Raw genomic sequence first — 138,560 nt, 5'->3', positions numbered from 1 at the left:
TCACACATGGAGTTCCCTAAATACACATTAAGTGGATTGTCCGCATTACGTTGCCTAGCAACGCCCCATTGGCCGGTATTCATGCGGCACGCGTCACGTGCATCCCTGAGGGTGGAGCTTCGGGATGAGTGCTCACGCACACCCAGAAGCATAGCCGTTGCTACAGGCGCGGTTGATATGCCGCACCCCCTCTCTGCTGATCAGCAGATTCCTTAACACATAGGAAACGGGGCGGAGCTGGGCTCACACCTAATGCGCACACCCGGAAGTATACACGGCGGAAACGCCGAGGACACCATGCACCTGGGTGAGTCACTCTTAATTATTGTTATGGCTATATATTGACATACATTGCAAGTATTGTGTGTTGTCCTGTCATTTTTTGTCTGACCCTGAGGAAAGTCCCGAGCGGGGACTGAAACGTTGGTCACAGATTTTAAACATGATTGAATAAAACATTTGGATTTTAACAAGACCGGTGAGCAGCTATTATTTGGCATTCTATGTATCTTTGGAGTCCAGGCTTTGGCACCCGGCATATGAGGAACAATAAAGCGTGAGTGCTTGGGATTTTTTTCTATTTTTTCTATTTTTCTATTTTTGTACCTATATATATATATATATATATATATATATATATATATATATATATATTTGCAGTTATTTGTATTTTATATATAGATAGATATATATATATAGAATGTCATTCTAAGTTTATTTGTTACCAATATATATATATTAATAACAAAATACAGTTAGAATGAAATTACATATGTATATATAATTTTTTTTTATATATATTTTATTTATTATTTATTTATTATTGTAATTATACATATTTATATATATATATAAACATTACATTTATTTTAAACATGTTTAATATTTTTTTTTTACACTACCCACCAGCAGGGGGACTGTCTGACAGCCCAGGCAGTCCCCCCTGCTGGGAAAGCCACAACCAGCTATAGGGGGTCATGTGATCGTGGGAGGGTTGCCTGGGCTGTCAGGCAGTCCTCCTGAAGAGGTTAAGTTAAGTCCACCGGACCTCCAGGGATAGAAAGCCGTCACAGCGTTCTATGCCGCCGCAAAGGCTTTAAAGACCATTTAAAGGAACACAATAGTCACTTAAATTACTTTAGCTAAATAAAGCAGTTTTAGTGTATAGATCATTCCCCTGCAGTCTCATTGCTCAATTCACTATCATTTAGGAGTTAAATCACGTTGTTTCTGTTTATGCATCCCTAGCCACACCTCCCCTGGCTATGATTGACAGAGCCTGCATGAAAAAAAATAACTGGTTTCCCTTTCAAACAGATGTAATTTACCTTAAATAATTGTATCTCAATCTCTAAATTGAACTTTAATCACATACAGGAGGCTCTTGCAGGGTCTAGCAAGCTATTAACATAGCAGGGTATGAGAAAATATTAATTAAATAGAACTTGCAATAAAGAAAGCCTAAATAGGGCTCTCTTTACAGGAAGTGTTTATGGAAGGCTGTGCAAGTCACATGCGGGCAGGTGTGACTAGGGTTCATAAACAAAGGGATTTAACTCCTAAATGGCAGAGGATTGAGCAGTGAGGCTGCAGGGGCATGTTCTATACACCAAAACTGCTTCATTAAGCTAAAGTTGTTCAGGTGACTATAGTGTCCCTTTAATGTGGGACAGCAAAGAACACCGTAACAGTGTTAAAGGGTTAAATAGATATAAATAGATTGCTAGTTCAATCGTAAAAAAATGGTACTTCCCCTTTAAGAAGCCGGAGACAAGTAAGACGCACACCCCCTAGCTTGTAATAGCATGCATGCGTACTTGTGTACATGCGCGCGATGTTGGCCAGACGTCTGCACACCGCAGCAGTGGAGGGACAGGACAGACAGCATGCCTGGAGCTGCACAGGCCGAGTGGAGGTATGAGAGAATGCAATGTAATTACTTGTCAATAGCATCAAGTAGTAGCAGAAATGAGTCAGAGATAAGTGAGCATAGAAAAACTGGCAAGTGTTAGTTAACTAATTTGCTTCTAGCACTGAGGATAATAGATTTTATATCATTTTCAGAATTTAGTCCATTAAGCCTTTTCTATCTTCATTTATACTCCAGGAACGATTACCTGCATGTGGAGAAACACATTTTTCTGTCAGTCTAGAAGCCACTAGTCACAATATCTGCTGATTCCCTCCTTCTAAAGAGTAAAGGGATTTTCCATGAGTACTAGCAATCCAACCCCTTCCCACCAAATAACAATGATGTTTTAATGAGTGCTAACATTCCTACAGTTAGGAAAGGGGGAAAGTGAGTACAATTTTACTTTTAGCATTCCAGATAGTGATGAAGATAACAATTTTAATTACTTGTATTTTGTATGATTCAACCCTATTTGCTATATGTGGATATTATATTCAAATGCAGATATTTTTTTTGCCATTTTCAGCAAGGTAAGCTGCACAGCTAGTAATGCCTTCGGGGTCCTTACAAATGGCTAATGTAATTGTAGTGTACTTAATCATTTTTTTAAAAATCTAATTATTTTTTGTCCCAGCAAATGCATGTGAGAAGAATTGTATTTCTGCTTTAATACTGCCTAACCTTTCAGACCATTAAATATTGCAAAATAAATCTTTTAATACCCCAAACATGTCTGTAAATGCCGAACAAACATATACAAAGATACAAGTTGTGTAAATTTACATAATTACATTTTTTTTTATCTGTACAGATATTTGCTGTTTTCTTATATGTTTATGTGGTAGCTGTGCTTCATATTAATACATTGCTATTATTTTTCTCAAACAAAACGTGCTTGGTAGTGAAAGGGTTAACATACAATCCAATTGTCTACTATGGTACTTTGAACCAAGTAGATTTGAAGAGACTTGCTGCAGAGATGGTTTGGGAATTGGGGCTAAGGAGTAGAAGTAGAGATAAACAGTTACCGGTATTTACAAGGAATTATATCTAGTTATCTATTCCAGAACCTTACCTGTGCATAATAAAACACCCCTGGCATTGTATGATATATTTTGTAAGACGTTCCAAAATCACCTTAGCTTCTAAAACAAACACTAATATTGAAGAACTATGTAACTGTGATTTATGTATTTTTGTTACATTGTTCAATTCAAAAGTGAATGTATAGCACTTATATGTGTGCAAAATTAGTACAAAGACCTGATAAAACACCCACTATGGCTTTTAATATACCATAAACATTTAATACAGTGAGTGTATTGAATGTTTATAGTGTATTTAAAGACATAGCACACCTTCATTTTACATGTATGTATTGATGTAACCCATTGGCAGTCACAGAGGAGGAAGTGAAGGAGCAGAGATGGTTGGTTAGCTTTATATCGATTGCACAAACCTTAACAATCATTACTTGCAATATGTGCAGCTATGGGGAATGTCTCTAAATATGCAAGTTTACACTTACTCTACACGTGAGCCATTAGTATGACACATATCTCATTGCTTCCATCAGATCTCTCCAAATAGAAAGATGCATAAAATATGGTTTCTTTCTTGAATTACGATTTATTAGTTGTTATTTTTCATGTTATTTAAATAAATGAAAATAAAATTAAAAATTAAATTCCTAAAGAATATAAAAATTGCCTGTAAGGCATATTATCTATTATATAATGGTATTTTATTACTGGTGAATTAAATTGTTGTTATATTACATCCTGATGCAGTATGGCAGATAAGTGAAAGTTTCTCCACATAATGTGAAATAATTCTTTTTCAAGAAGGTAAATATAAGGTTATTCACTAAAGCGGGAATTCAGAGTGCATTTCAAATTTAAGGTCAAAATAGCTGAACTAGAAAAATGATCTCAGTTGGCTATGCTTTTTAGTTCAGCAATCCTGGCATTAAGTTTGAAATTCATTTGACATTCTGTTTGAATTCTCATTTTAGTTAAATAACAGTGAGTGTGCAGATCCCGAAAAACACTTTTTCCGTCAACAATATACCATGAACTGGAAGACAGAAGAGGAAAACCACAATGAAGGCGCATTAGGAATGTGGGGTTATATTTGCTTCACTTGGTGTTAAGCATGTGAATGCTGTTTACACAGTAGTAAAGGCTAAACAAAATGTAAAAAAAAAAAATTGTGAAATTACATTTTTTTTTATATATATATTTCTTCTTTTTATTTTTTAATAACAATTACAGAAGCCATTGCCGGCAATTAGCATATGATGCATTGAATAAGAAAAATAATAATATGTAGTAATACGTACTTGTACAACATGTACAGATGCATCATCCCAGAATTTTTATTTATTTCAGGCAATTAAATAAAAATTATACGGATATAAATAAACATAATATAAAATATAAATAGGACTGCAGTGTCCCAATAGTAGACGTGTGGTCATAAATCTCCAAAGTTTATTGTTCATTTTTTTTCTTTTCTTTCCCCTTATTCTCCTTTTCCCTAACTTTTTTCTCTCCTTTTATACCACTTCTATATTCCATTTCCTTACTTGTCCCCTGTCTTCTAATTTCTTATATCTAAGATACATTTCCCTTATTCCTATTTCGGAGCCAAGGTTTCCATAAATCTCGGTATGAGGTATATTTTCCCGATATTGCTATAAAGTTGCTCTCCGTTGAATATTGGTAATCTCGTTGGTTTATTAGATCTTGCTATATAGGAGGTTGGCTAGATTTCCATTTACGGGCTATGGTTATCTTAAATACAAAGAGAATATGGGTGATTAGGTATTTATAGTTATTCTCCATTAGGGGAAAATCTCAATTAAATAGAAAAAGTGAAGGTGTAAGAACTATAGCAGGCATAGGCAACCTTCGGCACTGCAGATGTTTTGGACTACACCTCCCATGATGTCTTGCCAGCATTATGTGTGTAAGAGCATTATGGGGGATGTAGTCTAAAACATCTGGGCTCCCAAAGGTTGCCTAACCCTGAACTATCGTGTCAGGATCCTATTCTGACAACCAATATATTGTTTTGTTTTATTTATTTCAATACCTGTTTTTCACCACTAGTGGCCTCCCTAACCACTAGTCAATCCTCTTTCTCTCTCTCACCTGCCTCATATGATCTTCCAGGTCTGCTATAAAAGGCTACACCCAACTCATTGCATGGCCTTTACCTTGAGAGATGTTGTGTTCTTCACCTGGCTCTTGCTGATACTTGTTTATGATCTGATACAGACAAGAAATCTGTTCCTGACTCAAACAGATTCCTGATAACCTGCTCAACTCTGATTTCCTTTGATCTATCTTGATTCATCCAAACATCCTGCTTTAACTCAAACAGGACTTTGTTTTCTATTATTCCTTATTTGCTTTGGCTCTAACCTGCCTGGACTTTACTAACCATACTATTAATTACAACTCTGCTGGAAAACCCCGATCCACATATCTGGTAACGTCTGTACAAATCCTCCAAACTAAAGAGACTGTTTACCTTAACTTAGAACCAACCTGAATTCCATTATTCCTTCATTATGCTGTTTATTATTGTCTGCTATTATATTTACTTGGTACCTTTTATTTCACTGATAGGTTTTCCTGTTTCCTGGAAACCTGCTTTGGGGCATATTACCTAAACTTCTATTTCTACTACTACTACTCCTTCATACTTACCTATAATTCTGTTTCTAGGTTCTGCTTTCTTCCTTTATCTTTATTATCATTTTCTCTTTTTATCCTCTTATTCTTTTTGTTACCTTTTGTCTAAACCATGTCTACTAACTCCAATAAACTACCTGAAGTCAACCCCGGCATAAGTCTCCTATCTGACCTGCTCAGAAACATGACATATAATGTCCGGAATTAAATCAGAAATCAAAGTGGATATACAAACTATAATATCCTTTAGAATATCACAAATATACCAAATATGAAGTATAGGAACTATCTCTTTTTTACATCTCCAACATAAAGGTGAATATGCTTCATACATTTTATGAACCTTAACGGAACCAAGTACCACCGAATATATAATCCATGGCAAAACTCCCATGGAAAATTACATAGTTGATGCAGAGTATGTTTTTAATCCATAAAGGGCATAAATCACCTAACATTCCGAAATTGTTTGGAATAACGTGCTTTAAAACATCAGGTATGATGTTGTATCGATCAGGTAGTGTAAGGGTTACGCCCGCTTCACAGTGACAGACCAAACTCCCCGTTTAACGCACCGCAAACAACCGCAAACAGTCCATTTGCACAACCGCAAACTCCCCATTTGCACAAGGTTGGATACCAAGCTAGCCATGTCCCGTTCCTCGTCCTCACTGATGTCATTGAAGGTCTCTTCCTCCACCAAGCTACGTACAACACCAAGGGTCCCCGAAAGGTGACAACAAGCCCCTTGGGACGCCTGCTGTGTTTGGTCTTCCACCTCCTCAAAGCCACCTTCCTCCTCTGACTCCTCTCTCTGTGTTGCCTCTCTCTGCGTTATTATAAGGTGTGTTAAGTAGTACTATTCCTATCAGTTGGTCCTCCTACTTCAAATTTGGGGCACTGCGCGTGTAATCTAATTTGCCACCAGATAGGAGTGGTGGGTTAAGTAGTCCCCCTCATCAGGCCTTTTTTAGTCGAATGTATTGCCCACTGTCGGTCCCTTCGGGATCCATCCCTCATTCATCTTAATAAAGGTGAGGTGATCTAGACTTTTTTGACCTAGGCGACTTCTCTTCTCAGTGACAATACCTCCTGCTGCACTGAAGGTCCTTTCTGACAGGACACTTGAAGCGGGGCAGGCCAGAAGTTCTATAGCAAATTGAGATAGCTCAGGCCATAGGTCAAGCCTGCACACCCACTAGTCAAGGGGTTGATCGCTCCTCAGAGTGTCGATATCTGCAGTTAAGGCGAGGTAGTCTGCTACCTGTCGGTCGAGTTGTTCTCTGAGGGTGGACCCCGATGAGCTGTGGCGATGCGTAGGACTTAAAAAGCTCCGCATGTCCTCCATCAACAACACGTCTGTAAAGCGTCCTGTCCTTGCCGGCGTGGTCGTGGGAGGAGGAGGATTACTTTCACCTCTTCCCCTGTTAGATTCCCGTTGTGCTGTGACATCACCCGTATACGCTGTGTAAAGCATACTTTTTAATTTATTTTGGAACTGCTGCATCCTTTCCGACTTGCAGTAATTTGGTAACATTTCAGGCACTTTCTGCTTATACCAGGGGTCTAGTAGCGTGGACACCCAGTACAGGTCGTTCTCCTTCAGCCTTTTTATATGAGGGTCCCTCAACAGGCACGACAGCATGAAAGACCCCATTTGCACAAGGTTGGATGCCGAGCTACTCATTTCCTGTTCCTCCTCCTCAGTGATCTCAATGAAGTTATGTTCTTCCCCCCAGCCATGTACAACACCACAGGTACCAGATAGGTGACAACGAGCACCCTGGGATGCCTGTTGTGGTTGGTCTTCCTCCTCCTCCTCAAAGCCACATTCCTCCTCTGACTCCTCTTCCTCACAATCCTCTTCCAGCGTTGCCGCAGGTCCAGCTTTCGATGCTGATAAGGCTGTTTCTGGTGGTGATGGTGACCACAACTCTTCCTCTTCCTCTTCACGCTCATCTACGGCTTGATCCAGCACTTTTCGCAGGGCACGCTCCAGGAAGAAAACAAATGGTATGATGTCGCTGATGGTGCCTTCGGTGCGACTGACTAGGTTTGTCACCTCCTCAAAAGCACGCATGAGCCTACAGGCAATGCGCATGAGCGTCCAGTAACGTGGCAAAAAAATTCCCAGCTTCCCAGAGGCTGTCCTAGCACCCCGGTCATACAAATATTCATTAACGGCTTTTTCTTGTTGGAGCAGGCGGTCGAACATTAGGAGTGTTGAATTCCAACGTGTCGGGCTGTTGCAAATCAAGCGCCTCACTGGCATGTTGTTTTGCCGATGGATATCTGCAAAGTGCGCCATGGCCGTGTAGGAAAGCCTGAAATGGCCACACACCTTCCTGGTCTGCTTCAGGACATCCTGTAAGCCTGTGTACTTATGCACAAAGCGTTGTACGATCAGATTACACACATGTGCCATGCACGGCACATGTGTCTACTTGCCCAACTTCAATGCAGCCAACAACTTTGTTCCATTTTCACAAACCACTTTGCCGATCTCCAGTTGCTGTGGAGTCAGCCACTTTTCCACCTGTGCATTCAGGGTGGAAAGGAGTGCTTGTCCGGTATGACTTTCAAGCAAGTCAAACCCAAGACGGTGTGACACTGCCGTATCTGGGATGTGGAATAGTACCTGGGGAGCTGGGGGGGTGCCGTTAATGTGGAGCAAGACGCAGCAGCAGAAGAGGACTCAGCCGAGGAGGTTATGGAAGAGCATGGAGTAGGAGGAGTAGAGGAGGTGGCAGCAGGCCTGCCTGCAAGTCATGGCGGTGTCACCAACTCCTCTGCAGAGCCACGCATTCCATGCTTGGCAGCCGTCAGCAGGTTTACCCAATGCGCAGTGATATACCTGCCCTGACCATGCTTTGCAGACCAGGTATCCGTGGTCAGATGGACCCTTGCCCCAACACTGTGTGCCAGACATGCCATTACTTCCATTTGCACAATTGAGTACAGGTTGGGGATTGCCTTTTGTGAAAAGAAATTTTGTCCGGGTACCTTCCACTGCGGTGTCCCAACAGCTAAAATTTTTTGGAACGCCTCAGACTCCATCAGCTTGTATGGTAAAAGCTGGTGGGCTAATAGTTCAGACAAGCCAGCTGTCAGACGCCAGGCAAGGGGGTGACTTTCTGACATTGGCGTCTTACGCTCAGACATGTCCTTGACAGACACCTGACTGTGGGCAGATGAGCAGGAACTGCTCAAGGCGAGAGACAGAGTGGCGGATGGTTGACAGGGGGCAAGGAGGACAGCAGTGGTTAATGTGGCTGAATATGCTGGACCAGGAGGAGGGTGGAGGCTTTGAGTTTGTGTGCTGCTTGTACTCATGTGTTGATCCCATAGGCGTTTGTGATGTGCGATCATGTGCCTACGCAAAGCAGTTGTACCTAGGTGGGTGTTGGACTTCCCACGACTCAGTTTCTTTTGGCACAGGTTGCAAATGGCATCGCTGTTGTCAGAGGCAGACACACAAAAAAAATCCACACTGCTGAGCTCTGCAATGATGGCATTCTGGTGGTGGACACAGCATGTGTTGATTGGCGTGCTGTCTGGCTGACCCCGGGTGCCGATGCATGCTGTCGGACTGTGCCACTAACTCCTTACGACGACCTCGCCCTGCTTCCAACACGTCTCCTCCTCCTCTCTGTCTCCTCATCTGAACTTTCGCCCTGTTCTTCTTCTTGCCGAGCGGGCACCCACGTGACATCCATGGACGCATCGTCATCATCAACCGCTTCACTTGTATCTGATAACTCAGCAAAGGAAGCAGCAGTGGGTACAACATCATCATCATCACACCGTACGTCCATGTGTGTAATGCTGCCTGACTGAGACATATCCCTGTTATCTACATCCTCTGGCAATAATGGTTGCGCATCACTCATTTCTTCAAACGGATGTGTAAATAACTCCTCTGACAGATAAAGTGAAGCAACTGTGGTGCTAGTGTTGGTGGTGGCTGCAGGCGGATGAGTGGTATCTTGAGAGGTGCCCGAAGCTAAGCTGTAGGAGGATATTGCGTCAAGGTTCCGAGTGGAAGCTGTAGAAGATTGGGTGTCCTGTGTTAGCATGTCAACTATGTCCTCAGATCTTTTCAAGTTCAGGGTACGTGGCCTCTGAAAACTGGGCATTATTCTAGGGTAAAAGGGAATCACAGCACCACGACCACGATGGCCCCTGCGGGGTGGCCTGCCTCTGCCTGTCATTTTTTTTTTAGTGGTACTATGCGTGCAAGCTACTGTGAGACCAGATATGAGTGGCACTGTGCAGTGGCAGAGGTTGGCAGAGTACACGCTGTAGGCCTGACACACCCGCTTGAAGACAAGTAACTGCTATTCAATCTATAACAGTGAAAAAAATGTTTTTGTTTTTAAATGCATGCTATTGTGACACCAGATATGAGTGGCAATGTGCACTGGCAGAGGTTGGCAGAGTACAAGCTGTAGGCCTGACACACCCGCTTGAAGACCTAACTGCTATTCAATCTATAACAGTGAAAACAGTTTTTTTGTTTTTAAATGCACGCTTTTGTGACACCAGATATGAGTGGCACTGTGCAGTGGCAGAGGTTGTCAGAGTACACGCTGTAGGCCTGACATGCCCATTTGAAGACAACTAACTGCTATTCAATCTATAACAGTGAAAAAAGTTTTTGGGTTTTTAAATGCACGCTATTGTGACACCTGATATGAGTGGCACTGTGCACTGGCAGAGGTTGGCAGAGTACACACTGTAGGCCTGACACCCGCTTGCAGACAACTAACTGCTATTCAATCTATAACAGTGAAAAAAGTTTTTGGGTTTTTAAATGCAATCTATTGCGACACCAGATAAGAGTGGCACTGTGCACTGGCAGAGGTTGGCAGAGTACACGCTGTAGGCCTGACACACACTTATGAAGGACACTGACTGCTATTATATTACAGTCAAAAACTTTTTTTGTTTTTAAATGCAAGCTATTGTGACACCAGATATGAGTGGCACTGTGCACTGGCAGAGGTTGGCAGAGTACACGCTGTAGGCCTGACACCTGCTTGCAGACAACTAACTGCTATTCAATCTATAACAGTGAAAAAAGTTTTTGGGTTTTTAAATGCAATCTATTGCAACACCAGATAAGAGTGGCACTGTGCACTGGCAGAGGTTGGCAGAGTACACGCTGTAGGCCTGACACCCGCTTGAAGGACACTGACTGCTATTGGATTACAGTCAAAAACTTTTTTGTTTTTAAATGCAAGCTATTGTGACACCAGATATGAGTGGCACTGTGCACTGGCATAGGTTGGCAGAGTACACGCTGTAGGCCTGACACCCACTTGAAGGACACTGACTGCTATTAGATTACAGTCAAAAACGTTTTTTTGTTTTTAAATGCACGCTGTTGTGACACCAGATATGAGTGGCACTGTGCACTGGCAGAGGTTGGCAGAGTACACGCTGTTGGCCTGACACACAGACGCTTGCAGACAACTAACTGCTATTCAATCTATTACAGTGAAAACATTTTTTTTGTTTTTAAATGCACGATATTGTGACACCAGATATGAGTGTCACTGTGCACTGGCAGAGGTTGGCAGAGTAGACGCTGTAGGCCTGACACACACGCTTGAAGACAACTAACTGCTATTCAATCTATAACAGTGAAAAAAAATGTTTTTTGTTTTTAAATGTACGCTATTGTGACACCAGATATGAGTGGCACTGTGCACTGGCAGAGGTTGGCAGATTACACGCTGTAGGCCTGACACACAAGCTATTGTGATACCAGATATGAGTGGTGGCACTGGGTAAGTGGGCACAGTATCCACTGTGAGACTGACACAGAAGCTGGCAGGCAGGCAACTGCAATTAGATTACACAGGAAAAAAAAGCAGACTGATGTTCTAGCCCTAAAAAAGGCTTTTTGGGGTGCTGTCCTTACAGCAGAGATCAGATGAGTCCTTCAGGACTGTAGTGGACACTGAATACACTAGCCTAGCTATCCATTTCCCTATCAAATGAGCAGCAGCTACACTGTCCCTCCTCTATATAAGAATGCAGCTTCAGAATGAATCTAAAAATGGATGCTGTACAGTAGGTGGGAGGGTCTGGAAGGGAGAGTCTACTGCTGATTGGCTGGAATGTGTCTGCTGACTGTGAGGCACAGGGTCAAAGTTTACTCAATGATGACGAATAGGGGGCGGATCGAACCGCGCATATGTTCGCCCGCCGTCGCGAACGCGAACACGCTATGTTCGCCAGGAACTATTCGCCAGCGAACCGTTCGGTACATCACTAGTAACAACTACAGAGGCTAGATCAATGTTGTAAAATACCACAAGAATGACGTGGAAATACACCCTTGAAAGGGAAAACAAATCAGATGAAAATCATGGGTACATGGACTAAGTAGTAAATTACACAAATATAATGACCTGCAAAATGTGCTAAAAAGAGAGACAGGGCAACTAAATAACCATATAACTCAAAAAGCAATATAAAAATAGTTGTAAATAAAATGGTATAAAAGAGTTTATCCATGGGGGGCCCCTTCCACAAATATAGATGCTGTAGAATATGAGGTTAACGGTGAAGCTGTATAGTGCCGCGAGCTCAACCCCCCGATTACCTGAGTCAGACAGCACAGTTGTCAGGCAATGTTCCAAGGACTAGATGAGTAGAAGCACCTTCCAATGTTAGCCGTAAAGGGGGAGCACACCGGAAACTGGTCTGATAACACATCGTGTGCCGCGGCCGGTATCTTCAAAATAGGCATCGGCAATGCAAGTGGAGCAGCATGCAGATAATAGTGACAATGATGATCACGTGGAAAAGGAACGTCTACGCGTTTTGTCTCTTAACTGAGACTTTATCAAGACTCCAGATCCTCTCCACTAGTAAGGTTTAAGTACCTAAATGAGAGGCATAACTGCCTAAATGGGAGGCACTAAATTAACCCATGCAGGGTTTATTCCTGTTGAACATATTTTATAATATGCAATATATATGAAATTCAGCAATAAAAACACATAATAATATAGATCAAAATATAATAGATAAAAATTAATCAGTAACCCTGATTTTGTATATGTTAGAAAAGTATAACATATGTTATAATTATATACATGATAAAAAAGCACAACATATGTATATATATAAATAAGAAACAAATGATTAATCTAAAATTTGTATCAATTAGAGAAATAGATAAAATAAAGGTAAATATAGGTAAATATAATAATTAAAATTAAGAGAGTAATGGTTATATAGTGAAACATAAGTCTGTATAGACCGGAGACAGCATAGGGTAATTATATTAAATTATTATTATTATTATTATTATTATTATTATTATTATTAAAGACATAGTTGGTCAAGTTCCTCATTAAGGCCATGTAGGGTAAGAGTATTTTATTTGTATATCCATTTGGATTCAGCATCTTTGAGAGCTCTTCTATGTTTAGCAGTATCCCCAATTTTAGGTATAGTTTCAATGCCCATAACAGAGACATCCAAGGGATAACTGTTGTGCACAGATACAAAATGACATGCGACTGAGGACTTTCTATCTTTATGTAAAACTGCATATCTATGCTCCCTAAATCTAACTTTCAATGGCCTAGTGGTTTGTCCCACGTACTGCAGGCCACATTTTCACGTTAGGAGATAAACCACAAACGTAGAATTACAAGTGATCTTGTCATTAATCGGGTACGTTATCTCTCTCCTAAAGGGTCCAAACTGTGTGTATTTCTGACACATAAAACTACATGTGAGACATCTCAGGCTCCCACAACGAAATTTCCCAGAGGCTCCTAGGTTGTTAGGACGGGTATTATTTCCAGTGTTGAATTTGCAGGGGCCAGAATATTCTTCAGATTCTTACTTTTTCTGAAGGTAATCTTAGGTTTGTCCGGGATGCTAAATTTAAGTAAGGGATCTTGCTTTAAAATGGGCCAATGTTTATGTAGGATATCTATAACATCATCAAATTCACAATTGAATACAGTAGAGAAGAAGGGCCCCTTGTTTTGAGATATATCCCTCGTACTAATAGAGTGTTTGTGATGAGTAATCTTTGTGTGGGGATGAACTTTTTCCAATAACTGCAGTATCATTAGGTGTTTGTTTGACTCTTCTATATGGACTAGAACTGAGTGAGAACCTTTCATGGGGTTTATAGGGGAAGAATGTATTAGTTGAGCTCTATCTGTACTTCTTACTTTCTTACTGGCTGATAGAATAGATTTGGAGGGATATCCTTTATCCAGGAAACGGACACTCAGCGTAAGTGCTTCTGCTTCAAAATCATCATTCGAAGAACAGTTCCTACGTAATATTACGTATCCTAATAGGATGGAGACCACTAGTGGTATGTAACAATCCATTTACATCCACTTTTTTATGAAAGGTTTTTGTGTAAATATGTTTTTTTATATTTGACTCTTTGGATTCTAGTCGCTCGTAGGTTGTGTGCAGCTGCCCATATATATACCGTATATACTCGAGTATAAGCCGAGTTTTTCAGCCCATTTTTTGGGCTGAAAAAACCCAACTCGGCTTATACTCGAGTCAAGGTCTGTATTATGGCAATTTGCATTGCCATAATACAGACTGGGGGAGAGGGGGGCTGGCAGAGCTGTAACTCACCTTTCCTGCAGCTCCTGTCAGCTCTCTCCTCCTCTGCGCCGTCCGGTCAGCACCTCGGTCAGCTCCCAGTGTAAATCTCGCGAGAGCCGCGGCTCTCGCGAGACTTACAGTGTAAGCTGACAGAAGAGCAGAACGGACGGCGCAGAGGAGGAGAGAGCTGACAGGAGCTGCAGGAAAGGTAAGTTACAGCTCTGCCAGCCCCCCTCTCCCCCCACTGAACTGCCACTGGACCACCAGGGAAGGAGAGCCCCCCTCCCTGCCATATATCAAGCAGGGAGGGGGGACGAAAAAAAAATATATATAAATAAAATAAGAAATAATAATAAAAAAATAATAATAATAAAAAAAATTAATAATAACAAAAAAAAGGGGTATAAGGACCACTATGGGAGGGGGGGGGTATAAGGACCACTATGGGAGGGATGGGGTGGGTTAAGGACCACTATGGGAGGGAGGGGGGTATAAGGACCACTATGGGAGGGAGGGGGGGGATAAGGACCACTATTGTAGGGAGGGGGGTATAAGGACCACTATGGGAGGGAGGGGGGATAAGGACCACTATGGGAGGGAGGGGGGGGATAAGGACCACTATTGGAGGGAGGGGGGTATAAGGACCACTATGGGAGGGAGGGGGGTATAAGGACCACTATGGGAGGGGGTGGGATAAGGACCACTATGGGAGGAAGGGGGGGGTATAAGGACCACTATGGGAGGGAGGGGGGGTATATGGACCACTATGGGAGGGATGGGGGGGGATAAGGAACACTATGGGAGGGAGAAGGGGGATAAGGACCACTATGAGAGGGAGGGGGTGGGATAAGGACCACTATGGGAGGGGAGGGGGAAGTAAGGACCACTAGGGGAGGGAAGGGTAAGGACCACTAGGGGAGGGGTGAGTCAGGACCACTGGGGGGGGTGAAGGAACACGGGGGTGGGGAGGTAAGGACCACTGAGGGAGGAGGAGGGGAAGTCAGGACATATGGGGGGGGAGGGGGCGGCAAAAATTTTTTGGCCTACGGCGGCAAATATCCTTGCACCGGCCCTGCACACACTGCATTCACACACTGCATTCATACACACACACTGCATTCATGCACACACACACTGCATTCATGCACACACACACTGCACTCATGCACACACACATACGCACACACTGCATTCATTATACACACACTGTAAATAAATATTCAATTAATATATTTTTTTTAGGATCTAATTTTATTTAGAAATTTACCAGTAGCTGCTGCATTTCCCACCCTAGTCTTATACTCGAGTCAATAAGTTTTCCCAGTTTTTTGGGATAAAATTAGGGGCCTCGGCTTATATTCGGGTCGGCTTATACTCGAGTATATACTGTAATTATTTTCAGTATTATTTTTTAATATTCTTTGTTGTTGACCTATACATTTTGTTTATGGTTAAATGCTGAGTTTGAAATTAATTTATATATTTAAACATTTTTTTGTCTTCTTTTTCTCCCCAAATTTGTTTTGGCTTGTTCTTGTTTTTCCGCCTATTATTTCCTGTTACTTGCATTTTTAATATCTACCTTTTGATCTCTTTAGGATATTTATCTAATTCTCTCTTTCTAATAAATCCTCATTTTAGATCTCTTTTAGTATATTTTTATATATCCTATGCATATTTTTTATGTGTTTATTTTGTGTATATTTACTTGAATGTCTCTGCTTATATTTGTTTTCTAGTCCTTTTTAGTTGAACTGATTTGATAATGTGGAAATTAAATTCTGAGAATTTCAATATGATGAAAGAACATTTTAAAGTAATAATTATGTATTATTTTTATCTAAATGGACATATGTTTAATTATGCCCTTAATGGAAGAAGAAACAACATTAGGTTTGTGGGCATGTTCGATTGCCAACCCATGTGATTTTCATCGCATGACGCCAGGGCACAAGGATGTTAGTACACAAATAGCCTCCTCATGCGATGTCAGCAATGACCGAAGCGGAAGAACAACAGACCCTGGAAATCAGGTCGCAAGAATGTAGATACGTGAAAGCGAAAGTTGATGAGACCGTGATTGGCAAGGCAAAGCGTGGCAAATTTGGATATACAAGCAGATTTGGATGTCCAGAATGGAAAAGACACTTTTGAAAAAGGGAGCAACCAAAACACTTCAAGTGTTAAGTGTTAGGTAGACTTTATTGTTTCTTTGTATGAGATTTGGTTTATACTTTGTGCATTATTTTATTTGTCAAATAAATGTATATTTCCTGTATCCTGCATCCTGAAATCTATGATGGGAATATGACTACAAGAAAGTTGAAATAGCCAATCTCAAGAATACCCATCACACCTTTCCATTCAAGGCTTTGAGTCTGAGCCATTTTTTTTAAAAATATCTCATCAGCATGTGAGTGAGACTAATTATTAATTTTGTTGCACTTGTTCAAACTAGATTACCCTATGATTGTTTTGTTCCATTTTTTGTTACATGTTTACATATTGTGCTAAAGCTGTGGTAATATTTCATATTTGTATTGTGTGCTCTCACCAATCTATATTTGCATTTGTGTTGCATTTTATATGTGTTGTAGAGTGACCCACATAGGTGATAGTAACACTATTTTTTATTTCTCACCAATTTCTTTTATGTATTGCTAATTTTAAGGAACCAGTGCCCGTTGAGTAATAGCACGGATATATTGTAATAGAGGTTGTGAAAGTTTAATTGTGAACTCCCTTTGTTTAAGAAAACAAACACAGTCTACAAAGACAAGCAATGAAGGCATGTAAGTTATTCTGTTTTCAATATTTAATATCTACTATTGAGTCTGGTCTGAATCCAAAATACAAATATAACCAGGCAGCAATTCAAGTATAATCAAAGCTTACTTATAGGCTAAGCATAATGCTAAATCCATAGAAAATATTAGGAGCTTGTTCACTAAATGCAACCAAACCCAAACTTCATCCAAATTCCCTTTGGCATTGGTGCCCCCAATATGAATAGCCAAACAATTTTCTAATTGCTTCAATTCTTACCTGGGGTCCATTGGAAGCTCTCTGCATGAGCTAAGCTTGGCATTACAGAGATTAGCTTATTGACCTAGAGTGATCAACTAATGGTCTCAGCATGCACTGCAGGACTTACCTCAGGAGAGCTTACAGAAATGGAGGTAGAACATTTGAAGAATTGTAAAAAAAAATAGAAAATGCTCAGAGACACTTATTTAATATTTTTTTTCTTTCTTAACTGATTAAAAATCAATTGACCCATGTAGTTGTTTTTATAATAAATAACTGAAAAAGTGGGCTCTTTCATTTTAGGGTGTTCAGATCTGGGGTGCGTAGTTGTAGGCCAGGCTTCCCCAAACTCCGGCCCTCCAGATGTTGCTGAACTACAGCTCCCATGATTCTCAGCCTATCTATGTCATTCATAGAATCATGGGAGTTGTAGTTCAGCAACATCTGGAGGGCCAGAGTTTGGGGAAGCCTGTTGAAGACTATTTAGTGGAGCGTACTTAAGCCTAGATGTAATAGGAATCAGCATCAGTTGATATTGCATGAACTGTGATAGGCAGCATTAGTGTCTTCGCTTTAGAACACTGTATAAGAATTGTGAGAGCTATAGATATATAACAAACTCAGGAGCAGCACAAATTCTAAAAGGCTGATTCATACATCCACACAAATACAGATGTACAAATTTACAAAAAATGCATCCAGTGATAGGCAAGCAGCTTCTGCTATGACATTGCATTGATGTCCTGATTCCTACTTGAAAAAGCAATGGAATGTCCTTTCCCCCTGTATGTGTGGAGGGCTTGACAAGTGGTGGCCCTGGCATTTTCTTAACAATATGGTTGCAGGCATTTGGGACAGAGAGGTGATGACCCCTCATTTAGCCCCTGCTTCCAGGTAGACATAATTCCCCTGGCCTCTCTAGGGGATCATTTGCCCCTGTACTGCCTCTTTGGATACAAGACTGGTCTCAACTTGTGGAGCTTGGGTCATTTGAACTGGACTTGCTGTATGTAGTAGGATATGTTCTAAAACACTAAATCAGCTGTGGGTGTAGCATAATAAACTTGCTCTTTTAATGATATTTAATCCTAGTCCATAAAATATATGTGTGTAATTCACAGTGTCCCTGTTCACAATGCTGCCATTGAGTGCACTGTGAATATTATTGCTATATTTAATGCATATCTCTGCAATATTGTTTATAAAGTTTCATTCACTTCCTATGAGTCAGTGTTATTGTACTGGCATTTTTCGTTTCTGACTGTTATTTTAACTCTATTTTGTTCATACAGAAGATTTCACTGTATTTTTGCTTACAATATGACAAGCTTAGCAGATGTATTTCGATGTAATTCCAAACTTTGGATACTGGTTAAACAAAAAAGCAAACCATATAATGAATTCTTTGCATTTCAGGTGTGACTGGAAGAAGATGTAAGACTTCAGAAAGGCTGACATACTCAGACACACTCAATATTATGAGCTTCAACAAGACGTTCCTCTTAATTATTCTGCAAGGTACAAGAATACGCTAAATACTTGTTTTGCTGCCTCTCCAGATATCAAATAACAAAATTTAGAAAATAGGTGAAGTTAGCAAAGCAAATCACAATAAAAAAGTGAAGCATTAAAGGATTACTCCAAGCACCATAACCACTGCAGCACACTCTACTACAGTTACGAGAGCTGGAAGCTTCCTTTAACTCTCCAAAGAAAAGCACTGCCAAGCGTAGTTCAGACAAAGAGCTTCTGGCTAGCCTGTAGCTGTAGTGTAAGCAGGTCAGGTAAGGAGTCAAATGATTATAAAACAGCTTGACAGGTTATAATGGCTATCCTGGCACTATAATCTCTGCAGCGCACTGCCGTTGTTATGGTACTTGGAGGGTTCCTTCAACTTCGGAAACTTAAGCTCCATGGCTCAGGTATATTAAATAAAGCAGGTAAACAATACATATAATAGATTTGTAAAGTTTCAATAAAATGTATTCTTTTTCTTTTCCTTAAGATGTTGAAATAAATTATCAGAGAATTTACCCTATGCACTATCTTGAGATAGTTAACACCAGATGGTATGAGCATTTATGTAAATGTTAAAAGAAACATGTCAAACACTTTCAATGATTTATTTTTATCCTTTGAAAATATAATGAAATGCCTATGAAAATGAAATAAAGTGATATTTCTTTCCTTAATTTTATGAGAGTACAAACAGACTTCTGGGAAACTACAACCTAACACCCTTTATATATTGTTTTGATCGTTAAAACAAATGCTAATTATTTTCCCGATTACTTAAACTAAAAATCCCCAGTTGGTCAGATATTGACATATGCATAGTCACCTTCTTGGCCAACCCTCCCCCTACCCTCCCACCCCCCAAGGATACAAAGGCACCTTATTTTTTGGAAAATTATCACAGCTTTAATAATGTAAAATAAACACATACAAATTTAAGATCATTGTCAACATACTTGAAAAATTTAAGGTCATTGTTATCAACATATCAGCCCCAACTCCTTTAACAATTCTACCCCAGACAATGACCCACATCAACAATAATTAATACCACATTATAACATGTAAATAACATCTAAAACTACAGAGGGCATGATTTTTTAGGTTTCACGATGTAGGGGTATGCCGAGATACACCCTACACACACCAGGTTCGGAACTACTAACGAGCTCGAACATACCAATACCCTTCCAAACCTAACTGTTCTTAGCGAACTAAAACTATCTTACATCTTGACAAATGACCTACACCCCAATTTGTCTATCCATTCCCAACTGCCATGACCAAACGGGAGCTATAAACGAAGGGAGGGAGGGTGGGACAAAAACATGTAAGTGAGGATTCAATTAAAATGGCCCCTATATATACTTCCATAGCCAAAACCCAACCCCAATTTTCTCTGGCCATTCCCCCACACTACACACCTTCTATGCCTGTCTCCTAGCAATGTCAAGGCCCATTCCTCTTAGCTGCACTGCTCCATGGGCTACAATATTGTGCTTTAGTAACCACTATTAAAATCACTGCTTAAAGTGAACTGGTGGCTTTATACACTAGCTATGCCTTAAGTTCAGCTACTTTGCCCTCAAAGGGACTTCTCATGCCCCTGTCTGCTTCATCTTGCAATGTAAAACATTGGTATTTTGCAGGAATGGCAATGTTTACATTGTAGGGTTTAAATGCTTAAATGTCACTCTGACAGCCACTGGAGGTTCTTCCTCTGAAATAGCCAAATAAAACTCAACTATTTTAGTTGCATTATATTTCCATGCATGCGCAATAGTCTGCCAATGCCTTCCTAGGGAAAGAATTGGACTGAATCGCTGAACACAAATATGATAGTTTGAGTGCAGTAAAATGAATAATGATGATATCATTAGTGAATGTGCTGTTTTTGTGTGAAATATGCAAAAAAGAAAAATGAGCACTAACTTTAAACTCAGTTTGTGTCTAATTGGCTACTAAAAAGACTGGACATGCCCCATTTTTAATACCCTTGATTTTATATTTTTGCAAATGGTATGCGATGAGAGTAAATGTAATTCCCATGCTGTCATACACTCTCAAAAGCAACATAGACCCAACGCACCAATCTAGGAAATTTCAATGTGTAAAAACTGAATTGGGCAAGCTTTTTATTTGACCCGGTAACTTCCAAACACAATGAAACCTGAACACAGGGGCATTGTTTTACTTGTGGGATACAAATATGTGTATTGTTTGTAGTAAAAGCTAACAGTATTATGACATTCACAGATGAAATGCCATGCAAAACTTCTTAATTTCTCTTAATTTCTTATTTTCTTCATTTTTTTTTTCATATCAAATGATGTTTCATGTATACATATTTGATTTAACATTATAACCCTATTTCTCCTAAACAAAAAGGATATATAATAGGTGAGTGTTCACTAAATATGGAATAATCACGTTATGGCTTAATAGATATATAGCTCAAATGTTAGGTTTAGTGTTGGTTTAGAACTTGGACAATTAGCTCCTTCCTTAAGGGATTAAATTGTCTTTTGAAATGCTAGCAGACCATCAAATGATAAAAGTGATATTTAAAAAAGAAAAGAAAATCAAGAAAATACCTGAAAACCTATTAATAGGCTCAATCTGTTCACCTGAAGGGAACATTTAAAATCGTATTAATTTCACAAATGATCAATTTTTTCATCTTGAAAGTAAGTGACAAGTAAAGAAAAGATGACGACCATTAGTTCTGTTGGAAATCTGTAAAAAAAATTGTCTTTTTGAGGCCATTAGTACCTTACTGCACTCATGCACACGTATTCCCTATTTAATCATGAAAAAGGACATTTCAGTCATGAAGATATTTGGATGGACAAGATAAGATTTTTTTTTTCCACTTTAAAAATTGATAACGATTGTTTTGGGTGCCAGGTTCCCTTAAAGGTCACGGCAAAGTATATATTTATGAATTTAATATATGGAATAATGAAAGTATGTTTTTTTTTCCTTTAAAAGGTTTGCATTCTATTACCGTCAGCCAGACTTGGACTTTCCCAAAACAAATAGAGGCTTTAATTGGTTCCTGCGTGGTGATTCCCTGCTCATTCACACGTGCTAGGAGCTCTACGTCAGATGACGTTGTCTGGTATCTCTATCGCAAAACATCTTATCCAGAGGTTTTTAACAGCAGAGGGAATTCCGAAACTTTAAGTGCATACAGAGGACGCACATCGCTAGTGAGCACAGAAACAATGAGCTGCTCTCTGAGGATAAATTATGTGAGATCGGAAGATGAAGCTTATTATTATCCAGGAATAGATAAAAAATCAAATGCTTATCGTGAACATAGAAACACTGTCAGACTTTTATTAAGAGGTAAGAATCTCATCACATTTGATTTGTTTCCAGGTTGGCTATATTGGTCTAATTACAGAAATTCACTTTCAGTTAATTTGCATTTCTCACAATTTGCACCTCAGTGAATAACCTTAGTCTGTCTCTGTAATAAACTTGTTCTTTTTACTAACACAAACATGCTCTTATTTCCATTTGCTTTGCAAAACTAAATTTAGTCCATAAAGTCTTGCTCACCTACATTTATATTCTAGGAATAATTAATTGATTGTACATGAACAAATTTACCTTCCAGGAACCAATTCTATCTATGTAATAAATGAAAATGTCCAGAAAATGACAGCCCCCTCGATTCCTTCCAAACAGTAATGGAAACGTTACAGGTCATACAATTCCTACAGTCATACAGTCAGGGAGGGATGAGGAGTGACTCCTATCTGCCGTATGCCTTGTATGTCTTTTAGCATTAGATTGGCAATATCGAGATTGCTATAACACTTGTTAAATAACATTATTTTAGATATAAAAAAAGAGTTCTAGAAGGGTCAGTGCTAATAATACTAGAAAAATAGGCAGCAGCGCAATAAGGGGTAATCCTCCTAACCCTCTTAGTAAAAGCAAAAATCAATAGGTAGACAAAAAAGTATATATTATAAAAAAAGACAAAATGGAAAAACTTTACAAATATTATAAATAAGTCCAATTGGTCAAATCTCACTCAAATCAAAGGAATGTATTTTAAGTGCTTCGCAAAGATTTGGTGTCCTCAATGACTTTGTCCAAGTGTTCCAAATATATGAAAGACAAAAAATGTGGACAACCAATAGTGTAATATGTATGGACTGATAATAATAAAAAATATGTATAATAAACTCACATTTGACAGAGCTATGCCCAGCTCAGGTGTGGAGAGCGTACAGTGGTATAATTCCTGCTTAAAGGATATGTGGTTGGTGATCTCCAGACGAAATGATGTACTCTGAGGAGAAGGATAGATAAAAACAACTAATAGTGCTCACAATATGATATAAAAATAACCAATACAATAGATAAAAATATACTCACAAGTGTAGAGCAAACAGACTGCTCTATGATAAAATTATTGGTGGAATAATCCCCACCTCGGATACACTTGGAATTACATTTGATAAAAAGCCAGGTGAAGTAAAAATAAAATATACGTGTTTTTAAAAAGATAGTTGGCACAAGTAAGTGACAGACAGTCTTGATCTTGCCTTCACCAACCTCTGTACTGCCTCTAATCTCTCCAATATTCCTTTTCCTCTATCTGACCACCATCTGCAGACTTTTGACATTGCATACCTAAGACCCAATTGACACCACCGTCTGAACATTACTCTCAGAGAAACCTCCAATGTCTTGACCTAGAGCATTTCTCCACTAATCTCCAAACTCTCCTTTTACCTATCTCAAACCTCACCTGTCCTAGTTCTGCAACCTCCTTCTACAATTCCACCCTCTCCTCTCAACTAGACATCATGGCACCTTGTACATTTAAACGCCGCAGGCCCCCCCAACAACAACCCTGGCACACCAAGCTCACTCGATACCTCCAAAAATGCTCCAGAACTGCTGAACGCTGTTGGAGAAAGTCTCACTGTGCATCTGACTTTCTCCACTATAAATTTATGCTGAGCTCATACAGCTTGGCTCCTTCCTCTGCAAAAGTTAATTACTTCAATACCCTCATAACCATACTCTCCCGCGAACCCAAATGACTATTTAACTCTCTTCTTCGCCCTGCTGTTCCTCCTCCACCTACTAACTTGACCGCCTCAGACTTTGCAACTCACTTCACTGACAAGATCTCTACAATCAGAGAAGAGATCTCTCATCTTTCTTCTTCCCCTTACAATACTTCCCCTAACTTCACTCCCTCTGCTGTTCTATGTTCATTCGCACCCGCTACAATGGAAGAGGTTTCTGCTCTGATCCAGTCCTCCCGCCCCACCACCTGCTCCCTAGATCCAATTCCCTCACATCTCATCCGTACTCTGTCTTCTTCTCTTTCTCCACCACTCACTAAAATTCTCAATCTCTCTCTCTCCTCTGGTATATTTCCATCGCCCTTCAAACATGCAATTGTAACCCCAATTCTAAAGAAGCCTAATCTTGACCCTAACTCCCCATCCAACTATCATCCTATCTTGCTACTGCCTTTTGCATCCAAGATCCTTGAAAGAATTGTGTCTGCGAGATTGACAGACTTCCTCGAGTCCAACTCTCTGCTAGACCCGCTTCAGTCTGGTTTCCGCGCTAAGCACTCTGTGGAAACGGCACTGACCAAAGTATCCAATGATCTACTCACTGCAAAATCTCGTGGTCACTACTCTATCCTAATTCTCCTTGACCTGTCTGCGACTTTTGACACTGTTGATCATCAACAGCTTCTTCTCATCCTCCGCAATATCGGTCTACAAGATATTGCTCTCTCCTGGTGCTCCTCCTACCTCTCCCAGCGCTCTTTCAGTGTTTCTTTCTCTGGCTCTGCTTCTTCTCCCCAACTCCTCTCTGTTGGTGTCCCCCAAGGTTCAGTCCTTGGTCCCCTACTGTTCTCCATCTATACTGCCTCCCTTGGTAAACTCATTAGCTCCTTTGGCTTCCAATATCATTTCTATGAAGATGACACGCAAATCTACCTATCCTCTCCTGATCTCTCCCCGTCCCTCTTGACTAGTGTCTCTGACTGCCTCTCTGCTGTTTCTAACTGGATGGCTGCCCACTTCCTTAAACTCAACTTGACCAAAATTCTGGTCTTTCCTCCCTCAAGTGTTGTTACTCCTGTGTCTGTCTCCCTCCAAGTCAATGGTGCTACCATCAGCTCCACCACGCAGGCTCGCTGCCTAGGTGTTCTCTTTGACTCCGACCTCTCCTTCAAGCCTCATGTTCAATCTATCGCCAAATCCTGTCATTTCCATCTCAAAAACATTGCGCGCATCCGCCCCTACTTAACACCAGATGCGACTAAGGTGTTGGTCCATTCCACTGCCCTTTCTCGCCTTGACTACTGTAATCCGCTTCTCAGTGGTCTTACGTGCTCCCAACTTGCGCCGTTACAGTCCATAATGTATGCGGCAGCGAGACTCATCTTCCTGTCTGCCCGCACCTCCCATGCCTCACCCTTCTGTCAGTCCCTACATTGGCTTCCTATAAAATCTATAGCTCAATTTAAAATTCGGATTCTTGCTTTCAAATCTCTACATAATGCTGCGCCCACCTATCTATCCTCCCTTTTACACAAGTATGTCCCATCCAGGCCCTTACGATCTGCTGAAGACTTACGTCTATCTTCTGTCCGTACTCCCACCTCTGATGCTCGCCTTCAAGATTTCTCGAGGACTGCACCGTTCCTGTGGAACTCGCTTCCCTCCTCCGTTAGATGCTCACCCAGTCTCCACTCCTTCAAAAAATCGTTAAAAACCCACTTCTTCATAAAAGCGTATCAATTAAACTGTTAATAGCTCCCAACTGATTCCTCTTCTGCAACTGTCACTAGTCTAATACTATCCTTACCTTTTCGTGTCATTTTACCCCACTCCCTCTAGCATGTAAGCTCATTGAGCAGGGCCCTCAACCCCTCTGTTCCTGTGTGTCCAACTTGTCTGGTTACAACTACATGTCTGTTCGTCCACCCATTGTAAAGCGCTGCGGAATTTGACGGCACTCTATAAATATCATAATAATAATAATTATAATAATAATAATAATATAATGAAGACAAATATTTTTTTTCCCATTTGATAAAGTCTGTATAGACGAAATGCGTTAAGGATGTTGTTACTGTTTATTCGTATTCATAAAAGGTTTTATGGTCACTTACTTGTGCCAACTATCTTTGTACATTTTGCATCTGTGTCTGTGTATCTATCTGTGTCTGTCTGTGCATCTTTGCATAGGTCTTTCTTTTTGTGTGTCTGTATGTGTGTCAATGTGTGTCCCTGTGTATCTGTGTGTCCCTGTGTATCTGTATATGTCAGTGTTTGCATCTGTATATGTGTCATTGCATGTGTCTGTGTATCTGCATGTGTCTGTGTGTGTATTTGTGTGTCTCTGTTTGGATGTGTGTCAATGTGTGTCTGTGTGTGTGTATCAGTGAATGTGCGTGGCAGTGTATATGTATATGTGCACAAATCCCATCATTCAAGCTCATTACACTACACACAAATACACCCCTGTATTCACACATCAACACTACATACAGACACACACTTACATTCGAAAGCAAACACTACCCACAAGTAAACCACATCTTTCAAATGGCAACAGTATATGAAAAAGCCCATAACTCTACACACAAACACACACCTGCATTCACACACACATACTAAAAACATGCTTACATTCAAGCATGCAAATACTGCACAGTGCTAAATACAACCCTGCAAGGAAAGGCAAATTGTAGACCCGCAGCTGGCAAATCAGTGTTGGGGTTGTACGACAGATAGGGATCTATCTTTTTTTTTCCATCCTTGCGAGAGGGGGGTCCAAATAAAATTCTTGAACAATGGCCCTCTCTACTTTACAATAAAAGTGGTGTGTGTTAAAACCAGCATTTGTAAAACAATTTGAAATCTGTATAATCAAACTGTAATTATAAAGCTGCTACTACAAGGTATGTGTAATTCTCCAAAAACACACAAACACGTGAAATGACAATAGAAAACATTGAAGCGCTCCACTGTTTTCTGTTGTCCTCTCTACTTTAGTTCACTGTATATGAAGGTCCCAAGCCAAACTCACCTGGCTGTGACTCACACAGGCTTTATGTAAAAAACGGTTTAATTTTCAACAAAGGCTGCGCTGAATTTCTAATTCTGATTACGCACTCACTTTCAGTAATCAAAACAAACATTTTTAAACTTATTTTCAGAAAAACCTCATGATCCAGTTATTCAGTGGAGTGGAGACATGATTGAAGGACAACCAATCACCATTACCTGTAAAGTTGAACATACCTGTCAGTCCAACGCTCCTACTATCGGGTGGAACAAGGGTGGTCAGCATGGCAACACAAATAAAAGTAACTTCACCGGTGGAGGATGGACATCTGTATCAGAGCTAATCTATACTCCTTCATCGAATGATCACAATACTCAGATAGTGTGCTCAGCTGTTCATCACAATGGAATAATAAGTCAGAGTTCTACCAGGCTAGACATCAAGTGTAAGTATCACACCTTAACAAGAAGTTAAACTAAAGTGAATTTTAAACTCTATAACAAGAGAGCATTAATCACTAGAACAAGTAAATTTCTATATATTTAAGCGTGTTGTTAGTTAACAAAAAGGCCAAGAGCTTCAAACCAAGAGTACATTTTATGTCCCACATACATATATTTAAGTTCATAACACTATGAACTTAAATATATTAATAATGTTAAATCTTTGCTACCTGATACAATGTTGCTGGAAAAGTAGTCGATCTAACCAATAGTTGGATCGGATGTTTATCAGGGAGATGTGGTAGAGATGTAACTGAAGGTAATGGTATCCTATGCATACAGTTACAGATTATCACCCTGATGTAGGGGTATCTAAGTTATAGGAGTTACACAAAAGTGTCCGATGTATATATAAATCGCTTAGAGTAAGGAGATGGGTGTTGAGAGAAAAGTGGAAGTAAAGGGATACATGGGGAGAACCAAAATAGCAAGCCCCAGATATCAAGCACTTGTTATCGGGAAGCTAATAGTGGTAAGGAAGATGTATGAAATAAATCCCCTATTACTGTATCCTTTGAAAATTAATGCTGCTAGGAGTTGTTGTGAGTCAACTATAGAATGTTAGTGCTTGGTATTTTAATTCCCGTGCCTTAATTGATTGCTCTGGTCTACAGTTGCAAACAAAGTAAATTTTGCTCAGTGGTGTGCAACTAACACAGGAGGCAATCTTGTGAATATTGGGGACCCGCTCAATATCATGCGGATGAGCGCGTATTCATTCATATATACAGCATATAGATCCAGGTGTCTCAATTCCAGTGTCTTAATTGATTGCTCTGGTCTACAGTTGCAAATGAAATGAGTTTTGCTCAGTGGCATGCAACTAAGACAGCTGATACAGGAGGCGATCTTGTGAAACAAATATACATATATATACCAATAATGCACACTTTATACATAGCAAAACTGCTACTGGCCCAATATTTAGTTTTGCTATCTACAATTACTCCCAAATATGATTTGTCAAATTATTTACTTATTTGTATGTGCATGTATGTATCAGTGACTAAAGTTGTATCAGTGGGTGTGTACATGAAAGTGTGTATATGTGTGCGTGTATCAGATTGTGCATGTATATATATATATATATATATATATATATTAAAAAAAAATATTTTCTCACCCCTCCTTGGTGGTATGTTTATTCCTCATTCTCGGGTCCTCTATCAGAGGCCTGGGAGTTTGGGGGGTCTGCGCAGTATCTTAGCTGTTCCTAGAACTCTTCTGGACAGTGATCTCAGATGTCTCACATGGAATCTGTTGAAACCACTCACCCAACTTCGGAGTCTTCCTATCACAACTAGGACTACTACTACCTTCACTCTCCATATCCTTTCTAGTTCTTCTTTCAGTCCTTGGTATTTCTCCATCTTCTCATGTTCCATCTTCCTGATGTTATAGTCTGGGTATTGCCACATCCACCACGACTGCAGTCTTTCGTTCCTTGTCTACCACCACGATGTTGGGTTGGTTGGCCAGCACTTGCTTATCTGTTTGGATCTTGAAGTCCCACGGGATCCTAACTCTGTCATTCTCAACTACCCTTTGTTGTATCTCCCATCTGGACTTAGGCAGGTCCAATCCATATTCTGTAAAGACGTTTCAGTACAAAATCCCAGCAACTTGGTTGTGTCTCTCCGTGTATCCTGTTCCTGCTAACATCTTGCATCCGGCTACTAGGTGCTGGATTGTCTCAGAGACCTCTTTGCACTGTCTTGCTTGGTAAGGTAGACTCCAGCTTCTATTGATCTGGTGCTGATTGCCTGTTCCTGTGCTGCTAGCGTTAGTGCCTCAGTGCTGTCTTTCAGTCCTGCCTTTTCCAGCCACTAGTAGGATTTTTTCATGTAAGCCACATCTACTATCTGTGTCAATGTACCCCATTTTTGGCAGGTCCTATTCTAGCAGCCTAATGCTTGCTATTATGAGATTAATCCACTTACTTAGGAAATACTTTCTTACTAAGACTCTCTGCAAGTCAAGGCTAAATAGGACCCTGGAATTAGGCACCTGTGACAGAGAGGGGTGCAAAACCAAGGAGTTGGCCTGAACTCCCAAATATATAAATGAAACCAAGAGAGCTGCACTCACCTGAACATGCAAATTTACAGAAGACACAGACTCAAAGGAATCCATGTTTTAAATGGAATGAGCAGAAAATGTGATTCTTTGTTAAACTAATTTGCATATGCCCACCCAGAATCCTTTGCGGTAGTAACATCACTGCAGATTTGTGATTTCTGTGGGAAAAGCAAGTCTTATGGCTTGACTGGTGTGCAGATTTTTATTTTACATTGTATTAACAATCCACAGACTTCAGGTGGAAGTGGTTCTCAATCACAATTATTCTCCACCATAACCTATTTGGATTTTGTTTATATATATATATATATGATATAATATGTAAATGAGTTTGAAATGTTTTTCTGTCCAAACAAAATGTTAGTTTTGGTTTCCATTAAATAATGTGCTACGCGAGCATACTGCAAAAAATCCATTTAAACATTACTTTTCAGGACCCCCAAATCCTCCGATTCTGAAGGTGTTAATTTTTTTTTTTGCAAACCGCTCGGTAGTGGAGGGCTTAACTTATAGCTAGTCGTAACATTTTTTTTCATGTTAGCCTTAAGAAATCAAGGTCATGGTGTTTTTAGAAGGTGAAACCATCTGAACATCCATACAATGTGCACAGTACACATCACAGTCAAGGTTAGTTATTATTTGTGACCTTTATTGTTTAGTTTGGTATTTTCAGAATATTTTAAAATTGATGTCTGTTGGTTATTGTATGTTTTATTTGTAATTACTTACATTTGCTATTTGTTGGGTTTGGGGAAAAACATTGACTTGGGTTATAAATTGATACAATAGATTGTGCAAAAGGAGTCAGAATCAACAGTCCAACATACAACTTTATTGAAGGTGACACAATGGAACGTGGACATGATTTCTGGATAAGTAATCCAGAGCTGAAACGCTATATCTGGTATTGGAATGGCTTCACGTTATTTCATGAGAATAAACAAAATATTCTTCTGCATACCATCACATCTGCATTATCTGGATATTACCTCTATGATATTCATAATGAAGTTGGGAATTCAGTCTCTAAACCCGTCACTATTATTATTACTGAAAATAAAAACAGATAGGGGGCGCTCCAAATTGTGGGTGAGAACAAGAAAATAACAAAGTAAATACTTATTCACACTGTTTCTTCAACTTATATGTACTCCACCTAGATATAAAAAAAACAACAATACATAGCATAATACTGTATGGTGGGTACATTAATAACGATTTGAAGATTTTACATTATTATTACTGAAACTGATTTATATAAGTAAATATGAAGTAGTTATATAGTTAATAGGAAGCTTATGATTCTGGAATACATTCTGATAAAACATTAATCAACTATATTTTTTTGAATTTAATGTACATGTGAATAAGGCATCACATTTCAGATAAAGGCGTTTCCTCAATTTTTTATGTATTTTATATTAGGTTTACCTATATGATGAAGCAACAATATAGTACCAGAGAGAAGGGACATGTCTTTTATAAAGGAGTCACAAGACCACTTATTTTGGTATTGACCTAGTGTGATATATATGTGATCATGATAAAGCGTAAGAACAAAGGTCAAGTGGTTTATCAACATCTGCAAAACACTAAGATTGCACTTGGAGCCAAATATCAACATTAACAGATGACAGTAAAACTAGACAATATTTGTTATTTCTGAATGACAGTAAAATTAAATAATATTTGTTATTTGCGGATGACCGTAAAATTAGATATTTGTTTTTTGGGATAAAATAAGTGACTATACAGTAATATTGCAGCTGAGAAACTAGCGGCACTAGCTCAGGTCCGCCTTCGCAACAATGCCCACTCTCGGATTAGGATTTCCCCATAGTAAAGCATTATACAATGCTTTCCTGTGGGGTTTTTGGTGATGTGCACATCCACATGCATAGCGTGAGGATGTCAAGCATCAGTTAGGCGACAAAAAATTGCCTAATGGCCCGGAAGTCCCTCTATTGGATGTGTGGTAGACAGCCACTAGAGATGGAGTTAACCCTCTAAGCTAATTATTGCAGTTTCCTAAAACTGCAATAACTAGCTTTGCAAGTTAGAGGACCTGAGACAGTGCACCCAGACCACTTCAATGAGCTAAAGTGGTCTCGGTGCCTATAGTGTCCCTTTAAAACGTCAACATCATACCTTATTTTTTTACTTTGATAGGTAAATAATTTGACAAATCAGATTCGGGAGTAATTGTAGATAGCAGAACTGGATATTGGGCCAATTTACTCAGTAAGAAAATAAAAAGTGAATGGCACTTGCACAGTAAAGTAGTAGCACAGTTCTGGAGTGAAAGAGGTGTTCCCCAACACCATAAAGTCAAATAATAAGAAAGGTATTAAAAGCAACAAGTGCCAAATACACACAACACTCCCTGTGTATCAAAATAAAAAATAATACTTATACATGTACAGGTATGTATAGGAGATGTTCCATGTAGTCAATTCCTACAATAATAAAAAAAGTACATAGTATAGACTGTACATACAGAAAAAGGAAATATGGAGGTGATTGAATACACTCACGGATTGCAGAGCCGTACCAGGCTCTGTATATAGTGCCCAAGGGTGCCTCAAAAAGGCTCTGTTGGAGAATCCTGGATGATATCCCCCAGAAGTAGGAAAACAGCAGCAGAATGATGATAAAAATAGTAGATTTATTATAAATGAAAATTAAAATAATAACTGTGCAGGTCCCATATGGTGACACACAGAATCACAGTCATGCAGACGCGTTTCAACTCAGTCCGAGTTTTCATCAGTGCATAAAACATCCAGCTGCTGTTCCGTTTTAAATTCGCCGCTTTTCTGATTGCCGGTCACGTGGGCGGAAGTTCGGGTGGCCGGCGTCTGACATCACTTCCGGTATTTCGGCGCTCATTTTCCAGCTTAATTGTGTTCAGTGCATTTGCCCATTTTAGGCTAGTGATGTAAGACGCCGGACACCCGAACTTCCGCCCACGTGACCGGCAATCAGAAAAGCGGAGAATTTAAAACGGAACAGCAGCTGGATGTTTTATGCACTGATGAAAACTCGGACTGAGTTGAAACGCGTCTGCATGACTGTGATTCTGTGTGTCACCATATGGGACCTGCACAGTTACTATTTTAATTTTCATTTATAATAAATCTACTATTTTTATCATCATTCTGCTGCTGTTTTCCTACTTCTGGGGAATATCACCCAGGATTCTCCAACAGAGCCTTTTTGAGGCACCCTTGGGCACTATATACAGAGCCTGGTACGGCTCTGCAATCCGTGAGTGTATTCAATCACCTCCATATTTCCTTTTTCTGAATGTACAGTCTATACTATGTACTTTTTTTTATTATTGTAGCAATTGACTACATGGGACATCTCCTATATATACCTGTACATGTATAAGTATTATTTTTTATTTTGATACACAGGGAGTGTTGTGTGTATTTGGCACTTGTTGCTTGTAATACCTTTCTTATTATTTCAATTTACTCAGTAGCTAGAAGGATCATCACTGTTTTGCAATGAATAAAGCGTGCATTATTGGCCTGCCAGCCAGAAGCCAACATTAGTGTTGTACTCATTAGTGTTGCAAATGCATGAGAGTTCAACACGATTGTCTATGGTGGATCCTGCAAGACAACAAGAGGCTCTATAAACAATGCCTTTTTCCTCATAGCGTTCACTAGTGATTGCTGGAGGAATTGAAAATATGTAAACATCTTTTTACCACTTCCTCCCACTTCATTAATCCTTCCTCCCAACTCCATATCCTCTAAAACATTAGCCAAACTGTTTATTAAAGGTTTAACCTCTCGGTTGGTGCTCTGGCATCTGGTACCTTGCCACCAGGCTTCCTTTCTCTCCGCAGTGCATTAGCCAAGCAGCTGGTAATAGCAGCTGGTAATAGCAGCTGGTAATAGCAGCTTCAGCTGAATCTCTCAGCATATCAATTGACACCAATTGAGATAAATAGCATGTGTTACGTAAGTATCGCTTCCTTATATTGCCGTGCAGAGAGGAAGGAAGCCAGGAGGCAGAGTTGCTGGGTGCTGTAGCCCCAACTTTAGAGACACTTTTTTGCAAAGCAGCTTAAGGTAAGAAACCACCTGTGCATGCCCACCCCATAACAACTTAAATTAGCTTAAATGACAATACAACTTTCATGCATTCAATAGATTTTGTCCTCATTTACTCATTTATATGCTGTATTTTTTGCATGCTCAAATCTTTCTAGCTTTTGCAATAAAATAATTCACTGACAGACACACACTCACTCAGTGTCAGACACACACACTCACTGACAGACACACACTGACAAAAACACATACACACTCAGTGACAGACACACACTCTCAGTGACAGACATGCATACACACACTGACATACACACATATTCTCACTAACAGACACACACACTCTTACTAGCAGACATACTAACACTCACCAACAGACTCACACATACTGATACACACACTCTAACTGACACACACACTCTCTCACTAACAGGCACACACACTCTCACTAACAGACACACACACACTCTCACTATCAGACACACACACTCTCACTATCAGACACACACACTCTCACTAACAGACACACACACACTCTCACTTTCAGACACACACACTCTCACTATCAGACACACACACTCTCACTAACAGACACACACACTCTCACTATCAGACACACACACTCACTAACAGAAACACACACACACTCTCCTAACAGACACACACACTCTCACTATCAGACACACACACACACACACACTCTCACAATCAGACACACTAACAAACACACACACTAACACACTCACAATTTTATTTTCCTGCTCGGCTCCCTCGCGCGCCTCTTAGTGATGCCGGAGCCGGAGCCGGAGTGACGTCATATTTCAGATCTGGCATCACTGCGGTGCGCGTGAGGGAGCTGAGCTGGAAAGAGTTCAGGGGAAAGTGCTCCCTTTGCCGCCCGTCTCCCACATCAGCCCATGCCAGCCTCGGGGAGGCTGTCAACACATTTGACAGGGCGTTTTGAGGGCGGGATTTTTTGCTGCCCCCCTGAAAGTGCCGTCCAAGGCAAATGCCTTGTCAGCCTCGAGGTAAATACATCGCTGGGTGGGAGTGTTCATTTAAGTCCTTTTCTTTCATTGTGAAACATTTAGAATGGTTCAAAACATCTCTTGTAAAAAATCATGAGAAAAATATAATGGAGAATGTCTGCTACAAATTCATTGAGAGAGCCACTATAGATTCAAAATGTAACCCTCAGTTGCTGCTCATGTAGAAAGTGTAATAGTTTTGAACATTTTTATAATTTTATGTATGTGTCATTATCTCCTACAGCTGTTGAAATCTACTCAAACACCCTGATCTTTGTTGTGACTGGAATAATCGTTCTTATTCTGTTTGCACTGGTTGGATGCATTTACTGGAGGTAACGTGTCTCGTCTCTTTTTGAATTGACTAACTCTGATCAAACCCTTCCTTTTTAGAATATTCACAAAGTGTTAAAACGTCCTTGATATAGGTCTTGATGAAAAGTTAATTCCATGATTTTCAGCTTGGCAGACTACATGACATTTTCCGCAAGACTTTCAAATTCTACAACTTGTTGAGCAGAGTGTGTTTATTCCAGTTTGAACTTCTAAATATTAAAAGAAACATAACATTGAAGCTCAGAAAAGCACAAATGATGATCTTCAATAGTCTTTGGGAGATTCTCTAATAGCTGATTCATTAGTTCATTATGCCACAAAACACTTCAAGCGCCATAACAACCTCATCTTGTTGTTGTGGTTATGTTGACACGAGTGCCTCCCAATGTAAGTAGTCAAACCGTTTAAGAATGTTTATGAACAGTTTGGTTTCTTACCCAGAGGTCCACCAGGTGCCAAATTTAGCTTAAATGGAGAGCACGAACCGGCTAGGAGTTTTTATTTGAATTTACTCGCCTGTGCTAAACCCCACCATGCAGGGCCAGCACATTGGCTGAGAGCAGAAGAATAGCTCAGTGAACAGAGCTTCCAGCTACAGAACGTGCTAAGACTGAGGATTCAAATTGTTCTTTATTAGGTGTGGGGAGGAGGGGGCGCAGAAGGGTGCCACGGAACATCCTAAACTATAACCATTACAGTGTGTTCCTTTAAGAGAGAGTATGTCTGATTTTGATGTGTAAGTGATGTTGAAATATAAATAATTTAAATTGGGAAATGTCATACATACGTGTTTTTTGCTATTCAATGTTTTTTAAAAAAAATTAAAAATAAATAAACATCTATTTTTATTGCTTGCCTGTGCTAGGTGTGGAAAGTGTCAAGAATTTTTAGGCTGTATGAGAAATTGCACAAAGGTAAGATTTATGACCCTTATCCAAGACACATTAAACTCACATTATCCTCAGATTTGCTCTGTCTCTGCAATATTTATTATGTTGCACTGTCTCTTGTGTCTGGAGCTCTATGTATATCCCACAATACCCCAAAAATACATGACCTGCGTTTTGTAGAATATTTAGGAAATGATTTGCTAACAGTCATGTACATTTTGGAACACAAAGAGTCCAAGGCATGCAAAACATTCAGCAAAATCACTGCTTTCCAAACATCTTTGTTCTTTTTCAAATATTCAATGATGTTTAACTTTGACTTCATTGAGGATTTAGGATAGAACTGTTGTTCTATTTAATAGAATTGTTTCTGGAGCTCTCATTGTCCTATTATTGTCTACATTAGTACAAAGTTATAAGAGTTCCCTAATTGGTTCAGTTTGTCAGGGAAAGATATACAAAATATAATCTCAATTTCTATTTCTAGACTAGTCACCCGCCTGATGCTCTGTATGCCGATCTTCAAAAGGAGAATATTTCTCCCGAGTATGACAGATTGAAGGTGACATGTCGCTATTCTTTTTTTTATTACTTTATTTATAAAAAAAAAACATTTAATGAGGACTTTATAGCGCATATATAAAATTTGAATAGGGGGCTGTCAATATCGATTTACAGAATTTGCTGGGCTTGAATGTACAGCAGAGGGAGGTATAAAACACACTTAACACCACTGCACTTCTTGACAATTTACAGCACCATCTTTTTAAGATTTTCTGGAGTCATTTATCTGCTGGCACCATATACCAATTTCCTGTTCAGTAACCATGGGGCCTTAGTAATTTACAGAGTATGCACAAATCAATATAAAATTAATATTTTTATTATAAATGAATAAAAACACAAGGTATAGACATGGCAGGGCTGGCAGAGTGGTAGGGGGAATATTACCCCCTAGACCACTAACAAGGAAGGGTTGGAAAATGGGTCTTGGGATGCACCCTCAATCAATTCTTCTAAAAATTAAAATATCAGGAGGTATGTTAAGATGTATGTCTGCACAGTTCTGCGGGAGTAAGGCAGCAGGTAGAAATTGTGTAGGACCTTTGCAAGTCCTGCACTGTGTGGATTTGTGCATGGGGTGATGGACTGCTTACTCTAAGCTCTCCATGCCTGGACTGGCCTTGGCCATGATATCCAAAGCACACTTCAGTTGTCACTGATCAGTGGAGTCTGTGAGTCTGTCTCCTAAGCATGGACAGATCTCTGTGGATGTTCCATTACAGATCATACTAATGGAGGTAGCAATGAAGAGTATATGCACAACTTGAAATTTCAGCAGTCTTTATCTCTCAAATCTAGATGTATTGCATACCATATATGAAATCTGAGGGTTTTGTTCACAAAAAGAAGTCCATTCATTTGTTTTTGGCCCCAATGCCAAACCCCCACTCACCCCCCCCCCCCCCCCCCCCGCTTATAGACAACTGTTGTTTGATTGTTAGAACAAGGTTTTCTATCTAAACTAACAGTTGATTTATAACTGTAAATTATTCTAATATATTAGATAATCTAAGTGTTAAAGGAACACTATAGTCACCTAAATTACTTCAGCTAAATAAAGCAGTTTTAGTGTATAGACCATTCCCCTGCAATTTCACTGCTCAATTCACTGTCATTTAGGAGTTAAATCACTTTGTTTCTGTTTATGCAGCCCTAGCCACACCTCCCCTGGCTATGATTGACAGAGCCTGCATGAAAAAAAAACTGGTTTCACTTTCAAACAGATGTAATTTACCTTAAATAAATGTATCTCAATCTCTAAATTGAACTTTAATCGCGTACAAGAGGCTCTTGCAGAGGCTAGAAAGCTATTAACATAGCAGGGGATAAGAAAATCTTAATTAAACAGAACTTGCAATAAAGAAAGCCTAAATAGGGCACTCTTTACAGGAAGTGTTTATGGAAGGCTGTGCAAGTCACATGCAGGGAGGTGTGACTAGGGTTAATAAACAAAGGGATTTAACTCCTAAATGGCAGAGGATTGAGCAGTGAGGCTGCAGGGGCATGTTCTATACACCAACACTGCTTCATTAAGCTAAACTTGTTCAGGTGACTATAGTGTCCCTTTAAGTCACTCTCTTCAACTAAATATTATATTTGATTAAATGAACTTGGTTTGAGTGTAAGTTATAAACGTCAACAGACTATAATATGTTTCGTTTTGTTGTTGCAGCCCAAAGTTCAAGACTACCTTCAAGTCAAAGAGACAAAGATTGATGAGTTACCAAAATATGAAAATGTTTAGATATAGATTTAAAACGTCATAGATGATTAAAGCATAGTTTGTCTTATTATGTACAAGGCATATGTTCTAAATGTCTAAATGAAATAAAGTACTAAACTTATAGGTGAGATGTGTATTTAATCACAGAAATAGACCAATCTTATTTTTACTGAAGGTAGGGTTTAACAAATACTTGTCGTATTAAGGAATTTGATCATGTTGGGGAAACAGATATCTGATGTATAGAGGTAACTTCTGGAGACGAGATTATGGGAGCATTCTATTATGGAGCTCGTCAATTTATTATTATTATTATTATTGCCATTTATATAGCGCCAACAGATTCCGTAGCGCTTTACCATATTATCATTCATATCCAACTGCAATACTAGTCTGATCATTATTGAGTACCCCAATAATATAACAGGGAAGAATAAAATGTGATACTATGTGAACAAGTGCACACTCCTTCAATGAGCAGCTGTCTTATACAGCCCAGTGTCCCTACTCATTCTGTGGGAGTATGCCCATTATTAGTGCATGCTACGAGGTATGAAGTCTGATTGCTTGTCAACAGCATCAAACAGTAGCAGAAATTAGAAGAATTTAACAAAAGATTATTGTGCATAGAAAGACTTAAAAATATTAGTTTAACCCTTTTACTTCTAGAATTGAAGAATAAGAGTTTCATTTTATTCTATTTTTTATTTTATTTTATATTCAGAATGAAATTTAGTCCATAAAACCTCATCTAACTAATTTATACTGCAGTAATGATTACAACATACATAGGATCAAATTTTTCTGCCATTTCAGTAGCCACTAGCCACTCGTTTAATACTTTAACATGTGCTGAAAATGTATGCTCACCTCTCCTTTTAAAGAGCAAAGGAATTTTAAATAGGTACCATTCCTACCTCACTCTACCAAAGTGCAAAATAAGTTTCAATGAGTACTACCATTCCTGCCCCATCCTGCCAAATAGTAAAGGAAATCTCATTGAGTACTGCCATTCCTACTTCCCACTACTAAATAGTACAGGAAGTCTCAAATGAGTACTACAATTCAATTAGATAGGGGATGAGTGAATCTGTTCTACAGTTTTACTGTTAGTACTCCAAATAGTGATAAATATAACAATTTATATTTATATAACTCATCTGTTTTTACTGTGCAAAATAAATTACACTATATACTGTCTAAAAGCTTTTAATTCTTCTATAAAGGATGAATAAATAAAAGATACAGACGGTGTACATATGAATAATTTTATTTTTTTAGTGCTGATAAAAAGCACTCTGTACAGAAATAGTATGTTTTATTAAATGTTTATATAGTAGCTGTGCATCTTTTGATTCAAATTAAGTTATGCAATTTTTTTTCCCCAAGCAAAAAAGTAGAATGGATATCCAGTAAAATGCAATGATGTTACCTATACATTTTTACATACTTGAAATTACCAATGATGACCACTTCATGGTGCTTTAACATTAAAATACACATTGTTTGGATACGCTTTGCAAATTAAATTAATATTTTTGTATCCCCTTTTACAATATTTATTTGAGAATATAACATTTTTAATAAATATGCCAGACATAGATAGATGTATATGTGAAATAATGTCTAGATAGATTTATTAATATTTCTCCAAAATTTGAAATCTTGTAATTTGTTGCATTTTTGCTTGCTGTACCTATTAAAATCTACACTTTATAAGATACTGTGAGTGCCTGTAGCTTTTCTCTAACTACTTAACAAATTCAGCTCCTATAAGTAGTTGAACAGTCGTTTAAAATAGTTTTCTAACAATTAACTAATAGCTCAATATATTTAAAAAAAAAAAACTTTATTCATTAGCAAAATGAACACCTGAAATGCCTTCCCTGACTTGATGACGTACACAAGCAATAACAAATTATTCTATAATAATCAATAATTCCAATTAAAGGAATAATTAGCACTGTATACGCAATATAACAGAGCCAAATTGATAGCATAACACATACATAAGTGCACAACACAATGGGTTAATTATATACCTGTCACCTGTTGGCAACATAAATGCACTTGGCTCTTCTTAAGTCTCAAATACACCTCTTTGTGTCAATCACTATTAACCCCTTCATATTACAGATTTGCAGGACATCAAGAGAAACATGTTGTGTAAATGTGCTTCTAATGCAATATTTTAAGCTTACGGACAAGACTTTTTTTTTTTTCTTGTATTGTGTTAAACCTTGTAAAATATTCAATATCCTTACCTGTGCATAGTAAAATGCCCCTGCCATTATATGAGTGATGGGAAATTAAATGTTTTACCTATGCAATGCTTAGTGACTATTTCCCTAGACACACACAGCTATAAATATATGCATTAACCTATAGATGTATTGCATACTGAGACGTGGATGTAATAACATATATTATCCTGTATCTACAAATACCTGGACAGGTCTTCCTCGATGATTTGTGGTGGGAGTGGGGCAAAGGGAATAGAGGTGAAACGCTAATTAAAGGCCCACAGTTGTAATTAGTACATCTGGAGATACCTTGCCTAACTCTCACCTGCAGCACCAGAGAAAAGCGGACTTGTCATAGATACAGGTAAATAAAGGGTTAAACATACCATATTTTTCTGTTGAGAGCCTGACACTAGGTACCACTATCATGTATAAACATCCTGCCTTTGGAAAACATAACATTCTCTCTAAGCACCTGAATATTTTAATTGGGTTCCTAAATCAAAGACTTTCATGTACATCAGCTATTGCCTTAGTCTTTCCACGTCTACAGGGGTTAAAAGCAAGAATCTTCTCTCTTGACTGCATTCGGTTCTCCTTTTTTTTCTCAGAGCAAGCTGACACAGAGAAGATGACCTTCAAATAGCCTAGAGAAGACGTGCTAGACATACGCAGTCTAGTACGTAATGTTATATGAGAAATTATACTTTTTGCACTGAACGTCTATGATTAGTTGATTTTTTCTTCTGTTGCATACACCCCTATGAAAAAAAACTGTGTTGAATATAACACAATGGACATGCATTAAAAAGACACGTCTTTCTTACACTTCATCATGACTGGTCTGCATTAATTCTACACAAAGATTAAGGAAAGCAGGATGAGGATAAGTCCATGGCAGCTTAAGGGTTACAGACCCTGTAAAATTTTGCAGCTTAACAATTAGATATTTTGTAAGATGTTCCAAAGTCCCCTTTGCTTTTAAAATAAACACTGATTATTTAATAAATATGTATTTGTGATATTATGATATGTATTTATGTTACCCATTGTGCAGTCACAGAGGAGGAAGTGAAGGAGCAGAGATGGTTGGTTAACTCTATATAAATTGAACAAACATTTAAGGAACACTATAGGATAAGGAACACAAACAAGTATTCCTGACCCTATAGTGTTAAAACCACCATCTAGCCCCCCTGGTGCCCCTTGCCTCCCTAAATATAGTAAAATCTTACTTGTATTCAAATCTGTAGCTGCTGGCTCTGAACCTGATCAGCCTGCTTGGCTAACATCATCAGAGGTGGTGGTCTGAGCCAATCACAATGCTTCCCCATAGGATTGGCTGAGACTGTCAAGGAGCTAGAGCAGGGACAGTGCCAGCACAAGTCAGACACAGCCTAATCTGCATCTCCTCATAGAGACGCATTGAATCAATGAATCTCTATGAGGAAAGTTCATGCAGAGGGTGGAGACACTGAATGGCAGTCACACTGTGCAGCACTGACCCAGGAATCACCTCTAGCAGGAGTGTCCAGTTGAGCTATCCCTATGCTGTAATGTAAACACTGCATTTTTTATGAAAATACAGTGTTTACTGCAAAAAAGCTTGAAGAGAATGCTTATACTCACCAGAACAAATACAATAAGCTGTAGTTATTGTGGTGCAAATTGCTACTAAATCATATTAATATAACAGTATTTAATCACTGGTGAATTAAATTGCAGTTATATTGCTTGCTCCCCGACGCAGTATGGCAGATAGAATTTTACATATTATCCTTATAAACATACAAGGTCATTCACTAAAGTGAGAATTCCGAGTGAATTAAAAGTGAATTGAATTTCAAATTTAAGGTCAAAATAACTGAACTGGAAAAAAATATCTAAGTCAGTTGTGCTTTATAGTTAATCTATTATGGTCTTAAATTTGAAATTCACTTTTAATTCAGTTTGAATTCTCACTTTATTGAATAACACCGAGTATTGTGTTGTGCTCGTGAATAGTGATGTCCCGAACGGTTCGCTGGCGAATAGTTCCTGGCGAACATAGCGTGTTCGCGTTCGCCACAGACGGCGAACATATGTGATGTTCAGTCCGCCCCCTATTTTTTTTGTGGTCTTTCAGTCAAATTTACTCACAATACCGCAAGTAGGGGCATGTCTATTAAACAGTGAGCAGCCGGTGGCTGCTCACTGTTAAAAAAAAAAAAAAAAAGGGTCCCCCCCCCCTGAGCGGTGGGTGGGGGCCCTAAATACCAATAGGGGGGGACCTATTGTCCTCCCCCCGGCCCCCACCCCTGAGCGGCGGGTGGGGGCCCGAAATACCAATAGGGGGGCCTATTGTCCTCCCCCCAGCCCCCACCCCTGAGCGGCGGGTGGGGGCCCTAAATACCAATAGGGGGGACCTATTGTCCTCCCCCCGGCCCCCACCCCTGAGCGGCGGGTGGGGGCCCTAAATACCAATAGGGGGGGACCTATTGTCCTCCCCCCGGACTCCACCCCTGAGCGGCGGGTGGGGGCCCTAAAAAAAACAATAAGGGGGGGACCTACTGTCCCCCTCCGGCCCCCACCCCTGAGCGGTGGGTGGGGGCCCTAAAAATGACAATAAGGGGGGGGACCTACTGTCCCCCCCGGCCCCCACTCCCTAAGCGGTGGGTGGGGGCCCTAAAAATAACAATAAGGGGGGGACCTACTGTCCTCTCCCGGCCCCCACCCCTGAGCGGTGGGTGGGGGCCCTAAAAATAACAATAGGGGGGGACCTATTGTCCCTGGTTTAAGCCAATGAGAGTGCTCTTTGTCATTTTACACAGCGTGGGAAAATTCCAAAGAACTTTCCCACGCTGTGTAAAATGACACAGAGCACTGTTACTGGATGGCTTGAAATAGTGGCCGATTATGGGGCACATCTAAATAAGAATGATATAACAAATGATACGTAAAGAATTAAGTAATGGCATAGGACATCTAACATTTAGACATCTAGATAAAGTATTTCAAGAATTTGAAAAACTGTAAGTGGTGATTTTAAGTGAACATTTTACCCATAAGCAACTGGAATATATTGGGAAGTATGGAGGGCCCTCTCAGGTTTCTTCTCTAGTGGGGGAAAGTGAGGTATCCTTTTTTTCAGGGTCTTCAGCCATCGTGTCCTTTGAGAGAGAGAGAGAGAGAGAGAGAGAGAGAGAGAGAGAGAGAGAGACTGTAGAGGAGAGTGAATAGAGGCTGGTCCAGTCCTGAACATCTTGAGCTGGAAGCTCCAAAAGCCAGTATTATGTGGCAAAGAGGCTGATTAGGATTTGGGGTTTACAATGATGGGATACCTTTAGAGCCAGGAGAACTCTTAATGGTAACAAATTCTTTATTCTAATAAGGCATCGGTCACTAGCTTAAGTACTTGTTGTTCTTGGAGAGTAGAAGGTGATAAGTCCCGTATGATCAGTATAAGTTGCCCTTTGAATAACATTGAGTCAGCAGAAGTTGCTTTTCACAATATGTCCTCCTTGAGGGAGAAGTGGTGGAGCCAACAAAGTATATCATTGGGGAGTCCATTGGGATCCCCTTTGGACAAAAACTTTCTGCGCATCAAGGGGGGAGTGCTGCAAGCGAGTGTGACACTATAGGGTACTATAGTGCTAGGAATACAATTCCTAGCCCATAACTTCCCTTTAATAGAAACAAAAATGTTGGTTAAACAGAAAAAAAAATAAAAAATGGTTTACCAAATAATTAAGTTCTTGACAAGGAAAAAGTGCATGATGAGTAATATCACCAATATATTGTATATGTTTTAGATCTCATTAAATGTGCTTGGGTTTAATTAGGAAGTACACTTGTGGCATATAATTTTTTTTTTACATTTTGTGGTTGTGAAATTTTATTGTGAACTTCCTTAGTTTAAGAAAACAAATACAGTCTACAAAGACAAGCAACGAAGGCACGTAAGTAATTCCGTTCTCTACATTTTATATCTGCTATTCAGTCTGGTCTGAATCGGGTGCAAATGTAACCTGGCAGCACTTTTTTTTTACTTATAGGCTAAGCATAATGCTAAATCCATAGTAAATATTAGGAGTCTGTTCACTGAATGCCAAAAAGCAGTTGAATTCTCAATAGTCACAATAAAAGACATGTCTAGTTAAATCAGCCAAATGTGCTCTTCTCTTCTCCGCTTAAGTTCTCTCTTGAAATCATCTGAATTTACAAATAACTTGACTGATGTGGCTATTCCCAAATAGCCAAATGCAACCAAATTCAAAACTTCATCCAACTCTACTTTGGTTTTGGTGCCTGGCATTACAGAGATTAGTTTGTTGACCGAGAGTGATCAGCTGATGATCACAGCATACACTGCAGGACTAACCTCAGGAGAGCTTAGAGAAGCTATCAGCAGAAGCGTCCAGCTCTCAGACCAGAATGTAGGTTGAGGGAGTGTTGCCCAGCAGAACCCAGGTAAGAAATCAAACTGTTACAAAGCATGCAGTAGTAGTTATGGTGCTTAAAGCGTTCCCTTAAATATATATTTTGTCTCCATGTTTACTGCTTTTTATTTGGCACTTTGCAAAGAATAGCACCAATTTTGGTCTATCTACTATTCTTTGGGTGCATGATTGCTAGGGGTACACATTATGTTTATTTGCCACTTGGAAACATTAGAAAATAAAGTAGAAATGCTTAGAGACATTTATTAGTCAATTTTTATCCTTATATTATTAAGAATCAATTGGCCCATCTAGTTGTTTTTATAATAAATTACTGAAAATGTAGGCTTTTTCATAGTAGGTTGTTTAGGGCTATTTAGTGGAGCGTACTTTAGCCTAGATGTAATAGGAATTCGCATTAGTCAATATTGCATGAGCTGTGATAGGCAGCATTAGTGTCTTTGTTTTAGGGTCACTGTATAAGAATTGTGAGAGCTGCGTTGAACAGATATTCTTTTTACCAATTAGCCCAAACAGGTGGGGTCTCAGCCAGGGAGTGGATCTAGATAACAAACTCGGGGGCGGCACCTCTTGGTTGTGTGACAAATTCTAAAAGGCTGATTCATACATCCACACAAACACAGATGTACAAATATACAAAAAATGCATCCTTTAGGCATACAGCTTCTGCTATGACACTGCATTGATGCCCTGATTCTTAAAAATAAATTAAATGCCCGTATGTGTAGCAGGCTTAACAAGTGGTCGCCCTGTCATTTTTTTTTGTGACCCAGCTTCCAGGTAGGCTTTAGTACCCAGGCCTCTCTGGGGGAGCATTTGCCCATGGACTTCATCCCTGGATGAAGGTTTCAACTTAGGAGCTTGGGTCATTTGAACTAGGCTTGTGGTGTGTAGTAGGTTTCAATATTTGGGGTTCTGAGACCACCTGACTCAATAGGCTGGATTCGAATAGATCTAGCAAGTCTCTGAGGCTTTTTTCCCCATATGTGAGTGTTGAATAAACATTGGAAGTGTTGGTGACAAATGATTAGCAAGTAAACTGGATATGTTCTAAAATACTACATCAGTTGTGGTAGGAGTATGACAAACTTGTTCTTTTAATGACATTTCAATATTCATCCTTGTCCATAAATTATATGTGTGGAATTCATAGTGTCCCTGTTCACAATGCTGTCATTGAATGCACTATGAATATTATTGCTATTAAATATTAATATATTAATACTATCTTTACAATAGTAACTGTTTCCTATGTTTCATTCACTTCCTTCAACCAGTGTTACTGTACTGGTGGTCTTAGTCACTGACTGTATTTTTTTTAAGTCTATTTTGTTCATACACACAATTTCATTATATTAATGCTCACTATATGACAAGCTTAGCAGATGTATTTGGATGTAATTCCAAGCGCTGGGTGTTGGTAAAGCCTAAAAGCAAAACATAAAATGAATTATTTGTATTTTAGGTGTGACTGGAGGAATGTGTAAGACTTCAGAAAGGCTGACTTACTCAGACACATTCAATATCATGAGCTTCAACAAGACATTCCTCTTAATTATTCTGCAAGGTACAAGAATATGCTAAATACTTGAACAGACATCAAATAAAAGAAATATAGAACATAGATTGATTGTAATACAACTACAAAAGTGAAAACGTGATAAAATGCAATCGTTATTAAAAGTGCTACCAAAAGACACAAAATGCCGTCTCACAATTCTAAATGCCAAATATGTAAGAAAAAGAAAATATCTTTTGCACAAAATAATATGTGTGCAAAATTAAGCACAAATGTGTTTACCTTCAAATACCACAATTGGGGGAATAAAACATTCTCAGATGATGTATACAGGACAATTGAGAGAAAAAACAAATTGAAAAGCACTTATAGTGTAGTATTTAATACAATGTAATATTTAAAATAATTAAGACATGCACTCACAAGTGAATTGCACAAAATAAATTGTGCAAAGATTGCATTGCCCCTACGGGACTACTTTTTTACAGAATGGTATTGGGTGTATATCCAGGAAATCTCTAATATGCTCATGTAGAAGATCTTTATTAGAGTGCAAGAAAAGGAGTTTGGATGAGGTGAATGACCGAGACGGGCTGTAATTCACCAAAAGTTCACCCCAGAGTTCACTTGGAGATCGTTGGCCTGAAAATTCAATTGAAAGTTCACCTTGAATTCACTCAATGCGTTTCATCCAAACACTCTCAACGTCCAGTGTTAAGACAAAACACGTTGAGCAAAACGCATAAGCTCACCTGCCAAGTCATTGCTGCTGCCCACAAGTTCTTTGGTTTTTATTGTTTGTATGGGCCTATGTGTACTAGAGTCATTGCTGCAGCCCAGGAGTAGTGGAAGTTTGAGCACAGGGCTTAATTTTGTGTATTTGCAATTTTATTACACAGCCAAGTTACAGTCCTGCCATCCACCCCATGTGTTCCCTAGTAAGGGTTAATAAGTATAGGTCAGGAAAGGGTACAGGGAATCAGTGTCTTCTAGGTGTCCTCAAACTCGATTGGTAGTGAGTAATTTTCTGGAGCTTATGCTTGGGCGGTATGATCCCCGCCTGTGGATATGTTGCTCAGCTTGGTTACTTGTAGATGGTAGATCAGGGTTAAGTGTCAGGGTGTCAAGCATTCAAGGGTATTTCCCTCCAAATTACTGAGTCACAGATAGTCACCAAATACATAAAATGAGAATAAAAATATAAAAATAGTGCTCTCTGTTTTGTTGTTATAAAAGCAAAATAAAATGAGATATACTCACAAAAGGAGAGCAAAGAGTGTCTCCAAGAGAAGGTCCAGGGAAGGTAAACTAGTTTTATTTAAAACAACAATAATAAAACCAATAACATAAAAGTGTCCAAAAACTTGTAAAAGCCCCTTTGGGTGAAACGTGTTAGTGTCAGGATACCAGGAATCACGAGTCAAACACCAAGCTGAGGTCAGGATACCAGAAATCACAAGTGAAATATGAAGCCGAGGTCAGGATACCAGAAAACACAAGTAAAATATGACGCTGAGATCAAAAACAGGAAATCACAAGGGAAAAGACATGTGCAATTTGTTTTGTTCTAAAAGTGAATTCGGACGAATGTAGGACAATTCAGACATTTGGATGCTTCCGAATGTCTGAAGTGCCAAATTTCTGAATTTCCAAAGTGCCAAATTTCAGAAGTGCCGAACCAAACCAAATTGCCAAAGTGCCGAATTTCGGAAATGCTGAAGTGCTTTGGATTTCTGAAAAGTGGCACAAGAGAGGGAGGGGAAATTTTGTGAATGATGACAGGGGTAGGGTTAGGGGTAGAGTTAAGGTTAGGAGTAGAGTTAAGGGTAGGGGTAAGGGGTTGGATTAGGGAATCCTACAGATGTTCCGAATTTCAAAGTCCCGAATTGCCGAAGTCCCGAATTACCGAAGCCCAAACAGCATTGTGTCGTCTAAGTGACGTGGTCCCTTTAAGTTAATGACGGCATGGCTAATTTTATATTAGGTAGGTATGCATTCTATTTATGCCGCTCAACCACGTGGAGCATTCGGGCCACTCTGCCCGAGGAGAGGAGAGGCGCGGGCACCGGGTAAAGGTAAGTTTGTGACAAGGTTTGAATTGACAGAGAAAGGATAGGGGGCACTCCCGAGACCTGAATTTTGCATGAAAGGTGCTGCCGCTGTGACCAAGATTTCATGAATGAGAGAATAATGCAGCGCACTCAGACTACAAAAAAATACAAAAAACAAAGAAGGCTACTAAAATGCCTAACTAAGTATAAATATGGGGATTTGGTTCCAAGATATGGCCATATGTTGTTAAGCCCACCACTACTTTCAAAGTACCCCATTATCGGTGGGTCCTACACTACACTGTGGGAGACAAAATAATAGTAATCGTGTTATAAATAATATAGTGTTAAATACTAGTAAGAGCATAGTGAGTATACAAACAAAAGTGATGAAAGGTTTGAATTGACGTGGCAGGTGAGCTTACACTTAAGTGGCCATTGGAGTGATACCAAAAAAATGCTAGTTATTTAAATGTGCATAGGGATGTGGGATAAGTGAATATTAATTATTTGGGAATTACTTAAACTAAAAAAATCCCCATTTGGTCAGAAATATATTGTGTTTGTATATACAAATATTATTGGAAACTTTGCTAAAAAAAGTGCAAAACAACATAGAGTATAACTGTGTTTATAAAGTGCTCAGAATGTGCAATTCCTATTGGCCACTCACACTTTCTAATTACAGTAATGCTATGTTGTTTTGCACTTTGTTTTTAGCAGAGTTTCCGCTATCTATTTTGAAAGACAAAAGAAAGTCTTCTGGAATTTTCTTCTCCTAAGAAAAGGGAAGTTCTATTTATTTTACTGCTTTTCACTTTGTGCACTTTGGATTGTGATTATTTTTTGTGCTTGAGTAACCTCTAACAATTACAACTTAAAATAAACTGGTTTTACACTAACTTCCAGTTCAGCTATTTTGGCCTTAAAATGAGTCCCATGCCCCTCCCTGCAATGTGAAACTTTGCTGTTTTCCAATAATGGCAATGTGTACATTGCAGGGTTCAAATGCCTCTATGCCATCCACTAGATGTGCTTCCTCTGAAAAAGCCAAATAAAACTCAGCTATTTCTATCATGTGATCTCATAGAGATTTCCTGCATTTGGAGTCTAGTGCGCATGCATGAAAAAATCCTTTATGCACACTAGACTCCCAATGCAGGAAATCATTAGACTGATTGAAAAGATCAGTCTTAATGAACTCAGTCAAGGAAGTTAGAAGGCAGCACAGAGACTGGTTCTGCGAGGGAGAAAAGGAAAGTAAAACCCCCTTTCTCCTTCACAGAATAGAAGGGGGCAGTAAGTATTTGGAAGGGAACCATAGTGTTAGGAATATACATCCGTATTCCTAATACTATAATGTCCCTTTAAATTTAAAGTTCTCTTTGAATTCACTTTGAATTTCTGACAATTCTCACTTTAGCAATAACTCTGTAATTGTTGAATTCTGGCTCAGGTAAAAATCTTGAGTTGTAAGAAAAATCAATTTCAATCAAGACACGTATTTTTCAATGTATAAGCTCCCCTTTGTCTTAAAATGTTTCTGATGCAAATGTTAATTAAGATACAATGGGCTTAGGATCTATAATTAGGGATCTATAATTGAACAAGACTTGTTCCAATTCCTGTGTCATTGTTCATTATTATTATTATTATTTTTGTTTATAAAACGGCAACAAATTCCGCAGCACTGTACAATGGGTGGGCTAAAAGACACGTAATTGTAACCAGATGAGTTGGACACACAGGAACAGAGGGGTTGAGGGCCCTGCTCAATGAGTTTACATGCTAGAGGGAGTGGGGTAGAATGACACAAAGATAGGGTAGAAAAGTAGGTTGCTAGGATAGCCAATACATCAGACAGATGAGTGGATAAATGGATGAAAGACAGACAATTGTGTGAATCGTTGTATTTTTTTTTTGCTTTCATAACTTTTTTGAGTATTTCTGCTTTAATTTTTAAGGATTATACATGGTGTCATTTGGTCAGGATAAATGGGATTTATTATTTCATATGAAAGCTTTGACTGGATCCTGCGTAGAACTCCCCAGTTCATTCCAGAATCCCTGGTCTTGTCAGGATGTCGTTTGGTACCAGCATGAGAATGGAAATTATATAGAGATTTCAAAATCCAACGTAAGCCCAGAAATCAGAAGTCGAATCCTTGTTGTGAAAACGGAAGATAAAAACTGCTCCCTGAGAATAAATGACGTGAGAGATGACGACGAGGGTTGGTATTACCCACAACTGAGAAGCTCAATCAAGCTTTATTTTCAAGTTATTAAACTTGATATCATAAGTAAGGACTTCTTCAAATAATTCATGTTGGTTACATACTTCCTGTCAATGTCCATGAATGTTAAAATGCTGCAGTATTACTTAAAGGGACAAAAATAGTCATCAGAACAACTACAGTTTAATATAGTTGTTCTGGTATCTACTGGCTGTTCCTGTAGGCTTTTTACTGTAAACACTGCCTTTTCGGAGAGGTGTGCCTTTTCAGTGGGCAAAGCCAGCCCTGACCAGACCTGCACAGCGCTGGAAAAAAGGTAAGTTTTATACCTTTAAACAGGGTAAGGGGGGTCCGACCACCTAAAATGTTTTTTTACAGCAATATTGTCAGAAATACATGTTCGTATTCCAATCAAATGTTATGGGGGGATTTAAGATAATTGGGAAGGAAATGTATGTAAGGATAGAGAATGTTGGGAATAGAGATGTCCCGAACTGTTCGCCGTGAACTTTTCGCTGGCGAACATAGCTTGTTCGCAGTCGCCGCGGCGGGCGAACATATGCGATGTTCGGTCCGCCCCCTATTCGTCATCATTGAGTAAACTTTTACCCTGTACCTCACAGTCAGCTGACACATTCCAGCCAATCAGCAGCAGACCCTCCCTCCCAGAATGTGTCAGCTGACTGTGAGGTACAGGGTCAAAGTTTACTCAATGATGACGAATAGGGGGCGGACCGAACATCGCATATGTTAGCCCGCCGCGGCGACCGCGTACACGCTATGTTCGCCGGTGAATAGTTCCCGGCGAACTGTTCTGGACATCTCTAGTTGGGAAGCTTAGTGAAAGAGTGTTAAAAATGTTGTTTGGTTGGGGCAATGAGAAGAGCCCGCTTTTTGTATAGTGGGGCCTTATTTTGTACATTCTTAATGTCATGTAATAATGGATTAATGGACTATAAGATAAGGAGAGATATCGACAAACTAGCAAAAAGTGAGCTGACCTACTTTTGAAAATCTCCTTTTTAAAATAAAGACATATGTATCCCATAGAGGTTGGGATTGCCTGATACTTAATTATAATAAAGGTGTCAGTAAGACATTGCGTTGATGTAAGTGATTCTAGATTGTGATATTAAGTAGCATATTCAGCGTGCATTGTGGATTTATATTGCACAGTGTTGAAAGATGATTCTGTATGCAAATTTGTCACTGGCATGGGATGGCAAATGCACCCATTAAAAATGTATGAGTGCCAGCATTTTCATCATGCCATCTATGAGCAAAGTTTTTATCATACAAGAGCAGTGGCGTCTCCAGGATTCATACTTAGTGGTGGCACATGGGGGCCAGTGACAAAAGTAGGGGGGCAGTTATAAAATATGTATCCATATATCTATAAATATCTATATCTATCTCTCTCTCTCTCTCTCTCTCTCTCTCTATATATATATATATATATTCATATATATATATATATATATATCAGGGCTAGACCTGAGTCAGCAGCCTGCCTCAGCCCTCCGTGATCAGACTGCCCGCCTCTGATCTCAGGCAACCGGTCACCTCGGGGGCTGAACAGGCTCACAGATTCTCTGTGAGCCTGTTCAGCCCCCGAGGTGACCGGCTGCCTGAGAGCAGAGGCGGGCAGTCTGATCACGGAGGGCTGAGGCAGGCTGCTGACTGAGGGAGGCGGCCGGCCGGTCGACTCATTGAGAAGTAAGGGAGGGAGACCAGATCACAGAGAGCTCTGAGAGGGAGGCAGACGGCTGACAGAGGGAGTGGGGCGGCCAGATCATTTGTTGCTGAGGGCGGTAGGGTTCAATGGGGCTGCTATTCCTGTGTGTGAGGGAGCAGTGATCTTCCTGCATCTCCTCTCTGCTCCCTCGCACTGTCTGCAGTGATGCTGGGGACGGAATTACGTCATATTCCAGCTCCCAGCATTACTATACAGAGTGAGGGAGCAGAGGGGAGCTGCAGGAAGATCACTGCTCCCTCGCGCGCTGCCCCAGCCTGTTGCCTCCTTTCTCCCCAGGGTGGCCGCTTGCACACAACCCAGGGCGGCTGTCTCCATGATCCCTGAGCCGGCTGCCTCCATACCTCCCAGGACAGCCGGCTACAATGCTCCCTGAGCCGGCCGCCTCCATTGCCCGCTTTAGGTAAAAGGCTCACAAATCTCAAGTGCCAGGGCAAAATTTCTAGTTGCCATGGCGCCTGGGATTTGTTGAGCCCTGCCACACACACACACACAGACTGAACCCCCCACCTCCACACACAGACTGATCCCTACACACACATAGACTGAACCCCCCCCCACACACAGACTGAACCCCTTACACACACAGACTGATCACCCACACACAGACTAAACCCCCCCACACACAGACTAAACCCCCACACACACAGACTGAAACCCCACAAACACACAGACTGAACCCCCCCACACACAGACTGAATCCCCCACACACACAGACTGACCACCCACACACAGACTAAACCCACACACACACAGACTGAACCCCCACCCCCCACACAGACTGTCCCATACATACACAGACTGATCCATACACACACAGACTGACCCTCCCACACCCATACACACACAGACTGACCCGTACACTCACAGGCTAACCCATACACACACAGACTGACCACACCTCCACACCCATACACACACAGACTAAACCCCCCCACACAGACTAAACCCCCCCACACACAGACTGAACCCCCCCACACACAGACTGAACCCCCACCCCCACACACAGACTGACTCATACATACACAGACTGATCCATACACACACAGACTGACCCCCACACACACGCAGACTGACCCATACACTCACAGACTGACCCCACCCCCAAACCCGTACACATGCAGACTGAACCATACACTCACAGGCTAACCCATACACACAGACTGACCACACTCCCACACCCATACACACAGACTGACCACCCACACACAGACTAAACCCCCCCACACACATACTGACCCCACCCCCATACCCATACACACGCAGACTGAACCATACACTCACAGGCTAACCCATACACACAGACTGACCACACCCCCACACCCATACACACAGACTGACCACCCACACACAGACTAAACTCCCCCACACACAGACTGACCCATACATCCACAGACTGATCTACACACACACAGACTGACCCATACACTCACAGGCTAACCCATACACACACAGTGAAAGAAAGAAGTATAAGGGGGGTGCAGAAAGAATATACACAAATATGGTATACTTAGTACGATGAGTGGAACGTCTCCTGATTTTCCTATAATAAAAACATATATATATAGTGTAACACTGTTTTAAAAGGAACATCAATCAAAAGAGGGTAATGGGTCACTCACAGTATGCAGAGCCATATAGAGCTGGCTCTGACTTCAATGGCAGGTGAATAATAAGCTTATTCGGGCTTTCAGACTTCCCACCAGGATAGCTCCTTTTCCAGCCTCTCAATAATTCAGGATATCCAATTGGGTAAAGCTTTACTGCATACAATACAAGAGATAAAATAAGCTAAAATAACATAAGTAGAAAAAGTTTCCACAGCACTCCACAGTCAGAGTCAGAGCCAGCTCTATATGGCTCTGCATACTGTGAGTGACCCATTACCCTCTTTTGATTGATGTTCCTTTTAAAACAGTGTTACACTATATATATATATATATATATATATATATATATATATATATATATATATATATATATATGTTTTTATTATAGGAAAATCAGGAGGTGTTCCACTCATCGTACTAAGTATACCATATTTGCGTATATTCTTTCTGCACCCCCCTTATACTTCTTTCTTTCACTGTATCTTGAGTGCCATTTAGTGATTTTAGGCACTGGGGGTAGTTGCTTATTTCTATAAAAGCGCCAATCCACCATTTCTGTGTTGTGTTTGTATTCCATACACACACAGACTGACCCCACCCCCACACCCACACATAAACAGACTGACCCATACACTAACAGGCTAACCCATACACACACAGACTGACCCCACCCCACACCCATGCACACACAGACTGACCCATACACTCACAGGCTAACCCATACACTCACAGGCTAACCCATACACACACAGACTGACCCATACACACACAGACTGAGCCCCCACACACAGATGGCGACACACACACAGACTGATTCGGTACCTTAAATTGCCAAACATGGACCACTCCTCTGGCACATTAAAGGGACACTATAGTCACCAGAACAACTACAGCTTATTGAATTTGTTCTGTTGAGTAGAATCATTACCTTCAGGCTTTTTGCTGTAAACACTGTCTTTTCAGAGAAAATGCAGTGTTTAGATTACAGCCTAGTGATAACTTCACTGGCCACTCCTCAGATGGCTGATAGAGATCCTTCCTGGGTCATGGCTGCCTAAAATGCATCCAAAAATTCAGTGTCTCCTCCCCCTGCATGCAGACACTGAACTTTCCTCATAGAGATTCATTGATTCAATTCATCTCTTTGAGGAGATGCAGTTTGGCTGGCTCTGCCCCTGATCTGCCTCCTTCTCAGTCTCAGCCAATCCTATGGGGAAGCATTGTGATTGGATCAGGCCACCACCTCTGATGATGTCAGCAGACTGCTTGTTTTTTTTTTAGGCAAACAGCATGCAGAGTTACAGCTTCTGGCTTGAATATAGTAAGATTTTGCTATATTTATGGAGGCATGAGGGGCCCTGGGGGGCTAGATGGTGGTTTTAACATTATAGGCTCAGAAATACATGTTTGTTTTCCTGACCCTATAGTGATCCTTTAAGTACAAAGAAAACTGCAAGAACTAAGTGCTCTCTCTGTGTGGTCGACATTCGTATAACCGAACGACATGTGGTGGAGAAAACGGCAGCCATCTTGTGGCACGAAAGCAGGCAGTGGGACTTGGTCATCGAGTGTCTGGAACTCCAAAGTGGACACTCAACGGTGCGAACACCGGTAAAACTATGCAAACGTCTGCTTTTGTTCATGGCAAGTACACTGTTCGGTACGTTTGTTCGTACGGACCTCACAAACTAACACTACCACTGAGTCAGAGGAACAGTTCACGCTTTTATGTGTTCTGGAACTCCCGAACATGAACGAGCGCTAACTCTAAAACTGTGGAACTATTTTGGGCAGGTGCCTCGTGAGGGCACTGGCGTACATACCGGGGTCGCAAGGGTAGCAGCAGCGACCAGGCCCGGCCCACCAGGGAGCCCGGCCACCCTTCAACCCGGTATGTATGCCACTGTGGCCAGCATCTTCTCCTGGGGGGCCCAGGAGCCGGCCACCTCAGGGCCACCCGAGGCTGTCCCTGCTGTCTACTGGCGGCCGGTCCTGCGGGTGCGCGAGGGAGCACTCTCCCCTGAGTGCTTCCTCTTCGGCGCACTTGTGCACCGCACTGACGTCATCTTCTGGCTCTGGCATCAGTACGCGGCACGCGAGGGAGCTGAAGAGGAAGCACTCAGCCAGGGAGAGTGCTCCCTCGCGCACACGCAGGACCACCCACCCGGTGACACCACTGGACCCCAGGGAATCCCCTCAGCACTCCAAAAGGTAAGGAGGCTGGGGGGATTAAATTTTAAAAAAAGTGTGTGTGTGTGTGTGTGTGTGTGTGTTAGTGAGTGTGCGTGTTAGTGTTAGTGTTAGAGTGTGTGTTAGTGTGTGTGTGTGTTAGTGTGTGTGTTAGTATGTTAGTGTGTGTATGTTAGTGTGTGTATGTTAGTGTATGTTAGTGTTAGTGTGTGTGTGTGTTAGTGTTAGTGTGTGTTAGTGTTAGTGTGTGTGTGTTAGTGTTAGTGTGTGTGTGTTAGTGTGTGTGTGTGTGTGTGTGTGTGTGTGTTAGTGTGTGTGTTAGTGTTAGTGTGTGTGTAAGTGTTAGTGTGTGTGTGTGTGTGTTAGTGTGTGTGTGTTAGTGTGTGTGTGTGTGTGTGTTAGTGTTAGAGTGTGTGTGTGTTAGTGTTAGAGTGTGTGTGTGTTAGAGTGTGTGTCTGCTAGTGAGTGCCAGTGAGTGTGTTACTGTGTGTGTCTGTTACTGAGTGTGTTTGTGTGTGTCTGTTAGTGAGTCTGTTTGATGTCTGTTAGTGAGTGTTTGTCAGTGAGAGTGTATGTTTTGTAAGGGAGTGTGCGTGTATGTATGTCTGTCGCTGAGTGTGTCTCTGTCAGTAAATGTGTGTGTCTGTTAGCTAGTGTGTATGCATCTGTTCATGACAGTGTGTGTGTGTGTCTTCCACTTACCTTTCTCCAGCGTCGGACTCCCTTAGCACTGGGGATCCCTCCACCGCTCAGCTCCGAATGCTCATGCGTGGCAAGAGCAGTGCGCGCATTCAAAGCGCCCATAGGAAAGCATTACTCAATGCTTTCCTATGGACGTTCAGTGTCTTCTCACTGTGATTTTCACAGTGAGAATCGCGGAAGCTCCTCTAGCGGCTATCAATGAGACAGCCATTAGAGGCTGGATTAACCCTCAGTGAAACATAGCAGTTTCTCTGAAACTGCTATGTTTTCAGCTGCAGGATTAAAACTAGAGGGACCTTGCACCTAGACAACTTAATTGAGCTGATGTGATCTGGGTGTCTGTAGTGATCCTTTAAGTGTGTGTGCATCTGCATGCACGGGCGTACATAACGCGGTTGCAGGGGTCGCAGCCCTGCAACCCCTGCGACCAGGTGCCCGCCGCCATGTGTTTCGGCCCTGGCCCGTGCAGAGTAAGGGGGGGGAGTCACGGATCAATTTTCGCACCGGGGCCCCATGGGTCATGTGTACGCCACTGCGTGAGGGGTTGGTCAAAACTTCAGCCCATTTGCAATTTGGCCATATTCGTGGGAAATGAGCGCTCAGATTCAGGCTATCTGGGGATGTGTAGACTATGGGGGTTCAATTACGTTAAATATGTATTTTGATGTGTTTTCTGTAAATTGTCATTTTTGCTTAGTCATGGTGACATGGCATTTTGGGGACATTTCGTGGGTGTGTTTGTAGGAGTGTCAAGGGCGTGTTTTCTGTGTCTTTGCAGTGTATATAAGCAGGCCATTGTGCCTGGATTAAACAGATTGATTTACCCCTTCATGAAATCTCATGATTGGGGAACCGTGAGCTATATTCACAACTACCATCACTACTGCGCTTGGGACCTGGAAGATTCTGCACGGATGTACTCAGCTAGAGTACTGGGATCCGTTACAGGTTTAAACAAGTATTTTGTAATGATTTTGCAAACATTTAATGGAAAACAAAAATGAAGATACAATGCTAACTCAGAGGCAACAAACTCTATCATTTGGGGAACCCTAAATCCCAAGATCAGTAGTAGAAAATACAAAAAAAATAGACAGGTTGTGCCTAGTGGTAGTTGAAAGAAATACAATTATGAAAATAAACCAAATGCAATAAAAATAATGTTCAGATAGTAAAAAAAGAAAAAAACTAATAGTGAGGAGTTCTTGGTAGAATAATTTCAAATATTAGTCTGGTGTCTTTGACAGGTCAGAGGATGAAATATGAAATGTCATTATCCAATAATCCAATAGTGTGACATTGTTTGGAGAATGGTATATAATAAAACAAAAGAAAATATACTCACATGTAAGGAGCTAACAACTAGCTCACATGCATCAGCAGGGACAATACAATCCTTGTCAAGGATATGTGGTTGATGATCATGCAGAGCCTGCTGCGTAGGTGGCCGTACAAGCAAGTGCAACTTGATGGAGTGTCTTTTAGATGGTATACAATAATCAAAAACAGAGAATTCTACCAATTGCAGTTTATTTACTTAATTGTATTCCTTTCAACTACCACAAGACTCAACCTGGTTTTTGTTTTTTTTAATATTCTAATCTAAACAGTTAAAGGACTATCCACTAAAATTGGGATTTAACTACTCTGACCTTCTACTTGAAATTTACTTTAAATTCCCACATTAGTAAATGACTGTGACAAAGTAATAGTAGAATATAAAACATTTGCAATTAACTTGGTAATTTCTTTCTGTACATTTACTTTCTATAATCAGATGTTCCAAAACTATTTTTTTCAGATACATTAAACCAGCCAGTAATTATATGGAATGGAGACATGATTGAAGGGCAACCGGTCACTATTACCTGCCATGTGGAACATACTTGTTGGTCCAGTCCTCCAACACTGTGGTGGAACATGCCTAGCCAGCATGGCAATAAAGTGAAACAAAGTGGCAAAATATATCAAAAAGACTTCATTGATGGAAAATGGATGTCACTAACAGACCTGGAATATATTCCTTCGTCTGATGATCACAACATGGACATATACTGCTCAGCTACTTTTTTCGAAGGAAAAACAAGTCATGCCATGGTCAAGCTCAATATCAAATGTATGCACAATATTTTAATAAGTAGATACAATATTAAAGCAACATACTATTATTCAGTAGAGTATAAATCTGTACTCCATGTTGTGAAGTGAGATTTGTGTAATTATTCTAGGTGACTAACAGGATTCCCTGCGCTGGTGAACCGTTATATGTTCGACGGAATTGTATTTATATTTTAAGAAGAAAATCTCATCTGTTACTTTAGTATATGACAGGATCATTGGGTCAAACAGTGTTTGAAAAAGATGGTTTGTGTCTATAGTCTTCCTTTCTGTAGGATCCTGTCATATACTAAAGGTAGTGAAGATTTTTTCAATTTTTTTCATATACTTCATTAAATAAAAGTATGCTTAGAGTGGCACTTTAATGACATAATTACTTTCAATGCTTTTTTCTTTCTATCGTCTTCTGTTACCAGTTTCTCCAAAAAACACAAATGTCAAGATACTTGGGAACACACTTCTCAAACAAGGAAATAATGTGACTTTACAATGCGTTACTCAATCTAATCCTGCTGCATCGTCCTACACGTGGTACAAGGTAGAGGACAACTCCACTGAAATGTTAGAAGAAACTACTGAAAAATTAATAGTCAAGATTATGAACTGGAAGAGTTATAGATATACCTGCTCTGCAATAAACACCCTGGGGACAGAATATTCCAACCCTTTAGAACTTTCTGTACAATGTAAGCACCAAGTTAAAACTATGAGAGAGATAGATAGATAGATAGATAGATAGATAGATAGTGCTTATTTTCAGGTGATGTCTTATTTTTATATATAACAGGTGGTCCCCACTTACCGACCAGCATCTGTTCTTATGATATGCTTATAAAACGAATTAGCCGGTAAGTGCGGATGCACTAGCAAGCATGTGCAAGAAAGCAGGTCTACGTTCAGGGAATTCCCCCGAACATTGACCAGTTCACTAGTGCGTGGAATACCGCAAATCTATGTTTGGGGAAAATTCTCCGAACATAGATTATCAAACTAGCGACGATCTCAACTAGGGCTTTTTTTTTGGAGTTGAGCTTAAATTACGAGCATCCCCTGAAAATAAGTTAGAGCTTGTTTTTGGTGGATGTCTTATTTTCAGGAAAAAAACGTTAGATAGACTTCTGTTTTCTACCATTTCAACTTATTTTACAACTAATTCTACAACTAATTCTACATATCTTCTTTAGCTCATGGAAACCCCACATATCTGGTGACATCTGTTGTTCTTGGAATAATTTCATTCATTCTATTTGTATCAACTATCTACATTTGTTGGAGGTAAGCTGACTCATTTTGTGGATATTATTAGACAAATTTCACTTATGAATGAATAACAAATGAAGGACTGAAAATCTTTAATCAATAACTAATTCAACAATCAAAAAAGACTGAGTTAAGTGGAATTACGGTATATATTTTTGGATATTCACTACTATTTCTATATTATTGTAGTCGAATTGACTTACCAAAAAAATAAACAAACAGTTTTTCCAAGTTTTTTTTATGTTAATCAATTTATAGAAATATATGTTATATGTTATAATCTGCTCTCTGTGAGTCTTCCCAAATTTTAAATCTTTATTGATCTTAAATTGGGGTCTCAGAGAAGCCTCAAACAAGTCTCTAAAAACTATTTAGATGCCAACTTATTATCCGTTCATTCAACACACCTTGAAAGTATTTTCGGTGCAATGCCTGGTTATTTACTCTTGCAAGAACTGCAGCTCCAAGGTATCAGGAGGTTTTGGTATATATATATATATATATATATATATTGTCAGCATTCATTCATACACAGCATAAACTGTACCATGGTAACAGTCTAATAATAATTTTACTTGTCAGCATTTTGGATCGGGATTGCCATTATTGGAGATGTCCGTCTGATATGCAAATGGTCTTGGTTCACTATGTAATGGCACATGTGAGCAAAAACTATTTTGAGACCGAGTGGGGAGACCCAAGCGATTGAGTTCTTTTAAGCATCTGTCCATTCTCATATTCTCTGCTTTTGCTTCAATACTCTAATAATAATTCAGGTTAGAAAGTGAGGGTACTATTGATACTAATCATAGCATAAGCAATATAAAAATGCCTATATATATTTTTTGTTTCTGTAATAGATGCGGAAAGTGTCCGAAGCGTAAATATTGGGTAAGTCATAAGTCAGAATCCTCCTACAGTAGTGTTATACCAATGATTTATCACATACACACAACTATCCAATTCAAATTCTTGTTACTTCCTAGCTCTCTTGGTTTTTGTCTGTCTACTTATACTTCTCTTTTTATTTGTCATATTATTTTTCTATGTCCCTTAATTCCTTTTTAATCACTACACTCTTTTTTTCTATCTCCGTCTCTCCTTTTTTATGTATCTTAATTTCTCTGATTGCGTCTCCGCTTCCCTCAGAAGCTATTTCTCTGCATTTCTATTCTACGTGTTTTCCCACAAACATATGAATCCTTAATGATAATAATGACCCTCCATGAGTTAAGCATTTAACTGTCTATAGTCCAATGCTGTGGGAGTCTAAGATTATTGTAGACCAGAATTAATAGAAAATAAAATAGTGTTAAACAACTCTCAGGATCAGTAACACCTCTAACTCACAACTGAAATGCCACTCAAAAAGATTGAAGGAATGTAAGATACGACAGAATGACCGAGCTAAACATAGTGACCATAATGACTTGAAGCACAGATATACAGCAAAGATGGGCAATACATCTACGAAAAGGCATAAACACATACCAACATTAATCTAGAAAGAGTTGAAACACATGTAGGCCTTGATTTAGTAGTTTAAGATAAGCTTTTCAGGTGACTTAATATTTTATATAACGTTTGAAAAAAAAATATTTCAAAATAATAATAATATATATAAAAAAAGTCGTATATAAAAAATATATCAATAGCAAAATATTAAGATATGTTCCAAAATATTAAATTGTTTTAAATGTTTATTTGAAAAATATATATATAAATATATATATTAATCAAGGCCGTAATCAGATAGCTAGCAAAGTCAGTAATCCTGACAGTAAGCATAATTGCAAATTCCGATTAGATTATTTTTTCACAAAAATGTGTTTTAACTATAAAATAATCAAGTCAGTGTGATATTTCTTATTTCTAGGCTGCACAACCTGCTAATACCATATATACCGATCTTGAAAAGAAGAACATCAGCCCAGATTATTCAAATTTAAAGGTGACAAATTCAATTTTTTACATATTTATTCAAATATGTAGTGAAAATGTGAATATGTAAACGTAGAATACTTTGCTGTGTAGTCTAAAAGATACAACATACAATAAATCACACGAATGGTCCGGTAATGTTCTTGAGTTAAAAATATTTCTTGACCTTGATTTACATTTCTAAATAGACAAATAAATGTTTTATATTGTTGTGTTTGCAGCCTGAAAATCGCCACATTCCTCCTGAAGCCATGAAGATTGATGATGTTCGAGAATATGAAAATATATCTCATAAGATTTAAAATTTCAATGGTGAATTCAAGAAAATATGATTTATGATGAAATGAATATATATATATATATAAATGAAACAAATATAGCAGCATCATATTGCAGGAATCAAAAGTCAGTTAAAGACTTATTGCACAAAATGGATTCTATATATAAAATACAAATAACCGCAAATATATATATAGATATAAATACATATAATTACATTAGTATACACGTAGAATTTAAATACCTATAAATGCATATATATTAAAAACTATATTTAAATAATATTTTAACATAATTATGTAATTTGATTAATTAAAATTTGATTGACATGCCTGACAACACAGGGAGAAGGTGCAGAGAATTTAATTTGTAAGCACTATATTTGACCCTGTAACTCTCCCAGACACCATAAAACCTGTACATGGGGGGTACTATTTTACTCTGGAAACTTCGCTGAACTCAAATATTAGTGTTTCAAACTGGTAAATTGTATTACAACGATGAAAGTGATGTTTTTTGCCTTTTTGTACAAACGAACTGCACTTTTATGGACTATATTATTGTTGTAATATGTTACCACTATGTCCTTGTTTAAAGCAGTTATATTGATGTGTTTTTTTTGTTTTGTTCTTTCTTTTTTTTCTTTAAGTCAAATGCTATAAATTTTATAAATAAAAGTTGATGTTCTAACGTTAACAATTTTATGGTATACTATAATAATACCTCAGAAACGTAAATCCATACTGTTTATAGCCTAAACAAAAAAAAATTTGCTTGTTTTAACATGTACCTCTATGTCTAATTGTTTTAATGTGCTGGAGGATTGCCTTTGGGGGTACCTCACACGCTAATGTTATAAACTTACACACAACAAAAATAAAGAAATATAAAAAAAAAAAGAAATAACAACAATAAAAACTATAGCCTCTTGCATATTGAGTAGAACTTTCGTCCCATTCATGGGAAAACTTCACATGGATGGGAGGTTAGTGACATAGGGATTTTAGAGTCCACTGAGTCATGGAGGGGAACTCCACCAACTCCAAACGTAAATGCATTCCTGATTAGTGCCTACATGAGTCCAGCAATAGCCAACCACGGGATTAAGACCTCATGTCCACATTGATGCACACGATGGGCCTTGCTGAGCATGGATCGTTTGACAGAGCAGGTTGAACTTGTGAAGTTGGCCTCTCCGTGGAAGGACATGTAGCAATCAGTGTGCTTTGAGGTTGTATCAGCAGCAGCCCCTGCTTTCCACTGTTCACCATCTGACTTCAGTGATAATGAGCTAGCCATGGCGATCACCTGATCATCTGTCTCCTTGATGACACATGGTGTCTACATGGGCAAAACTCCACCAGGCGGCATTGGCCCACAGACCACAGCCAGGAGACTTTACCTTGGCATACAAAAGGAGTGGTGAATGTGGGAGCACACAGCTTCACCCAGAACTGGGCAGACAGTAAGTCAAAGGCCTGAAGAAACAGGTCATCACTGTTGGATGATCCATTTGGGCAGGACTGTAGAGCAGCAAGATATGGAGTGGCGACTATCTGAGGTGTCAGGTCAGCTTCTTGAGTTGCTGCCGGGCATAGTGTTGCTTGCATTAGGGCACAATAGTGTGCCAGTGGCACAGGGATAACTCCAAGTGGTCGAGGGGGGAAACAGGGCTTAAAAGTGGGTGATTCCCATACCATAACCTCTGCCTCGAGTACGTCTGCAGGCCACCAGAAAACCTTTCATGAGCTGTGCTCACTGGGTCAAACCAAGCAAGTCCAACACTCAGCAGGGTGTTCCTAATTGACAATAAACAGATTTGTGCCAAATAATGTAATGCTACTGTTTAGGCTTAATAAGTGGTTGTTCTAGAGGAGTTCTAGCTACATGCGACCATATTGGTCGGCTAGCGGACCCTTCCCCCAAATATTTATAATTGACTTATTTTCCACACAAAAAATATTCTGGGGATTCCACATTTACTACACTTTTCCTCTATTTCTAGCATGAATACAACTGTTTATACGAAGCAGAGTTAATTGACTGATACCAGAGTTATTTGCTAAAAAGTGAATTGTTGGATATTTGAAGTAGATTTAGAATTTTTGACCAACATAGCTAAAGGAAAAAACATAAGTTTGCTACATTTTTCATTCAGCTATTTTAAAATGTGAAATTATCTTTAAATTCAGTTAGTATACATTATTTGCTTTTCTATATGTTTTATTGAAAATACACAATTCTCAAACCTTGACCTTGATTTAACATTTTTAGATACATTTTTCAAATGATTTAATATTTTTGAATAAATTTTTTAAATGATTTATTTAAAAAAATGCATTAATATATTGATATTTTTTGTGATATTTATATATATTTTTAAATAATTTGCATGAGTATGACATACATTAAAGTTTCAGTATATATATAATAGTATTGTTTACTATTGTTCAGAATATTGAATATATATAGTCATTGCAATAATAGGTTTACTATGTATAATGCTTCTTTTTAAAGTGAGAACGGTATATAAATTATCTTAGATAAGCTATTCAATTAGACATTGTATATACATTGTATATAAGTTGTATATACAATTCCTTGAATTAAAAATAAGGTAAAGTAAATATATCTAAACAAACTTTACCCCTCTAAGGACACATAACAGAAATATACCGTCATTATTCCATTTTATTTCTGAAGTTGTGTCCTTAAGGGGTTATAGAAATTTAGGTAATAGATTATGTTATACAGGTAGGTGGAATTGTGTTAAATAAGTTTGCTAAAGTAATCTAATATGTATGTATATATTTTATGTATATTCACTATTTATTACGTTAAAGTAAGTCTGTATTTGTTTTAATTGAGATGAGATAACGATATGTGTTATTTGATCGTATTTGTTTTGGTTGCAGTATAGGACATAAAGGGAAGTACTGTCACGTCTGTTCCTGGCTGCGGATCATTCTGGTAATGGCTTCTGGTATCCAGTACTCTTGTTACAATTCTTGTTTAGTATTTCTTGGTTTTTGGTTTTCTATTCTGTGTCTGGTTTTCTTTATGCTGGGTTTCTGGGTTCATTCTTGTACTCCACCCCTGGATTTCCCAGTCTCTTGGATTCATTTAAATGTTTGTTTTATTTGCCACACCCGTTTGTTTTCCATCATTCATTTATGTTTCAGAGTTCCTGCAGGCAGCTGCTCACTGCTTCTGCCCTTTATTGCCGGTAAGTGCTATATATGTGTTCTGTGGTTATTTTAGTATTCATTAGGCAGTGTAGGACCTGCCAGTTATGGGGTACATTGGTGTTGTTGGCAGGCTTATGCAATGTATGATCATATAATGTGACTGAATCCCCATGATTTACATATATAGTGCTTAGTTATGTCTCCTCTTGTTTTGCCTGTTATATCTTGTCTTGTTTTATTTTGTAATCCATGTACAGTCTTGTCCTGCCCCTGTTTAGTTAATGTTTCCTTATGTCTTGTGTACATGTTCTGGGTTCTGCTTTCTGTCCTGCTCCAGTTCTGGGTTCTGTTAGTTATGTCTTGTTTTAGTTTGTGTGCCCAGTCCATGTTCAGTCCTGTCCAGTCATGCCCATGTTTAGTTAATGTTCCCTTATGTATTGTGTACATGTTCTGGGTTTAGCTTCCTATCCTTCTCTGGTTCTGGGTTCTGCTAGTTATGTCTTGTTTTCGTGTTTGGTGCCTGTTCTAGCCTTGTCTTGTTTCTAGTACTGGATACACTCTTGCTGCAGAGCCTTCCTATTCAGCTCCTGGGAGGTCTGCTTGTTTCCTAGCTCCTAGTTCCTGGGATCCGCAGAAGCTGAATCAGGGTTCTGGTTGTGGCTGCACAAACGCTGGTGCTCAACACCAGGGGGCGTGCGGTTACCCCGCACCAGACCCTGCTAATCCACCTCTACGCTGTGACTCCTACTCTGAACATCAGGCATACTGGGTCTCGGTCCTCGCTTCGCTGCCTGGACAGACTCAGGGGTCCCGGTCCACGCACCGCCGTCCGGACCGCCACCCTTACAAGAACAGTGTGGATAATGTGGATGTGTATGTTTTGGTAGTATGTTGTTAATTAGTATAAGATATCTTATCAGTCAGGGTTTTAATTATTATAATGAAATGTAATAACATTTGACATAACTAATAGATAAATGTATATAGTAATTAAAAGTAGAGATAAAATAACTTGTATATATAGTGTTATCTGAAGGCTTTTAAAAATAATTCCTGTCCCTTTCATATTCTTCTCGTTTACAGGGCTCCTCTCATATTCCCTTCATTCTTCTTTTTTCCTTCAGCCCTCTTTTAAGGATAACTTCATGGTTAGGGTGGAACTGTAAGTGAGTGATCTCTTCCATCTTCCTAACTTTACTAGTTTAAGGAGTTGATAAATATAATATTAGGAAGAGGAAGAAGGAAGGAAAAAAAAAGGTCTCGACCTAACATACCTTTCTTCGCAATTAATGTTATCCATGGAGTGCCATAGATTTGTGTATTTCATGTGTAATCAATAATATATATTTTATATATGATATATATTTTTTAATTTTAATATTTTGACAAAATCCGAAAATATTATCCAAAAGTATTAAAACATTTGAAAAGTTTATGCAACAATATTAAATCAAAGTCTATACGGTCTCAATTTAACAAGCTTTCCAAATGACACAATAGAAGAACATTAACAATATCTTATCTAGAAATAATTCCATAGACTTTAACAGTGATGTCTGTAGGTGCAAATCACTCGAAACGTTTTTCTAACTATATTGAATTAATTTGAAATCTTATTAAATCGAGGCCTTTTTTATCAAAGGCAGAAATCATTTTTACCAATCATTTTTGCTTTATTGCATTTACTTCTGTAAACTGTTTGACGAAACCATTGACTCTGAAGGATGGGTAAATATGAGAATCTGACACGTTTCGTTTAAATCTTTTTTTTTCTGCTGTCTTTTACAAGTAGACCTCATCTACAAAAACAAAACAACAGTACAGTCGTTATTGTACAACCTTTTACAAGTAGACCTCATCCACAAAAACAAAACAGCAGTACAGTCATTATTGTACAACCTTTTCAGTAATCAGATATTATTTAGTAAACAGTAATGTCACATATTTACTTGTAGGTAATTTGATGTGTGAGGAAATCGTGTGATGGGATATTTAAAGGATATTGCTACATTTGCTCGTGTACTTCCTTTAATTAGATACTTTCAATCAACAAGCAACAAAGGCTCGTAAGTAAGTAATGTCTCTGTGTATTTATTTTAAATTTAATTTTAAATTAGCAACTTGACACATTATTAATGTGACATATTCTGAGTGTTGTATATTCCACAGTATCTGTGCTATTTGTTAAAAATGAAGTCAATATTCATGGAGATGTAACCTCCTGACGGTTTCTATAGCTAATTTGTTTTTATATACATTGTTCTAGTCAGATTGTGAAACATTTATACAGAGGTTTTTATTTTTAAAGAGGAACAAGGTCTAAAACTGAAGATATGACTTAGGTAAATGTTCCATGATCCTAAGCTTGTCTAAATTCTGTATAAAAATGATTAAAGAACATTATATCACAAAGATTTGCAGTGCCATAGTCATAGATCTCTGTAGGAAGAAGTGCTAAAAGCAAGTATGGAATGAAAAGTTAGTTGGCACTAAATGATATCAGACTATTTAACATATTCAGTTGTAAGCAGGGGCAAACTGACCCTTCATCACTCAGACAGAGTTAAGAATTGGGGCTCCTCCGAACAGTTCAATTTCCATGGTTGTTTGCTAATGATGGCTGCTGCGCAAGGTGGAGTCCATTTTAATCCTGGAAAGTGCCCAGCCCAGCATTGCCCCAGTGAGTTCTGGTCAGGGTTGGCCTTAGGGGTATGCTAGCTGTGTGGCCGCACAGAGGGCTATGCCAGCAAGGGCGCCAGCAGGCCGACACATCTTGCAAAAGGTCAGCACCAGTATCTGATACTGTTGTCCCTAATAAAAAGTGAATTCATTTTTTACTCAATATTTTGCCGGATATTAATTAAAAATTACTCCCTGGTGGTCAGGTGAAATATTGCACGGTTTGCAGCCCTGGCTGATACACTTCATAAAATCCTCTCCTTTGCGGTTCAGGTGCTCATTGATAAGCACGGACTTTGAATCTCCTTGGCTGCGCTCTGACTCATCAATGAGTGCCAGAACCACGAGGGAGAGGATTTTATGAAGTGTATCAGCAGGGACTGCAGACTGTGCGATATACCACCGGACCACCAGGGAGACCACATGAGACACACAGCCAGTACTGGACCAACCAGGATATTAATAGAGAAAGGCAGACAGTGCCACAGCCATGCTCCTTTCCAAATGTGCACCGCAAGAGGGTGAGCTACACCCAGAGAGAAGGTGTGTATTCCCCTCTACTTTCTGACCACGATGTTGATAGAACTAGTAGAACACACTATAACCAGATCCATCACTCATTCTCTACAATAGTGAGGCTGCTAAGAGATGTAGTTTGACAAAAGCAATGCCACTAGTTTACCTTTACCAGAGAGGGATAAATATGTGTAAGTCTCAGAAAAGTATGTGTTCTTTTATAAACTTCTCAAAGATCAGTAGAAAAAGAGGGCCGGGTCCAAAATGAAATCCTGACCTATCTATATACTCAAATGAAGAAGGAGTTTCTCCATCAACCTAAAGATGGAAACCCTTGTGTCCAGCACTGGACTTGGTGCTTCTATTGCAGGGTCCAGCGCTGAGACTAGAATTCTATATAACCCAGGCCTGGCATGGGACCATTAGAGTTAGGAAACAAGGTGGGATGGATTAGAGTTCTGTCTTTCCTTATCTCTTAGTATATAATCAAGCTCCCTGCTTTATTGGATTCCTGCTGTTCAGCTTATGTTCTCCGGTATTATCACAGTTGTAAAGCATCTGCTTGAAGGAACACTCCATGGAACGTTTATTTTTCCAATTTAGTAGATACCCTCTGAATTGAGAAGCCTCTGTGTTGGAGCTGTATGGACTTGGCTTGCCTATGCAGGGGGTGACTTCAGCAAAACGTTATAAAAGTGCTGATTTATGAAATATATGCCAAATATGACAGTCTCCAGACACATTAGGAACTTGAAGTGATAATGTGATTAGCAAGCTGAAGTGATTTATGTGTACTGAGTGTTTCTTTAAGAAACCTCTATTACTAATATTTACTGTAATTTAATTTTGCTGGGTCCTTTTGAACTTTTAAAAGATGATTACTTTGCAATTTTTTTGGTTTTTTTTATAGCGGAGGTTTTAAAAATGGAAAATTTTAATATACAAATCGTTGTATACATGAGTGTCTGTGGCTGCTGTCAATTGTCTACAGTACATTCACCACAAGTGTCACACAGACACACACACACACACACACGCACACACACACCACACATTATTATAAGATGTGTTACTATGGAGCTCTGTAATACAAAATTTACATTCCCAGAAAACACTTCACCACTAGGGAATCGCATGCACCACTTCCCTGCAAGGTAACACCGGGGGAAGGAGGCAATGAATGTTTTCCTTTGTTTTTGTTTTTTAAATGTATTAAATGAAAATGCCCCTACACACTCACATGATATTCCATGTAAACACAGTGCACACTCTGTACACTCACACACTAAAGACCCAATACCCACATACACAGTACACTCACTATACACATACACTTTACCTCTATACACATATACTACACCCCCTATAAACATACACACTCCTAATAACAACAAACAATACACATATACATGCACTGCAGCCCCTGAACCTCCCATACACACAGACATTAAAGTCCCTACTGACACACACTGTTTTTCAGCAAGCTTTCTCAACGCTTAGTTTTGGGGTTAATAAGAGTGGGAGGTTTTAAATAATGAAGGTATTAGGTGAGAGGATGTGGTCAGTGAGGAGAGCTGTGAAGATTTTTGCAGAGAGCGCCTAAATTCTAAGGTTGGCCCTGGTTCTGGTGTTTAGAGTATTGCCTTTTGTAGCTATCCTTAAAGAATTAAACAGTGATCTGAAAGCTCTCTGATTCAGACCCTCACTTACTTAGTTCATGAGTCATAGAGAGGAATTGTGGAAAGTGAAAAAAATATTTTTGCTTGAAGGACCACTATAGGCACCCAGACCACTAAAGCTCAATGAAGTGGTCTGGGTGCCAGGTCCATCTAGGGTTAACCCTGCAGCTGTAAACATAGCAGTTTCAGAGAAACTGCTGTTTACACAAGGGTTAATCCAGTCTCTAGTGGCTGTCCCATTGACAGCCGCTAGAGGCGCTTCCGCACTTCTCACTGTGAAAATCACAGTGAGAAGACACTGACGTCCATAGGAAAGAATTGAGAAATGCTTTCCTATGGACTGTTTGAATGCGTGGGTGGCTCTTGCCGCGCATGCGCATTCGGCACTGATGTCGGCAGAGGGAGGAGAGTTCCCCAGCACCGAGGGAGCCCAACGCTGGAGAAAGGTAAGTGTTTAACCCCTTCAACCTAGCGGGAGTGGGACCCTGAGGGTGGGGGGGACCTAAAGACCCTATAGTGCCAGAAAAACAAGTTGTTTTTTTCCTGGCACTATAGTGGTCCTTTAAGATATCTGTGTGGTCAGCCTTGCTAAATTCTATCTTTTAAAACGTTATAGCGGTAAATAGGGGTACTAGCAGTTACAATGTGAAAGTGGCAGTTTCCTAATTCGGCACTGTAAAATCATTTTTAAAAAAACCTAAAAAAAAAAACCTGACAAATTGATACATTAATTTGCTGAAACTATGTTTAGTTTAATTCTACACAATTCAATGACATGTATAGCATAAACAAATTCCTTACAAATGTCCTTTGAAAAATTATTAATATTTCACATATTAATTTATTTTTTGTTTTAGGTTACAGAAAAGTAGAAACCCACAGAAAATTGGTGGCACTGTAAATTTTATGACACAATGAAGATTTTCCTCCTGATCATTCTTCAAGGTATAATACATTTTTATCATGTAACTGTTACATATATTATAACTTCTTTACTGTAAATACATTATTTCTAGGTGTCCTGGCTATTTTTTATTTTTTTTTTGTGATTGTTGCACATGAAATGCAGAGTTGTGGAAATAAAATAAAAGAGATATAGTTGATTAGTTGCATAGTTTTACAAACAAGGGCTATCAGACCAAACCAATATTAACATAATAACAAATGTTAAACCTGTGGCCAGAAAGGTATGTTGGCATAAAAAAGTCAGCTTGACCAACATATAGATTACAGAGGCTTCCTGGATTGAATGTCAGACCTGTAATTGAGTCAGCAGTTAGCCGGAGCCCCTGCCTTGTAGAGACTTCTCATTAAGAAGTCCGTGATTGGACAGACACAGAAAGTCTGGGTGGGGTTAGAAGGGGAGGACTTGCAAAGGCAGCAGTCAAGAAACTTGTAGCTTTAACTAGATGTGTTTATATATATATCCCCAATGAAAAATGGCATAATGAAATGCATGCATGCTATTATTGGTGGTGTACCTACTAAATGGAATTTTATTTTTAAATTTAAAAACGTAGAGTGTCTATTTAATTATTTGTTTTAGCTATAGCCCAGTAGATCTTCTATTAGGGCAGGGGTTCCCAACCGAGTCCTCAAGTACCCCCCTACCAGTCCAGGATTTAGGGGTTACCCAGTGGTGTCTAAAGTGTTTTTTTTTTCTTCTAAAAATACCTTAAACACAACTGGGTAATCCCTAAATCCTGGACTGGTAGGAGGTACATAAGGACTGGGTTGGGAACCACTGTATAAGGGTATCTGCCTGGGAGGTTCCACTCCTACACTAGATATAGCCCAGAAAAAAAAGAAATACAGAGTTTACTATAATAATTTCTATAAATGTATGTTTTTAAAATACCTTTATCTAGAAATGTTGCTTGTTACACTTAAGAAAGTGCATGCTTTTGGTACTCAATATTTGTATGTTCCACTGGAATTGTATTTACATTATTGTTTTAGGATTTTTGTTAGGTTATGGGTTGCATTGATATCTGCCTTTTTTCATGGAATGTTTGGCATAATCTTCATTTTCTTTTTTAAGTTTTAGATTCCTCTGGCCAACAATGGATTTTTTCTTTCCCTTCACGGATGGTAGCGCTGATTGGTTCTTGTGTTGAGATTCCCTGCCGGTTTGTTAAACCCAGTAATTATACATCTTATGATATTGTATGGTATCGCTATGAGAGAATTAACGATACAGTGATTTTTAAAAGCAACGGAATATCAGAAACAATTGCATCTTACAGAGGACGCACATCGTTGGCGAAAAATGCTAAGAACAAGTGCTCCCTCAGGATAAATAGCGTGACATGGGACGATTCAGCTCGGTTTTACCCAGGAATAGATAAAAAAATTAATGCATATAGAATTCAAAAAAAGTTTATAAAACTTCAAACCACAGGTATAATAAATGTCTTCTCATTAGTACATTTTGTTAAATATAGAGTATTATGTATAGAAGTGTGATCATAGCTTATCAGCACAGAATTACCGATATTGCTCCAGTGATTGCTGCTTTGAAGAATTACCTCGGTATTAGTAACCCATGGGGTATAAGTTATCAAATCGGTTGTTCACTAAAATGAGAATCGTTCAAATTTCTAATTTAAGGCCAATGTAGCTGAACTGGAAGCATTGTGGACTAGGAGATTGTTTCCAGTTCAACTAACTTTGTTTTAAATTTGAATTTCCCTTTGAATTCCAAACAATATTCACTTTGGTTTATAACGCTGAAAGTGTTTATTCTTTTTTTTAATTTGTAAAAAAATGTAAAGTGGATTTTTCCTGCTGGTGTAACTGGTTTATATGTTGATTTTACTATTTTTTATTTCTTCTGACCACTTTGATAAATCTCCCCAATAGACCAAAATAGCACATGTTTGCAGACATGCTAGAATTTTTTTTTTTTCTGTGAAAAATATCAAAACATACAAGCTCAAGGTGCCCCAGCAGCAATCCTCAGGCATATTATCATGCATAACAGTTAGAGTAATTGATAAAAACATGCACATTTTTTGATATAACAACAACATTGTCAAGCTAAGCTTCCATGGCTAGTCATAAAGAAGAGATTACACTAAGGCAGGGATAGACAACCTACATCCCCCATAATGTTCTGACACCCATAATGCTGACAAAGCATCATGGGAGGTGTAGTCCAAAACATCTGGGGTGCTGAAGGTTGCTTATGCCTGCACTAAGGTATCAGCAAAATAACTACTAATGAGAAATCAAAGTAGAGTGTACTGGGGAAGCTATGGCAATGCGTAGTAAGCAATAATAATAGTGTTATAAGAATAACGGGAGTACTGAGAGTCATAGGGTCAATCATGTCTAAGCAATGAAAAGGAGAAAAAGTAGTGAAACTCAGAAAGACACGAGCGATCCAGAAATAAAAATTGTGTGAGACCACTGGATCACAACGCTCTGTCCTGGCATCACACTTTAGTATAAAGAAACCCAGCATGTGAGTAAGGTCTCGGGCGGGCAAAAGACATAAAGAAGAAGTAAACTAAACATAAGAGCCAACATTAAAACAATTGAGTAAGCAAATCAGGTCATCTCAAATATCAGGTTTGTCATGTTACACGGTATCCGCTGTCATCCATGTAAAACTCAGGCTGCGGGCATGGTACCAGGGTTATTCGATCCCGCAAGCGGCAGAAGTAGAGCATGTGTAAGGAAGTTCATATAATGACCCATGCAGTGGTTCAGAGGTGAGGCACTCTCTATGCACCAGGCATGTTCTAAATTCTGCACCAGGATCTGTTCTAGATCCTGGTTCACGTATCTTCTCCCCACAAGCCTTTGATCTGAGCACAGTCCAGCCTAACCGCCCCACATATGTTTTGTCGGGCAGCATATAGGACCTGATTCTGAAGTCTGCAACCTGGCATCCGCAAATCACTATCTGTGGACGTGAGCGGAATACATGAGGGTCTCTCTTGCTGGTCCGCAGCCCAGGTATGTAGCGGTTCACAAGTACCTTTGGCTGTGCTGCTGTTCTTGAGGCATTCGCCTCCGCGTTCACACCGTCAACTGCATTGGAGTCTCACCCAGCATGGCTCATCTGAATGTTGGTTTGTTGCGGGTAAGTGTGGTGCGGTGCCGCAGCGACCGGCCACTGTGTTCTGTGGTGGGCTCCGACAGGTGGGGCAGGGGGTGGGAGCGGACGGCTATGTGGGTCCAGAACACACTGCACACTTCATTGAATCTAGCTTCAAAGCAATGCCTTCAGTCTAGGCTTTCCAGCCTTGCTTGTTGCAGTAAGGGCATTGGTATGGCGGCCATATTGGACATGCCACGTGTTCCTAGGCGCCGTATATTTAAGGCTATTCAAGTCGTCAGTGTGTCCAGTGGGGACCGGGATAACCCCCGCCGGTCCAGGGGTGGGGGAGGTGAACAGGGCTTCTGTGGCTGCTCTTTGGAATGCTTGGTCCTAGGCAGGAGATCTGCTGCCTCCCTCAGCTGTCGGGTCTGCAATCTCAGCAGGCCGCATGACCAGCTGGCAGAATATTGTGGCAATAGTATACATTTTGGGAATCTTAGTGTCCCTGTCGATGGAGGTATCTGTTAGTTTGTTTTTGAGGGCTTCTGCCGCAAATTTTATTGATTTTAGTAGTCTTATAGCTGGTAGCTTACAGGAGCTTGCAGGAGCTCCCAGAGAACACGTCTGGCATATTTGCAAGTCAGGCCCCGTCCCTCATTAGAAAATGTTTTTAGTCAACATGTTACCCAGTATATTCATTCTAGCTCTTATTCTTGATGCTGACTTAAGGTTGCACTTCCATATTCTACTCAAGACATTTGCATGCAGTCTTTTACAAGAGTAGTACTTGAAAGTTTACATATGAACTACACAGTTATAGGAAGAAAAAGAAGGGGGTAGATGTGGATGTGTTATTTTCTGTAAGATTATTTATTTTTGTACGTTTCTAAGAAAAGGTTTTTGTAACGTGAGTCAGAAAAATTAGTTGTTATCGTGAATGGGGGAGCAAGAGCACTAAGTGGACCCAGGACATACCTAACTCTTGTGGCTGTCTGAGTGACATTATAATTCTCTGTTTATTGTGTTTACATTGCTGAGGCATCGTGTACAGTCTAAGTGGGGGTATGGCTGTGGTTGCAAGGTAAAATAAAACAATGACTCAAGGTTAATAAAGCACATGTCACATTTATAAACAAAGGTTAATATTATGCTCCAAATGTATTAAAAAATATGTTGTTATAATACGATTTAGAAAAAAAACATTACGGTTAGATATGGGATGATGTTTGGGAAGGGCTTAAGGACCAGTTTGCACACCATAATTATGTCATTGAAATGAAGTGACCGGGACCTCCTGGCACCATAATAACTTAATTTCAGCTTAAGGTCCTGCTATTTGGCCACCTAACAATGCCTTTTGTGGTGGAATGGCGTAAAAGAGTGGTGGAAGAGTAAGAATGGGGACTTTCATAAGAAGTGTTCATGAGTCAGTCAGTAATTAAAAGTGAAGGATATACCTGGATGCAAGAATAAGGCAGTTTAGTTCTCTTAAAATATCCTATTGATTGATAATGCAGTCAATAGAAAACTAGCCACAATTTGTGTAACATATTAAAATAAATATTATTGTATGATGGTTGTATGATGAGTCTCTATGTGTATTATATTCTGGTTCATACACTGATCTGTCACACCATTAAAACCACTAGCCTAATATCATGTAGGTTACACTAATGCTGCCAAAACAGTTCTGATGCATTGAGGCATGACCTCTGACAGTGTCCGTGGTATATGGCACCAAGACATTAGCAGCAGATCCTTTAAGTCCTGCAAGTTGCTAGATGGGCCATCCATGGATTAGATGTGTTGTTTCAGCACATCCCACAGATGCTCAATTGAATTGAGATCCGGGAAATTTGGAGGTCAGGGCACCACATTTAACTATTTTCAAGTTCATCAAACCATTCCTGAACAATTTTTGCTGAAAGAGTCCGCTGCCATCAGGGAACACCATTACCATAAAACGATGAATGTGGTCTGTAGCAATCTCTAGGTAGGTGGTACATGTCAAAGTAGCATCCACACGAATGCCAGGACCCAAGATTTCCAATCAGAACATTGCCCAGAGCATAACACCACCATGCCATCCCGCCTTATTACCATAGAGCATCCTGTCATCTCTTCCCCAGGTAAACACACATCTACAGATTATCGACCTGATCAAAAAGAAAATGTGATTCAACATACCAGACAACATTCTTTAATTGCTCAATGGTCCAGTTTTGATGCACACATCCCCATTGAAGGGACTTTTAGTGGTGGGCAGGGATCTTCATGGGCACTCTGACCAGTCTATGACTACGCAGCCCCATACACAGCAAACTGTAATGCATTGTGTATTCTGATACCTTTCTGTCATCAGTATGCCAGCATTATGTGTTTCAGCAATTGGAGCTACAGTAGCTATTTTGTGTGATTGGATGAGACGGGCTTGCCTTCATTCCACAAATCAGTCAATGAGCCTTGTGTGCCAATTACCCTTATGCCAGTTCACCGGCTGCACCGCTTTTGGAAAGTAATAACCACAGCATACCGGGAACACCCCACAAGACTTGCTGTATTGGAGGTGCTCTGACCAAATCATCTAGCCCTTGTCAAAGTCACTCTTTTTGCTTGCTCATTTTTCCTGCATCCAAAACATGAAATTCAAGAACTGACTGTTGTCTTGCAACCTGATATATCCCACCCCTAGACATTTTAACAATATATTCAATTTTATTCACATCACCAGTCAGTGATTTTAATGTTGTGACTGATCAGTATATGTTAAAGTAAATACACTTTTTCAGTGCATATCCTGGATTTGCCTTTTTTTTTTCTCTAATCCAGAAGTATTCCAGAAGAGTAATTGTGTTTATGCATCTTTTCAGCTGTTCCCAATGTACTAGATTTTAAAGAGCCTGGAGACATGACAGAAGGAAAGCCTGTCAATATCACCTGCTCAGTGGAGCACACTTGTATCTCGGATCCACCGAGACTTTGGTGGAACAAGCCTGGTCTGTATAACAATACATATCATACCGAACTGAAAGATGGAGTTTGGAAAACTAAGCTAGTGCAAATGTATATTCCATCGTATCAAGATCATGGGACATTCCTTCAGTGCACAGTTGCACATCCTAATGGGCAAATAATGGAAAAAAATGCTTTACTCCAGATTGAATGTAGGTAATATGTGTGGGATGTCATCAATACTTTAAACAGTAAATTAGTAATAAGCGTATTAAAGACTGTAGCAGAAATATATGTGACAAGAATTAAAATTTGGTCTTTGTGCTGCACTGTGTCACAGTATGTCCATGAATCTATTAGTGTAGAGCTCCTAGACCTTGTATAAAGAAAATATTATATTAATGAACTCAGCACTCAGAGGACGGAGTTACTGCTTGGAAGGTATCATTGTGTGCAGCTTTGACCCTTAAAGGGACACTCTAACTTTTTGGATGTAAACACGAGTTCCTAATGTTGTATTGCTCCTAAATATATAGAGTTTATAGACTACTTCCATAACAAGTAAAATACATAGTTTTACATTAAGGAACACTATAGTGTCAGAAATACAAACATGTATTCCTTACACTGCAGGTCGTAATAGCCATTTAGGTTACCTTGGCTCTCCTTGTCCATTGTTAAAAAAGTGATCTTACTCACCATTTTCTAGTGTCACACTGGTTTCCTTGAAACTGCCTTTGCTCCTGCTCCGCACATTGGCTGAAATCAATAAACCTTTTGATCTCAGCCAATCCAAAGCTTTCTCATAGGAATGTGCTGGGAGGCTACTGTGCCTAAATGGCAAAATGCAGCTCTGTGCCAATCAGCATCTCCTCATAGAGATGCATTAACACAATCAATCTCTATGAGGAACATTCAGCACCACACCGGGTGTGGAGACGCTGAACATCAGTGCTGCACACTGTGCAGCACTGACCCAGGACGTACCTAACTCTAGTGGCTGTCTGAGTGACATTATAATTCTCTGTTTATTGTGTTTACATTGCTGAGGCATCATGTACAGTCTATTTGCTCCAGGGCCATTGCATTAAGCTGTATAGAGTGTCACTTTCAATCAGCCCATTTCTATTATTGTTATGTTGGTAATGTAGGTGGGGAGACAGAATGATACACTATAGCTGTATATTAGTTTCAGAAGAGGGGATAAATTCATGGGACCAGGAGCAAACGCTAATTGTTGCCTCGAATTAGTATTCTAAACAATCTCAACAAAGACATGTCTGATGTAATAGCTTTGAAGAGTGTCTGCCACACCACACAAACAGTTTTTTTACTGCATCGTGTTACATCACTCATTCTAAAGAATAGAATTTGAAAATACATTAAAATTAAAGGCTTACGTATGTGTATGTATATTTACATTACCTGATCTGATTTACATTGCATGATCTGATTAGATGTGCATTGTCTGTTACATAGTACCATGATGGGGTGCACTCACTGGACTTCTAATGCTGTTAAATGTTTTATTTTATTTGTTGCTTAAAGGACCACTATAGTGCCAGGAAAACATACTCGTTTTCCTGGCACTATAGGGTCTCTAGGTGCCCACTACCCTCAGGGCCCCCCTCCCGCCAGGCTCTAGGGGGTGTAAGGGGTTAAATCTTACCTGTTTTCCCCCACCGGGCTCCCTCAGCACGGGGAACTCTCCTCCTCCTTTTCGCCATCATCGGCTAAATGCGCATGCGCGCCAAGAGCCGCACGCACATTCAGCCAGCCCATAGGAAAGCATTCTCAATGCTTTCCTATGGATGCTGGCGTCTTCTCACTGTGAAAATCACAGTGAGAAGCCCGGAAGCGCCTCTAGCGGCTGTCAATGAGACAGCCACTAGAGGCTGGATTAACCCATATGTAAACAAAGCAGTTTCTCTGAAACTGCTATGTTTACAGCAGAAAGGGTTAATCTTAGATGGACCTGGCACCCAGACCACTTCATTAAGCTGAAGTGGTCTGGGTGCCTATAGTGGTCCTTTAAACACAACATGCTCCATCTGATAATATATATACAAACTGAGTGCTATGAATGGAAGTGAGATCACAGTTTATTCCTATGTAAAAAGGTGGATGTGATTTAAAAATTATTTGATCTCTAAATTATTTCATTAGATGCTGCCAAAAGAGTTACAATTATACCTGGGAAAATATGCTCCATCGTGATACTATACATGCAATCTGAATTACAGAGTGCTATGTATGGAAATGAGTTCACAGCTTATTCTTATGTAAAATGTTGTAGTTCTGGATGTGTGCTATGAAAAATATTTTAATTAATTTGGTCCTTAAATTATTAGATGCTGCCAAAGGAGTTACGATTGTACCTGGGAAAAACAAGTTCAGTAAAGGAGATACTATGGAACTGATTTGTGATTTCTTGACCTGTAATCCGGAACCAAGCCACTATACGTGGTATCTGAACAGTTCTCTTCTAATGAATGAAATCGAGAAAATCCTGATTATGCATGACATCACCTCAAAGTTATCTGGGAATTATACCTGCGCGGTTCACAATGAAATCGGAATATCCTTGTCTAGTCATGCTGTTATCATCACTGATAATGATACTGAATCAAGTAAGTGTGTTTTCACAGAATTCACAATTCGAAATACAATGAAAAATAGCAAATATCACCTTTTGGCAACGGTCTACAGAGATTTTGTTTATTTTTTGTTATTTTATTCATTTAGGTGAAGGCATTATGAGTCAATGTATAATGATGGAACTTTTTAAACTATGAGATCATGTACCTTTTTCAAGTAAGCTAAAATTCTATCACTTAGAAATGAGTTTAGGAATATTTTTGCTAAATTACAGGTTGACTACTGACTTTAAAATAAAATTACTGATTTAGAAATGTTTTCCAGGCAACTTGCTTGGGTCTAAATTTGGCAACTTTTTTTTCACCACACCATGGTCCACTTAATGTATTCTAAGTATTTAATCTATTTTACATTTATATTTATACTGTCGTAAGTTATTTATTTTCCACTTAACCTATTTGTACATTTATTCTTCAGTTCCTGAGAACGACTCTACATCCTACACACTGAATCCTACAATAATTATTGTGCCTGGAATAATATGTATGCTTCTCTTTCTACTGATTGGCTTCTTTTGTTGGAGGTAAAGTGTCTGATCCAGAGCATACAGTGGGCAGTCCAACCCAGGGGAGAGGCAGGAGCAGGTGGAGAGGATGGGTTGGGTGAAATCTCACACCAGCACACAGTCACTCACTGGTTGTAGCATATTGGAGTGGGTCGTGGCAGGGGCTATGTATGTCCCTCTACCTACTTACTCAATGAGGATTAGATTGTGGTACTGCCACATACGTGGAGGGGAAGGGAACATAACACTATCGTTTTTTTTTCTTTTTTATTGAATATTACCTCTTCCACAGGTCTAGAAAGTTTCAAAAGGTGTTATGCTGTATGACCAATCAAGCAGAGGTTAGTAATAACTTTTAACATGTTACATAAAAAATACAAAAGCATAATGATAGTTATAGGTGTGTGTGCGAGTGTGTGTGTCTGGTGTTAGTGTTCATCGATCACTAACCTCATTGGTCATTTACTGCAAGATAATCCAGCACGCTTTCTAACTTGGATCAGTTTCCAAACCAAAACCACCAGAGTGTTTGCCATCATGATTAAAATGGGTTCCTAACTTGTTTTTAATTATTAATGTAATTTTTCTGTTAACATTTTTAGGATGCCAAACCTTCTGATGCTGTATATGCTGATCTTCAGATGAAAAATATCTGCACAGAATATGATGAATTAAAGGTAACACCATAGCACTTATTATCCATGTATTAGAAATATGTAAATGGTAATGATTTAAATGTCAATAATTGTAATACTAATCTATTTCGAAAGGTAAAAAGGAATTATTGAAATAAGACAAATCTAGCAAAGTTCTTTCATTTTGGACAAACTGCATGACCTTTTAAATCATATCTCATCTATGAACATCTAATGCTTTTGATTATTTATTTGTTTTCTTTTGTAGCTACACAAAGAGAAGATTCATCCCCATATTCCCGTTAAAGAAAATATTTATGAGTTAACACATTATGAAAATGTTTCAACAGAGAATTAAAATTGTCTTGGTCAATCAAAGCGAACAAACATATTTAGTGAACTTAAAAAAACAAAACCACAAGATTTGTTTTTGAATTGTTCATTATTTGGGGCACATATTATGATTATGTATTAGTGCTTGAGTTTTTAAAAGTCAAGCTTAAAACAAATACATTTTAATAATATAACAATCATAGAGCAGCAGGTTATTACAACATGTATTGGGATTTATAAAACATACAGTTTATTTGTCAAGTTATTACCACCAGGGAATCAATACAATGTCCTGGGAATATAAGGTTTTAAACAAAAGATGAGTTACATAGTTACGTAGCTGAAAAGAGACTTGTGTCCATCAAGTTCAGCCCTCCTCACATATGTTTTGCTGTTGATCCAAAAGAAGGCAAAAAAACTAGTCTGAAGCGCTTTCATTTTTGCAAAAAAATTAGGAAAAAATTCCTTCTTGACCCCAAAATAGCAGTCAGATGTCTCATTGGATCAAGCAGCTATTACCCCACTAATTAGAAATTTATATTCCTGTATGTTATGTTTTTGCAAGTATTTAACCAATTGCAGTTTAAACATCTGTATAGACTCTGACAAAACCACCTCTTCAGGCAGAGAATTCCATATCCTTATAGCTCTCACTGTAAAAAAAACCTTTTCTTTGCCTCAGATGAAATCTCCTTTCTTCCAGCCTAAATGTGTGACCTCGTGTCCTATATATAGCCATGTTTATGAATAGATTTCAAGATAAAGGTTTGTACTGGCCCCGAATATATTTGTATAATGTTATCATATCCCCTCTCAGGTGCCGTTTTTCCAAACTAAAGAGATTTAATTTATTTAACCTTTCTTTGTAACTAAAATGCTCCATTCCTTTTATCAATTTTGTAGCTCGTCTCTGCACTTTTTCTAGTGCCATGATATCTTTCTTTAGAACAGGTGCCCAAAATAGCACAGCATATACAAGGTGTGGTCTTACCAGCGATTTAAAAGAGGCAAAACTATATTTTCATCCCCAGAATTTATGCCCCTATTTATACATGACAAAATCTTACTGGCCTTAGCAACTGCAGATTGACATTGCATATTGCTACCTAATTTGTTGTCAATAACAATTCCCAAATCCTTCTCATGTGTGGTTATTCCTAATTCACTACCATTTAGGGTGTAAATTGCTTGTCCATTCTTGACCCAGAAGTGCATAACTTTGCATTTCTGTACAGTAAATTTATTCTGCCATTTAAGTGCCCAGTCCCCCAATCTATCCAAATCCCTCTGCAGCAAAGCAATATCCTGCTCACATTTTATTACTTTACAAAGTTTTGTGTCATCTACAAACACTGATACATGGCTTTCAATGCCCATTTCAAGATCATGTTGCCAATGTTCTACCCAACAACAAGAATATTCATCTAGACCAATTTCTTTTAGTTTGAAGACTAACCTATTGTGAGGAACCGTATCAAATGCCTTGGCAAAATCCAAGTAGATCACATCCACTGCAACACCCTGATCTATACTTCTACTTACTTCTTCGTAGAATGCAATTAGGTTAGTTTGACATGACATATGTTTCATAAAACCATGCTGATTATTGCTTATAACAAAGTTCTTCCCAATTAATTCCTGAATATTATCCCTTAATAGCCCTTCAAATTTTTTCCCAGTCACAGAAGTTAAGTTCACAGGTCTAGTAATATGTTGAATTTCTACTAATATATACCTTTATCATTCATAACCTAGGGAATTCGGCAGAACATCACCAAACATACTATAGTAAGGATTTCTTTGTTCGTGGCATATATTCATAGAAATCTTTTCTAACTAAAGAAGTCTTTACTAAAAGGCAGTTGTTCTAGACTGTAGAAAGAGTGCTTTTTGGGTGCATTTAAATGTGAGAATTCATTAATTATGCAAACCAGAGTAATAACAATGGGTAGCTCTGATGGTTTATTAAATGGGGACCTGTGCATCTACTATGTGGTGCATTTCTTCTGTGGTGAGACTCCCTTGATGAGCTGGGGGAATGAGTATTCTTTTTTAAAGAATTTGAAACAAAATATAATGTAATGTTGGCTCTAAATGAATCCATTGGTGTTGTTTATGTGATTCTGCATAGATTAACAGAGCACTTTATCACAGTCACGACTTCTGTAACATAAGTCCACTTTTGGGACATGAGTAGCACAAGTCCACTGTCAGGACCTGGGTAGCACAAGTCTATTATCAGGACCTGGGTAGCACAAGGCTAGTATCAGGACCTGAGTAGCACAAGTCCACTGTCAGGACCTGGGTAGCACAAGTCCACTGAAAGGACCTGGGTAGCACAAGTCCACTGTCAGGACCTGGGTAGCACAAGTCTATTATCAGGACCTGGGTAGCACAAGGCTAGTATCAGGACCTGAGTAGCACAAGTCCACTGTCAGGACCTGGGTAGCACAAGTCCACTGAAAGGACCTGGGTAGCACAAGTCCACTGTCAGGACCTGAGTAGCACAAGTCCACTGTCAGGACCTGGGTAGCACAAGTCCACTGTCAGGACCTGGGTAGTACAAGTCTACTATCGGGACCTGGGTAACACAAGTCTAGTATCAGGACCTGGGTAGCACAAGTCCACTGTCAGGACCTGGGTAGCACAATTCCACTGTCAGGACCTGGGTAGCACAAGTCCACTGTCAGGATCTGCAGTTACATGTTTGCAGAGATGGAACAGAGTTCCAAGAAGGTTCACATTCTTTGAAATCAGCACTAACAAGCAAGACATGTAATGGTAGGTAACTGCTAGTTGCAGCAAAGTGCAGGTTTCTCCATCTCTAAAATATAATAAAAGTCTTGAGATTCTGCAGCCATTGTCCAAAAAAAAAAAAGAAAGTTGAGTGCATTGAGGCTAATATTGTTTGAGAGAGAATCATGATCAAGCCTGGTATGAAGGTTGGTTGAGAAGGGAATATTTCTAGGCCAGACAAAGCAGAAGTTAGATCATAGGAGAAAAGATACAAATCCAGAAAATACTGGTTGTGGTTTTACGGTATTGCGCACACCTGTGTGTGAGCCTGGCTGCCATGACTGCAAGACATGTTCTGTGAGAGTGCCCAGCTGATGAGGGAAAAATTATGGCTCTTGGGTGACTACTGAAATTAAATATACCTCCAGTTGACATTAAAGCAGCCCCTGTTTGGGTCAGACCCAATATTCAGCGATACATGGTACCCTTTGATGTTTTGGTCTTGGAAAGTAACTTCATGTTTATTGTGGCCTGGTGTTCCCCGAGGAAAGGAGAGGGAGCCAACCTACTGCCTGGAACAACCTGAGCCTAATTAAGCAACAACTGGTGCCCTGTCCCCCCTTTTTTGGACCTGTTGGAGTGAACCTGGTCCACACCCTAGAGGCCCCTTTGCACAGTCGAGGGCCCGCTGTGCTAACGTGCGGCCGACACTGAGTGGCAACATGGCAATTGACTGCAGTTCAGAGGATACTCTGCCTCATTTCTTCTTTTTGTCACCATTTTAACATTTTTGCAATGAAAATAATGTTACCATGTATACCTGTTGCTTAGCACTTTCATGTTCTGTATTTTCAGTTTTTAATTTTCAGTGAATCCAATATTTACTGTACATTTCATTCATGCATCCATTCTGCTGATTTGCGTAGTCACACCCCCACATTTTCATTTTTTAAAGTAAAAAATGTAATACGTAAAATGTAATCAATGTAGCAATTGTCACATTGTTTTTTATTTCTTTATGCATCAAAATCTGGTGGTTCACTGTTGACAAACCACCACTACAGTTCATGAAGGATTAACCACAGGCACAGAAAAACTGCAGGTCTTTTATTAATGAGTGATTTATCTGAGTGCTCAGTCCTCCTCACCTTTCACAAAACAAAAATGATAAAATTACAGGATGAAATAAAGACCTGCTCTGTTTAGGTTTATTCAACTGCAGAACATTGATGTTGATCCATTTCACATTTTGGGACACTGAAGCGCACTTTAATTACTCTATAAATCCTATCTACAAACGTAGACACCATGGGCTCCGTCTCATGAAGCATTTTGAGTTTTCTTGAGGGGAATTTCTTTTCAACAATATATTAAAAGTTTGTTGAGTTTGTTTCTGTTTGTTTTTTTGTAAATTCTATGTGCAAAGTGTTATTGTAATTGTTTTGCACACATTTTGTCTGCTACTCCAGTAGGATTCTCTAAATTCTCAAGTCTCCAGAGAAGTAAAACCTACCTGTCAGAGCCTTTTGATTGGTTGACTTTCACATCAACCAATCAGAATGATCTGACTAAGATTGCATAGTGTGAGAAAATTGTTAGAATAGTAGGAAGAGTCATTTTCACTAAGTCTGTGCATAGCCCTTACTGGGCTACTGACCTGCTTCAAAGCAGCAAAATTATTTAATGGAAACAAAGATTTTGGTTGAACAAAAAAAAAAATATTTACCAAATAATTAAGTTCCAGACAAGGAACCATCACATGTTGAGTAATAGCACTGATATACTATATTAAATATGTAATAAATCTCATTGAATATGCTTTGGTATAATTAGAACAACATTTGTGTGCATTGATTTTTGTAAAACATTTTATAGAGGTTGTGAACGTCCTTTGTTTAAGAAAACAAATAAAGTCTACAACGACAAGCAATGAAGGCATGTAAGTAATTCTGTTACATATATTTTAATATCTACAATTCAGTCTGGTCAGTACACATATAACCTGGCAGCATTTTACGTAGAGTCAAAGTTTACGTATAGGCTAAGCATAATTCTAAATCCGTAGTAAATATTAGTAGTCCGTTCACTAAATACTGAAAAGCAGCTTAATGTTGTTTACGCATCGGGTGCTCTATTTAATGTCTGTATAACCATTCTAGGATTTATTATTTGGTGACTATCTTTTCCTTCTCTCTTTTTTTACTTTTAAATTGAGTGTTAACTGGTGTTCGGAACATTCGCTGACTGGCAAAGTTTTGACACTTCAATTATAGCATCAGTCTAGAGAGCGTCCGGCTTTTGTTTCACATAGTTTGAGAGTTCTACACTTTTTTTTATTCTTCTTTATGTATCCTTTTCATTATTATTTATTATTTTTGATGTCGCCAAACTTTAATAGGGTATCTCACTGCAGTGTTAAGGTTTATGATTTTTTTTTACTCTGGAAGACACCTTGAGGACATATATGGGTAACTGCATATTTATATTTTTTGCAGCAATGTATATCAATAGAGATGTCCCAAATAGTTAGCTGGCGAATAGTTCCTGGCGAACATAGCTTGTTCGCCACGGGGGGCGAACATATGCGATGTTCGGTCCGCCCCCTATTCATCATCATTGAGTAAACTTTGACCCTGTACCTCACAGTCAGCAGACACATTTCAACCAATCAGCAGCAGACCTCCCTCCCAGACCCTCCCACCTCCTGGACAGCATCCATTGTAGATTCATTCGGAAGCTGCATTCTTAGTGAGAGGAGGGACAGTGTAGTTGCTGCTAATCTAATAGGGAAATCGATAGCTAGGCTAGTGTATTCAGTGTCCACTACAGTCCTTAAGGACTCATCTGATCTCTGCTGTAAGGACAGCACCCCAAAAAGCCCTTTTTAGGGCTAGGACATCAGTCTGCTTTTTTTTCTTTCTGTGCAATCTAATTGCAGTTGCCTGCCTGCCAGCGTGTGTGTCAGGCTCACAGCGTATACTGTGCCCACTTGCCCAGTGCCACCACTCATATCTGGTGTCACAATAGCTTGCATTTAAAAAAAAAAAAAAAAAACTTTTTTGACTGTGAAATAATAGCAGTCAGTTTCCTTCACACGTGTGCGTTTCAGGGCCTGCCAGGGCACAGTGTCACACCAGTGCAACTCATATCTGGTGTAACAGTAGTGTACATAAAAAAAATAAATAGAAATTTGACTGTGAAATAATAGCAGTCAGTTTCCTTCACACGTGTGCATTTCAGGGCCTGCCAGGGCACAGTGTCACACCAGTGCAACTCATATCTGGTGTAACAGTAGTGTACATTTAAAAAAAAAAAAACAACACTTTTTTGACTATGAAATAATAGCAGTCACCACCAGAATGCCGTCATTGCAGAGCTCAGCAGTGTGGCATTTTTTTTGTGTGTCTGCCTCTGACAACAGCGATGCCATTTGCAACCTGTGCCAAAAGAAACTGAGTCGTGGGAAGTCCAACACCCACCTAGGTACAACTGCTTTGCGAAGGCACATGATCGCACATCACAAACGCCTATGGGATCAACACATGAGTACAAGCAGCACACAAACTCAAAGCCGCCATCCTCCTCCTGGTCCAGCATCTTCAGCCACGTCAACCACTGCTGTCCTCCTTGCCCCCTCTCAACCATCCGCCACTCTGTCTCTCACCTTAAGCAGTTCCTGCTCATCTGCCCGCAGTCAGGTGTCTGTCAAGGACATGTTTGAGCGTAAGAAGCCAATGTCACAAAGTCACCCCCTTGCCCGGCATCTGACAGCTGGCTTGTCTGAACTCTTAGCCCACCAGTTTTTACCATACAAGCTGGTGGAGTCTGAGGTGTTCCAAAAAATTTTATCTATTGGGACACCGCAGTGGAAGGTACCCGGCCAAAATTTCTTTGCACAAAAGGCAATCCCCAACCTGTACTCGATTGTGCAAAAGGAAGTAATGGCATGTCTGGCACACAGTGTTGGGGCAAGGGTCCATCTGACCACTGATACCTGTAACAGTAGTGTACATAAAAAAATAAATAGAAATTTGACTGTGAAATAATAGCAGTCAGTTTCCTTCACACGTGTGCATTTCAGGGCCTGCCAGGGCACAGTGTCACACCAGTGCAACTCATATCTGGTGTAACAGTAGTGTACATTTAAAAAAAAAAAAACAACACTTTTTTGACTATGAAATAATAGCAGTCAGTTTACTTCACACGTGTGCGTTTCAGGACCTGCCAGGGCACAGTGTCACACCAGTGCAACTCATATCTGGTGTAACAGTAGTGTACATTTAAAAAAAACAACCGTTTTTAGACTGTGAAATAATAGCAGTCAGTTTCCTTCACGCGTGTGCGTTTCAGGGCCTGCCAGGGCACAGTGTCACAGCAGTGCAACTCATATCTGGTGTAACAGTAGTGTACATTTAAAAAAAAAACCTAGAAATTTGACTGTGAAATAATAGCAGTCAGTTTCCTTCACACATGTGCATTTCAGGGTCTGCCAGGGCACAGTGTCACAGCAGTGCAACTCATATCTGGTGTAACAGTAGTGTACATTAAAAAAAAAAAACAACTAGAAATTTGACTGTGAAATAATAGCAGTAAGTTTCCTTCACACGTGTGCGTTTCAGGGCCTGCCAGGGCACAGTGTCACACCAGTGCAACTCATATCTGGTGTAACAGTAGTGTACATAAAAAATAAATAGAAATTTGACTGTGAAATAATAGCAGTCAGTTTCCTTCACACGTGTGCGTTTCAGGACCTGCCAGGGCACAGTGTCACACCAGTGCAACTCATATCTGGTGTAACAGTAGTGTACATTTAAAAAAACAACAACACTTTTTTGACTATGAAATAATAGCAGTCAGTTTCCTTCACACGTGTGCATTTCAGGACCTGCCAGAGCACAGTGTCACACCAGTGCAACTCATATCTGGTGTAACAGTAGTGTACATTTAAAAAAAACAACACTTTTTTGACTGTGAAATAATAGCAGTCAGTTTCCTTCACGCGTGTGCGTTTCAGGGCCTGCCAGGGCACAGTGTCACACCAGTGCAACTCATATCTGGTGTAACAGTAGTGTACGTTTAAAAAAATAACTAGAAATTTGACTGTGAAATAATAGCAGTCAGTTTCCTTCACACATGTGCATTTCAGGGTCTGCCAGGGCACAGTGTCACAGCAGTGCAACTCATATCTGGTGTAACAGTAGTGTACATTAAAAAAAAAAAAAATAGAAATTTGACTGTGAAATAATATCAGTCAGTTTCCTTCACGTGTGCGTTTCAGGGGCTGCCAGGACACAGTGTCACACCAATGCAACTCATATTTGGTGTAACAGTAGTGTACATTAAAAAAAAAAAAATAGAAATTTGACTTTGAAATAATAGCAGTCAGTTTCCTTCACACATGTGCGTTTCACGGCCTGCCAGGGCACAGTGTCACACCAGTCCAACTCATATCTGGTGTAACAGTAGTGTACATTTAAAAAAAAAAAAAAACACTTTTTTGACTGTGAAATAATAGCAGTAAGTTTCCTTCACACGTGTGCGTTTCAGGGCCTGCCAGGGCACAGTGTCACCCAGTGCAACTCATATCTGGTGTAACAGTAGTGTACATTAAAAAAAAAATTGACTGTAATAGATTGAATAGCAGTTAGTTGTCTGCAAGCGTGTGTGTCAGGCCTACAGCGTCTATTCTGCCAACTTCTGCCAGTGCACAGTGCCACTCATATCTGTTGTCACAGTAGCTTGCACACATAGTACCACTAATCGAAAAAAAAATGACAGGCAGAGGCAGGCCACCCCGCAGGGGACATCGTGGTTGTGGTGCTGTGATTCCCTTTGGCCCTAGAATAATACCCAGTGTTAAGAGGCCACGTACCCTGAACTCGAAAAGTTCTGAGGACATAGTTGACTGGCTAACACAGGACACCCAATCTTCTAAAGCTTCCGCTCGGAACCTTGACGCACCATCCGCCTCCAGCTTAACTTCGGGCACCTCTCAAGTTACCACTCGCCCGCCTGCCGCCACCACCAACACTAGCACCACAGCCTTCACTTGATCTGTCAAAGGAGTTATTTACACATCAGTTGTAAGAAATGAGTGATGCGCAACCATTATTGCAAGAGGATGTAGATAACAGGGATATGTCTCAGTCAGGCAGCATTACACACATGGACGTATGGTGTGATGATGATGATCATGTTGTACCCGCTGCTGCTTCCTTTGCTGAGTTGTCAGATACAAGTGAAGTGGTTGATGATGACGATGTGTCCGTGGATGTCACGTAGGTGCCCGCTAGAAGAGAAGAAGAACAGGGGGAAAGTTCAGATGGGGAGACAGAGAGGAGACGAGTTGGAAGCAGGGTGAGGTCGTCGCAAGGAGCTTGTGGCACAGTCAGACAGCATACATCGGCACCCGGGGTCAGTGAGACAGCACGCCAATCAACGCATGCCGTTGCCACCACCAGAATGCCGTCATTGCAGAGCTCAGCAGTGTGGCATTTTTTTTGTGTGTCTGCCTCTGACAACAGCGATGCCATTTGCAACCTGTGCCAAAAGAAACTGAGTCGTGGGAAGTCCAACACCCACCTAGGTACAACTGCTTTGCGAAGGCACATGATCGCACATCACAAACGCCTATGGGATCAACACATGAGTACAAGCAGCACACAAACTCAAAGCCGCCATCCTCCTCCTGGTCCAGCATCTTCAGCCACGTAAACCACTGCTGTCCTCCTTGCCCCCTCTCAACCATCCGCCACTCCGTCTCTCACCTTAAGCAGTTCCTGCTCATCTGCCCGCAGTCAGGTGTCTGTCAAGGACATGTTTGAGCGTAAGAAGCCAATGTCACAAAGTCACCCCCTTGCCCGGCATCTGACAGCTGGCTTGTCTGAACTCTTAGCCCACCAGCTTTTACTATACAAGCTGGTGGAGTCTGAGGTGTTCCAAAATTTTTTATCTATTGGGACATCGCAGTGGAAGGTACCCGGCCAAAATTTCTTTGCACAAAAGGCAATCCCCAACCTGTACTCGATTGTGCAAAAGGAAGTAATGGCATGTCTGGCACACAGTGTTGGGGCAAGGGTCCATCTGACCACTGATACCTGGTCTGCAAAGCATGGTCAGGGCAGGTATATCACCTACACTGCGCATTGGGTAAACCTGCTGACGGCTGCCAAGCATGCAATGCGTGGCTCTGCAGAGGAGTTGGTGACACCGCCACGACTTGCAGGCAGGCCTGCTGCCTCCTCCTCTACTCCTCCTAATCCATCCTCTTCCATAACCTCCTCGGCTGAGTCCTCTTCTGCTGCTGCATCTTGCTCCACATCAACGGCACCCCCCCAGCTCCCCAGGTACTATTCCACATCCCAGATACGGCAGTGTCACGCCGTTTTGGGGTTGACTTGCCTGAAAGCAGAGAGTCACACCGGACCAGCACTCCTGTCCGCCCTGAACGCACAGGTGGATCAGTGGCTGACTCCGCACCAAGTGGAGATCGGCAAAGTGGTTTGTGACAACGGAAGAAATTTGTTGGTGGCATTGAATTTAGGCAAGTTGACACATGTGCCGTGCATGCAAGAAGAAAAACTCACAGGCACTCCAATTTCAAGCCGCAGGCAGTTTTATTGTAACAGAATGCAACGCAACGTTTCGACCAGAAAGGTCTTTTTCAAGCTGACACCACATAGTGCAAAATGTGCTTATATAACAAACACTGGCAAACAGGAAATCAATCAATAATTCAATCAACTAATTACTACTAATTAATAGGAATTACTAATTGATGTAAAACAATTTAAAAAGGCATTATTATAAAATAAACACATATCAATGCGAATAATGTTACACAATAGGTACAAGGATCAAATCCATAATGTATTCATTTAGAAAAAAAAAACAATACTATATCAATAACTTAATACAAATAAGACATGAATCACTCTGCAATTATACTGTTGCTAGGAGTCTAGAGTGTGTCTAAATAAGACATCCTACTATAACATAAGTTTAAATGGTTACATAAGTGCCCATAGATGAGAGAAGAGAGATAAATGAAAGAAAAAAGTAAATAGAATAAATACATGAAAAGTATCCTCCATGGCTTCCAGACGCGACTCATTTCCGGGTATGTGAACTGCACGTGACGTCACTGGAATGCACGTGTGATATCCTCCTACGAACGGATTGGCAGGAGGGCCAAAATTAACATCGCTCTGTGCTCAATTGCATAACCCACGTAGTGGAGCATGCGCATAGCTACCATACAATGTATCTTCACAAAGCATCCTTGTCATTAGGCATACTATAAAGCACAGACCAGGAAATTCAAATCCATTATGTACAGTATATAGTATAACTCAATGTTAAATAAACAAACATGATGGTTATTCATATAAAACTACCAGAAATCGATACTTAAAGTAATCATTGTACCAAATGAAAATAAATAAATCACAAAATATAAAAAAATATAAAAAATATATAATACAATATTGATAATAAAGTAATGGAAAAGTAATTAGAAATAATAATCAATAATAATAATAATAATAATAATAATAATAATAATATAATTATATTCCCTCATATATAGGCACAATACAAGTCATTCCAGACTAAGAGTACAGACATCAAAAGTCTAACACCTATACCTAGCAAAAAAAATAAATAAAGAGAAAACAAAGGAAATACAGGGGAAAAAGATTTCCAATATAGAACACAAGATATATATATATATATAGGGAAAAAGACTATATATGCATAAAAGATACATCAGTTGTCTATGTGAGGAAAAAAGAAACCAAGAAAGTATCTAATATCCACATATCAAGCTCTCAAGTAGTAAGTGCTTCAATTAAATTACTATATGTATATTGAAATAAAGTGAATCAATAAAGAACAAGTAATAATACTAAAGTGCAAGTGCCACAAATCATAAAAAATGTTAGTGATTAAATCTAAAAAGTGACCGAGTAGTCTAAGTAATCTTATGATCACAGTGTAAATGAAAATTTTTTTAATAAAGAAATAGTAAAAAAGTTTTTTAACTAAGTGATCCAAGTGTAATAGTGTGATCACAGTGTATAACACCAAAAGACGGAAATACCATCATTAATACTAAAAGTCCATTCATGTACTTATGATAATATAAGCGTGCAATGAAGAGGGAGCAAGTTGTGTCCACATCTTAGTAGTCCCTGAGAAATCTTAGTAGTCCCTGAAAGATCCAGCTTATCATGTCGTGTAGTAGAAAAAAATAGGGTGTCTAGCAACAAACATCTAAAAAATCCTGTAAAATATAAAAAAAGGAGAATTAAAAACAAAAAGTAAAATAAATCAATCATTCCTTAAAGAAGCATAGACAAATCATTTTCATAATTCAAGCCCTTTGGGCATAATGTGTCAAGTTCCCGTATCCAGTAGGCCTTACGTTACAAAAGCTTCCGATTTCTATCTCCCCTCCTAGGTGATTCCTTAATTTGTTCTAAAATCTGGACTCTAAGCTGAGAGACACCATGTCTAGCCTCTACGAAATGTGCCGGTATGGGCAAATCCGTCAATCCAGTCCGAATCGTAGACTTGTGTTTAGAGAATCTCATCTTGAATTTCTGACTTGTTTGCCCTACATATAGAAGGCCACAAGGGCATTTCAATGCATAGACGACAAAGTCAGAATCACAAGTCAAGTATTGTCTAATAGAATACTTTTTACCACTCCGTGGGTGATGAATCACATCCCCCCGGATCATAGAATGACAAGAGACACAATTATAACACAGAAAATTTCCTTGTTTCACATCAGATAAAGTACCAATAGACTCAGGGACCAAAGTTTTTACTAGTTTATCTTTTAAAGAGGTGCCTCTTTTATAGGCAAACATAGGTCTTTGGGAAAATTCCACAATGTTAGGATGACATTGAGCAAGAACATGCCAATGCCTATATACAATTTTTCGTAAATCATCTGAGTACCTCCCAAATTTTGATACAAATTTTAACCTCTTGTCATTTCACTGTGGTTTGTGAGAATGGAGTAAATACTCTCTATCCTGATCCTTAACTTGGTTGAGTTGAGTATTAAGCAATGATAAGGGATAACCCTGTTCCATAAATCTAGTGGTCATCTCATCCAGACGCCTCTCAACAGTATCATCGCCAGATACAAGTCTCCGAACACGAGTGCATTGACTCTTAGGGAGGGCTTTAAATATAGCTGGATGATGAGCACTAGAGAAATGAAGAAGTGTGTTTCTATCCATAGTCTCCCTATATAAATCAGTGACCAGCCTATCCTCATGTTTTTTAATCAGAATATCCAAAAATGGTATCTCAACCAAATCATAGGTCATCGTAAATTTGATACTGTCAGAGCATGTATTCAAGAAGGTGTAAAAATCCTCAAGGGACTCCAATGTGCCACACCACAATAGCAGCACGTCATCAATATAACGCCACCACCTAGTGGCGAATTGTTGGAATAAAATATGAGGATAAATCAATGTTTCTTCCATCTCCGACATAAAAATGCTGGCATATGTGGTTGCCACATTGGAGCCCATAGAGGTACCCTTCAATTGTAAAAAGAATTGATTTTGAAACAAGAAATAATTATCTTTCATGACAATCTCCAAGAGCACCATAAGAAAATTCAAGACATCATCCTTGAAGCCAAGTGACATGAATGCAGATCTAGCAGCCGCCAGACCAGCATCATGTTCAATGGATGTATATAAATTTGTCACGTCCAAAGTGACAAGAACCAGATTGTCATTAGATGATATTTCTTTAAGTTTCAATAGCACCTCAGTAGTATCCATTACATAAGACTTAATATTGCCCAAAAAGGCCTTAAGATGTTATCAAGGAATCTGGCTAAAGGTGACAAAAGGGAACCAATCCCTGCTACTATAGGTCTACCGGGAGGTCTAATTAAAGATTTGTGAATCTTTGGAAGAGTGTATAGGGCTGGTACAACCGGTGTAGTTTCCAACAAAAACTTAAACAATTCCTTATCGATAATATGCATGGCACATGTGTGTAATCTGATCGTACAAAGCTTTGTGCATAAGTACCTTCGGCATCCAACCTTGTGCAAATGGGGTCTTTCATGCTGTCGTGCCTGTTGAGGGACCCTCGTATAAAAAGGCTGAAGGAGAACGACCTGTACTGGGTGTCCACGCTACTAGACCCCCAGTATAAGCAGAAAGTGCCTGAAATGTTACCGAATTACCGCAAGTCGGAAAGGATGCAGCAGTTCCAAAATAAATTAAGAAGTATGCTTTACACAGCGTATAAGGGTGATGTCACAGCACAACGGGAATCTAACAGGGGAAGAGGTGAAAGTAATCCTCCTCCTCCCACGACCACGCCGGCAAGGAAAGGACGCTTTACAGATGTGTTGTTGATGGAGGACATGCAGAGCTTTTTAAGTCCTACGCATCGCCACAGCCCTTCGGGATCCACCCTCAGAGAACGACTCGACCGACAGGTAGCAGACTACCTCGCCTTAACTGCAGATATCGACACTCTGAGGAACGATGAACCCCTTGACTACTGGGTGTGCAGGCTTGACCTGTGACCTGAGCTATCTCAATTTGCAATAGAACTTCTGGCCTGCCCCGCTTCAAGTGTCCTGTCAGAAAGGACCTTCAGTGCAGCAGGAGGTATTGCCACTGAGAAGAGAAGTCGCCTAGGTCAAAAAAGTCTAGATTACCTCACCTTTATTAAGATGAATGAGGGATGGATCCCAAAGGGACTGACAGTGGGCGATACATTCGACTAAAAAAGACTTGATGAGGGGGACGTAACAGGGATTAAACTGATAAGAATAGTACTACTTAACACACCACTCCTATCTGGTGGCACATTAGATTGCACACGCAGTGCCCACAATTTGGAGTAGGAGGACCGACCAAGCATCTTTTTCCATCTCCCAGTTCCTAAAATCGATGCCATATACACGTCCCCTGATAGGGGACGTAACAGGGATTAAACTGATAGGAATAGTACTACTTAACACACCTTATAGTAACGCAGAGAGAGGCAACGCAGAGAGAGGAGTCTGAAGAAGAGGAGTCAGAGGAGGAAGGTGGCTTTGAGAAGGTGGAAGACCAAACACAGCAGGCGTCCCAGGGGGCTTGTTGTCACCTTTCGAGGACCCTTGGTGTTGTACGTGGCTGGGTGGAGGAAGAGACCTTCAATGACATCAGTGAGGACAAGGAACGGGACATGGCTAGCTTAGTACTTGGTATCCAACCTTATGCAAATAGGGAGTTTGCGGTTACACTACCTGATCCATACAACATCATACCTGATGTTTTAAAGCACGTTATTCCAAACAATTTAGGAATGTTAGGTGATTTATGCCCTTTATGGATTAAAACCAGACTCTGCATCAACTATGTAATTTTCCATGGGGGTTTTGCCATGGATCCCCCTCCGGCATGCCACAGTCCAGGTGTTAGTCCCCTTGAAACAACTTTTCCATCACTATTGTGGCCAGAAAGAGTCCCTGTGGGTTTTAAAATTCGCCTGCCTATTGAAGTCTATGGCGGTTCACCCGGTTCGTCCGTTCGCGAACATTTGCGGAAATTCGCGTTCGCCGTCCGCGAACGAAAATTTTTATGTTCGCAACATCTCTATATATCAACTGATGTTTTATCCCTTTACTCAAGATGTAGCAACCCTATACATTGTATCGAGATTTCCACTGGATCTTCTCATGATTCATAGATCCCTCAGCGCTTTAGTGTATCTGATTGTCTGCACTCTTTAATATAAATATTTAATTGGTTTAGTCTCAAACTAGTGCAGATAATTGTTTAAAAAAAGTAAAAGTATATACACATATTTATACACCAACCAATTATAATCTCACCACTGTAGGTTTCTTGATAGATTTCTCTCCACTATTCTTTAAATCTAAATCAAGAGATTAACAGAGAGGTTACTCTTTACAATATTATCATTTACAAGGGCAAGTTATCTATCATATCATTTTTTGATATTATAGTTTCTTAGGCGACTTGTACCTTTTATTTTCTCTAACGGATTAATCCATTTTTAGGATAATTCTATTTATACTTACCTTGCAAATATAGGTTGAGTTTAATAGTTAACATTTACCCTAATCAATTCATAAAATAGATGTTTAGGTAAATCAGCCAAATCTGTTCACACACTAAACTGCAAGTGCTAACACAAATGTGTTTACCTTAAAATACACAATTCTGGGAATAAAACACTTTTAGATGAAAATAAAACAAATACATAAGCACTTACAGTGTATTATTTAATATAAAGTGATATATAAAATAAATAAGACATTCACTCACAAGTGAATTGCACAAAAATCGCATTTCGCCTAGGGGACCACTTATCTCCAGAATAGTGTGGGGTTCAGGTCCAGAAAAGCTTGAGTTTGCTTATGTAGAAGATAGTCATTAAAGTGAGTAAAAAGCAATAATCCATATGTCAATGTTTCAGTTTTATCAAGAACTTTCCTTAGGACAAAAGATATGTTTTATTCTAGGAGAGTTCAATGACATAATGGAACAAAACATACATGGTCTGAATGAATAAGCAAAGAAATTAAAGATGTCAAACTACTAGCTAATATTGATGATTGAATTTTTATTTCTGTATTTAATAACAAAATTGGATTTTTATCTGGCTTCAGAATAGGGATAATATTGGCTGCTAGCATTTCTTTTTGGAATTTATTTTGTTCTATACTCTTAATAAAAGTTCTCAATAGCCTCTGTATAAGTTGTTCTTTTGTAGAAGTTTGCCGTAAACCTATCAACTCCCAGAGCTTTGTCTATATTTAAACGATCTGCGGTTTACTGATTTCACTTCCCTGTTCCTCTACTGGCTTATTTAAAATTTTAATTAGTTCTGAAATGAGTTTTGGTAATTGTCTGTTCATGAAATAATTACTTAAACTGGATTTTTTCTTATTTTTAAGAATGTTGTACAAGGAATGATGGAATTAATTTAAAGCCGATCCAATCGTTTTTGGAGTATTACAGATTTTATCATTATTTTGTGATTTTTTTCTGCATGATATTTTTCTTTGTGTTAGAAGTTTACTGGCTTTGTTAGTGTTATTATACCATTTTGTTTTTAAACATGCTAATTTTTGTGGTCTTTGTTCCATCAGGATATCATTGATTTCATTTTTAATGTCCGAAACATTATCAGCTTTAGCTTTTTCAGGACATTTTTTATTTCCATCTATTAATCCATATAGTGAAATATATAGATCTGACAATTTTAGACCTTTACTTTTTTAAAGAATGAAGCCCATTTTGATTAAATGGCCTCTTATAATGCACTTAATGGTGCACCATAATGTAGGGAAAGAGACTGCTTTGCATTTGGATATTTGTTATTTATCTTGTTTGATGGATACAATGTTATTGTTAGGTTTTCAGTTAATCTTTTATTGATAACTTTTTGAAAATGTTATTCCATAATTAACCAGGTGGTTTAGTCTATAAATATTTTCTTAATATTATTTATAAAGATGGAATTGACCAAGAAGAGATTGATTCTAAAATAGGTTGAAAAAGCCCTGGGGAAGCATGTGTAGTCTTTCTCATATGGATAAAAAATTATCCATGCGTCATAGAGATTACTTCTATCTATGATTTGTTTACCTAGGAATTCTAACAATAAATTGTCAAAAGTATGTTTCAACTTGACTTTTTCAGGATTATCATGGAAGTCATAATTTTGACCGACCATGCACATGGTCCTATGCCCAAAACAGTTCCATGAAATCAATGCTAACGGTCAGTCAAGTACGGTAGTCTTTTACAGGTTTCCCTGCCAGGTTCATAGTCTGTGGGCAGGAGATTGGCAAGCAGGCTTCTCCAGGAGCTCGTGGCAAACTCACTTGGAGAGGGGAGTTTGTCACAGACTTTAATGTTGACGTCCATTGGTGCAAATAATTTGGAACATTTTTCTAATAGTATTGAATCGTTAGGAAAGCTTATTTTCTCAAAGAGGCCAATTTTCTCAAAGACAGAAGTAATTTTTAACAAGTAACACCAACGAAAAGAAACAGCCGCCAGACCAGATTGTGTTGTCTTGTGGTCTGCTTTACTGCAATTACTTCTCAAGTGTTGGAAGAAACCATTGACTCATAGGGATTGGTAAATATGAGAATTTCTTTATTTCTGCTGTCTTTTAGCTGCAGGCCTCTACAAAAAAAAAAAAAAATCAGTGTAGACATTATTGTACAATTTTTACCATAATGAGACATAATTTACTAAACAGTAAAGTCACATTTTTACTTATCGTTATTTTAAAATGTAGGGTGGCATTGTGCAATGGACTATATAAAGGATATTGCTCCATTTGTTCTTTTACTTCCTTTATTTAGATACTTTCAAACAACAAGCAACAAAGGCACGTAAGTAAATCATGCCTCTGTATATTTTTTGAAATGTAAAATTTTAAATAAGATTTTTTTTAATATGTGGCATATTCTAAGAGCGTTGTATATGACAGCTCTTGAAAAAGTCACTAGACGAAAGGCGTTGAGCGGAGGACAGCTTGAAGTATCCCCAAAATTCCAAGTGTGCAGCCCATACCTGCTGGATCTATTTGATCATCACTATCACCGTTTTACTTCATCTGAGGATCGTTGGAATAAAGGAGTGATTAACAGCCTGAGGTACCAATGCTGATATTCATCGTTTGGGGACTTAGCCCTGAAGTGTCTAACAAGCTCTGTAGCACAAATAGAAGTATTTCTCTTTGTGCCACTCTATTTGTGATTGTATCTATATATTTTTTATTCCTTGTTTTTTTTGTTACTAAATACTTCACTATGTATATGTTCCTGTTTTTTTCTATTACATGTTTGATCCTACAATCCGTCTGGTAATTATACATGCACGCTTATGATTGTGGTGCCCTCACTAGTATATGTTTTGCAACTATACTATTCTTTCACTTACGTAAGTAAATAATGCCTCTGTACATTTTTTTAAATTTAAAATTTTAATATTTTAAATAAGATTTATTTTTTTAAATGTGGCATATTCTAAGAGTGTTGTATATTCTTCAGTATCTGTACTATATATTTAATAATGAAATCAATATTCATGCAAATTTAACCTGCTGACATTTTCTACAGCTAACTTGTTCTATTTGCATTGTGCTAGCCAGATTGTGACAAATTTATAAAATGTTTTTGCTTTTAAATAGTAAAGAAGAACGATGGCTAAAACTGATACTGAAGATGTGTGTTAACTAACTTTTCCATGATTCTTAGCTTGTCTAAATTCTGCATGGGAATTATTAATGGTCATTATCTCACATACGTCTGCAGTGCCATAGCTATCACTGTGGTAGAAGTGTTAAAAACAACTATGACATGGGAAGCTAGTTAGCACTAAATGATAGCAAACTATTTAGCATATCTAGTTGTAATTAGGGGCAGACTGGACATTCAGGAACTCAGGCAGTGCAGAGGATTGAGGCCTCTCCTAGCAGACCACATGCTTGTTTACTTATAATGGCTGCCGTGCATGGTGGTGGTCATCTTTATACCTGGAAAGTGCCCGGCACCAGCATGACGCTCGTTAGTGCTCCGGTGTTTAGAGTGTAACTCTTGTCTCTCCACTACAGGACCTATCTTACATTACAGCACACATTTCCTTCTCTACTACAACTAAAACCCCCATTACAGGTGCACTCCCCCATTACAGCCTTTGTCTCCCTACTACAGCCACTATCCTTCCATTAAAGCCACTATCCCCCTTTACATCTCAAATCCCTCATTACGACCAGAATTTTACCATTAAAGCCCCCTTGATCACTATGCCCCTTGATCTCCAACTACAGTCCTTAACTCCCATGTACACCACCAGTCTCCCCCTGTATAGCTGTAGGGCTGTAGGGCTGTAGTGTTTTTTGTGTCTGGAATATTTCTTTAAATATTCTACCAGCGCCCTCTGAGATTTGGTTATTTAATTGCACATGAAGTAACCTAACCACTACCAAAGAATGGAGGGAAATAAACTTTTTGATTTTCCATGGCAGCCAACTTGGTGAAAAGTTCCTCTTTTAGTCACCCCAGGAAATGAAATTGAAAGGTGGGTTGGAGGGAGGTGCCCAGGTGATGTTAATATAAAACAAGTCTGCTGAACTTCCAACAATCAGCATTAGTGATGTCGCGAACATAAAATTTTCCGTTCGCGAACGGCGAACGGGAATTTCCGCAAATGTTCGCGAACGGGCGAACCGGGCGAACTGCCATAGACTTCAATAGGCAGGCGAATTTTAAAACCCACAGGGACTATTTCTGACCACAATAGTGATGGAAAAGTTGTTTCAAGGGGACTAAAACCTGGACTGTGGCATGCCGGAGGGGGATCCATGGCAAAACTCCATGGAAAATTACATAGTTGATGCAGAGTCTGTTTTTAATCCATAAAGGGCATAAATCACCTAACATTCATGAATTGTTTGGAATAACGTGCTTTAACGTGCTTTTTGTATCGATCAGGTAGTGTAAGGGTTACGCCCGCTTCACAGTGACAGACCAAACTCCCCGTTTAACGCACCGCAAACAACCGCAAACAGTCCATTTGCACAACCGCAAACTCCCCATTTGCACAAGGTTGGATACCAAGCTAGCCATGTCCCGTTCCGAGTCCTCACTGATGTCATTGAAGGTCTCTTCCTCCACCCAGCCACGTACAACACCTTAGGCGGATAAAGGTGAGTACAACTTCTAAGGGTCCCCGAAAGGTGACAACAAGCCCCCTGGGACGCCTGCTGTGTTTGGTCTTCCACCTCCTCAAAGCCACCTTCCTCCTCTGACTCCTCTTCTTCAGACTCCTCTATCTGCGTTGCCTCTCTTTGCGTTATTATAAGGTGTGTTAAGTAGTACTAATCCTATAATATGTAATTATAATATATAATATTATATTCGCCCTCATAATCTTACGCCTTCATGGGCTGCTAGAGTGCGGCACCAGATAACAAAGCAAATATAGATATAAATGCTGTGAGTACCCACTATACCATGTTATGTTTGTAATGCCTGTCAAAGAAATGCTTGCAACAGCTGTTGGAGCTGTGCAAGCCCAATGTTATTTTATGCACAGCCAAAATAAAAATAAAGAATTGAAAAGAAAAAAAAGATTAAAAAAAAGGATGCAGCTTCGGAATGAATCTAAAATGGATGCTGTCCAGGAGGTGGGAGGGTCTGGGAGGGAGGGTCTGCTGCTGATTGGCTGGAATGTGTCTGCTGACTGTGAGGCCAAGGAGACCTAATGCGCATGCGCGGCAATTCCGCGCATGCGCATTAGGTCTCCCCATAGGAAAGCATTGAAAACAAATTTCAATGCTTTCCTATGGGGATTTGAGCAACGCTGGAGGTCCTCACACAGCGTGAGGATGTCCTGCGACGCTCTAGCACAGGTTTCCTGTGCTATGGACCAGGAAGAGACCTCTAGTGGCTGTCTAGTAGACAGACACTAGAGGTGGAGTTAACCCTCCAAGGTGATTATTGCAGTTTATAAAAAACTGCAATAATTACACTTACAGGGTTTGGAGTAGTGGGAGTTGGCACCCAGACCACTCCAATGAGCAGAAGTGGTCTGGGTGCCTGGAGTGTCCCTTTAACATCACATTAGTTACCAGAGAGTATTATCACTGTGCCTTACCTTTAACGTCACATGAGTTACCAGAGTGATATATCTTACTGTTTGTTCCCTACACCCGCATGGGCAACTAGCGAGTTATACTGTACTGTCTGTCTTATGCCCGTATGGGACACTAGCTGGTTAATCTTACGCCCTCATGGGCTGCTAGAGTGCGGCACCAGATAACAAAGCAAATATAGATATAAATGCTGTGAGTACCCACTATACCATGTTATGTTTGTAATGCCTGTCAAAGAAATGCTTGCAACAGCTGTTGGAGCTGTGCAAGCCCAATGTTATTTTATGCACAACCAAAATAAAAATAAAGAATTGAAAAAATAAAAAAGATAAAAAAAATTGAAAAAAAAGGTTGCAACTTCCGAATGAATCTAAAATGGATGCTGTCCAGGAGGTGGGAGGGTCTGGGAGGGAGGGTCTGCTGCTGATTGGCTGGAATGTGTCTGCTGACTGTGAGGTACAGGGTCAAAGTTTACTCAATGATAACGAATAGGGGGTGAACCGAACATCGCATATCTTTGCTACCCGTGGTGAATGCGAACAAGCTATGTTCTCCGGGAACTATTCGCCAGCGAACCGTTCGGGACATCTCTAATCAGCATCAGTTTCCAAGATGCCTGAGTGTGGGGCAATTTTTTCTATTAATTCCTAGCATGCAGAGAGGGTAACGGGGCTCCATATAGGTAAACACTGTGCAAACTTTGTATAATATAGAATCAAGAAATAGGGAAATTCTCCTCCGAGAAATTCCTCTTGGGTACTAATCAGTTAACAGGCGGATAAAGGTGAGTACAACTTATAATGCTTAACGAGGAAATGAAAGCTAAATAGAAAAGGATAGGTATAAAATTATTAAGTCGGTAAACCAGCAGACTTTATTGTCATTGCCAAAAATGTATTACTCATAAGTGACTCTATCCATATAGTTATACAAAATGGATGGAGTTGCGGTCAACAGCTTAAGGTCTCTCAATTGTCAGACGTAGATGAGTACATTGGTATCAAAGAGTAGATATCCAAATGTCTATGGTCTAGTTAAATCTCCAGATAATGATCCAATTTAAAACTGTGGCACTAAGGGGTTAAAGAGGGTGAGTTTAACAAAGCTGGTGACTGGCTAGGAGTAACACTGGTGGTTATACAGTTTCAATTCTGAAAACATTTAACATCTACCACCAAGTACTTGGAGCAAACAAATAAAAGAATATAATATTGGGTGAAATCTGCATATATAGGGTGATTTACATCAGCAGTAATGAATGGCGGTAATTGGCAAAACGTCAGTCTATCACAGTGTTTCCCAACCCAGTCCTCAAGGCACACCTACCAGTCCAGGATTTAAGGATTACCCAGTTTTGTCTAAGGTGTTTTTTCTTTTTTTTCTAAAAACACCTTAGACAAAACTGGGTAATCCTTAAATCCTGGACTGGTAGGTGTGCCTTGAGGACTGGGTTGGAAAACACTGGTCTATCAGACATACAGGGGATTAGAGCAAAAGGAAGGACAATAATTCTTGTGGCACATATTGTGCACCTACATATCAAGATCCCCCAAAAACCATTCTGGATTAGGGATATTGGAAGAGCTATTACCCTAGAGTTACTGGATTTCTAGCCTCCTCGTCCAGTGAGCTGTACGTGCATGCTTCCCATGTACACGTCTGGATGCTGCTACTTTGGCTAAATGATCCTTAGGACACATTCGTGGGTGCCAGTTAATTTAGATGTCCCTATAGCTGCAATTAGATGCGTATCGTATATCTTCTCCGACTATCTATAGATTCTTGGTACGAACCCCCCTTATTTACATTTTCTCGTTATAAATAAATTGCAAATAAAGAAATACGTGAAGATCAGTGCATAGTGCTAAGTGATGTGAGAAAGTTTCCCAACGCGCGTTTCGGTGCTTTGGAAGCACCTTTGTCAGGGGAGAAACTTTGGAACTGAAAGTTCCTGGTTTATAAAGATGGTAGAGCCCACCTTCACCTTAGCTTTAGCCTATCATATTTCGGCAGTTAGTTACGCCTTCGGGGCGGCTTCAAACTATCTTATTTCCCTGTTGATGTCATCACTCAGACGGATCTTGAATATGCCCCTTTCTTAGATTACTTAGTATCTTTGTGAAAAAAGAACAATAGTATTGATACAGTGAACATTGACTCCAGGTATTGTAGCATCATTGTATCTTTGTGATTGAGTATCAGAAATGTTGTACATTCTTCTTCCCGATCTCCCCTACACTCGCTTTGTAGCTTATATGGACATCGTTAATAGGTTATCCTGGCTTTGTCATAGATCTCACTGGGATGTTTTGTGGTATATTGTTTATATCATGTATCCCTCCCCCCACCCCAAAAAAAATAATTAAAAAATAAAAACATTAAATTAAAAATGACTCTTGTTATATTTGAATATACCAAATTAATACAGGAGATAATGTTTAGGTGATGTTCCTTTATGATATGGAATACTATGGCTCTCTTAATGAGATATTTCAAATTCTATTAGTATTTACACTTATGATAACCTTGGTATTATTCCAGAGTCTATATAATTTAGAGATACATGATTCAATAATTTTGCTGGATATAAAATGAAATACTTTGGTTAATTTATAAAATGTATCATATATTGAAGAATGATTGAGGGAAGAAGAGAAGAGAGGGAAAGTTATATATTTTATGAGCCTTATCTACTAAATAGTAGAGGAATTATATTGTTCTAAATTAACTCCTTTTTAATGTGAATTTACCAGGGTCAATTCCATAGGAGTATATATGTCGCTGTATTCAGGTTCCACTATAATAAAGATTAAAGGTTAGAAATGCTAGGGCTGTATGGTGAAAGTATATTGCTGAAAGCAGGTATATTGGCTGCTGAATTTTCCACCTCATTCAGAGAGTTGTTCCATTGTTGTGTTTCTAATCAACCTAAAAAGTAGTGTAGAGATCATTAATAAAAGCAGAATATGTAAACCCCTCAGTTAGGCCAAGGGGAGAGAGTGTTCCTAGATGGTATATCCAAAAGCACTCCCTCCTCAACTGGTGTTTATCAAGGTTGCCCTTCCTTTGATTGTTGGTTACCAATTCAGTGCCTTGGAATTTTAATCCGTTAGGATCTCCCTGATGTGCACTTTTGACACGTCTTGTTATTGGAGTCTCAATGTTTCTGAGTGTCTTCACTGAGTTGACATGTTCTAGGATACGTCTTCTAAAAGGACGAAAAGTTTTGCCTATATACACTAGGCCACATTGGCAGGTTAGGAGATATATTAGCCCTTTGGTGCTTCAATTGAAGAAAGACTTAACTGTAATTTTTCATTATGAATACTGTTTTCAAAATGTTTGAAATCTTTCAAAATAAAGGTACACACTTTACAGCGCTCACATTGTATGTCCCTTTCAATTTGAAAGGTTGCTATGCATCTTAATTATTGTGCATCCACAGTTCCCTGTTTCCTGAGGTTTTGATTCTTCCCCCAGGAGACTGACGGTATCTGTGAGGAGGGCCCTGTGATATGCTATTTAAAGGCATTGATTTGGGTACCCTTTTGTGCCTGAACATAGAACGCAATTCCTTGGCCATCTTTCTAAAATCCTCAATGTTAGACGGAATAGTTCCGTCTAAGGCATGGGTACTGGCCTTGTTGGGGCTTATGGACATAGCTTGCAAGTGAGCAGGCATAAGGGGACCCCATGATCTCCCTTTGCTCATAAGTTACAGTTTAAGTTTTCAGTCCACAACTGGTTGTAAGTGCAAAAGTTTATAGACCCCGATCTACAAAATCCCAAATAAATATTCTCAGGACAATAAACATTAACCCCTTCGGGGCTGGACTTGTTTTGGCCATGTTGTACGTTAACACTTTTGTGGTGTTTGTGTTTAGCTGTAATTTTCCTCTCTCTCATTTACTGTTCCCATACAAGTTATATATTGGGTTTTTTTCAGGACAAAAGGGGCTTTCTTTACATAGCATTATTTGTATTGTGTCATATAATTTACTTTTAAAAAAATTATAAAATATGGTGAAAATTGAAAAAAACATGTTTTTTTTTACTTTTGATTGAAAGCTAATGAAAAAAAACTGCTAAATAGATTCAAAATTTTGTCCTGAGTTTAAAAACACCCAGTGTTTACGTTCTTTTTTGCTTTTTTTGTGCAAGTTATAGGGCTATAAGTACAAATAGGAAATTGCGGTTTCAAAATATATATTTTTAAAAAGTATCAATAGGGACATTGTAACACTGTTATCTGTCATAAATCTCTGAATCACACCCCACCGCCACTTAGTCACAAACACTGGCCAAAGTTAGCGTTCATATTTGTTTATGTGCGCTAAATTGTACGCTAATTTTAGCTAGTGTTTGTGACTAAGTGGCTCCTAAAAAAGACTGGACATACCTCAATTTGCAATACCTTGGGTTGTCTTGTTTTGCAAGTGGTATGCCAACATGGGGGTAATTCTCATTCCTGGGCTACCATACGCTCTCAAAGGCAACATAACCAACCTGGCAATTTTCAATGTAAATATATTTGACCCTTATATTTGACCCTGTAAAAAATACAAAAAACTTCACTTTCACTGACAATATCATCGCTGTGATATGTTTTACCTTTTTAAAACACTAATATTTCTGTTCAGCGAAGTCTCCTGAGTAAAACAGTGACCCCCATGTACAGGTTTTAGGGTGTCATAGAAAGTTACAGGCTTAAATACAGTGCTAGCAAATTACATTCTCTGGACTTTCGGCCTGGGTTGTCAGGCAGGTCCCTCAAATTGCAATCAATAAAATGACTTAAGTATATAAAAATATTACATAAATACAGACGTAGAATTTAAATATTTATGTATATTTATATATTTGACATCTACGTGTATATTTATGAAATTATTTATGTAATTTTGTATATGGATATATATGGGTATATATTATTTTGATTTATTTATATATACATAGATGTATATATAATTTCATTCTAAGTGTATTTTGATATAAATTTATATATATTAATATAAAAATACAGTTAGAATAAAATGCCATATATATATATATATATATATATATATATTTATATTAGTATTGTTTTTTTTTTAATTAACGTATTATTTGTATTTTATAATAATATATAAAGTTATATATATATATTATATTATATATATATATATATACGTGTGTAATTTAATTATAAGTGTGTTTTATATTAATATATGTATATATTAATATAAAAATACACTTAGTATGACATTATATATATATATATATATATATATATATATAAGATATATAGATATATGTTATATGGATACACATTTATAATTCTATTTTTATTAACATTAACGTTTTTTTTCATTTTACACATGCAGGGAGACTGCCTGTCAGCACAGGCAGCTCCCTGCAGGCAGATACATGGACGCCTATTGTGACCATGTGACCGCTCTGTTGAGCGATCACATGGCCGCGGGTCCTAATTTGCCCCGGGGAGACTGCCTAGGCTGTCAGGCAGTCTCCCCATACTGGGAGCAACACCGATCGCCGCTGGGGGAACGACGGCGATCAAGTAAGTACATATTACCGTTATGACGGTTCAGGACCATCATCGGTCCTCAAGGGGATTTTTCCGATGACGGTCCTGAACCGTCAGCGATCGTGAAGGGGTTATTTGTTTTGAATGTATCACTTATTGTAAGTGAAAGAGAGACATGTTGATAAGTAGCCATTCTTAAAGACTTAAATAGTGATCAGAAAGTTCTCTGAGTCAGACCCTCAGTTACTTTGTTCATGAGTCAGAGAGAGGAGTTGTGGGAAGTGCAGAACCTTAAACCAGCAGTTTCCTAATGTGGCCCTGTAACATTATAAAAAAACAAAACTGACAAATTGATATATCGTTGAAACGTTTTTAGTTTAAATCTACACATCATGTGTATGAAATGTGTACCATAAACAATTCCTTACAAACTTCCTTTAAAAATTATTAATATTTTACATATGAATTGATTTTTAATGTAGGTTATGGAAAAGTAGAAAACCTGAGAAAATTGGCGACTCAGTAAACATTATAACACAATGAAGATTTTCATTCTTATCATTCTTCAAGGTATAATACTTTTTTATAATGCAACTGTTACATATATTATGACTTATTTACTAAAAATACATTATTTTTAGGTGTCCTAGAATTTTTTTTTAAAAAAAAAAATCTTTATTTATTGCTTTACATGAAATTCAGAGTTGTGGACATAATAAAAGTGATATAGCAGCATAGTGTTACATACAACAAACAAGAGCTGTTGGCCCCAAACAATATTAAAGGGACACTATAGTCACCTGAACAACTTTAGCTTAATGAAGCAGTTTTGGTGTATAGAACATACCCCTGCAGCCTCACTGCTCAATCCTCTGCCATTTAGGAGTTAAATCCCTTTGTTTATGAACCCTAGTCACACCTCCCTGCATGTGACTTGCACAGCCTTCCATAAACACTTCCTGTAAAGAGAGCCCTATTTAGACTTTCTTTATTGCAAGTTCTGTTTAATTAAGATTTTCTTTTCCCCTGCTATGTTAATAGCTTGCCAGACCCTGCAAGAGCCTCCTGTATGTGATTAACGTTCAATTTAGAGATTGAGATACAATTATTTAAGGTCAATTACATCTGTTTGAAAGTGAAACCAGTTTTTTTATTTCATGCAGGCTCTGTCAATCATAGCCAGGGGAGGTGTGGCTAGGGCTGCATAAACAGAAACAAAGTGATTTAACTCCTAAATGACAGTGCATTGAGCAGTGAAATTGCAGGGGAATGATCTATACACTAAAACTGCTTTATTTAGCTAAAGTAATTTAGGAGACTATAGTGTTCCTTTAAGCAAACAGAAGGATCAGTCCTGTACAACCAAATAGAAAAAAAAAGGCGTCAGCAAACCCCAAAAAATGGGGCTCCCTCCAAGACCCAGAAATAGAATAATGCAGCAAATCAGGAAAAGGTTGCGCCAATTATGAACAAATGAGTTCAGAATATTAAAACACTAAAACAAATAAAAAAAGTCAGTGTGTAAACCTGCAAAGGTAGCAGCCAAATCCCATAGAGGACTATCTTCATCCTTTTCTATAGGGATATCGGATCCAAAGTTTCCTGGGAACCGTATAGATATACAAAATAAAACTAAGAAGAAAGCCAATAGTGTAATATGTTTTAATATTTTGTGGTACTTTTAAAGTGCAAGTCTTTAACCCCTTAAGGACACATGACATGTGTGACATGTCATGATTCCATTTTATTCCAGAAGTTTGGTCCTTAAGGGGTTAATGGTCCTACTCACGCTTTATAGAGCTAAGACCAACTTTAGTATGATGGGCGTACAGTGGTATAATCCCCACTTGTAGGATACGTGTAGTAGTGTAGTCATCACCGCAATTTATACAGCTGTATAAGGACCATGAGCCTAGAAATGACAAACAAATTACAATAGTGCTGACTGGATACACTAAACCAGGAGTAATAAATAAAAATAAATGTACTCCCTTTTAATTGAGCAAACACACCGCTCAATGAATAAGGCGTGATTGGTATAATCCCCACCTAGGATTCTTCTGTGAGATCCTATCTGGAGTGATAAAGAGGATGCCAATAAAAACAATAAAAAGGTAAAATGACATAATAACAGTATAAAAGTAGCCAACATCACTTTAATTAAAATGCTTTAAAAATCCACAACATGTTTCAACACATAGGGCTTTATCAAGTAGAAAGTGGGTTTAAGCGATTAGTGTTTGGACTTGAATATTAGTATAGAGGGTGCTAACTGCTATTACATACACCCCTGGAATGCTCCAGCGTGTCACTAGTTCAACTAGATATGGCCACTTAATCCTGTCGAAAACCTTCTCCGCAACCAAGGAAAGGACCAGAGAAGATATTCTGGAGTCCACCAAGCACCAAACCAGATCAATATTTCTACCAGCATGAGTATTTTCATAGAGTTGTCTCCCCGGGATAATCCCACTTGGTCAGTGTGGACTAGGGAGGTCAGATGTGGGTTAAGCCTTACCACCAATGATTTAAAATCAAAATTGATTAAGGAGATTGGTCTATAGTTTGTCACCTGTGACTCGTCTCATAATTGTTTTAGGACTAAGACGATGTTAACTAGCACCATGCTAGGATTTAGAGTACCTCCCGTCATTAAATCTTTAAAGAGAGTTTCCAGATATGGTACTAATTTCTCTTGAGATGACTTGTAGTAGCCGCTGTCAAAGTTATCTGGGCCTGGGGCCTAAGAGCCCTTAAGTGACTTGTATTAGCTGCTATCAAAGTCATCTGGGCCTGGGGCCTAAGAGCCCTTAAGTGCTGCTATGGACAGGTGGTTCTCATCTTAAGTTACTGGCAAGTCAAGTGTGCCAACAGCTTCGATAGTCAGGGCTAGAAGATCCAAGGTTCATAATGCTGTGCATTAGTGTGCAGAGGAAAGTAATTCTAGAGGGCAGTGACACATTTTGCAAATGTTAATAATTTCCTGCAGGAATGTGGCCTCATCCCCCCCCCCCCCCCTTCTACTCTAATGGAGGTGATTGGTTTACTACCTGGGCGAGGCCTAATGGCTCATGCAAGCATGGCATCCATGTTATTAGATTTTTCATAAATAAAGTCATTTGACCAGAGTATAGATCGGGCATCCTCATTTGAAAGTTTTCCTTGATTTAATGTCGGCCTGCAATTTAGGCAGCAATAGCCCAGAGCACCAGCCTTGTAGAGACTTCTCATTATGTTACATTAGGAATTCTTGGATTGGACAGTCACAGAAAGTCTGGGCGAAGTTAGAAGGGGAGGACTGACAAAGATCTGCAGCTTTTGCAAGCTGATTTTTTGTAAACCTCCAATGAAAAATGCATAATAAGATGAATGCATGTTTTCATTGGTGGCAGAACTGCTAAATAGTGTTTTACTTTCTTTAATTTGGGTAGCATCCACTTAATGATTTGTTCTAGCTCTACCCTGCAGATCTTCTATTAGGGTATCTGCTTGGGAGGTTCCACACCTACATGAGACTTAGCACAAAGAAAGAAATGCAGAGCTTTCTATAATAATTTCTTTATATTTTATGTTTTTAAAATAGCTTTGCCTAAAAATGTTGCATGTTACACTTAATAAAGTGCATGGTTTTGATACTTAATATTTGTAGGTTCCATTATTGTTTTAGGTTTTTTGTTAGATGACAGGTTGCATTTATATCTACATTTTTTGATTGAATGTTTGGCATAATCTTCATTTTCTTTTTAAGTTTTAGATTCGTCTGGCCAACAATGGTCCTTTTCTTTTCCTTCACGGATGGTAGCGCTGATTGGTTCATGTGTTGAGATTCCCTGCCGGTTTGCTAAGCCCAGTAATTATGCATCTTATAATATTGTATGGTATCGGTATGAGAGAAGTAACGATACAGTGATTTTTAAAAGCAACGGAATATCAGAAACAATTGCATCTTACAGAGGACGCACATCGTTGGTGAGAAAGGATAAAAACAAGTGCTCCCTGAGGATAAATAACGTGACGCTTGAGGATTCTGCTCAGTTTTATCCAGGAATAGATGCAAAAATGAATGCATATAAACTTCAGAACAAGGTTATAGAACTTCAAACCACAGGTATAAAAGTCTTCCCGCATTAGTACATTTTGTTTGCTAGGTAAATATAGAGTATTATGTATGGAATGTGATCAGAGTTTATCAGCACAGGATTATCCATAATTCATGGGGTATAATTTGTCAAACATGGTTATTTACTAAATTGAGATTCATTAGAAATTCAAATCTAAGACCCAAGTAGCTGATCTGGAAGCATAACGTTTCAGCTGTTTTGGCCTGATTTTGAAATTCACTTTGAATTCCTAACAATCTTCACTTTTGTTTATAACTATGAAAGTGTTTTTTTAAATGTAAAAAATGTAAAAGGGGAGAAGTCACCCATGGATTTTTCATGCTAGCCTGACTGTGATTTTCCTATTTTTATTTCTTTTGACCACTTTTTACAACAGAAAACTTTGAAAAATCTCCCCAATAGACTAAAATAGCACATGCTTGCAGACATGCTAGACAATCTTTTTAGTCAACATGTTACCCAGTCTATTCATTCTAGCTCTTAATCGTGATGCTGTCTTAAGGTTGCACTTCCATATTCTACTCGAGAAATTCACATGCAGTCTTTTACAGTAGCAGTACTTGAAAGTTTGCATACGAACTACAAAGTTCTAGAAAGTAAAAAAGGGATAGACGATGTGATATTTTCTTTTCAAATAATTTTTATTAAAGTTATAATGTTTTTACAGCAAATAATAACGAATAGTCAAACATGCTATTCGGGGTAGGAAAGGAAAGGTAAACTTAGAAATAGGAAAGGGGATCCATCCATATTAGTTAACACATGGAATAATGTACAAAACATCAGTTATACATCATTGAGCATAACAAAATATATATTGTACAAGCAGTAAAAAAAATGTAATATTTTCTATAAGGATATTCAATATTTGTACAGAGTTCTAAAGAAATGTTGTGATCGTGAATAAGTGCATTGCTGGGGGGGTGGGTGGAACCCTAATTGGGGTTCTGAAAAGACTGTAATACTAATAGATAAACAGTGCCACTTTAACGCTTCATATTTGGAGTTTGTTATATATATATATACAGGGTGGGAGTATGGCTGTGGTTGAGGGTTAATACACAATGACACAATCTTTACACAGCAGATGTCAAGTTTGTAAATATTAATTTATATTATACTCCAAATGCATTCAATGATATGATGTTATAACATGATTCAAAAAACATTTAAAATGAAGTGCCAGGGACCTCATAGCACCACAGCCGCCTAATTTTGACCAGAGATCTCCTTTAAGTAATTTTGTGTGGGAGGATCCATACAATGCACCCTGGTCTTTTTTGGCACCTAACAATGCGTTTGGTGGTGGAATGGCATAAAAGAGTGGTGGAGGATTTAGCACACTGCTACTTTAGCATGGGATGTTCCTATGAACTGGTTATGAGTCAGTCAATAAAAGTGAAGAGGAATAAGGCCGTTTAGTTCTCTTAAAATATCATATTGACACATGTACTAACAATGCACTCAAAAGAAACAATCCACAAGTATTCATTAAAATAAATATTATTGTATAATAGCATCTATGTGTATTATATTCTGATTCATATACTGATTAGCTACAACATTAAAACCACTTGCCAAATATTGTGGTGTTACAACAACTCTGATGCATCTAGGCATGGACTCCACAAGACCTTTGAACATGTCCTGTGGTATCTGGCACCAAGACATTAGCAGCAAATCATTTAACTCCTGCAAGTTGCTAGGTGGTTTCTTCATGCAGCATATCCCACAGATGCTTAATTGGATTGAGACCCGGGGAATTTGGAGACCAGGCAACACCTTGAATTCTTTGTTGTGTTCCTCAAACCATTCTTGAACATTTTGTTCTGAAAGTGGCCACTTCCAACAGGGAACACCATTGCCATGAAAGGTGAATTTCATTGGAACCTGTAACAATCTTTGGGTAGGTGTATGTGTCAAAGTAACATTCACATGAATGCCAGAACCCAAGATTTTCCAGCAGAACATTGCCCAGAGCACTTCACCTGTCAATGGTTTTAATTTTGGGGCTGCTCAGTGTAAATACACATTTTATTAGAGCATAATAAAATGCCTTGTTTTCTGTAATCCAGCAGAATTTAAAAATAGTAATTGTATTAATGCAATCTCTTCAGCTGTTCCCAATGAACTAGATATTCTAGAGCCTGGAGACATGACAGAAGGAAAGCCGGTAAATATCACCTGCTTAGTGGAGCACACTTGTATCTCAGATCCACCAAGACTTTGGTGGAACAAGCCTGGTCTGTATAACAATACATATCATACTGAACTGAAAGATGGAGTTTGGAAAACTAAGATAGTGCAAATGTATATTCCATCGTATCAAGATCATGGGACATTCCTTCAGTGCACAGTTGCACATCCTAATGGGCAAATAATGGAAAAAACAGTTTTACTCCAGATTGAATGTAGGTAATATGTGTGGAATGTCATCAATACTTTAAACAGTAAATTAGTAACAAGCATATTAAGGACTGTAGCAGAAATCTATATGACAAGAATTACAATTCATTTTGTGTGCTTCATTGTGTCACAGTATGTCCATGAATTTATTAGTGTAGAGCTCCTAGACCTTGTATAGAGAAAATATTATATTAATGAACTCAGCACTCAGAGGGCAGAGTTTTTGCTTGGAGGGTATCATTGTTTGCATCCTTGGCCCCTAAAGGGACACTCTAGCTTTTTGGAATGCAAAACACGTATTGCTACTGCTAGATAATTTCTCCTAAATGTTTAGATTTATGGGCCCCCTCCTTAACAAGTAAAATAAAAAGTTTTACTTCATTATGTCTCCTGGCATTGCCGTGCTGCACCAATGCATCTGCTCATAGAGATGCATTGATTTAATGCATCTCTATGAGGAGCGTGTTTCTGCAGGACAAGAAGTCACCAAACGTTGGTCGAGCAAAGATTACAGGACAGCTAGCTCCAGGAATTGATTCCATTGACTGTCTGAGTGACATCATAATTCTCTGTTTACAGTATTTACATTGCTGAGGCTGCAGGGTCAGTCTGTTTGCTCCAGAACCATTGCATTAAGCTCTAGCGGCCCTATTGCTTATATTTGGCCTCTTACTATTATTGTTATGCTGCTAGTGTAGGTATGGAGACAGAATTGCACCATTTCTGTGTCCCCAACCCCTCTCCCAGTTTCAGGAGAGTGGCTGAATTAATGGGGTCAGTAGCAAAGACTAATTGTTTCCTAGAAGTATCATTCAAAACAATCTCAACAAAGACATGTATGATGTAGTAGCACCAAAGAGTGTCTGCCACACCACACAAAGTGTTTTTACTGCATTGTGTAACATTACTCATTCTAAAGAACAGAATTTGAAAAAACATTAAAATTAAAGGCATACTTGTGTATTGCATGATCTGATTAGATGTGCATTGTCTGCTGTTACTTAGTATCATGATGGAGTGCACTCACTAGACTAATTTTGTTTATTTGAGGCTTAAACACAATATGCTCCATCGTGATACTATACATGCAATCTGAATTACAGAGTGCTATGTATGGAAATGAGTTCACAGCTTATTCTTATGTAAAATGTTGTAGTTCTGGATGTGTGCTATGAAAAATATTTTAATTAATTTGGTCCTTAAATTATTAGATGCTGCCAAAGGAGTTACAATTATACCTGGGAAAAACAAGTTCAGTAAAGGAGATACTATGGAACTGATTTGTGATTTCTTGGCCTGTAATCCAGAACCAAGCCACTATACGTGGTATCTGAACAGTTCTCTTCTAATGTATAAGACAGAGAAAATCCTGATTATGCATGACATCACCTCAGAGTTATCTGGGAATTATACCTGCGCGGTTCACAATGAAATCGGAATATCCTTGTCTAGTCATTCCGTTATCATCACTGATAATGATACTGAATCAAGTAAGTGTGTTTTCCCAGAATTCACAGTTTGAAATACAATGAAGAATAGTAAATACCGCTCTTTGGCAAAGGTTTTTGTTTACATATATTTTTTTCCATTTATTAATTTAGCTGAAGTCATTATAAGTTAATATATAATCATGGAACTTTTTTAACCATGAAATCATGTACCCTTTTCAAGTGAGCTAAAATTCTATCACTTAGGAATTTGTTTAGAAGTATTTTCAGGTTGATTATTGACTTTTATGATAAAATAACTGATTTCGAGATGTTTTTCCGATTCAGTTGCTTTGGTCTAAATTTGGCAACTTGTTTTTTACCACACCTCAGTCCATTCAATGTATTCTAAGTATTTAATCTGTTTTACATTTATAAATATAAAAAGATAAGTCCTGCGCTCACTCCCATCACTCCTGGGCAGCAGCAACGACCACAGTACACATCAGCCCCAATATATAGAAACAAAACAAAACAAAACAAAGTTACCTGTGCTCTCTCCTTAATCCCTATTTATATTTAACTAAATGACCTCCATTTGTCTAAATATACAAAGGGATTAAGGAGAGAGTGCAGGTAACTTTTTTTCCCCTTTGTTTTACATTTATATTTATATTGTTGTAAGTAAATGTATTTTCAATTTAACCTATTTGTACATATATTCCACAGATCCTGAAAGCAAGTCTACATCCTACACACTGAATCCTACAATAACTATTGTGCCTGGAATAATATGTCTGCTTCTTTTTCTACTAATTGGCTTCCTATGTTGGAGGTAAAGTGTCTTATGCAGAGCATACAGTGGGAAGTTCAACCCTAGGGACAGACGGGAGCAGGTGGAGTGGGTGAAACCTCATACCAGCACACAGTCACTGGTTGTAGCATGTTGGAGTGGGTCATGGCAGAGGTTATGTACATCCCTCTACCTACTTACTCAAGGAGGATTAGAGCGTGGCACTGTCACATAAGTGGAGGGGAAGGGAACATACCTTAATACCATAATTTTTTAATTGATTATTATCTCTTCCACAGATATAGAAAGTTTCGAAAGGTGTTATTTTGTATGGCAAATCAAGCAGAGGTTAGTATACAGAAACTTTGAACATGTTACATAAAAAATACAAAAGTGTAATGATAGTTATATATATGTGTGTGTGTGTGTGTATGTGTGTGTGTGTGTTATTAGTGGTTATCAATATCCAGCACTTACCTCATTGGTCATTCATTCAAGACAATTCAGCACACATTTTTTCTCATTTATCGTTTTTATTGAGCAAAATTTACATCACATATCACGATAAACATTTCACAGTACAATACAGTACATCTGCGCAGACAGTACGTAGAGACGTCTTCGAATTAACTTTTGCGCCTGTACAGAAGGCCATTCATTGTTGGGTGGCAATAACTGTGATGCATACCGTATTGACATTGCTTGTCAGAATTTTCTAACTGGGAAAGGGATGGGTACAGAAGAGAAAGGGGATGGGGAAGGGGATGCCCTGAGTACATTCCATTGATTACTAACATTAGCATCTCAGCAACCTAGCGTTCCCTCCTCTGAACCTTGTTTTTCAATGTATGCCGTTTGCCATTTTCTTGTCTTCCCTACTTTACAGCCAACACTCCCATTCCCGGGTATATTTGTCAAGGCAACCTTTCATCTTACTAGCCATCTTTTCATATGCACTAATTGCATCCATTTTGGCGATAACAGTTTCTATTTGGGGAGCTTGCTTGCTCTTCCAGTTGCCTGCCAGAACTACCTTGGCCACCGTCAAGACATTTAGAATCACTTTTTTGTAGGGGTGTGTATCTATATTTGGTATAATGTGTAATAGGTATTTTTCTGGTTGTAGGGGGATGCCTGTGTTAGCCCTGTGTGAAATTATGGATTGGACCTGCTTCCAAAAGTTGTTCAAAATGGGACATGTCCAGAATATGTGGAGCAAGGTACCAGTGTCCGACTCACACCTCCAGCATAGGTTCACTGCGCCTGAGTACATGGTCGCCAATCTCTGTGGGACTAAATACCACCTCATAGTTATCTTACTGTATGCCTCCCACAGCGAGAGACTACTCGATGCCTGTTTGGTGTGCCGCATAGCAGACTGCCACTCTTCTGGGGAGAATTGGCAACCTAGGTCTTTTTCCCATTTTGTCATATAGGGTATTTTTTCTGGTGCGTTACCTGCTATGATTGCGTTATAACAGACGGATAACGGTTTCGCTAGCTTGTTTAGGGATAGGTGGTTTGGCTGGAGTGTTGGTGCGAAATTTCTAGCGGCTGTTTGCTTGTAATGAGTAAGCACGATATTCTTAATTCTTAAGTATCTAAATAGTTCTTTAGTGTCTAAACCTAACTCGCTTTGTAGGTCAGCAAAGTGTTTTATGTCATCGCCTGACATCAGGTCCTCTACCAGTACCGCTCCTTTACTTAGCCATTTTCCTATTTGTAGGCCTGGGGAATAGGCTGCTAGTGCTGTGATTGGCGCTTTCTTGAAAAGGTTCGCCGAGTCTAGCACCATCGGGCTCCAGGCTTTCCACGCCTTGAGCATGGTAACCGAGCAACGGATGTCCGGGCCTGTAGATGTTTGGGGCACAGCATTTGTCCACAAATAATGGGTAGTGTCATGTGTTTCCAGGCATGCATTCTCCAATGACAGCCAGAGTGGGTTGTGTGAGGGGTTGTGATTTCTGAGAAGTCTTATTCCCTGCGCTAAGAAGGATGCTTTGTAGTATGCATTAATGTCGGGCATGCCTAATCCACCTCTAGCGTAAGGAAGTCCCAGGCACCCTTTAGCTACCCTTGGGGGTTTCCTTTTCCAAATGTGTGCGTTTACTGTGCTTTGGAATAGTTTGATCAGTGAGTTCGGAAGTGATATGGGCAGGGTCCTAAAAAGGTACAGAATGTGTGGCAGTGTCATCATTTTGATAAGGTTGATACGGCCTAGCCAGGATGTATTCAAGCCTTCCCACTTTTCAAGGGTGTTCTTAATCTTGTGTATCATGGGATAGTGATTCTCTTTGGTCACATGCTGGAGGGTTTTTGTTAGTTTGACACCTAGGTATTGTATGGAGTTCGTGCGCCAGTCAAAGGGATTATGCGGTTTTAAAGTCCCCAACACAGTTTTCGATAGGTTTATTGGCAAGGCCTGCGTTTTAGTGACATTGTTTTTGTAGTATGAAACCTTCCCATAACCTACTAACGTTCTCATGAGTGAAGGCAAGGAGGACTCTGGTTTTGTGATAAATAACAATACGTCATCGGCAAACAGAGCTAGTTTTTTGGTGCCCCCTGGTGTGCTCAGCCCTTGTATGGTAGGATCCTGTTTCACTATCCTAATTAGAGGTTCTAAGCATAGAATGAAAATTAGGGGGGATAGAGGGCAGCCTTGTCTGGTGCCGTTGCGTATGGCCAGTCTTTCAGAGATAAATCCTGTGCTAAATACCTTAGCTGAAGGGTTTTGATACAGTGCCATTATGCTAGATCTGAATGTCGGAGGAAACCCCATTCTGGTTAGAGTAAGTAGCATATACCCCCAGTGCAGTCGGTCAAAAGCCTTCTCGGCATCAAGTGCTAGTAAAAGTCCTGCCTGGTGTGATGTGTTTGCCCAGTCTATCAGGTTCAGGAAGTGCCTAGTGTTGTCGCCGACTTGTCGGCCTTGGACAAATCCCGCCTGCTCCTCTGAAACGAGAGCTGGGAGGATCGGTTTGAGTCTAGAGGCAATGAGTTTGGCATAAAGTTTAGTGTCAGCATTCAGGAGTGAGATTGGGCGCAGGTTTGCGCAGTGTGTGGGGGGTTTATTGGGTTTGGGTAGTGTCACTATATGTGCTTCTAACATTTCTGGTGGCATGGTTCCTGTCGATTTTATGTGGTTAAACATTTTGGTAAGGGGTGTGAGTACTTGTTTGGCCAGTTTGATGTAGTAATAGTTTGACATCCCATCCGGTCCCGGGGCTTTGTGTTTAGGCAGGGACCTAATTGCAGAATCCACTTCGTCCTCAGTGAAGGGGCTTTCCAGTTGTTCGCATTGCGTTTGTGTCAGACTATCTAGGGGAGCTTTGTCTAGGAAATGGCCTATCTCGTCCTCTGTTGGTTGATGTGTGGCTAAGTCCTTGTCCAGTTGGTAAAGTGCGGCATAGTATTTTGCTAGTTCGTTCACTATGTCCTGAGGGTTATAAAGTTTGTCTCCTGTAGCAGAGGTTATGTACGGGATTTTGGATTGTAGCTTTGTCTGTTTCGCCTTGCTGGCCAATAGTTTCCCTGCTTTGTTGCCCATAATGTAGTACGATTGTTTTAACGACCTCAAGTGTTTTTCTGTGGTTGTGAGATGGAGGCTATGAAGTGTTGCGCGAAGTGTCATCAGTCGCGTGTGCATTGCTAGTGTGGGTTTTGTTTTATTAATGTTTTCTGCTATGGCTAGTTCTTGTTCAGCTTTATGCAGAGCCGTGTTGTGGAATCGCTTTGTTCTAGCCCCTAATTGGATCAGTTCACCCCTCATGACCGCCTTATGGGCTAGCCATTGTGTGGTAACCGACGACGAGCACTGGGTATGGTCAGCAAAAAAGTCTTCTACCCGGGCCCTTAGTCTGCGGAGGTGCTCTGGGGTGTCTAGTAGGCTATCATTTAGGCGCCATGTACCCCTACCCCTAGCAGGATACGGGATACGCATTGTTATGACCAGTGGGGCGTGGTCGGACCACGTTATCGGTCCTATGTGCGCTCTCGTGGCAAAGGGCAGTGTTTTGATGTCGAGTAGGCATAGATCTATTCTCGTGTAAGTTCTATGGACCGTTGAATAAAATGTGTAATCCCTCCCACTTGGATTAAGATTTCTCCAGGTGTCATAAAAGTCATGTCCATGCATCAAGTCCTGAAGATGCAGGCCTAGTGAAATCGAGTGCTGTTGCGGGCGTTTGTCACCTTCTCTCCTAATGTCTACCTCTGGGTCCGGGGCACAGTTAAAGTCCCCGCTTATGATCGTGTGACCCACTTTTATCCCGTCAAGTTTTCTAAATACCTTGTTAAGGAAGGATTTTTGTCTGTCGTTGGGCGCGTATATTGAAGCTATAGTCACCGATAACCCGTTCAGGGAGCCCACTAGTATCAATAGTCTCCCGTCCTTGCTAGCATACTGTTTGGTTGGTGTGAAGGCCCAGTCTCTATGGAAATAGATGGCAACACCTTTGGCTTTGGTCGCGGACATAGCGTGGTAGCCTTGGGGGTATGACTTGATATTGAATGTCGGAGGTTTTGTGATACAAAAGTGCGTCTCTTGGAGACTCACAACTGCTGCTTTGGATTTGTTCATTTCTTGTACCACCAACCTCCTTTTATGGGGACTATTAAGGCCTTTAACGTTTAATGTTAATATAGTCAGGGAATCATCCATGATCTTGGTGTGAAACTATGCTGTACCAGGTCATTGGGGCAACATTCACACCTTGCAACCAGGTGTAAGAAACTGTTCCAGGGCAAGGAGAGGGGGTGGAGTATAGAGTAAATAGGGATGTGAAAATGGGAAAGGGGTAACCAAAGTATGTACATAGCGCCTTTAAGAAAACTGGCGCTCTACGTGGGTGAGGTGCGAGCGGGCATACTTTTCCCCTCACACTGCTCATCCTGGGGTCGTACCTAGATAGTACGGCCGAGTGCAAACAGCCTAAATCCTCATAAACTTGAATTTACCCTAACAATCTGGGGTTTTAAACATATGTCCATAAACAGTTGTAACAAATTCCCATACCCCTGTCCCACCATTCTCTTGACATTACACTGACATGAGGCATACTATCGTCTTGTCGCTGAGGTTGGGCTACCTTGTGCCCCCCTCGTGCTACAACCCATGAGGAAGTTGCGAGGCTCCTTTCGTTATGTAGCCACCCCGAACCCTATCCTTGCGGGTGGTGCGAGTTGGGTTAGCCCCGCACCATGGAGTCCCGCTACCTCGGTACTAGGGCAGAACAGGTATTATGCAGTTATTAACACGGTACAATATATCCATACTCACAACCAGTTACGTTAGCATGTTAGATATCAGAAGAGTAGCCATGGGCCAGAGAGTCCTTTAATAGTTCAGTATTTGCCGTGGGATGGCGGCATGAGTTTGCCGGAACAGAACCCAGAGTCTCAATACTTTCCACGTGGTGAGCTCGCCATCTGCCAATCCGCCTGCGGCCTTTTCGAAGTTGCTGTGTTCGAAGCGTCCTGTGGTGGTGGTGGTAACGGGAATAGGCCCCATTCCTTCAGCAAGCGCATTCCCACCTCTGGTTCGTTGACAGTGTGTGTTTTGGCATTCCTCCAAACGAGTAGCTTTGTCGGGTATCCCCATCGATATGGAATGTCGTTGTTCCGCAATGTCTTAGTCACATTGATGAACTCCCTCCGCCTGCTCATAGTCATAGCCGACAAGTCTGCAAATAGTTGAACGCTTGCATAAGGTTCAGGCAACGTGGCTATTTTCCTCGCCGCTTGCAGAAGGGAGTCCTTAGTCTTGTAATAATGGAACCTCGCTACCACGTCTCGTGGCGTGTCTTGACGTAGATTTTGCGGCTTCGGTAGCCTGTGGGCACGGTCCATCAGCCATTCTTGGTCCGATGTATCTGGTACCAGGGACTTGCAGAGAGATAATAGGTAGTGAGGCAGTTGGTCTCTAGTTACACTTTCTGGAATTCCGCGGAAACGAACATTGTTCCTGCGGGAACGGTCTTCCATATCCGCCATCTTCCTTTTCAGGATTTGCTGATCTTCCATCAGAGACTGTACTGTGTCTGCCAGCGTATCATGTGCAGCACAGATATCATCAGTGCGGGCTTCCAGGTTGTTAGTTCTTTCACCCAGATCCGCAATTTCCTTTTTAATGTCATTAGTGGCTTTCTTTAGGTCAGATTGCAGAATAAGCCTGAAGTCTTGCAACATTGCGTAAAGTTTCTTCTCTGTGACTGGGGCGTCGGTGTAGCGCTGCTCCTCGAGCTCTACATGAGGGCTTGAGGCCTGTGCCTCCTCCAGCTCCTCGCCGCCGCCATCTTGCGCCGGCCGCGACCGGTCTTTTTTCGTTGATCTGATCGAGTCCGTCAGCTTTGTCTGCTTCGCTCGAGACATGATAGGTAGGAGAGATAAGTTGCTTCAGTATTTCCCCTTTTGCTGGGGGTAAAAGCTGCTTTTATTCAGGCTGTGGCTGTTTCGGACCGGGAGCTCTCACTCCATGCGTCCGTTCACCTCGGCAGTTGGACACGCCCCATTCAGCACACATTTTAACTTGGATCACGTTTCCAATCCTAAACCATCAATATGATTTTGCCATCGTGATTAAAATGTGTTTTACTGATAAACAAAAGGAAATATTAAAATAAAGCTAATGTGATTTTTCTGTTAACATTTTTAGGATGCCAAACCTTCTGATGCCATATATGCTGATCTTCAGAGGGAGAATATCTGCCCAGAATATGATGAATTAAAGGTGACACCTTAGTAATAATTACCCATGTATTAGAAATATGTAAATTGTAAAGATTTAAATGTCAATTAATTTAATATGAATCTATTTCAAAAGATAAAAAGGAAGTATTGAAATATGACATGTCTAGCAAAGTTCTTTCTTTTTGGACAAATTGCATCTTATAAACTAAGCATGACCTTTTAAATGATATCTCAACTATGAACTTCTAAAGATTGTGATCATTTTTTTTTCTTTTGTAGCTACACAAAGAGAAGATTCATCCCCATATTCCCGTTGAAGAAAATATTTATGAGTCAGCACATTAGGAAACTGTTTCAGAAAAGATTTCAAATTGCCTTGGTCAATAAATGCAAACAAATATAATTAGTGAAAATTAAACACAAACCAAAAATACAGAAAGCTTGTTTACAGCATTTATACTTGAGGTAGATAGGCAACTCAAAACCCAAACCCAGAGTATCTTAATTTCAGTCCAGTAGGAAACATAAAATGTTCCCACTCCCCTCATTTTATGTACAAACCAGAAAAAATATTTGGGGTCCATATGTTTTTGTAAAGTATGTGGGGGTCCATATTATGATCATGTATTTGTGTGTTTTTTTGTTTTTTTTACAGCTGCAGATATATTTGTGTTTTTTACTTTAGGAGAAATAGTTGATATATTTGGTTTCGTTAGTTCCTGACCAACGAATCTCTATGGTAAAAATATATAAAAGTTACAGAGAGAGACTCATGATAACGCTTTGTCGATTATGATTATATTCAAGCAGGAAGTATATTTCTAGACTAGGCAGATTAACACTTTCATTTTCTGGACACACAGTTTTCAACTGTTATTTTCAGTGAATGCACTTTACGCATATTTATTGTGCATCTATTTAATAATATTTTCAGTGATAGAATTTGGTTGGCAAAAATGTCAATTGTATATAACAAATATTTGCTATCTTTCTTAATTGATTGCCCTTCCTAGCAGTAAACACTTTCACCTACCTTTGACTTTGATCTAATATTTTTGGATAAACGTTTCAATGATCACAATCTGTTAGAAAAACCTTTCAAATGATTTATCTACAGAAGTCACCATTAAAGTCTTTGGGATTTTTTTTTTTATTATTATTGATAAATCACGTGAAATGTTCTTCTAACAGATTGTAATAATTTGAAAGGTTTATCCAAAACAATTCAATTGAGGCAGATGGTACAGTAACACACTGTTTAACTCAGTAACATGGGTACATTTACTTCACTGCAGCTTCTCTCAATCTCCAGAAAAAAGACAGAGTGCCTGTGATTTTCTGGCTAATCCATTGCTTCTCACAGAGAAGCACTGAGAGGCAGAGTACAGGCACTGGAATTGCTGCACTGCACCAGCAATGCTTGTCATAGAGTATTATTGAATCCAGTGCCGCTCTGAGAGAAGCATTGCCTTCCACTTTGTGCTGGGCATAAAACAATGAGACAGAGCACTCTACCTCTTGATTGACAAAATGTATGGCTGAACAATTACAGAACCTATTGACCATGTGCACCTGCTATATGGAGTGTGCTGCAGCCAAATTATTGAACAAAAAGTAAAAATTATATATATATGTACAAGGAGATGCGGACAATCTCCCAATGTAGGGCTTGTTTCTTATGAAGAATCTCCTGCAACCAATATTCACTCGCTTCTTGGACTCCTTGTAGAAGCGAGGCATGTTCTCTACCACACAAGATGACAACTAGACAAGCAGCATCCAAGAGGTAAGAGGAGCCCCTTCAGGCATAACAAGTGCACAGCTACCCTCACACATCAATTCTCACCCACCTAGGTCAACGGCCATCAGGGGTTTCCCCCAAAGCATCATCCACGCAGACAGAAAACAGACCGCCGCCAGGGTGGCTACACACCATCAAGGTCTCCTGTTACACCATAGGGGGAAAGGACTTGGACTCAGCCCAAGTCTATGGCCACAAGATACCGACCAAACACAGTTCTGGGGCTGGAAGGGGTTACTGCCTCACACCCTCCATGATGACACCCTCCTCGACCTCCATGCGTTTTTAACGCTTTTTCCCGTGTTGGGTATAGGCTGAATGGTATAGGCTCATATACAGGAAAAGCACAGTGGTTCCCATTCAAAGCCCTCCTTTGTCAAACGGACAACATCCAGTTCCCTATGCAGCCTTCTAAGCCGACATCTGCCAACATCATTGCATTCTTTTGTATTCTTTTATGTTCTTTTTAGTTTCTCACTATTTTATTTATGAAGTATTGCAATGCAGTTTCACTCTCATGTTTTGATAGTCTCAGGGAAGTTAATGCCAGTGAGTTAGGCTAACACAGTTAACCTTTGCATAGTTAAGCATGTTTCACTAATTGTACTATATAATATAAAATGGTGAGAGCACGCACAAAATAAAATATTACCACGAACTTTAGACAATGATGGTAAAATCTAAAAAATAAAATAGAACATACACATAGGGTAATATAGTTAAAACTTGTTCTGTGTATTAAAATAAATGGATCCACTCATGTGGTTCTGAGTCACTCCAAAATCTGTCTCAAACTAAAGGCTTCGATATACAGAAGGAATAGGTCGAAACTTGATGTGGGTCTTGATACTGGGTTCACGACTGTTGTCTCTTAGGTGCAGCACCAAAATAAAATCCAGGATGCCGGATATAGGTGTAAGAGGTCATCCATAACTTTATTGGAACAAATAGTAAAATAAAACCTTACAGTAAAAATAAAGTCCACCTCCACTTAACACGTTTTTCTGCTTGCTCGTCTTTCTCAAAAGTAGTTTAGCTACAAACATCCAGATAGTTTTCCCTTTTATATAAATTTATTGCCTTTTTCCAAGAACTCGTTCATCACTTACGGGTTCGTCATTTTCTCACATTCGTGCGCATCCTTGCATCTGACATGGGACGTGCGGTCACGTGCGGATTAGAGTATCGGCACTCAAGTCGAAGCTCCAATTCACAATCTTGTATGTTCTAAGTCCATCATATCATCGTATATAGTCTATGTGTGGCTCTAATGCATAGAACAGGTTTTAGCTATATTACCCTATGTGTATGTTCTATTTTATTTTTTTAGATTTTACCATCATTGTCTAAAGTTTCTGGTAATATTTTATTTTGTGTGTGCTTTCACCATTTTATATAATATAGTACACTTGTTTTTTGTGTGATTGAAGTGATACACAAGGTGATTGTAGCACCACGCTGACCTTTTTTTTAATCAACTTTACTAATTTATTGCTATTAATGTTTCACTAATTATCTACTCTAGGTGGATTTGATGATTCTCTAGCCATAGTTGGCTACTAATTTACTATCCACCATGTAACATTCAATACATGTCTAGCTCTCTGTCTTTACCTGCTAACACTGTTCTGCTGTAAGCTGTGATGTGTCAGTTTAGCGTGTATACAATAACTTTAAAATGAGGCAGTCATGTCGCGGAGTATATATCGGTGTGCATATTACTGCAATTTTATTTTCTGTATCCAACCTACTTATGCCGCAATAAAAGAAAGATTTACAAAAAAAAAAATAGAATCTCTTGCAACCAATGCTACCTTCCCCCCTCCTTTGGACTGGAAAGGGATATCCCAGTCCTTGCTGGGGAAACTCACCCCACTATTACTGAGGACTCTCCTGCCGTACCAACAACTGCGTGGCTTGCCCAAGATGGTTGCCACATCACAACTTCCTCATCTTCCGGAGAGCTTGTCTGTAGCTGGATGTAGCGCTTTGAAGTTTGTTTTTATTGGATATGCCAAAAGCTCTGGGAGCATATTTATAACCGCTATCCAAACACTTATCTACCTGCAGAGTCTGTAGCCTCCATTGCTATGCCAGAGCACTGACCCCACTATTGGCTGGGGACCTTCATGGAGGTACCTCTGAATAGCCGTTCAAATAACCGACAGGCTCCTCGAACCTTGGAGCACCCTTGGACCTGATACCCTGCCAAGAGGTAAAACAGGGTCCATGGAACCACGGCGCTGGCTCCCCTTAAGGCCAGGGCTCTTAGGGGTAAAGAGGTCTGGTACAGAGGACAGATCGCAGCTTACAAGCCTGTATGTACCGTTATGCTCTTCAAAAATAAAAAAGAGTGAAGTGAGAGGCAAACTAGGAACCTGCTAGAGGCTCTGAGTGGTCTTAATGCTTTTCTGTGTGGAAGTCATATGCAATAACTAGTGTTAGTAATGTTTGGTAGGAGAATAAAAGGCTAACACAGTGAATACAGGAGATTATACAATGATAACATAAACATTTATTTTAAAGTCATATACAAACCTGTTTACATTATATTTCACACTCTATGATGCTTGACATGAATCTCATCGAATCAGTAGCAACTCCATTAATAGAAGGAATAGTTAACATACAAGAATGGCATGCAAAAATAATCCCAGAAAAATGGTGATCAAAAACAACAATTTAATAAAATGTCAATAGGGATATCGAAACAATAATTCAGTGATATTTCCTGCTATGTATGCAACAGTGTATCAACCATATGTATCATGCTATTTAAAATGTATTTTATCGAAATATATGTGACAACAATCTGTGTTAGAGTGAACTACTCTACAAGTATTTTGAAATAACCACAAAGAGGGTTTTAAATAACCAGTGAAAGTATACTGTGTAAGCAAATACTTCCTTAGTATTATAATTAATTATCATTAATAATGTTAAAATGGACTAATCAGTGTACTACAATATATATACATCATTTAAATATTATAGATATATACTTTGTAGTACATTTTTCAAGCCATTTGTTTTGTGTGATTTTTTCCCCTGAATCTATAGCTGTGGACAAAAAAAAAATACAAAAAATAGATACACTGTTGCATACATAGGAGGAAATATCACTGTAATTTTGTTTCGATAATTCAATTGATATTTTATTAAATTATTGTTTTTGCTCACCATTTTACAGTTGTTTTTGTATCAGTTGGGGATTGGACCACCAGTACCTAATACCACCGGAGCAGGTCTTTTGCTCAGAAAAGTGTGAGTAGGATACCTTTATGACATAGTACATTCTGATTTTTGTATTTTACCACTGTGTAAGAAAAGGGTTGCCTTTAAAAATATTTTCTATTTAATATATGGGCATATGCTTTTGTGGAGGTTTGTGTCTTATTTGTCACACATTCCCTGAAGAATAACTTTGTAAGAGGGTCATAATTTCCTTTAACTGGATTTCCTGTTTCATGTATTTTCATATTACAACTACACTCTAAGTTGAGACCACTCATCACTTATATCCTCTCAAAAGTGTGAGTTAGTTCTGCTTTGTACTTTAACCCACCTCTACTAACTGGCTATATTGCACTATTATGTGTTTGTATTTATTTCTTAGATTCGTGTAATTGACCAAAAATAATCCTGTTTGCACATGTATGCATTTTTAATGTTAGTATTGCACTTAAGGTCTGCTATATGTGGTTAATATCTCCCATCACATATACACGGTGCAGTTACCGCATTTTGTTTTGGTTTTGTGTGTCATTCCCAGACATAATCAATCCAGACAGTCAAACAATGCCTACAAGATGTCAGCCTTTTATTACTGGGGACTTTAAGTAGTGAACAAATGTGTTCTTTACCATCTGCCAGACACCTTGACTCGCATTTGCACCTGGGTCACCCTCCTGTCATCCTGATTCCCTGGTATACATTTTTGGGATGTGGGCACTATTGGCCCTTTTGTGCTAAAAGGTAGCCCATTCGGAATAAGTTTGTTCTGGACATTTCCTTAATGTTCTTTTGCCCAGAAGGCTCCATGGGTCAATGGCTTACTTTTTTAAAAAGCACCACATTGGCTTAGCTTTTGCTCCCATTGATATGTAATGGTTGTTCCTACTTTTCTATTATTTCTATGTTAGCTATATTTTTTCTGCAACTTATTCCATTTCTTTTGGATACCTTTTAGGTTGTCCTTTTACTGTTTTTGTTAGAGATTCGGTGCCTTCATTTTGTGATGCTGTAGTCACGTATAATCTACTGCGTTATCGTATTATATTTTATTTTGTTAAAATTGATTGTACTATTGTACTTCTGTTCTAGTGTGACACTTTTCATGTGGTTCACACAAAAATTAGGCATTTAAAAACATCCACTTATAGAAAATACAACACACAATTCTATAACCTGATTCTTCCCTTTCCCCATCTATCAATAGACTCCTTAATCTGTTTATAGATTATGATCACATATTATTATTAGCTGTTTGAGATATTCCTCAATTTCTAGTAAATCTGGATTAATTGTGTTCAGAGGAACTCATATGGGAACATTAAAAAAAATTAAGTTTATTTCCTCTATCAAACAATGATTGTGCTGACTTAACAAGTACAATGTTTTAATTTAGACTGAAAACACATTTCTCAATCTCACTTATTTCTCCAAGTTCGCTTTTTGTCTTACATTTTGCAATTCTTTATTTTTTTAATTAACCAAATTTTAGTTGTTTTTTTTTCCCATTAATTAACCATCTGTACCACTTCAGTGGAAGAATTACCACAAAGTATATTTCAAGGGTTCAAGAAGAATAACAGTCTCCTGTCGTTGGCTTTGATATCCTGACCCAATTGTTTTGCTTCATATCTGGGATACACATCCTAGTTCTTGACTCTGCTCGTGGTACCAATATTTTAAGATCTTGCTGCTCTCTTGCCTGCATACTTGATGGACCTCTTGGTTCTGCTCATAGTAAAAGGCAACATCTAACTCTTACATCTCATCCTTAATTAGACCTCCTTCATTAACAAATTGACATATTGTTAAACAGACATTCTTACTGTACTTACTGCAATGCATACACTTCCGATAACTCCAAATATAAGTCATCATCTGCTGAATATGTTCAAACCACTCTCTTACTTTACCTTTCTGCCCAACTTTGTGGCCTTAAACTTTGTTGTGAAACATATGTTGATACTAAGGATGAACTGCTTCCCTCATTTTTATAGAAGTGATAATCTAATCAATTAAAATAATATTAAGCTTATTATATTGCTTACTGAATCAAAGTTTGTGTCATAACAAGGTATCTACTTATTGATTATGGGCTCATATGTCAAAGTTTACGCAAATGTATCTAAAGTAAAAACCCTTTATTTTTTTATAAAGTTATGTCTTTCCATTATTGCAAAATATTACACCGTAACCACCAGAAAACATCACAATGACATCTTCTCTGTTTGATAGATGGAGGAAGTTCAAGAGGTTATCCTGCTCTAAAAATAATCCCACAGCGGTAGAAAAAAAGTAAGCTTCAACTAATAAATACATAATTTAGAATACAATTATTATAATTTTATGCTATTTTATTATTTGCGTTACGTTAATACCAAAGTAAATTCAGCACATATGTTTTATTTGTGTCAATATGGGCCCTCACAGAATGATTGGCAAAAAAGAAACATCTCTTACTATTTTTTGATCAGTGGATTTCTTTTCAATGTGTCTTAGTTTATCTAGTGCCTTCCTTTTAAAAACAGTTGTTGGGAAAGTCCAAAGTGGCCATGTCCCTCCAAACTCTTCAAAGTACATTGAGGGATATGTATCAGAAAGTGTTGCTGTCATCTTTTATGACAAATTTTTGGCTAACTTGTTGCATGATTTCTGAAATGGCAATTTGTATGAAAACTGAAGAAAAAAAGTTACCTGCGCTCTCCCCACATCCCTATGTATTTTTAAACAAATGGAGGTTTTTAAGTTACCTCCATAGGGATGTGGAAAGAGCGCAGGTAACTTTTTTCTTTGGTTTTTACTATATGTATTTTGGCTGATGTGTACTATAGTCATTGCTTCTGCCCAGGAGTAATGGGAGTTTGAGCGCAGGACTAGTTTCTTTGCATTTATATGAAAACTGGCAGAGTTTACTAAGAAGAAAAGCGAAATTGTTTAAATCACTTTATTATATAGGATCAAAATGATAAAATGTAATCACTTTTCTGAATACTGATAAATATCCTCCATCGTATCATCCTGCTTCTTCAAGACCTTAGTCCAATAATTCTAAATGTAAAATCTTCATCTTTAACCCAGATCTGTGTTTCAGCCAGGGTCCATTACTTTTGGCATAATAACTATACCATTAATAAAAGAACAGACCTTGCCAGTTTAATTTTTGGTATAATAGTATTGTATTTTTACTTACTAAGTCATCTGAAAAACATTTTTGTAATGACAAATTTCATGAAATGCTCATTTTAACTAAAAACTAACCATTGTTTTTATCAATATTTCTATGTTGACCATCATAAACTGGTCTTAGAAAGACCAAGGAGTTGAAAGTTCAGTTAATGATGAATTAAAGGTGATAATTCACAATTTCATCTGTCTTCTTGTCTCTTCGTCTGTCTAGCCGGCTACTATTCCATCTATAACTAGATCCATGTATTATAGTTCTAGGGGACTCCCCAAACTCTATTATTATATTACTCTCTTCCCTATATAGGATGGAAGAAGAAGTAGTAGATTTCATTGTTATGGTTATATTTTCTTTATACCCCTAAAGACTATTATATATAGAATTACATTGCTACAAAACATCACATACTGGAGTACTGTCTCTCCTTGACTAGTAGATAAATTTCTTGAGCTTCTTGAGACGGGTAACTTCTAAATACAAATGCATGCATGAACTTATATATAAAAATAGCAAACAATGAGAAGTGAATAAATGCTATGAATTGCATGGAAACTGTTTTTAAATTTTAAATTAAAAGAACTTTACAACATTACATTTAATGTGATTTCCACTGCTTTATGTAGATAATCGTTAATACATATGTACGTAAAAGTTAAAAACACAAAACTACATGCGTTTATTCATCTTTCCCTAGGACCCTGCTGGTCCTCGTTTGATAGCAAGGACACACAGGTAAAATTATATAAGAACACCAGTACTTTTCCATTCAAGTAAATAAAAAAGTGAGCTTTCTAGCGCTTGTCTGACATGAGTATGGCAGCTTAAACTTTCCAAACCTGAGGCTCTTCTTTCTGGCCTTAGATAGCTACTGTAAAGGAAAGAGGGTGCAGGAAAGCAGCGCCTTCCGAGTGTCCTCAAGTCCAAGTAGAAGTAGAGCAATATGAGAGATACGAGGACAAGGGAACGGAATATAGTGCAGTATTTTGATTACTGGTGAATTAAATTAGAGAAATAGCACAATTTTCTGGAGTTTATAATCAACTCCAGATATATGCACCTGGATGGTACAATCCCCACCGATGGATAAGCTTCTGGTCTTGGTCCTTTACTGGGAGGTGTTCCAATATCAATAAGTGGCTTCTGCTGATAAGCATTTAGGAGTGTTCTCCTTCAGTGCGCAATATTGTAGCAGTAGAAATTCACTGGTATATAAAATTAAAATAAAAACAGAATATAGTGCTCTCTGTGTTGATGAAATAAAAATAATAAAACAAGGTATGCTCATAAAATAAGAGCAAACAAGGTTTTGTTCAATTCTGACAGCGTAGGTGGTTGTATTCCCCACAAAGGAATTAAAATTGCAAATCCTCCAGATAAAATTTTCAAGGATAAAATCAGGGAGGTCCAAAAGGAACAAAAAGCTAATTTTATTGTAAACAAATAATAAAACCAATGTACAGCAAAAAACTCTTGTAAAACACTCAAGCATTTCACCAAAATGTAGGCTTTCTCAAAGTGTTACAGCATTAGGGTCCTATTTAAATAGCTTCACAATCCACCAAAAATGGTCAGATGATCTCATGTGACAGAAACAAAATTATCCTAAGACTTTATTAAAATACATAATATAATAAAGGGCTAGAGTGGGGTATAAATATACTGTTAAAGAATGTTAAATCATGCAGACATATGAAATGGAATAAAATGAAAATGGGAAGGAGGGAGACTAAGGGGTGTGGTTTGGACGGAAATTTATTAGGGTAGGGTTAGGAATAGGGTTAGGGTTACCCTACCCCTACCCTAACCCTAGCCCTAACCCTAACCCTAGCCATAACCCTACTCCAACCACTAACCCTAAACCTACCCCAACCCCTAACCCCACCCCTAACACTACCCCTACCACAACCTCTAACCCTACCCCTAACCCTACCCCTAACCCTAAATCTACCCCAACCACTAACCCTAACACTACCCCAACCCCCAACCAGACGCCAACCCCTAACCCCAACCCTCTCCTGTTTTGCCACTTTTGCACTTCAAAAATTCGGCACTTCGGCAATTCGATTCGGTTCAGCATTCTGAAATTCGGCACTTCAGCACTTCGGAAATTCAGCAATTCAATACTTGGGCATTTGGGCACTTGGGCACTTGGGACATACGGAAGCATCTGAATGTCCGAATTTCCGAAATTCTGCAGAAATGTGACAGAAACAAAATTATCCTAAGACTTTATTAAAATACATAATATAATAAAGGGCTAGAGTGGGGTATAAATATACTGTTAAAGAATGTTAAATCATGCAGACAGATGAAATGGAATAAAATGAAAATGGGAAGGAGGGAGACTAAGGGGTGTGGTTTGGGCGGAAATTTATTAGGGTAGGGTTAGGAATAGGGTTAGGGTTACCCTACCCCTACCCTAACCCTAGCCCTAACCCTAATTCAGCAATTCAATACTTGGGCATTTGGGCACTTGGGCACTTGGGACATTCGGAAGCATCTGAATGTCCGAATTTCCGAAATTCAGCAGAAATTGCATTCGGAACGAAACTAATTGCACATGTCTAGTCTCTTCTTTACCAATTTGTTTTTTTTCTTGGTTTTGCATGAGTATAGTAATTGTGGGTGCTATGTAACCAACAGGTCAGACAGAATCCATATAATATTTTTACATACATGCATACTGTCCACAGCTTTAAATGCCGCAGGATGATGGTGACATTCATGCAACTCCAGAAGATGGGCCGTCACCATGTTTCCATGAAGATAATTTTTGTTCTATTTGTTTCTCAAGGTAAAATAAACCATTATTTATGTGTTATCAATATATTTTGGGCCATATTCCAAAAATAATAGTCATCTTGTTGAATGATTTAAGAAGATGTAAATGTTACGAAAGAAAGAAAGAAAGACATTTTATGTTTAGGGATGGGCTTGGATGACGTAGAGGGGGAGCATGATGCCACCATCAGCCTTTCTTTGCATACTATACATGCTGACAACAGTTGCCCAAAATGCACAGAATTAACATTAGCTAGCCTGAAACTCTCATTCCAGATTGGATTATGATACTGCCAAAGGTGGAGTTAAAGTGATTTATCTCTGTATGAGCCTGTATGTGCAGTGTTTCTTACTGCGCATATAGGATCCAATCACCATGATCACTTAAAAACAACGATTTGTGCTTGGAATAATGCCTTATTTGCACAATTACTTATTTTTCATGCCAATATTTTATTTTGTAGGCTGGTGATAAATCATTATTTTAAATGTTTTTTACACCACTTTCCAAGCTATACAATTCACATTTGTATAAGAAAGTAGCACTAATGATATTTGTAGCAAATTAGAACTGTTAAACTTATAAACAATCATAAATATTCCACATTTATAGTAGTAATGGCTTATGAATCTGAAAAAAAATTGGAAAACTAAAATGGGGGGAAGAGGGAGATATTTCTGACAAAAACAGTGATTCTCTACTTTATTATTGATTTACTGTACTTAAACATTTCTAATATATATCTATGAATGTTATATTGAACAACTGTTAATGTTTACAATAATACGGTTATGTCTTCCTCAGGGTGGTTTTCAAATTCTGTCTGCGAAGATTGGTCATTTACATTCCCAGAATCTATCAGGGCACCAAAGCATTCCAGTGTAACTATTCCTTGTACATTCACCTCTCCCGTAGGCTACAGTGATATCAATATCATTTGGTATATTCGCAGCCCTTATATCTACACGCAAGTTTTCAATAAGAAAGATCCATCTGCAGTGCTATTTATCTGTCACACTGCTACAAAGTCCCTGAGGAAGTCCCTGAAGTGGGAAGAAACGCGTTGGACACACTGGGGGCAGTTTTAAATTTGATTTTATGCTGACTGATCCTTACCTATGTGTAAGTAATAAATGCTTTTTGTACTCTGCACAAGCCTTTCTATTTTTAAATTTTGGATGCTTCTTTTTCTCTCTCTACATTCATGAGATTGAATCTATCGGGAACCAAAGAAACATCAGAGAGCCACAAGGAATCTTGATATGCCCTGTTTTAACAGTTAAAGTGTGAGTGATCCATTTGGCACATACTGTTATTATATATTACATACAGAGTTGCACTATGTTATTTTTTATTTCCCTATAGTTGGATTGACCCATATTTTGGTTACATGTTTATAAGGAAGATTTGAGGATATCTTCGGGTTAAAATCCATGATTTAGAGGAAAGTTTTTTATTTATTTACAACACTTGGTGTTATGTTACACTGGTGAAATTGTATTATCACTGAATCTTATAGTGAAAGAGTTTTGTATTTTCACATCTGCAGTGCTACCTGAATTTAGAGGCCGAATGTCCCTCGTGGGAAATGAAATAAATAGCTGCTCATTGAGGATTGATGATGTCATCCACGGGGAAATTTATTATCCAGGAATAAGTAACAAAATAAACTCATATAATCTCAACAAAGGCCAGACTGTAAATGTCATTGTCACAGGTGATATATTTTATAGTCCTTTATTAAAGACATATTACATGTGCCATACATTCCATACACTTGCAGAAAAAATTTAAGAGTGTTATGGAGGAATTAAAGCCTGAAAATAGCAACCTAAAGGTGTTGCAATCATGGAAAGTCTTTCATAACTTCCGCAAGATATAATTACAGTACTTTAACTATATGTTAAATTTGACACAATCCCCTTAGCTAGATGCTATGAGCCTTAAAGCATGGTGTATTGTAGAGATTGCGGTAAATACGATGAACATCGTTTGCTTTTTGATTTAGATAGGTAGCCACTAAATGTTCATTTTGGAGTGACAAATAAATGGAAAAAAGGGGAGCTGTAAAAAAAATATTTATTGATATATTTAGTTAACATATCATATATTAATACTGATGTTATAATGTTCCTCCTCTTTTTCCCTGTATTGGTTACTTCTTCTCAATTGACCTGTGAACCAATTGGTGCAAAAATGTGCCTATTAATGCACTGCTAAATACATACATAACATTTATATTTTGCGAGAAACTTCCAACAGTTTTGGATAAAATGATTTAATATTAACATCCCCTGGATGTTGGGCAAAAGTAACATTCCCAGAATGTATTTGGAAACCAGAGTAATCTGAATGCACTTTTCCTGGTTAAATATTTTGTTATTATTACTCATATAATGAAAAATATTTTAATTTTGGAATTTTTTTTAATATCTTCTTTTTTTTTTATTACTTGAAAATTTTGATAATTTTTTTTTAAAAAGCTATCCAAAAATATGAAATAATTTTAAAAGCGTATCCAACAATATTTAATAATCAAAGTCTTAGGCTCGATTTGATATTGTTGGATAAGCTTTCCATAAGATATATTTTTGGATAAACATTTTAAAATATTCTAACCTTATGTACATTTTATGATATTTAGATTTTTTTAACAATATATTGATATATTTGTTTAATATGTTATATTTTTCTATTTTTCAATAGCTTGAATTTTTTTTTTTAAATGTTTATCCAAAATTATTAAATCATTTGGAAGGCTTACCTAACAATATTAGATTGATGTCTCAGTGACAAATTATGTATTCAATAGAAAGGTGTGTAACCTTTCAGTTGTTGAGGTACAAAAAATACAAGCAAAGTTTAAAGAAAACACAAAAGACTTGTTCATTCATGCATAACATTTACTATTTAGATGTATCTTCAGTAGATTAACTACATATTGAGATGATTGAGGCCTGTTGAAATATAAGTGGTAAAAGCTATGGAGACCAAAGTACTGAGTATGGGTAAGACTATAATGAGATGAACTCAATTAACAAAATGTAGAAGGGAAGTGCAAAGTTACACAGAGATTTGTGTACAAAAGCAATTTTTTTAATACAGTGCTGCTAGGCAAGACCAGGAGGAAATTGCAATAGTCGTTGTTTGGATGAGGCAGCTATGTAATTAAAGCAATAATCACAGCATGTTTATTAAATGTATTAAGTGACTTACAACTTGTATACATTACATATTTTCAGGTTGTAATAAATCCTGTGAACGTTGGTCGTTTAAACTCCACCAAATCATCATTGCATTGAGAGGATCATGCGTGGAGATCCCCTGTTCATACACTCCTCCAAGGAGACATGAAGAGTTTAATTTGATTTGGTTCAAGTACCATTTCACCAGCTACCCACAAATATTTAATAACAAGACATATTCTGCTGTGGAATCCGAGTCCAATGGTCGAACCTCCCTGGTGGAAGAGGCTGCAAACAGCTGCTCCTTGAGGATCACTAATGTGATGCATAATGAAGTCTTGTATCCAGGAATTAGTGACAATATCAATTCATTTGATCTCAATAATCGCCAAAGCACTAAAATCCAAGTCTCAGGTAAATAAGCAGAACACATTTTAACTGTATCAACGATAAT

General features: G+C 39.0%; 3 protein-coding genes across 3 annotated transcripts; all 3 read left to right on the top strand.

The window, feature by feature from the left end:
- The first annotated feature begins 16,940 nt into the window (after nucleotides 1–16,940).
- Nucleotides 16,941–38,137, top strand: LOC134578188 (sialic acid-binding Ig-like lectin 14). Its single transcript, XM_063437207.1, has 8 exons — nucleotides 16,941–17,009; nucleotides 18,661–18,762; nucleotides 21,751–22,110; nucleotides 26,981–27,274; nucleotides 34,748–34,838; nucleotides 35,705–35,753; nucleotides 36,217–36,291; nucleotides 37,966–38,137. The coding sequence occupies exons 1-8, from the start codon at nucleotides 17,000–17,002 to the stop codon at nucleotides 38,035–38,037; spliced, it is 1,053 nt and encodes a 350-aa protein (XP_063293277.1). The 5' UTR covers nucleotides 16,941–16,999; the 3' UTR covers nucleotides 38,038–38,137.
- Nucleotides 38,138–44,183: 6,046 nt separating this feature from the next.
- Nucleotides 44,184–81,658, top strand: LOC134576738 (uncharacterized). The gene is made up of 17 exons (XM_063435453.1): nucleotides 44,184–44,197; nucleotides 46,164–46,265; nucleotides 50,233–50,568; nucleotides 58,559–58,873; nucleotides 59,292–59,561; nucleotides 60,060–60,150; nucleotides 60,996–61,026; nucleotides 62,012–62,086; nucleotides 62,298–62,360; nucleotides 71,290–71,362; nucleotides 72,459–72,818; nucleotides 77,336–77,629; nucleotides 79,769–80,047; nucleotides 80,493–80,598; nucleotides 80,873–80,921; nucleotides 81,183–81,257; nucleotides 81,484–81,658. The coding sequence occupies exons 2-17, from the start codon at nucleotides 46,178–46,180 to the stop codon at nucleotides 81,571–81,573; spliced, it is 2,595 nt and encodes an 864-aa protein (XP_063291523.1). The 5' UTR covers nucleotides 44,184–44,197; nucleotides 46,164–46,177; the 3' UTR covers nucleotides 81,574–81,658.
- An 18,016-nt stretch (nucleotides 81,659–99,674) lies between these two features.
- LOC134577406 (B-cell receptor CD22-like) lies at nucleotides 99,675–124,374 on the top strand. Its single transcript, XM_063436128.1, has 10 exons — nucleotides 99,675–99,696; nucleotides 99,834–100,045; nucleotides 108,969–109,056; nucleotides 112,235–112,594; nucleotides 114,725–115,018; nucleotides 116,225–116,503; nucleotides 117,170–117,275; nucleotides 117,533–117,581; nucleotides 123,889–123,963; nucleotides 124,203–124,374. Exons 3-10 carry the CDS (start codon nucleotides 109,026–109,028, stop codon nucleotides 124,266–124,268), a joined length of 1,260 nt encoding a protein of 419 aa, XP_063292198.1. The 5' UTR covers nucleotides 99,675–99,696; nucleotides 99,834–100,045; nucleotides 108,969–109,025; the 3' UTR covers nucleotides 124,269–124,374.
- Nucleotides 124,375–138,560: the final 14,186 nt, after the last annotated feature.

Source organism: Pelobates fuscus, chromosome 11 (genome assembly GCF_036172605.1).
Source record: "Pelobates fuscus isolate aPelFus1 chromosome 11, aPelFus1.pri, whole genome shotgun sequence".
Lineage (NCBI taxonomy): Eukaryota > Metazoa > Chordata > Amphibia > Anura > Pelobatidae > Pelobates > Pelobates fuscus.
Note: the sequence above shows the minus strand (reverse complement) of the source record. Positions and strands in the feature narration are given on the sequence as shown.

Bases quoted from the DNA above. Each gene is read 5' to 3' on its own strand.
- LOC134578188 (XM_063437207.1), top strand. The intron at 18,763-21,750 runs GTACAAGAATAC...TTCCTTTAAAAG, and splicing joins CCTCTTAATTATTCTGCAAG to GTTTGCATTCTATTACCGTC. The intron at 34,839-35,704 runs GTAACGTGTCTC...TGCCTGTGCTAG, and splicing joins GTTGGATGCATTTACTGGAG to GTGTGGAAAGTGTCAAGAAT.
- LOC134576738 (XM_063435453.1), top strand. From the start codon at position 46,178: ATGTGTAAGACTTCAGAAAGGCTGACTTACTCAGACACATTCAATATC. The intron at 58,874-59,291 runs GTATGCACAATA...TTCTGTTACCAG, and splicing joins GGTCAAGCTCAATATCAAAT to TTTCTCCAAAAAACACAAAT. The intron at 62,361-71,289 runs ATATCTCATAAG...ACAGAAAAGTAG, and splicing joins ATGTTCGAGAATATGAAAAT to AAACCCACAGAAAATTGGTG.
- LOC134577406 (XM_063436128.1), top strand. From the start codon at position 109,026: ATGAAGATTTTCATTCTTATCATTCTTCAAG. The intron at 109,057-112,234 runs GTATAATACTTT...TTTCTTTTTAAG, and splicing joins CATTCTTATCATTCTTCAAG to TTTTAGATTCGTCTGGCCAA. The intron at 117,276-117,532 runs GTAAAGTGTCTT...TCTCTTCCACAG, and splicing joins ATTGGCTTCCTATGTTGGAG to ATATAGAAAGTTTCGAAAGG.